The following is a 126,281-nucleotide window of genomic DNA, read 5'->3' on the forward strand; positions in this document are numbered from 1 at the left end:
CAAATGAAGGGTCAAGCCCTCAAGAGCCTAGAAAAGGTAGTGCTAAGCGCAAGTGCGCCCTGAAAAAGTAATTACAGTATGTTTTTAAAAGCTAGTTTCGGTTCGTACTGTACCCTGACGTCACAACACGGGTATGAGCTTCTCGTCGCGTGCTCGCACAATACATAGTGACGTTTCCACGGCCACTCTGCACCATGGCTCCGTTGGTGACGCACAAGCGGCCATTTTGGAAGTTTTGGTGACGCACAAGCTGCCATCTTGGAAGTTTTGGTACCTAACGTCATCACAACTAGCGAGACTGCTGCGTGATGTCACCAGAATTTGTACTGTAGCCTGACGTCAAGCTAGTATCGATGTCAGTAGGTGCGCCATGTAAAAATTGACTTTAATATCGAATTAAAATATCTTATCAGCATTTGCTGAGCTTCTCACTTGCTCAGAGCCATCTGTGTATAGAGGAGATTTGTATGGCAGAGTAAACTCGCCTTCGAAAAAAGGTGTCAGTACCCCTTTAAGATCAACAGAGCAACGCTATAGCCTCAAGACCACGTGATGTGCTACGTGGGTGTATATATATATATATATATATATATATATATATATATATATATATATATATATATATATATATATATATATATATATATATATGGGAAGCGTTAACTGTAGCGTTAGCCAGCGCTGCTCACAGACGCGATGCTGGATGTGGAAAGTCCTTCCAGCACCACAAGGCAACCGGCCGATAAAGCCTTGTGTGCCCTCGTGAAAGAGAAAAAGAATGTCTTTCACCCGTCAGATGTCACGGAACTAGAAGAAAATTCGTATACGGATATATCTCAGAAATAAAGCTTCTCAGTTAACTAAAAATTCGTCCATGCTGTCCGTAATTCGTACCGGACTATTCGGGACGAATTGTTCGTGTGAACTGAAAAGTTTTCTTTCTGATATATATCCTTGTGGATTTTCTTATAGTTCCGTAATATATAACGGGTCACATACACTAACATATAGACACTAATATTTGTGAACTTGCTGCTGGGCTAGTTGGTAATTCGTCACAATGAAGCAACTTGGCGCGACTTGGCATTCCCTCATTCACGCACACATACACGCAAGAACACCCCCCCCCCCCCCCCCGCACACACACAAACAGCGCTCCCACACCCCACAGAACGCTCCTTGTGCGGTGAGGAAGAGTTGGTAGGTGGGCTGGTGTAGATTCATTATGAATATTTGACAGCGCAAACAAACGGGACTCAGACAAGCGTAGACTGAAACTTGGATTTATTTACAGAAGTAATAACAAAAAAAAAAACAGAAGATGGGAGAGGGAAATACAAGAGGGAAGTTTCAATCAAAATCAAGTGTAGCCCAGAAGCGAGACCTGACAATCTAAAAGTGATTAAGAGGGTGAACTGACACACCCATCAGTGTTCTTCTTTATAAAAAATGCAATGTGGACTATAAAAGTACCCTCTCCTCTCCGTGTTTTATTGTGGTATATATTACTTCTGTCAATAAATCCAAGTTTCAGTCGGTGCTTGTCTGTGTCCCATTTGTTTGCGCTGCCAAGTTTTCATAAATGTGGACTGTGTTCTTGCGTGTGTGAATGTGGGAATACCAAGTTGTGCCAAGTTTCTTCAATACATCTAACATGTGCATCGTACGTGTGTGTAGGCGGTGTTAAGAACTTTCGAACTCATCGAGTGCAGGACTGTATGAATACATTTTTTCTTCTTTAAATATCATTTTTAGCTAGCAACCAAGTGGAAAAGGATAGCCGTCGCCAACAAATGGTGACAACTCACTCATTTACTTTTTTACTTCATTAATAAAAAAGCACCTAGTTCCCCTATACGTTTTCTTTAGCTTCATTGTCGAGGCTTCATGTGCACAGAGCTGGAAATTGAAAGTTAGTACAATCTACACCGAGAGTGGTGTTTTGGTGAATATCGGGAGAGGATAACCAATAGAAACACTTGCTATGAGTATGGAGGTGAAAATAAAAAAAATGACGACAAACACCCACCACGGTGGTCTAGTGGTTATGGTGCTCGACTGCCAGCTGACCCGAAGGTCGCGGGATCGAATCCCGGCTGCAGCGGCCGCATTTTCGATGGAGGCGCAAAAATGCTTGAGGCCCGTGTACTTAGATTTAGGTCCACGTTAAAGAACTCTAGGTAGTCGAAATTACCGGAGATCTCCACTACGGCGTCTCTCATAATCATATATCGTGGTTTTGGGACGTTATAAACCTCCAACAATTATAAAAAAAGAAACACACTGAAAGGATCACAGGCAGCTAGCAACTGATTTGAGCCGTAATTCATCTACTTAAACACACACATGCACAAACACACACCCCTTCTTAGCACGGCGTGTAAACCTCCTTAAGAAAAAAATGTCTCATTTTCCACATCTGCTGCTCCTTTGGATGCCAAGTTTATGTCCCTCGAACAAACCTTTTGATCCCACCGTTTAATGCTGACTCGCATTCTGGCTATAGGCCTCAGTATTAAGCCATCTCCCCATCGGCGTTCTCGTCCGTGCATGTATTTACCGGAGCAAATCTGGCACAAAATTACACATCCTTAGCGTCATTGAGCTTTCCATTACGCCGTTATGCATATATACGGCCCGTTAGCGTACGATCTGTGCCAGAAGCCACTACATCCGTTCTGCACTGTGTGCGCGAAGAGGAATATGTGTGCTAAGACCAGGGTTAAGAAGGAAGGAAGGGCTTTGGGCCGCGTCCTCCGCACTGTAAACTAAGAACACCGGCAGCGCTTTCGCGAACGTCACCTCGTAGCCAAATTTAAGGCGGTGAGCCGAGAGGTCGCCGTCACCCACGATATCTAGCGTACACCGATCTCCGAGGCGCGCAAATTAAGTTGTCCCCTCAATCCTTAAGAAGGATGTGTACACCACGAGTGGCGGACGCTCGCGGTTTTCCGGCGCGCGATGTCGCGCCCTTCGACTCGAGGCGCGACCTCTTAAAGCGTGTACGCGCGTAAAAGTCTTTTCTCTCGAAACGCCGCACTCGGAAGGCCGGATATCAACGGCCCGATATCCGCGGGCGGGAAATCGCTGCTTCCTTCCTGAAATCGTCCATCAAACTAGTCGTCGACGGCCGAGAGCTCGTCGGTTGGGAGCCGCTCCCCGAGGCAGCGGGAGGAATGCCTTTCGATCTGCTCTGGGGGGAGTCTTCGGATGAGTGGGGAAAAAAAAAAGGAGTGCTGACCGCATCCGATCAGGAAGCGACGTGACGTCAGTTCCGCGCACGCGACGTTCGCACGGGTGGGGCTACGTCACGTCCGCCTTTAAAGACCGTTTCCTCTCTCTCTTGGTTCGAGAGTGAGGGGCGGGAAAATCGTGGTGTATACTTTGCCCAACGTGGAAATTGGCTCCCGATAGATGTAACCGATGATATTAGAAACACTCAGACTGGAGCCAATGTTTAGACATGAGACCTCCGTAGTTAAAACAGGATTGGCTCCAGTACATTAGAAGTTAGGAGAGTCATGGTAGGGGCTAATTGGTTGTACGTAGTTGAAATTTGCAGCGACACACACAAGAAACGACGCAGGAAAAAGCACAAGTGAACGGAACATGCGTTCATTGTTCTATCCACATGTCCTACTTCCTGCGTCGTTTTTGTGTGTCTGTCTTAGTCACGCACTGCTAATTTCAATCACACAGCAAGTTGAAACCTGACTATCTCCAAGAACAAAATTATATCTTTAAAAGAAGCGAAGGATCACGAAAAAAAAAAAGGTAGTTAGATAAAACAGTATGTGATGATACAGGTAAGATGACACTGCTGAGGCATTAATTTTTCTTAATAGATCATGGTCGCGTCGTCACTGTTCGAATGCCTATTGATCCCGTGTCGCGGTGCGGATGTCCATTTGACTGCCACCACCATGGTGATTGGTACGTCGGTTCACGCGGTGGAGCGAGCTGTCCAGCTCTCCCGTGTTTAGGGCACGGGACGATTGGACAACTTATTAGTGGCGAGGAAGCGGTAGTGCTAACGGTGGGTACAAAGAACCAGGAAAACAATTTACACAAGTACATACGGTGTTCTTCTAGAACTCCGTTTCGGTCAATTTCGCGGTAATAGATTTCAGACGACAAAGTGAACGTTGAAATTTACATTTCTTGAATTTCTCAAGAAAACACCAGCCCCGGTTCGTGGGCATGACGTCATGACTCCTGAGGCGTATCACATGTACTTACGCCGTTGCGATTCTGTGAAATGTTTTTAAACCTTGTGAAGTTTAGTTTTTGGCTAATTTCATATGAGATGGACTCCGTCTCTGACGATAACCAAATATCACTCCCGAACATCACTCTCTCAGAACCCATGACGTCCCGACGTCAGCTACCTATAGTGCGGCAACTTCAACGCAGTGTCGCCAATTATTTTTTTTTTTTTTGCGTTCTTTCGTGGTAACCGAGCTTTCTTTTTATTTTCTTTGTTATCGCAGAATAATAATTTACGAATATACCTACAATCTTTTTTTTTTTCTATTAGCGTGCATTTAACAATATTGGACAGTCTTATACATTCTACACATTGTGAAGAAGTTGGGCCGCGAACCAAATCAAGGTGAAAAAAGCAGGAAGAGACGTTACCAGAACCCTGCGGGTTTCTAAGCCAATGTGATTACTAATATAGTGTGATATTATAATTTAGCTAGCGATTACATACAGTTGCTCTGATAATCGATTTAATGCGATCACAGATCGTGCGACTCCCGAAACGTGTCTGCGTATTTCTGTTTTGTTTTTGTTTTTTTCTTTATCTTGACTTGATCAGTAAACGCACGTTCTTCATCATCATGACGTACACCTGAACCAAACAAATTTTCCTCCAACTCTTGGCTCCATCTACTCATACGGTACGTGGACGGACACGGAAGGTAGCTTGCAAAAGTTTGGACTATATATGCCCGAGCGGTCCACTTCCAGGAAGTGGCGGTCATGTGCAGTGCGAAACAACGATACCTGGACGGTGATAAATCAGCGCTTGCCACCGCACCTAAATACTACATGAACAAATAATGCACAAAGAAAAAAAAAGGAATACTTCCGTCGCCAGCCTCTCCACAACGTTTACCTTCACGCACCTTTTATTCTTTTCCTCTCCGCTACATACTAGAGCGGTCGCGGCGAATTCGTTATGATTCATAACAGCTAGATCCATCCCCACATCCCCCTAGATTTCCCCTTTTTAATATTTAGCTTCCCTATTCCCTTTCGACTCTCACTCCCTCAGTCTATCGAAGCAATAGGTTTTTCTTTGCTATAAATAGCATGACGGAGGGGGGACCCGGATGCAAAGAAAACACGATACGTATACAAGGCGAGGAATTTAAAGAAAGGAAAAGAACAGCCCCTAAACGGGAGGAAGCGGTGTCCCGCTTTTGTAAAGACAGAGCGTACAAGTCACGCAGGGTTAGCGCCGACAATGGATGGGATGCTGCCGCTTACACACCCTCCGCCGCCCCTCTCCTTGCAGCGACCCCTCGTGAATGAGTCTCTAAATAGTGGAGCACAAAGAGGCTGGGACTTTGATGGGGGGTGATGTCGACGCGGCGTGTAAGGGCGTGAAGCATTTATATTGGCCTCCTTTTCCACACCTCCCTCCGCAATGCGTGCGTACAGATTGAACGTGCGTCCTATCTATAGTACTGTCCTTACGCGTACCTGTGGGCAGGTACGACATACGTGTCGCACGTTTTGCCTATTTTTTTTTTATTGGAAGAACGTACGATGGAAAGAAAGAGGGAGAGAGTGAAAAGCCAAAGGAAAAGCATGAATTTAACCCTTTCAGCCTCGAATTAATTCTGTTAAAGGGACACTAAAGGCAAATAACAATTTATGTCAGAGTGAAAGTTCAATGTGTGAGAACGTCTAAAACGTCAATAGTATCAACAGCCGTGCTGTAGTAATCGAGAAATTAAGGTAAGTGTAGGGCACGATATGCGCCACGAGTGGGCCGTTTTGGAAATGATTCCGATCACGCCAAGAATCTCGAGTACAATGAACCACTAGTTGCGATAAAAAAAAAAAACCTTCCGTGCATCACAAGACGTAATAAAATGCTGCTTGTTCGTTTCTGTTGGATTTATGGAAAAAATGACCTCTTGGCGTTACCATGGAGAACGGCGCGAGTGGTTCAAAAGTTCCGCCGAGCTGCGTTTCGCTCTGCTTCGCTCATGCGGTCGCGTCTCAGTGGTAGTTTCGGTATCGCGTACTGCTGCGTGTGCTTGGCTCTCGCTATTTTCGCACTATTGATACTCTACTTTTGCTGCTGGCCAAGCTAAGCTCCGTTACAGGGAACTATACAGTTTCAGAGTGGCCCTTGGCTGCGTCTTGGCAAGGTTGACGGCCGCTGTTGCGCAAGAAGCCGTAGCGTCGGTGGCCAGGAAGTAAAGGCGGGCAACGTTGGGCATGGCCACTGCTACGTCAGAAGGCCCGTTCAGGCGGGTGACTTGATGTGCGCTAACGCCGTGCGGACCCCTAAAACGTGATTTTCTTTCAAAATAAGCATTTCCTTGACACGAAAAAAGCACAGCGAGGTTTCTGGGACGCTATTTCAACAAACAACGCCCCCACTTAATATTTGCCTTTAGTGTCCCTTTAAGCAAGTGGTCTTTAGAGTTTCCGATTCGCATGATAGTGATAGTCCAAAAATATGAAAAAAAATATCTGTGCTCACGCTTTTCAATGAAAAGTTAAATGAGACCGAATTAATTTAATACTTAATTATTGCTTATATTACGTTCATTATTATTTATTACTTAGAAATATTTCGAGGAATAGCGTAATAGTGATAATACCCAGCAATCAAAGTTCAAATATGGGCTGTACCGCAAACAACCTTTCTTTTTTTAACCGTGGAGTTACCCACTGACCTTTTTAATTTAGATTCCACTTGGATTCGCTGGTCCTTAAAAGGTCGCAGATCAGGCCACACGTGATCTGCTTCCCTACGCGGAGTTATAGGAAAGGGGGAAAGAAAAATAATAAGGAAAGAATTATCCCCTTTGGACGCTATAGTCGGATGTGCTTGTATACTCTCTATCCATACTCTATAGTTATATATCATCATATGGGATTCCTGCCATAAACCTGCAAACTGAAATATAAGCAATATGATCTTATGTTATTATGGTGTACTACAAGTATGTTGCATTACAGTGCGATATTAATGTTAGTGTTCAAGACTACGATAACACGAATGATGGAGTGTGAGCTTTGGCTTTTTTCTAAAGGAGTAGACGGCCATAACTCACGCATTTATAAGCTAAATTCCTACGATCAGTGAACGTGCACGCCAGTCATTATCCTAGTGATCGATAAGGTATAGAGAGCACTGTCCAAAAGAGCCGCTGCGTGCGAAGAACGGCCCGGTTCCGCGAATGTTATCGGCTTTGTTGCCGGAATTGTTGCTGATATCTGCTTCGACAGAGAACAATGAAATAGAGACGATAGGTTCAGCAAGACACCTTCTGCGCTTTTATTCAGGAGTCAACCCTACGTGCATTTGTTTAAGCGTGCAGCACTTCGTCTTCACAGCAAGCAAAGTGCTTGAACCGTAGTTATCTCCTGATAAGCAGAGACGTGCCGTGAGTGAACTTCGACATTTTAATGCGAATTCTATAGATGGAAAGTAGACTTGGTTCCTGTAAGCAGTTTTTCAGTTTACCTAAAAATCAACACCAGTTTCAGGGTTAAAATTAGGAGAAAGACCTGAGTAATGTATAGGACTATCGCGTAAAACTATGATCAAGAAGAAGTATATAGTTTAGATTATTAATTATTTTTTCAGATAAATCTCCATTGAGAAGTCGTTACGGATTTTAAGTGAAGAATGAGAGACCCCTGCATGCGTAATAGCACTGTATGTTGGCTAACTGTCGCCCAATGTTGTCAAACTGTTAGCCAGTGTTCTTTGATGTTAGTTATAGTGTTGGCTTGTCGGGCATGAGCAGCTAATGCGTGCTTCGCACAAACGATCAAATCCGCGGTAGTAAATATTCCCTCAATTGTTTTTCAGCAAAACTTTATTCCGTACTCGTTAAATCGTGCTTCTTTCTTAACGGCCCTATGTCGCGATCGTTTTATCCTTTTGTGAGGATGTGTTTATGAAAATAGTTATGCGACCTCTTTCAATCCTGTATTGACACGCAGCGACGGCGTACGCCTACTTTCGCTACGTTCTGTGCAACATCTAGTACCACTGATTTTGTGCGACACTTCAACTGTGAGAGTGACGGCGTCTGTGCAAGCATTTCGACGGCAATACCGCGCATTGAACGAAGACAGCGTTGTCTGCGCATAGCAATGAAAAGGCTGTCCTTGCACTCAGAGAAAGGAAACGAAACAAATATGGCGGTGTTACGCTGTTGAAACCTTTTAATATTAATTGTCGGGATTTAACGTCCCTAAACCACGATATGATTATGACCAAATTTCGACCACCTGGGGTTCTTTAACGTGCATCTAAATCTAAGTACACTGTTAAAACCTGTCGTATGTGCGGTAGCAAACGAGTTCAGAGGCTGGGGAATCGCTCAGCTTCAACTGAATTTCGTATGCGAGGGCATATCATAGCCACCGTGCTCCACCGTGATCTACGAAGAACGATGGCTGGTGCCCTACCGTGTTTATTCGCATACTACCAGTAGCATGCGGTAGACGCTGGCTACAATTGCCTAATAGCGGCAAACGTTTTCGAAGTTGTTGTAAGTGTTGACTAATGATATAGCTTACGCCGGCTTTTATACAGTAACAGTGTCATTGTTCCATATCAATTCAATACGATACTCTCGCACAATACGTAGACAATAATTTGAGTTGGTTTCGCCTGAATTATTTTTTTATTCATTCGTTACCTCCTCTGTTCATTCCTGATATTTTCTTTGCTTCCGTCTATTTATTTTTCCGAGAACCTAATTGTCCTAACACTTATACAAACCAATATATGTTACACAGTCTATGCAAGCGCCCGGCCAGGACGTCCTGCATGTTTAGCGCGACGCACTAGCTCAGGTCGACCTCTCTGCCTTTGAATACATTATCTCTCTCTCTTTCAGAGTAAAAGGAAACAAATGTTTAAACACTCAGAACTCGCCCAAGCGGCTACTCTTGCGTATAGCCAGTATTTTATTTACGGAGGTGTCTGAACACTCTACGTGTATGTGCACGTGTGAACTTATGCATGCAAAACTCTTGAAGGGTGGTGGTGGTGCGGAGGGGGGGGGGGGGGGGTGAGGTGAGTCGAACTCTTTCTAACTTGGGCTGAAGGAAAGACAGCGCTAGAACGAATACAAAAGGAACGAGAAACTTCTGTGATAAATTTTTGTGTGACGATGCAAGCTGCTTATAAGGGGCGCTTTTTTTTTTAATCAAAATTTCAGTTGTGGGTACAGCGCATGTCCTGTCGTCCTCTCGTTCCTTTTCTATTCGTTCTAGCGCTGCCTTTCCCTCATTATGAACCCAAACCAACTTGCCCACCTATCTGTTATTCTACTTCTACGACTACATGCAACATACGCACGATAATACTCAATTTTTTCTCCCTAGTTGTACGCACCGCGTAACGTATTCGTTTAAATGCCTCTTCCGCTCCGCCACTTTCACGGCCTGTGACTCGTGCAACCGTCCCTGTCACCGTCCGCAGGGCACGTCGGACACAGTTCTCCCAGTGAACAACGATCGGGAAACGCCGGGACCGTAAGCTCTCAAAGGCGACCAAGCTCGTTTTAATCCGGAAGTCGACGCGCCGACCGACCGACAAACACTTTTCCAAAGACAAGCCGCGAATGCTGTAGTACACATACCACGAGTGGCGGCTGCACTTCCCACAACCTACGCAATCCCTGCTGTTGCTTGAAGCTACACTCACCCCCCCCCCCCCCCACACACACACTCCTCCCATTTCCCACAAACCCTATGTCTTCCTTTTTTTGCGTAGAGCGTCGCATCCAATAACGCCGTGATGGCAGAACAGGAACAGCGCTTCCCTCTTAGTGTCAACGTCTAGGGATCCTCACATCCCCTCCTTCCCTTCGGCCCCGCCATTTTTTTTTTGGGGGGGGGGGGCACGTCTCTTTGGCTATTCGTAAGTGTTCCGCGGTTCTGTTTCTAGCCCTAAGAATGACGCTACAAATCTTTTCGTGCGCGTGTCATCTCTATGTAACGTCATGCGTCTATCCCCCTCCCATCCACGCCATGGGCGTCGGCAGGACTTGGGGGGGGGGGGGTCTGTTTTTGCTAAGGTGGGGGGGGGGGGGGCAAGTCCCCTTTTTGCGCCCCCCTGCGGACAGCCATGTTCCAGGCGTATTTCTCTCTATTACATTGACCCATGAACCACGTGTTTGGCTTTACGTTCAACCAACGCCTGCCCATACGGCTTGCCTGCCCTCAAAAGGCTCACCGGTGAATTTTTTTCCCCTCTTTTTTCACTCCAACAAACTGGCAACGTTGTTGTTCGTCGTTGTCGCATCCTTTGCAAGCCGGCAGCGTGCGTGACCCACGAAGCGGCTGCAGGAGCCAGAAGCATCGCTCCTCAACAACGTTCAACGCTTCTTCTTCATCGTGCTCCTCTTCTTGTGTGGCCGTTAATCCCGGAGAGGTATATACGCCCGGCGAGGGATTATCGCCTCTAAGGGATTAGCAACGGCGGTAAACCGACGCATGGGCGAACAACACGCTCTGAACCGCCGTGTAGTGCGGGGTCGACAAAGAATCGGGAAAAAGAATTTAAGAAAAGAGAACAGAAAGGATGATAAGCAGACAGGTCCATTAATATTTTCGAACGAGGATAAAAATTATTCTACTTCTTTTCAAACACTCACCGCTGTCTCCTATTTTAAAATCTTTGAAGTATATAGCGACACTTTACAAAAAAGTAAACTGAAGTAAACAGCGACGGCAGTTTGTAGCGTACAAAGCGACATTGCGATGCTTCTGAATGAGCTTGCAAGTAAATAGGAAGCCTGAAAAAAAAAAAAAAAAAAAAACGAAACCAACGGTTATGGTCTTCGACATTTATCCAACGGTTTCAACAGTCTTTTTTTTTTCTTTCTGTTTGTCTCCTATCCAAACGCGCTGCTCGGTCAATCGATTGCGAAGCGATGATCGAACGGTTTCTTAAGAAGGCGCTTGTAAGACGAGCACTATATGCCGCTATAACGAGAGCCCGCATTAGCCACATTCAACAACCATCTGTTCGCGGGTAATATTTACGCACACGCGCGGCCCCCTCTGCCGTACTTTTTGTACATGATGGCACAAAACGGGCACAAGAAATGTGTTCTACGATACGCTGAAAGAACAAAAAAAGAAGATGGCTGATCCCTCAGTCATAGGAATCGGTATAACACAAAAGTGAAATAAACGTGTCGTCACAAAAGTGGTTGATTGTTTATAGTGCACTGGTATATGAGAGCTTGTACCATGTCTATTCAATAAAACTTGCTGCTGGGCGAATTGGTTCATACTTGGAAGGAAAATATGAAAGGAAAGTTTTGCACTCGTGCGAGTCTTCTGAGTCCGTGTTTTTATGTGTGTGCGCATCATTTTTTCCTTCCAACAATGGCTATTGTTTGGCAGATATAGCACCGATTGATGTGCATGCACCCACGTTGACGCCTAGTGGCACATCTCCATACTGACGACTAATGCCCATGATCATGATTTAACCCTCGCGGTAGCTGAAATTGTCAAGATATACCTGGGCGCGGACATGGTGAATCCCGCGCAAAGATGGCATGAACAAGCACATAGTAAACACTGATACTCGCTATGCACTCCTTCAAAGCGTCGTGAAAAGCGAAGATAAATGCGACGAGCGTCGTGTCTTCCCTCTCCCATGGCCGTTAATTCCCACAGGGCGAGCGGGGAACGCGCCAAGCGAGCGTCGGAGAGTTATTTGTCGATATGGATGCATGCTATGAGCGAAGCTTGATCTAAATCTGCCACCTTGCGGTGTGTTTAAGCGTTGATGAAATTACACGTCTCCGTATTGGAAACGCGCCGAATGGGACGGTAGCAGCAACGGCGCGTTGCCAGAACTAATTGCGGAGACAACGAACGAAGCTTTTATTTTAGAGCCTGGCGGCACACATGTCACCGCCCCGTTATAAAGGGGACGCTCCTAGCATCGATCCATCCAACCATCCATCCGAAGAGCACTGTGAGAGGAAAGTGTAAAAGGCGCGTTCATGTAGCCTCCCTTATGTGTTTGGCGGTTGCTCAGTGGGTTAAACGCCCGCCTGACATCGTCGCGGACCGAGAGGTCGTGGATTGGACTCCTGTTAACGGGTCTTTTTCTTCTTGTTTTTTTTTCTTTGCTATCTGATGGCGTTCATTTTGCTGACGTACTTCCGTGACGGAAATACGCCATGAAAGTCTTGGTGGACCCCGGCATAAAACACTTTCGTGTTAGAAAAAGAATAGAACAATAATGAAAACTTGGGAAAAATGCGGTATCCTCTCCGAGTCAGTATTCGCGGCTCTTCAAAATAAAACGCCGTACTAACTCATTCAATCGAAAACGAAAATGCGAATTGCGCCGTCGGGAAATCATTCCTAAAACGGAAATAACGGAAAAAACATGGAGAGAGAGAGAAAATAAAAGAAAGACCACACCGAGCGAGTCAAAAGAAGGAACAAAGCGCTGAATTTCAACTGGCTTTAATTGCAGAATGCATGTAATACACCGCCGCACGAAAGCAATAAGCAAGATCACCCAAACGTCACACCGAGAGGAAACCGCATGATCATCACAGTGATGGCACGATTGGACTGGCTACGACATCGCGCTTCCTGAGCAGGCATGATGGCATACAAAGATGGCACTAACGCGTGTGCTTCCAGTCCTTGCTGGAATCCGCTTCAATGATTTCTCGTGCCACTTGTGATGGGTGCTTCTTCAGCACTTCTACACCATTTCAGCTTTCCATTCTTTCGAGATATTATGGCTTTGAGTTCACGTCATTCGATAATACGTATTTTCGCGGCAGGCGCGGGCTATACTTCGGGCCACGTGCGAAGAATATCCAAAGTATTGAAGTCAGAGTCTGCACTCGTTTCTTTCGCCTATCCTCGTCTAGCTTTCTCTTTTCTTTCTTTTTTTTTAATAGGACGCAAGAACGTCCTAATAAAGTATACTTCAATTACAAGTTGCCATATCAAGAAATAAAGTTCAGACCCGCAAACAAATAAACTTACACTGAATAGCATTGAGCCAGTGGCGTAGCCAGGGGGGGGGGGGGGGGGGGGAGGCACACCGGGCCCGTGCCCCCTCGATATTTTTTTTTTTTTTTGCTATGGCATACAGGGCCCAAAATGACACTTGACCACATCTGCCTGCCCCGCCTCCACTTCATATCAAGGAGGTGACCCCCCCCCCCCCCCACACACACACATACCACCGAAAAAATTTCTGCCTACGCCCCTGGATTGAGCACTAGGCTAGTTGGTAACGATTCATAGCGAATATAAGCAAAGCAGCGCAAAATGAATGAGTACAAAGGAAGAGTGGGCACAGCACTTGCGTTGCGCCCACTCTCCCTTATTAGCCGTTCGTTTTGCGATCTTTTGCTTATATTCGCTATGAAATAAGTTTAGTGCGTGGGATATTCTGGTGCAGAGCCGAGCGTGCACGGCCTCTCCCGCGGAGCGCGCACCAACACGGATGAGACCGATGAGTCCGAAGTTACCCCCCACCTCGGCGTCGAACAAAGCTATCGGTCAAGCGTGACCTGGCGGGGCTGCAGGTGACGGGGTTTTCCTTTCTCCGCTTTGGTTCCCGCGCGCGCCACCCTCTCTGTCCAGCGGCAACGCAGCCCCGTGCTGCTTCGAAGCTCCTTTCGTACGCGGCGACGCACCTGCGCAGCTGCGACCACGCCAACATCGCGCGAGAGCACGGAACGCGTTTCACGTAGCAGTCCGGCGACAGTTTGATCAGCCGGTCAGCCGAACATGAGCGCTGAAATCCACCGTCGGAAAAGAATGGAAGCATCAGTAGAAACAGACTGAAGTAAGGAAAATGGAAGCAAAAAATTTTTTTTAAATAATGATACGTACTCGGTACGCAAGGAGCATCCGTCTTTGCACAGCAAACGTCGCAGACCTATGAATGCGGCATGTAGAAGAAAACTCGACGCGGGAACGTCGGTCGAAAGCTATCAGGTTTTAGAATAGGGTATACGCAAAGCTTTGCGTTAGCGTTTGTCGCCACTGCGCATGCGCTATCTTCTTGGGTGCCCACGTTAAGTGACGGAAATAGCGGGTGACCGCAAGGACCACTAACTTAGCGTACGCTATATTAAAGCTAGGTTTTCGAATAGCGTACGCTAAGTTAGCGTTTGCGGCCCGCTATTTCCGTCACTTAACGGGAGCCCGCAAGCGGTTAGCGCACGACGCATGCGCATTTGCGCGAAAAGCCAGCGCAAAGCTTTGCGTACGCTATTCGAAAACTGCCTATTAACAAAATAACGTATCGTGCCCAACGAGCGCTATCTCCGCGTACCTTGTTGTAAGTTATTCCTGATGTAGTACGCATGCGGGACCTAGCCCACACCACTTCAGTACCTATAATTATTACGTCCCACTCTTTTACCCTTTCGTACAAGCGTTCAAAACCAAGGGACGAGCGCAAACGCATCAACAGCCAGCATGACTCAGTGGCGTAGCCAGGGGTGATGGTGTCACACCAGGCCCGTGCCCCCCCTACCCCCCCCCCCCCCCAAGCATACAGAGCTCAATATGACACTCGATCACATTTGCCTGCCCGACCCCCACTTCAGATCAAGAAAGTGCCCCCCCCCCCCCCCGAAAAAAATTTCTGGCTACGCCCCTGGCATGACTATAACAACAACAAAAAAAAGAAAACATGAGCGCAACGACAAGTTCAGTATAGGGGGCAAGAACACAGGAAAGATTGTAGTGCATGTTTTTATCGAGCCACCGGCAAACAAACGAAATTTTTTTGTGCTTGTGCACTGACATATATAGACTATAGCGTCCTTTTCACCGCGATGCAACAACAACATTCTTGCGCACGTTTTTTTATCTTCCACAAAAAGTATCCCGCAACCAACAACCGGTGTGTGTGTGTGTGTGTGTGGTGTGTGTGTGTGTGTGTGTGTGTGTGTGTGTGTGTGTGTGTGTGTGTGTGTGTGTGTGTGTGTGTGTGTGTGTGTGTGTGTGTGTGTTCGCGTTTGTGCGCGCGGTTTAACTAAATTACAAGACCCCCTCCCCTCCTCTTTCCCCTGTGACCTATATCGGCCCGACCAAAGTTATGAACACCATTCGTCATTCATATTAGTTCTAAAAAAATTGAAAGTGAAAAGTGAAACCGTATTGGCCAGGGTTGCCAATGGTGGCTACTTTTCGCCAAATTGGCGGATTTGAGGGGCCCGTGGCGACCTAAAATTATGAATGGCGACATGGCGAATGTTTGGCGATTTTCGGCTTAGGTCTCCACTGAGTTATGCATCCTAAGCTCAGTGTCTTCCCAATGAATTAGCGGCAACATTCTCTGTATTTTTCTTGGTTTTAGACCTACGAGTAGAATGTGCACATTACGCGTCATTCGGTAGGTCCGTCCTGTAACTCGTGTGTATCTCCTGAATTCATCTAGATGCAGGAGATACTGCAGTGAACGTCCCCCGGCGACATTTGAGCAAAATGTAAGTCAGCTGAATGTCTTGCAAACCGCGAGGGGGCAGTGTTTGACTATAAGTTCATGGCTTTAGGTGCTTTAAGCTTCTATAAAGTTTCGCTTCTGAAGGGGCTAGGCTACGGGTTGGCGGCGTGTTTCGACCATTTCTTCCGCCAAAGCTCTAACTGTTCTGTATAGCTTGGTGACTTATTCACTGTTTCAGTACCCCCAATTCAGCTCGTAAAGACTGTTTGGAATATCGAAGAGAGGCGCATACGCTGCTATTTGTACAATAAAAAAATTATTTATTGAATCATTTTTCACTGTTGTTGGTGAGCGTGTGCAATGAAAACAATTGCTATATAACATTTTACATCTTTGAAATGGGCGGCGCAAACATCAATTCTTCTGCAATAACATTTCACATTGTCTACCTATTCATTAATAACGCATCGGATTGACGCGTGTAGATATAAGTAAAATAATATCTGGGCTTTAACGTCCCAAAACCATGATATGATTATGAGAGACGCCGTAGTGAAGGGCTCCGAAAATTTCGACCACATGGGGTTCTTTTGTTCACAGTGAAAAGGTGTAAGACTCACTAATGATCGGTTCCTGTAAGAATTCTGTCGTGTTACCTACAATAAACCTAATTATCCTTTTAATTCACATAAGGGTACGTAAAGCTGTCTACAAACAACGCTTTCACGGTTTTCGCCCAAGGTTTACCACACTTTTACCTCTGAAACGAGCGGACAGGGATGGAAGGAAATCATGAGCGTTTCATTCATTCACCCTTGCGCCACTACGCACATCTTGCGGCTAGTCGGAGAAGCAGCACCATGCACTCCCATGGTGAAACGGGCGATACGACTGGCATCGAGAAACGTCAATATAATCTAAGGGCATTTGATGGCACTGTATTCCACGGGGCTATACGTGAGTGGAACCTTATTACTAGGTATGCCGCAAATATCTAGAATGGCGACTTTTTTGGCGAAATTTGTACAAAAATGGCGACTTTTGGTGACTTTTTGCTCTTCGCTTGGCGACATTTACTCGAAAGTCAGTGGCAACCCTGGTATTGGCGTGCTGGCGCTGAGAATTCGGCGCGAAATTCAACAAAGGTAAGTGTGGCGTTCGTTTCAACGTTTCTTCGGTGAAATTAACGAATGTGAAGGCTTTGAGAGGTAGTACATCATTTACCTGACTTAACTAGCTCAGTGTTGCCCTTCAGTTTCCTTAAATATAGACACTAGTGAAAATGAGTTCACATTGGGAAATAATTTTATGGGGACTCTGTTGGCGTTAATTTTGATATCATAGTTTCACTATTAGAAAAGAACAGATCGAAGTTGCATTTCCGAGTAGCCACCGTGGTATAGCACGTAAGGTGTCGCGCTGCTATGCTCGAGGGCGCGGGTTCGATTCCTGGCCACGGCATTTCAATGGGGGCGAAATGGAAAGATTACCCGTGCGCGTATACATTCAGGCGCACGCTAAAGAACCCTAGGTGGTCGAGATTAATCCGCTTGTACACCATTACAGTGTGCCTCATAAAATATCCTGTTTTTGGCACGTAAAACACCAGCACTTATTTTATTTCTAAATTTCGCACCGAGCCATCATCATTGTATGTCACTGTGACTTCATGGAATTATCAAATGCTTTCTTTAGTACTTTGGCCATACTGGCTCAATAACATTTCCTGAAGTCGACTGCTTTAAGCCGCTGGGGTCCTTAGAACACACAGCATTTCACTTTTACTGATAACCAACTATGTAAGCCCTAGAGGACGTCGTCAAAATACATGACGCCACGGCGAGCTGATTCAGGAGCCTCGAAGTAGTGTCGCCACCTGTGTTTTGTTTTGACGCGTTTTCTGGCCCTTATACCACGCGTCCTCGCGCCAAGAGTAGTGCTTTTGTGAAAAGGCAGTTTACTTAACAGGCCTAGTGATTACGGTGTTCCACTGCGGACCCAAAAGACGCGGGCTCGATCCCGGCCGCAGCAGACGCATTTCGGTGCATGGAGGCGGAAAGGCCCGTGCACTGTGAGACTTCCGTGTATACAATAAAATCCTAGCTGGTCAAAATTATCCGGTAACCTCCACTACGGCGTCTTTCGTAGCCTGAGTCGATTCGGGACGTTTGTTAAATCCCACAAATCAACCAACTGGTAGTTTACTATAAAAGTTGTTTTTTCTTTCTTTTTTTCTGTCTTTAGTGTCCCTTTAAAGCTTTGATAGACCCGAGCGCGTATTGACGATGCCACCATGAAATGACCCCACTAGCCAGAAACGCATGCAGCCTGACGAGGGTTTGGGCCGCAACCGCGTGCTAGAGGTTTTAAGCCCTTCTCCATCGACTACGCGACGGTGTCTTACAGCGAAAGAGAACGTGTGCTCGCGCATGTGCACACGGCTCGGTCCTCCAGCTTATCGTGTCCACGCAGCTGCGTGGTAGGAAGGGAGGAAAGACTCCGGTGTTACAAATCCCCTTCTCTCTCTCCCCTGCTGCTCCTTCCGGTTATCTAACAGCGCGCCGCACGCAGGCGACGCTGGGTGGACGGGTGAAAGAATCAAAAGTCAAACAAATAAAAAGATTAAAACGCTAAAGCAAAACGGCGAAGAAAGCAGCAGGGAAGGTAGGTATAGGGTACAGCGCAGGCGGTGGGGGAATGCGAGAAACGCGTTTTTAACGCGCCGCTAAGACCGCCAGGCACGTTTATTTTGGCGGCGGCGCGGAACCGGGCAGAAGGAAAATCCTTCAGGGGACGGCGGGTAACACGCGCGCGCTCGGTTTTGGAAAATAAGCGGACGAGACAGGACGCGCTGACGAGACACTATACGAAAGAATGATTTTAAATATGAAGCTTACACATGATTTCTTTGTCAGCCTCACTCCTATTTGGAGAGTACGCAATGCTTTCGTCGGCGTCATCAGCTGTCTGGCATAGTAGAAGATTGTAACTGAAAGAAGAAGAAGAAGAAGAAGATGATGATAATAATAATAATAATAATAATAATAATAATAATAATAATAATAATAATAATAATAATAATAATAATAATAATAATAATAATAATAATAATAATAATAATAATAATAATAATAATAATAATAATAATAATACATAAGCACGAATGAACATGGTCAGGGCACGTTAACGCAGCGTGTACGTTCCCGTGAGTATAGAAGTGAAAATTGGGCCAGTCGATATCGATGGAGTAGACGGGTGGGGGAAGGGGGGTTGGCAAATCCTGCCTCCTCCTCCCTGAAAAAAATTCTGACTACGCCTCTGGTCGGTACGGATTCATTGTTAAGAAACGACGCCACGGAATGGGACAAAGACATAGAAAACACACAAACAGAAGCATCCATAGTACGGCGCTTGCGTTCGTGTGTTTTCTGGGAGCACTTGTCAAGTGCCTTCACAAGTTCTCAAGGGATGTCGTCTGGCTCATTTCTATGTCCAGTTCAACTGCGCTAATTTCAGTTGCAGTTAACAATGTAAAACCATGGGCGGAATCGAGCGCCAGTGCTACCTTTGTTCGGTTTTCGAATGCCCGGATCAGGCGCTTGGCCACATATTGTCGCCGTACGTCCGACAGCTGGTTTCGGGGCAAATGCGTGAGCTGAACGTGAACCGTGGAAAACCGAACAGAGACCGTAAGTAGGTGTCACAGCATTTCTTGCACCGCGGTAGGTGTACAAGATTCCGTCCCAAATAGTTTAACACTGGTAGTCCTTATGTAGCAGAGTAGAATCAAAAGGACACTAAAGTGAGACATTAAATCAGTTTAGACATATAAATCGTTCTTTCAGAACTCTATTGTCAATAATTTCGCCACCACAGGTTAATTATTAGAAGACGAAATGTATGTCAAAGTTTCATGTCTGAATTTCGCACCGTAACTTCAGCACGTGAACGTCAGCGTGACGTCACGAATTTCGAAGTCTTTTTGCGTATTTTGGCCACATTGGTTTAATAAAGTTTTCTGAGCCGCGCTATGTTACGGCTTTGGGTACGCAATGTAAATAATTTTAACGACAAACAATTACGTAGGCCCTAGCAGACGCCGCCAAAATCTATGACGTCATGGCAAGCTGGTGTGGGAGCTTTGAGGCGGCGTCACCACCCGTGTTTTCTTGTTGCGCGTTTTCTCGCTTACCAAGCGTCTTGTCGCGGTAAGAGCGGTGCTTTCGGTATTGTGAAATTGTAATTTACTAATACAAAAAAAATCGTTTTTATCTTCAGTGTCCCTTTAAAGGGGTGGTGCCATCAAATTTCGAGGCTATAACAAGCCTGTTGTGGGTTTCCTCTGTATGCAAGGACATTCCACACGAAGGGTCGGACACAGAAAACGTTTAGAATATGTTTTAATTCACTTCCAAAGTGTACATAAATGCCCATTCTCCCGATCGAAACCCATCGCTAGCGCGCCAACACTGACGTAGATCTGTAGGATGGGCAACGAAAGTTGTAGTGACGTCACACTAAATCTGCTGTAGTAACGTGAGTGACCTCCGGACCTCCGCCACTTCCGCAACGTACGTACCGGCTGTGGTGAACTAGAATATATTCTATTTCACTATAGTAGCGGCAAAGCATCGGTTGCTACGTCACTCGCCGAGTTTCTATCGCTTCCTGGCTAAGTGCGTCACAGCCTTGCGTGGTCACGTGACCACGCCTCCTACACTTCTACGTCACTGCCCAACCTCGGCCCCCAGAAACCAAAACCGAAAGTTGTCCACATCAAAAGGCGATATTAAATTATTTAGCGAGAATACATGAATCTTGGTGCGTGCATCATGCTTCATTGAGCTATAGGAAACGCTTACAGCAAAGAACGCGCAAGCTACAAATTTGGTGGCACCACCCCTTTAAGCTGACGCTATCGGGCATGTGATCACTTTCACGCGGTTGTGACTCAACATCGGACGCTATGGGTGTGTATGGCTGATAGCGCGCATACTGCCTCTGTCACTGAGCCAACCTCGTTATATCTTCGCACAACGCCAGGTACACTTTCGGTCATAGAGAATTTCTACAGTGAGTGGTTTTCGCGGTCTCTAAGCTACGACGCATCTGGATAAATGGGTCAAATGTAATCTAATGCATTCTAATGCCTCAAAAGCAATCTAATGCTTCAGGTTTGCATATTTACGTAACAGGTTAATCAACCTTGATTACTGGACTTTTCTCAGTCGCAGCTATTTTCCCACCCTTGCCTCCCCTTGAGTACGCCCCTGGTGAACTACGTATTTCACATGGCCTTGCACGATACTGCGTGCAACCTTTCCGATATCGTGTGTATTTTAAAATTTCACATTGTGTTAAAAAAAGGCTGGGTGTAGCCAGCGTTATTCAGCAAACTTAAGTCCTAATGGGAGAGCAGCGCAACTTCCATTTCCAAGTGCTACAGTTCAAGGAAAGGACGCAACACTCGACTGTACTTGTAACACTTTGCAGCACCGGAAGTTGTAGTCCTGTCAACTACGGTTCACCCTTTGTTTTACTACGCGGACGACGCACTGTTCCTTTCAATTAAGAAAGTCTTAATTAATTAACCCAACCAGAAAGGAAACTCTGTCAAAATGTGCAGCCGGCTGTATGGCTTTATGCCCCTTTAAAGTACACCATGGTTTTGTGAACAACGGCTTTCAATCGCGAAAGTGGTGATGCTGCTGAAGTATGCTTGTAGCGAAACTACAGAAAGAGAGAATAAAACAGTCTGAGTCTGAAATGAGAAGGTCGGCGAGTGGGATGGTGGTGGTATTGGTTTGAAGAGGAAAAGGCGCCTAATTTCTGCTCTGCAGCCCGGTCGGGAGCACGGCGCAGCGCCCTAAGTGCCCTAAGCCACGACCTCCTCTATAGAGGAGGTCGTGCCCTAAGCACGTGCTGTAAGTGCTGTAAGCTAGTGCCCTCTTTTGATAGTGTTTGGTAGTGCCATAAGTTGTAGCGCCATCTAGTGTTATAAAAAGTCACTTAACAGCAAACTGCGGCCTTAGAGCACCGTCAACGCCCACACAAATGAAGAGAGAGAGAATAAAACATTTATTTGATGTCTGAGAGGATCCCACTCACCACACAAATGAAGAGAGAGAATAAAACGTTTGTTCTTGAGAAGATCGGTGAGTGGGATCCTTGCAAATGAACGAGATTGTTGGACCTGTGGCGCCATCTAGTTCCTGGTATAGCAAGTTGGGAGTTGCTTTTCTTTCGCAAGTCGAGCATTCGGATTCGGCTGTCGCGTGGTTTCTGATCGCATCGTATGTTTATGGTGCCGATGGTGTGGTACTTTGTAGTGCCCCGACAGTCATGCTTCCCATCCTAAATGTTGCCACACGCTGTCAAGCTAAATCTTTGTACAAAGTCAAGGCGTAGAATCACATGGCATTTAGTCAGGTGAGGCGCAATTTGTTCGCTCGATGTACGCGCACTGTCGTAACCGTTTTTCTGTAAACTGTTAACATCTCTTTTGAAGGCACCTGAGCAAGACCTACTACGAAGTGTTGGGAGTCAAGAATGACTGCACACAGAAGGAGGTCAGGGACGCCTACGTCAAGCTGTGCAAACAGGTGATCAGCTGTTTAGCGCGTGGAAGTGTGGCATGTCTGAACTTGCCGGTCGCGCATGCGTGTAGCCGACCAGTGGTCAATCAAATGTATTGACGGGGACGTACAGGTCAAACCAAGGTGCCATATATTTTCTCGCTGGAAACAGTTCACACCAGCACTTAGAAGCTGTTCATGTTTGTAGACCGTATGTAAAAGTAAACGAAGCAGCTTAACGCCACCAATCCCACCTCGCGAATGCTTAAGCGCTTCTTTTGGCCTCGGACGGTGCAGTTCCGATTGCGATCGAGCCCGATTGAAATCGAATTCTCCTACCGCGATTGGCTCCTCTCTAAAAGCTTGTGCAAATGAGCCTATCGCGACCGAGAAGCATGATACAGGTCAAATTTCTTGCCGTTGATTGGCTCTTTTCCGAAGCCTGTACCAATGAGCCAATCGCGACCAAGACACTCAATCTTGATCGAGCGGCGATCGTGATCGAAAAGTGCCGCGTGTGACAACCGTATTGAGTGCTCTTTTCTTTTTTTTTTCTTGTTTTCAAAGCTCCACCCTGACGTCAAAGGCCCTGCGACATCAATAAAAGACCACAGCAAGTTCACTGAGCTCAACCAAGCCTACACGACCCTTAGTAAGCCTCTTGATCGTAAGCACTACGATGACACTCTGCTGCATCCAGAGCTTCAAAATGTCCAACATACGGTGTGGAGGCAAACATACGCACGGTAAGCTCACTCATATTGCACCTTTTGTGTCCACCAGGCAGCAAACTGAACATACATTGCTCCTTGCTTACAGCTGTACATATACGACGTGGATCCTACCCTTGTAAATGTGGAACTCACCTATGGTTAATTTGCGTGCTGCCGTTAACACTCATTGCTAAACTTTCACTATAGCCCATCTGGACAGCACCAGAGTGTTGTCGTCGTAACAATTTCACATCGTACAGCCTTTACTTGTGTTTTTCGTTAGCGTTCATTGCTAACCTCTGTGACGGTGCTCATTCGGTAGACATATATTCTCAACTCAAGACCGGTAACTTATTGCTGTCATTAAAGCGGGAAGTGTACAACCATTGTATTTCGCTAGCTGTAACATACTGGGCAGAAAATTGGAGAATAACACAGAAACACAAGAAGTTAAAGGGAGTGACAACCAATTTTTAGGGCACTTATATTTTTTAGCGCGACGGAAAGCTAACTGGTCAGAGTGTCTAGCCACAGAATGGTAACGTGGAAAACGCCGTGAAACATTTTTAATCAGAAATTTTCTATCTGCGGCGAATATTAAATCTTATACACACTTGACAACACATGCCGCAAACAGTGAGCACGTGAGTGGTTCGTGCTCGAGCGCGACAGTTTACTGCGCATGTATGCACTCCACGTGCATGCGCCACGGCTCGACATGGGCCACTGGCAGCTGCGAAGGCAGTGCCGCTTGTCACTGTGCAACTACTTTTACCTCGTAGGCAACACAGAACAGAGCAGGGATAGATAATATACATACTTTAACTTTAAGGACCAATTATGGCGTGCATGGCAGCATCAGACTACGTGACTACGTACAGCAAAATGACCGACTTCATAATCCAGCTTCAAGGCTCTTCTGCTAGGCTGCGCGACATACCTGTTTTTGTTATCTTTAAGCACGATTTAAAAATATAAATTGTACTCACAATGCAAAAAGGATGCTGGAATCTGTCACTATATTTCTTGGTCTTTTCATTTGTACCAGGATTTAATCACACGTTCTGCCAAGTTGTCGGTCCCTTTAGCAACCACACGGCTTGCAAAGGAATGAAAAATGATAGGCCTGACTCAAACCACTGTTAGATCAGAAAACAAACAGGGGTAAACGATATCTTGCAGGTATTAAGAGGAAAAAATGGACCAGAGCAGGTCATGTTATGAGAAGTACAGGTAACAAAAGAGGGAACAACAGATAACAGAAGATGAGAAACACCGCTAGCGATGACAAAGGGTTCGGTGGAGTGACAAAATTAATAAATTTGAAGGCATAAAATGAAATCAGCTTGCACAGCACAAGGTGAATTGGAGATCCTTCGGAGAGGCCTTTGTGGGCATGACAGGCTGGTGATGATTATTATGTCAATCTCGGGGGCCTATTCTTTAATTAACTTGCTTGTTTAAAAATGATAGCTTCCTGGCCCTGTAAGTAATGTGCAGCACTATTCTGCAGAGGCATGACAAAATTTTGAAAAGTTCTCCCCACAAACATTCATCAGACCTGTGAAATCTTGCCCCCTGTAGAACAATATAGCTTGAAATCAACCACCTGAAATGTATTATCGCCTTGCTGTTGTTATACCATACTAGCTGTCATTGTATAATAAGGTACTCATTTTTACTGCCTTTTTACTCCTTTGTATTGGCTTCAGGTATGAAGAGCCATTCATGCACAGAAAGGGTTCTGATGACCATGATGACGAGAGTCACGATACGCCGAGATATGAGGACTTTGCTCATCTGTACAAAGAAAAGAGAAGACATCATCAAAATGCCAAGTTCTATGTTGTCATGGGGTGCTTTGTGTTGATTGTTTCTGGTACTTGCCTCCATTATGCAGCATTCAGGTAAGAACATCTTTTTATTTTTTAGTTTTGCTCACTTGCAAGTTTTCTTAATCTTCACAATTATGTGTTTGACTGTTTGTGAGAGGGTGTTCTAATACAAACTACGAATATCGCTTTCTCTGTGTTCATAATTTCACAAACTAGTCTGTATTGCATTGTTACTGTTGATACAAGACACTACAAATGGAACAAGTCAAACAATGCAGGTGTTATCAATTTACACTGGCAGAAGAGAAAGAACACGTAATAAATTTCAATCCCAACAGAACTTTATAATCGAAAAGCGAATATGGTCGTCTGTCACGACATTACTCTTGACTGCATAATGGTGCACATTTATGTAACTGTAGAATTTAAGCTTCTACACATACACGTGCGCAAAAAACAACTTCACATATATGCTTTGCTGTCTGTAAAGTAAAAGATTCCACTTGTAAAACAGCCAACTGTTCAGTATAAAGTGAGCCTGTACTGTTCATTCGTCTACAGGTATGGAAGCTCCAACGACATGAAGAAGAAGATGCAAGAGATCAGCCAAAAGAATTGGGCAGACTACCACCAGTCCAGACAAGACTTCAAGTAATGTTCTCCGCTTCATAGCACACCTTCAGAACAAGATGTATTTTGATCAGGGGCATGGCCAGAAATTAGGAACTTTGTTTCTTTTCAGAGCATATTACAGCGATGTATAAAATAGCTTTGTTTACACAGATATGCATTTAAACTTCAACTTGTATCAGTTACTCCATTTCCCTGTCTCCAAAATGACAAATTCTGTTCGAGCTGTGCTAGTCCACTCGACACCTTACCTGCTAAGTTACGATGGCTGGTAGCTTACACATTACTTTAACAGTTTGATCCGAAGTAGATTTCCTAGCTGGTCAGAATTTGTCAAGTGCCTCGAATGTGGTTACTTCTTATGAAAACCTCCTGGTTTCCCTGTCTTCACTGTAGTCTCTCGGTCTCTGGTACCATCGTTTTAAATAAGAATATTAGCGGTGTGTCAATATTTGAAGTTTCAAACACAAATCGAATAGTCCACACTTTTTTATTTATATTTTATTAGAAAGCTCATTACAAGTTTCATTTCATTTACGAGTTGATTTCAAATATATAAAAGATAACAACACCTAGTGAAGTCCCAAGGGAGGAGAAGAATGGTGGATGTAAGGACTATTTTGAATGATTCTTCAGCAGCATAGCATCACATACGTTAATCTATGCATGTATATATATATATTACATTACACACCTAGATCACATGCATTACACACCTGGTGTCAGTGTATATTAGCCTAATTTCATACTATAGCAAGCAAACTCTGAACAAGCTTCCTGTATTAAGAAATGCTGTTCTAAGTGCCTGTCATGTCATTTCACAAATGTAAAAATATTCTATAGTTCATGCCCCCTTTTTCTTTCTTCAAATATTCATATTTGATGCAATTAGAATATTCTCACATTTGCACACACCCCTAATATATGATAATTACCTGATAAAAGCTAACTTTTCTGCATATGGGAGTATTCATTTACAGGTCCAACCATGATTCTCTCCAGTAGTGCTGAGATGTTGACTCTTGAGCCCCTTACCAATATAACCTTCTTACCAGGCCTACATACACCAAACACACACAGTGCTAGCCATTATGCTTAGTTCACTTGGCAGAAAACAAGTTTTTAATAATTAGATGTTTTTTACCATACGTGTATGAGGTGCTTACACATACTTCTTTGTGTGTTTTACAGAACATACGGCATGGAAGGCCAGTTGGAGCGGCTTCTCAATGTTAGACGAGAGAAACAAGAGGACAAAGACGATAAAAGCAGTGAAGACCGAGAATAGTGAGCCTTAACTACATGTAATATAGCAACTATAGGAACATGTGTAATAAAATATAGGTTTTCAATTGCACTTCGTGAATGTATATTGTATGTTACAGTACATGTGCTTGCTTACTTGCTCCTGTTCCTACTGCTACAACAAACAATAATTGCACTTTGAAAGTGTCTCACATTGAGGAGAACTAAGGTGAGTTTTGTGTATTAATAACTTGTACCAAGGATACTTATTTAATTTCATGCACTGTAAAGAAAGGCTGGAAAAAAATTGAACAGGGCAGCCAGGGGCGTAGCCAGAAATTTGTTTCGGGGGGGGGGGGGGGTTCAGCCATGCTTTATGTATGTTTGTGCGTGTGTTTGTATGTATGCGTGTATACACACACAAGCACAACTGAAATTTGGGGGGGGGGGGGGGGTTGAACCCCCCCCCCCCTGGCTACGCCCCTGAGGGCAGCTATCTTAGCATAGATGAAATAATCTGATGTTGCTGAACAAATGTTACAACTTTCCTATTGAATATTTGTCATTATAGTTACTATTTTAAAGGTTAATTAAGCAATCTTTGTTAATTACCGAGCTTGTCGGATTGGCTGTTATCCTAGCATGGATAAAATACTCCGATGTTTCAGAACAAGTGCTGCAACTTTTTCATTGAATATTTTTCGCTAGAATTGCTAATTAAAAAGTTACTTTTAAGCAATCTGTTAATTACCCAGCTTGGCGGATTTGAAGAACTATCCTGACGTGCTGTGTACGGCTCGGAACAATACTGAGCTAATTCGACACGCGTAGCGCATGTGTTTGTTTTTGTAGCAGTAGGCCACGCAGTAGGCGCAACTTAGTGTCTGTGGATCGTGGTGGTCAGTCGATCGATGTGTAAGCAATCTCGCCTAATTTTACGCAAAAGAAAATATATTCTGAAAAGCGTACCGACATGATATTCCCGTGCACAGCAGGAAACTTAATCACCCCACTAAGGGGGGGGGGGAGAAAAAAAAAAGCTACCCTCGGCGGGACTCGAACCCGCAATCCCCGGTTTAGGAGACCGATGCCTTATCCGTTAGGCCACGAGGGCGAGGTGGCGGGAGGGCTGCAACAAGGCAACTTAAAGCGCTTTGCATATTAACGTATTTTTTTTTTAATTTTAAAGGTAGACAAGAATGATTTACACTGTGTGTATTTCGCAACTTATCAATGCTGACGCTGCACGTATGGTCACCCGATATTTTGATTCGGATTCCTACGAGCCCAAGCGTGAAATAACGTTGATAACGTGTCGTCAAATAAAATTGTATAACGTTGAGGTTTAACCATGCAAATCTATTTACAGACAAGTTTCTTATATTATTTGCTGGTATTTGGTCGTAACTGTTTTACAATTAATGTCAGTCGCTCCTTTATTTGACGAATACCAGAAACTGTGCTCGTAACAATGACAGGGTTACGGTGAACAATAGCCGCGGTTGGCGGTAGCGTTTAAGCGGCGTGCGTATGTTTTCGAGAGCGTCCTCCGAAGGTGACGCAGGGGGCGAACATGCCGGCTCACTAGGTGATATCTCTTGCACGCCGTTGTCTTAACTAGAGCTTCCAGACCGGGCGTAGCACCGCGAAGAGAGGACCGCTATTCTGCAGGGCAACTAGCGTCAACGTAGGAACAGCGCTAGCCATGGCATTCTCTTTGGCCAGTCGTTTAGGCCTGGCGACGACTGTGGCGATGCTTCGGTCGCCCGTGCGTCTCCTCAGCACCGCGGCGCCGATCGCCGACAAGATTGCCAATCTGATCAAGCAGGACAAAGTGGTCGTCTTCATGAAGGGCGTGCCCGAGCAACCCCGGTGCGGCTTCAGCAACGCCGTGGTTCAAGTGCTGCGCATGCACGGCGTCGACTACAGCGCACACGACGTGCTCCAAGACGAGGCGCTGCGTCAGGGCATCAAGGACTTCAGCAACTGGCCCACGATACCGCAGGTCTACATCGACGGTCAGTTCGTTGGCGGCTGCGACATCGTGCTACAGTTGCACCAGAGCGGAGAGTTGGTCGACGAACTGGCCAAAGTGGGCATCAAGTCGCTGCTCGTCGACTCCGGCTCGTCGACCACCGACGAAAAGCAGGAGAAGCGGTAACCGGCGGAAGATGTGTGTTTTGTAGCTTAGGTCTCTTTCGGCGACGGTTTGAGAATACGGGTTCGGCGGTGAAAGACGCTCGGTGTCGCCAAAATTCTCGTGCGTCGCTTTCTTCAAGTTGTGAAGCGCTCAAGGTTGCGAGATGCTCAGGCGCCTCATCTCGCCGGTGTGTTTTTCCGGCACTTATAAACCATGGGCGAATAATTCGGCGTGCGATGTTTCCTGACTCGCGTTTTGCAAACAAAAGGACTTTTCTGTGCTGAGACCGTCAAGCGAGAGTCGGTTGCGGTCCAGCGTCGACCGCTAGAGAACAGTCCGTTGCAGATTCCCGCCTCGGGGCCACGCTGGGCTACGTGACTGCCGACGGCTCGGTGATGGCGGCGCCCGCGGGCTCCTTTAATTTTTTTTTTCCCCTTTCTTTCTCCACCTCCCCAGTTGTTGTCGCTGCTGCGGTGTATACATTTGCGTTTCGTGGGGATACCTAGCGGAGAGCATCACAGCCAGTACGTTTCCGATTACTTTTTTTTTTTCTTTTATTTTCCTTTCGTCGGAGCTTACTGGCCGCAAGCGCGCAAGTTTTGTGATCTACGCGGCTGTTGAAGCGCTTGATTTAGAGCTCGTACGCAATAAATTTATTCTTGCACCTGCCTCGTGTCCCAGCTGTACTTATCCCTTGTCTGGTCTGGGCCTTCCCTAATCGGGCTGGCTGCTCCCCACCCTACATTTAGAAACTGTACTATTTAGAAACATTTAGAAACTGTTTAGAAACTGGCATATTGTGGGGGAAAAAAAATTCAGTTACATAGTGGTGCGTTTCATTTTTTATTTCATTTTTTTTTTCATACATCCGTGACCGTAATTTCTGCAAGCGCGTTACTTTGCTTACATCACGCATGTTTTTGTAGGAAGAAACGCCGCGCCATTAGTTCGCTTGCTGCTCGTTTCACGTCAATGCGTTTGTCATTCTGCGTGAGTATGGTGCAGGGGCGTAGAAATGGTGTGGAGCACCTGGCACATGCCCGGTGTTCCACCCCCTTTGATATCCGCTCTAAAGCAGGTTACGTTATGCGAGGGACCGTTAAGCGATGGTGAATTAAAATCACCGCCCAAGCATTCCGTACAGGTGGTTAACCTGAAACTTGCGGACCCAGTGTTCGTCACTAGGTTAATCCCGACGGTTCATTAAAATATTTCTCAATGGCGAAACCCTTAGATGCTTCACCAAACGTGAAAAGTGACCATCGGCGTCAACCATGGAGGAAGGAAAAACTAAGGAGAGGCCCTATCGTATTTCAATGCATTGCGAAAAGTGTGGCGGAAGTGACGTCAGATTTATGGGGCAAACAAAACAGCAGACGCCCCGCGGCGTGCTCTCGGGCGTGGTTCGCGTCTGCTCGGATTTGTAGTCCCGGCGTAAACTTAGCGCGTATTGTGCGGTTCGCACGCAGTAAAATGTTGCAAGCAGACGTTTACCAGGCTGTTGGTGCGTGGCAGGCCCGAGCGCTGCGTGCTGAAATTCTTCGTGGAGCGCTTTTGTGCAACAGTACAGAAAGTACCAGTACGTGCCGTAATCAAAAACATTCAGCCCCTGCCTCATCGTATTCGAACTCACCTAGCAGTGACTTACGCGTTCGGCCTTTCTTTTCCTTTCTCGTAGCCCGATTTCCAGATCTATTGCCCGATTAGCGGTTCTTTGCTCGTGTATATGGAGTGAGCACAGTAGCTATTCGGCACAACGCCAACCTATAGTTGACGTAACTTCACGTCGAAAAGAGGACACCGCTGTATTGTATACGCGATCGTGCACGTAAAGTTTGTAATTCCAGTGCGCACACAGCGCAAACACGCCGCGAGCGCACACCGCACAATACATACATCACGTAGTCCGATATAACGACAACAAAAGTTTATTGTCCTTTCGTTTGAACGACACAGCCTCTAAAACGTACGATGCCTTCAGCGCATGGTATGTACGGCGCGTCATACACCAAAAACAAAACTTCACGTGTGTTCCGAGTTGACACAACGAGCAAGGAGCAACAGAGCGCACATCCGAGAGCTCTGCACGCAAATACCATGCCTTAGTGATCAGTAATGAAGCGAACGTATACGTACACATTAAAAGTGACACCCGGTACTGTCCGCAGTGCACGCGATTTGCACAGGGTATACGAAACAGCTGGGCATTGCGTAGCTTTCCTAACGAACACACAGGAGGAGCAGCACGCGCGAATCGACTACGCCGCTTGCACGGCGAAAAACAAACAGAAAAAAGGCTGCAAAGTTTCGCGATGCGCGCATGCGCTTGCAAACGTCGCAACGGAAATCGCGAAATGTTTCGCTGCTCCTTCACTAGGAGGCGATGCGGGTGTTTGCGATGTGGAGGCTTCACGAATGTGACGTCAGGGCCTCTCCTTAGTATTCCTTCATGGAGGTCAGTGTTCCTTCCTCCATGGCGTCAACACGAGTGATGCAAGAGATTATCATGTGATGACGCCACCCTGTGACGTCATCGCGACGTCGCAGGTCGCCAAAATTTCTGGCGTCACATGATGACGTAATCGCGTGGGTTGCAAAATCACGTGACGGGCAGAAAGCCTCCGATCCTGGAGGCAGTGCAAAATCACGTTGGGTTCATAGAGTTTTTTTCTTTTTTCGGGTGGGATCAATAAGGAAGACGAAGAAGATTGCTTTCGCCTTCGATGCGTCTTAGGCAAATGCATCATGGGCTGTGTGAGTTTTCGGTTACGTCTCTTTAGAAATAATAATTGCACTTGCCGCCCTTATGTTCCCATGTTTATTTAATGAACCAGTGGTGGAAGGCCCGTAGCCAAGGGGCTGGGGGGGGGGTGCAGGGGCCCGGCCTACACCCCCCCCCAAATTTTTTTTTTGATGGATGCGAGTGCTTTACCGGAAATAAATAATGAAAATCGCTGTTTTTCTCAAATAGTCACGGTCTTCATCAAGTGCCCCCTCGGAAAAAAATCTTAGCTACACGCATGAGTGTTGGGTAGTGGGATTTTCCCAATGTCTGTGGAGCGTATGTTGTTTTCCTGCGGACGACTTCTTCATTTTTAGAGGACCAGTGGTGGGTTACCAAACTTCTACGGCACATACGCGCTAGGCGTTTTTGCGCATAGAGGGAGGACGAATTTCCGTTTCGCCGAGCCACAGCTGCGCTATAATACTAAGACGTGGCCGAGGATGGTGAAATGAAGAGATTTGTGGGCACACATTGGAATCGGCTCGCTCAGGCCAGGGCGAGATCATTGGGAGAGGCCTTCGTCCTGCAACGGACATAAAATAGGCCGATGATCATGAATATAATTTGTGTGCTAAATTTCTTCCTAGTTTTCTTCTTTACCCCCTTATACTGCCGCCCGATTCATAGCCAATCTCGCAGTGATTTGATCCACTCTATAGTCCAGACCCAACCAACCAAATGCTGCTGTTCAGGCAATGTCTTAATGGATGTGTGTATGAGCTTGTGTGTGTAATCATGTTGTTTTACACCACGAGCAACGTGCGTCACTATCACTAGAAGGCATGGACATCCGCTAGATCTTGTAAGGGGGGGGAGGGTGCAAACCCTCCAATACAAAGCCCGAGCGCGATTTAAACGTCAGTAAATACTTTTTTTCTTTCGTTCGTGTGCACCAAAGTTATTAATTTGGTTATACGCCAAAATCGAATGCGCAGCAACTTTTTTTTGGCATTTATGAAGACTTGCGGCGTAGTGCATTAGAGAACATCAAATATATATACATGCGTCAAATCATGGCAACAAACTTCGCACCTGTACACTGCCTGCTCGCTAATTGCGCTGATTTCAACAGTCACCGTGAGATGGATTGCGCCCCCTTCAGCCTCATTAATCATGTTCCTCTCCGTTCAATAAAACCGACTGGTGGGCTAGTTGGTACTGCATTTCTTATGTTTCAGCGCAAGGAGACACAAACACGAGCAAGAAGGGACGAGGACACGGCGGCTAGAAGCGCCGTGTCCTCGTCCCTTCTTGCTCGTGTTTATGTCTCCTTGCGCTGAAACATAAGAAATTCCTCTCCGTGTTTCAGTACACTGTCCGCGTTAGCTACAGTGTACTAGAACACTATAGCTAGTACACTATATTTTACTAACCGATTCTAGTTTTCTATAGTCGGATACAACTTTAAAAGTCTGCGGCATTTCCTCCTCAAAGGCGGATGCACACAAGCCTGTACCAATGGGCGCGCTCTTCAAGCTGACGTCATGAGCCGGACTACCGGTGACCCATTGGAGAACATTGCCGAGTGAATGAGAGGAAGTGTATTGAGATCGGCTGCCGCGCTTCGGTCATCTGGGCGGGGCCTGTCTGCACTTTTTAAGTTGTATCCGACTATAGTACACTATTCTAGTATACACTACAGCTTCAGCCGACATGGGTGACGTCGCGGACATGGTGGTGCACCTTGGAGAGAAGGTAGCTGGGAACGTGAGAAAAAAGGAAGGCACGCTATGTGGCACGGCGAAGGAATGCATCGTTAGCGTTTTTAAGACGAAACCCTTACATTCCTCATCAAACCGAAAAACTGACCGTCGTACAAGTGCTACCAAAAGTCCGCTGACGTCATGCGAGACACTGAACGTCAATTAAAGCACGGCAACGTAATTAGGAGTGATCCGAAGGGAATTACGGGTAATTAGGAGTAAACCACGTAAATCATCTACAATTCACTCATTTTGTAGACGTCTTAAAATTCATTTGTTAGATAATTTGTCAGTTTAATGCCTGCTTTTGAACTCGTTGTTTTAAACCTGTAATAACTCTTTTTGTTGCCTTTCTCTCTTTTTTTTGTGTCTATATATACTTTATTACTAATCCGCGACTGTTTGCTGACCGATGCCCTTATCCGTTGCTTTTTTTTTTATTAATATGTCCTCCTGATGGTTCGCACTTTGAGACCTCCAACCGTTCACTTACCATGGAAAAAAATGCAGTGTATATCGCCAAGAATAAAATTGTGGGGGTGCTCTTGCCCCCTGTGAGTCGTTTTCACCTCATGGCCGCGCACCGATGATCTAGGCCATGGCCTCCGAGATAACGGGCGCGCCCGCCGCGCGTCCGCCATCTCGGAGGCCATGTCTAGGCGGCCGTGGTTAGCTTTGCTGCCGAAAAAATCCGGTGTTTGGGGCGGCCGTGGACGGTAGACCCTCATGGGAGGTCCGTGGGTAAGATACCGCAGCTCGATCCCGCGGACTCCCGGAGATTGATTCGAGCGTAGGCGACGCCGCACTCGAGGTACATTGTATATGTTATGTTGTTTGCGTGTTTTATTGGCATTATATTGGGTTGTTTGGCGTGTTGCTTCAGTTATTCGTTAGATTCGACTGGCGAGCTCGCCTTTGAATCTAACCTTTAATAAACGTCCACATGTCCTGGCGTCTAGTGTCCGCTTGCTCCGACAGCGGCTCTTTTCAGACCCCATCAACTTCAGCGTATAAATAAAAATTTGGAGCGAATGAAAAGTGAATGAAATTAGGACTAATTAGGAGTGAAATGAACGTAATTAAATTACAAAATGTCAATGACCAAGCAAAAATAAATAAAAAGAGTCATTAGCATACCTGCCAAGTCTCCCGGATTACCCGGGAGACTCCCGGATTTTGATCGTTTCTCCCGGTTGTACGGGTCATAGGAAAATCTCCCGGAAATCCAGTTTTGCCCCGCGCGTCCAGTGCATTGCGCGCCCCGCGTGCGTCACGGTGACGCGAGGTGGGACGTTTCGCGTACAGATGCGCTACACGCAATTTAAAAATTGATCCTAAATGTGTTATAGGTTATATCAGCCGTTAATATTTCGCAGATGATGCGTTTGTGTACACACAAATCTATCCCACAAATTATCTCGTCTTCAAAATTTTCTGTCACTACTGCTTTAAGTGGAGAGCCCAGCACTTAAAAGGGTAGCCGTTCATCTCCGCTTCAATCACGTTCGTCCCTAGCGCTAGCGCGCATTTACTCGCACGTGAAACAGACGATGCGTAAGCGAAGTTGTCGGTTTGGACTCTGCACAGATCAGCGGCGACCGCAAAATCCCGCTGACAGTGTCCATATAATTGTTATCGCAGTACCCCCCCCCTCCCCCCCCCCCCACCGTTGAGTAGGTCTCCCGGATTCCGTTTCTCCAAACTTGGCAGGTATGCATTAGAAAAGTGCACGGTTAAATATAGCCACACCGGATGGCCTTCGATCTGTCGTAGGCGGAGCATTAGGGACCCTGAGGGTTTTCATTTAGCAGCTGTGTGTCCAGTGCGACTTCCTTTGTCACCGAGTTCCCTTTCGCTCATCCACGTAGGCGTGCGGACGGGGCGATGAGGGGGGAGGGGGAGGGGAGCTGCCACATGAGGGCAATGTCTGCCTCATACTTTTTACTTTTACTCAGTCGGACTTGCGCCGTCATTGTTTGAAGTGCAGGGTTATGGCCACGCAAGTTTTTGACGATAATGGTGGCCGAAGGCCCCTGGTGTTGCATTCCTGGAACGGTTTACTTTCTATCTTTACTCCTAGAAACAGGGGCGCAGTCAGAAATTTTTTGGAGGAGGGGGGGGGGGGCACCTTTTTGATCTAAATTGGGGCGGGGCAGGCAGATGTGGTGAAATGTCATTTTTTGCTCTGTATGCCATGGCAAAAAAAAATGGGGGGGGGGGGGCGGTGTGCCAACCCCTGGCTACGCCACTGCCCGGAAAGCCAGGTACTATAGTCAAGCCATTGTGAGAAGCACACCATCGCTTCATTTCCATTTTTTCATCCATTGTGAAACACGCCTTTCGGACAGGAATTGGGGGGGGGGGGGGTCTCCTAATGGGGAACCCTCCGCGCGCCTATGCTCGACACACTTTCAACGCGCATTCGCTCAAATAACAAAGCGTTCGCGCAAACTTTTCCGTTCGAAGAGCTCCCTCGAAGGCAGAGTTTTATTGTCAGCCCCAGTTGATGTCCTCGATGGAGTAGGCGAGCGAGAGGGAGATCGCCGAGCATCCGACGCCCATGGCCATGAGCGTGACGGCGATGTTGATGGGGTTGAAGCCCATGCGCGCAGCGACGCGGTCCTCGGGCCTGTCGGCCACGGCGTACGTGACGATCATGATGACGGCCACCAGGAGGAAGTACGTGGCGAAGCAGAACATCGTCACCGCCGTCACCGCGATGATGCCCTTGTGCCGGATCACCTCCAGGCGCACTTCGCGCAGCCGGTCCCGGAACGCCATCTGGTGGCGACACACGCGCAACACAGGGGCGTGTGTGTGTCGAGCCGTTCACTCACAGTATTCGTATGACGTCAGTGTTTGAATTTAGACAAAGCAATTCACAAAAATGTAATAGTTGGAGAAACGCATCTGAATTCCTAGCCTAAGGCTAGTTGGGATTCATTGAAATGTAGCTATGAAAGGGAGCTTGTCACGTAGCGAAATAATTAACTGAAATGGCAAGACTTAGCAAACTAATTACATATGTACCAACAGATATATATATATATGAAGATAGCGTATGCGAGAGAGCGATTTATGCCTAGAAAGCGGAGCACGCAAGGACCCATCCACCCAATCGCAGAGGTATTCGTTGTTCCATCATAATTGTTTTGTTTCTCTTTTACCCTTCAGACGTCCTATACGCGGCTTCGAACCTAAAAAAAGAATCATAGCTCCGCCCACAGCCATCGCTGTCCCGCCCACAGAGAATTTGCGTGTGCTTCACCCAATAGCGTTCACTCATTTTCGTGACGTCCGGCACCTCTCGAGTGTTTCAGATGACTTTCCCATACAGACACACGTTTACGTCATTTGTTTTAGGTCGGAAACTTGAACGTCCTGGTAAATTTCGTCAGGGGACGTTGACATCACTGCTCAGCCAAACAAAATGTTTTATGCAGTAACGACGGACATTTACCTCTTAATACGCGCAGTGTTTACATTAGCCGAGAAAGGGTACTTACGGTTCGAGCGGAAACAAGCTAGCGCGACTTTCCTGCACAGGTGAAGGGAGTGCCACTCATTTTTCCACCTCGTCCATTCCTTAGTTCGCAAGACTGAAACGACTTTCCTGTTGATATTGCTGCCATCCCCCCTCATTCTAGCATAAATTACTTTAAACGTGCCTAATGATGTGCGTAATATGAAGAATATACGTAAAACCGCGCCTTATGCAATGCCACCACAGTGACATTTAAAGGGGCACTAAAGATAAAAACGATTTTTTTTTTTAAATTTAGTAGTAAATTGCTTTTTCACTGTACGAAAAGCACCACGCTTGCCGCGATGACGCTTAGTAAGCGATAAAATGCGCAATTATAAAATACGGTGAGCGTATTCAATCATCAATGCGTGATATGGATTCAATTTAATCATTACCGTTAGATGGAGGTCAGAACTGCAATGATTGAATTTGTTAATACGCCGATTATGCATTTTGCTCTCTCGGCCAAGTAATGTCCGTCACTTAGTGTATGATCAAGCACAACACATTTACACTTTTCTATCTGTCACGGGCGATTTTTAAAAATTCGACATTGTCTTTTTAAAAAATCACCCGGTAAACGAATGTCGTCGGAAATGTTCCTTGACGCATGCCCTCGAACGGACCCATGACTGCAGCGTCGCTGAGTGAGAAAGCGCCCCAACAACCACCATGGCACAGCGAAAAGTAAAAACGAAATAGTCCCGTTGCCATGGCAACTGGCATGCAGATAGCAGCGGGGCCGGCGCGCATAATGTTTGTTTGGCGTCTTCTGGCGCCATGGTGGGCCCTATGGGCGCAGTGGTTTCTGAAACGGAGGTGCTAACCATGCAATTTCGTGCGATAAGTAATTATTATACGAAACTGTTTCCAGACACGTATGCAGGGCTCACAGATTGAAACGCGACGATTTAGGTCCAAGTAATGCACGTACTTTCATTTCCACCGTCTTCAGTTCTCTTCATATCGCCTTAATTATGACTCGCACTTACATCACAGCCAACATTGCCTTAGCAGCCAGATTCGTATGACGCGATCATCTGGAGTAACTGCGCGTCCGAGTCGTTATACTATAAAACTACTTACAACTAAACGTTATAAAACTACAAAGCTTTGATGTCGCGTTTCAATCCGTGAGCACTGTAGTACCAGAGTCCTTCAGTACTTTGGTAGTACTTGACTTACCCTTTAATAGCCAACGCGCCAAGGACAATGAGGCGCCTTTGACGAAGATAGGCCACCCTATCCAAACGTCGGCCAGCCTCAGCCTGTCTAAATGCACCTTTTCATATTCATTTACCCCTATAGCGCCAGAAGTATGTCATAATTCTAAATGGACTTCTTGGGGCGACCTTTCAGAAAGTCGTGCGCCGACGATGAAGGAACACGCATTCACGCCATTATATAGCATAGCCTATGCATTATAGCCATTGCGCGCGCACACACAAACACACACACGCACACACGATGCCGTGTGTGTGCTAATTCGTTTGCCTTTCTTGCGTCACCGTTTATTTGTGCTACAGTATACTAATTCGAAATGCCATACCAGCAAGCCCGCATTGCAAACTTAGTTTATATATTGACGGTTCATATGTGAACGTGCAGTGAAGACACTTACGATGGAACTGGTCGTGGACATGAGGTCATCATCCTGCGGACGAAGGCGAAAATACAGCAGCCTGTCACTACACTGGTAGTCCTTCTGAACGTTCTCCAAACGAGAAATTTGCCTTTGACGTCACTTCAAGCATGCAAGGCAAAGCTTGTATTACTGCCTGACTATGCAGCGGCTTCCTATATATGTTTTTTTAACTGCTATCCGTCGACTTCGTCGCGTCGTCTCGTCCGCGCATCTTCACGAGAAAAAAAAAGAGAAAAGGCTTACGTCGTAGAAGTTGGGCGAAGTCGATCTCGCGAGGCTCGGCGAAGGCGTCAACCTTGGCTTCTTGGGGTTCTTGGTGCTCTTGGTGCCCTTGATGACCTGCACATTTCGAGAACATCGCTATCACTCCCGCCAACGGGCCTCGCAAAAAAGTTGCACGCAAACCAACCGCGAAAATCACAGAACGAGCACAGAGAAAAGCTGTCTTTCCATTGGTTGAAATGAAAGCTGACTGCGCATGCGCCGCGCTCTCTTTCGGCGGATGATTTGAACCGAGTTGCGGCTGCGGCCTTTGCTATAACCGGGGGCGCGTAGATGTCTTGATAGCTTGATAGGCATATTTGCAGCAAATCGGCTGAAGCAACGTGGTACATGATGCCACGTTGCCCTTATGAAAGCGAAAATAACAACGTGTCACTGGGGCGCTTTGTCTATTCGTAGCTTTGACAAACGCGCACATCTGGACAGGACATACGAAGGCATGCGTCTTATCAGGATCTGCGCCTATTCAAACCCATTTCAGCTCACGATCGGGATTGAGAGACGTACCAGCGCGCCGTTAGAGATTGGAGCAGTTTACAATGAAGAAACGTTCGGATAATCAAAAGAAAAGAAGATTTGTCCGCACGTATAAACGCGGCGAGAAAGAGAGAGAGAGTGAGGACGACGCTGTATACAGTGACGTCGTATTTGCTTATAGCAGCACCATTTACGTTAGCGTTGTATAATTAAAGAGTTTTGCGAAGTGCCTATGAGTAACAATGTCAATACAAAAATTAAAGCTTTTAGCAGATGTTGTGGAGGGATTTATATCACCAGTGGTGATGCAATATATCTTAGTTTCTGGTACACATGTATATGTGGAATTAATTTATGCGCTCTTCGTCTTTGATTTTGCACTTCGAACATACATATCTAAAGGTAATGGCTCGGGAGTTATTCAATCTTTATAATTGCGCACCTAGGCGTTACGATCTGTCGTGCGAGCAATGTCTTCCTGTTTCTTTTTTAAGAGTTTGAAGCAAGAAACAAAAGCGCTTATGGTCGGTGATAGACAATTCAGCGGCAACTACACCGTCGTCCAACTAATGCAATTTATATAGCAACGGTTAGAACCTTGGCGAGTTGACACCTATGCAAAATTCAGGTGCCAATGCAGGTGCCAATAACTCGCGGGTGCCTCAGGCAGCACCAACATTTTTTTAGCATGTAGGTTTCTGATGTAAAAAAAAAATCATGTTAACTGTCGGCTATGGCAGACGTCCGTGAACTTTAAAATCATGCTAACTAGTGGTTAAATGAACAAAGATTCACTAACTTAATTACTTTACAGTACACATTGCAATTTAATTGTGACCGCTAAGTTATGAAAGCGTACCCCTGCGAAACGAACGCGAAATGTTGAGAGTGACCCCGGCTAGTGCGTCCGTAATGAGAGCGAGTGCAGTAACTCCAAGCCAGGGGACGCATTCTCGGACAATAACTTTCAGAGATAATCTCAACATTCGCGAGATTTCCCGAGAAGTAATTGTCCCTGTGCGCAGGCGCACAAGTGTCGATCGGTCGGCAAGGCGATAAAGAATGCCGCGATTGGTTCTTGCGGTCCGAGTCTCGAGAAATCTCGGGAAAGTGTTACTACTATCGCTGAAAGTACTCTTCCGAGGTTTGGCGCCAGCAGCGCGCCATGCGGAATCAGCCGGCGTGTACCAACCACCTCGAGTTTCTTTTGCTGCTGATGCGCAGCCGGCGGAGGAGACGAGGGCCCCGCCGGGCTCAGCACACGCTGCAGGGCAGAGGTCGTCTGCGCATAAGGAAAAACAAAGGACATTGGTGGGTGAGTGTGACGTCACAGATTTCAAGGTATTTTACAGAGTTCAGCCTCGTGGCTTTGGTTCGTAGATTGATGGTTTGGCTCGAAAAACCCCGGTAATTATTGTTATTACAGTCGAAAACTTAATAAAGAGTATCTAACACGCAGTCTATAATGCCTCTACCACGAACGCTTCTATGACAAAATGGCCTTTATAATGTAGGTTCCCTTACGTCCTGGCTGTATTGCGAGCGCTAGAGTGCGCGACTGCAGGTCATTAAGTGACCTGCATAACGTATGTTATATTGATAGTCCCGGGCTCTTCGTTGTAAGGGTGTTCGAAGGCATATAGTTTATGCCTTCCTATGTCCAAACAACGTAGCGCATACGTTTGACATTACAGGATTTTTTTTGTTTACTTCTTTACCGAAATGCCTAACACGTCCTTATGGCATTGATGTAGGGATGCAGCTTTCCGGAATGTCGCCACTGGTCACAGCAACGGGCGCAGGCACGGGACAATCTGCGCATAGCACATCTGTGTTCTCCTTTGGGCACCGGAAGGCTGGCTTTTCTGTAAGACTCAGAAGCACAGCAAGAGAAACAGCACCAGCTGCGCGGTGGCGTTACCATGGAGACGTCGTTGCTGTCCTTGGCCGCCCTCGAACCGCACAGCGCTTCCTTCGACAGGTTGTGCTCCTGGAAAAGACGTGACGCGACGAGGCGCATTCAAGAGACGACGCCAGCATATTTAAGTATCTCGAAGACTTCGCAATACGAGAGCATCTCTACAGATACCGTCCATTCGAACGAGCATATTCGTTGCTTCCACTATGACGTCAGTAACTTTACCAGTCACCCCAGCATATATACCCGAGGAAATGGAGACTTCAAGGCTTGCTTTCTGACGTTGGAATTTCAAGTGCGTTTAAAACGCGGCGATATTCTTTCGATCATTGTTCGTTCAGAGCGCTCGGCCTCGGCACAGTCGAACGCGTTCTTTACGCGCACCAAAATTTTCAAATCATGCCTGTATAAATCACGGCGACGTTATCATTATGCCAAATTGAACAACCACCAGGGACGTAGCCAGATTTCTAACTTTCTTTTCCTGTTTTCTTTTATTTTGGCGGGGGGGTGGGGGGTGGTTCAAGCGCGCGTCTGTATGTGTGCGGTTATATACACACATGGGTCATTCCACGCCAAACGTCCGAGCCGTTTGGGCGAGCACCTCAAATGTATTAAAAAAATCATGATTTATCGTATTGAAAACAGTCAATTGCTAGAATATTACAGAGAGAAAAAGATTTTGGGTCACGTGGGAACCTTGCGAATTTCGCAGTTTCGCCTGAGCGCTGCCTGTCAAAAAAATTTGTTATGGGAGTATCGTTTCTCGTTTCAATACCAAATTTGGTTTGGATATTAAGCAAAGGCGTTTGCGTAAGCCTTTCGAATATGAATAATATTGCTGCAATTTTTCTGCCATATACACCTCTAGAAATTTCGCCAAAATGTTTTATGTTTGCAATTTTTTCCTTGCAATATTTCGCTATGTATCAATATCTAAGTGCAGTGTGCTTAGACTACAGAAGGTATATTATGCGTTAAAAATATTTTCTGACGACTGAAGTTTCTAAATTTTACGTGAAATAAATCACAATTGAGAAAATCATCATTTTGGTCCACATTGAGACGCAATTTACACCACGTGGTATTCCGAGTAAAAATCAGCTTTATACCTGAACCTAAAGCAAATAAATAGTTCTTATATCGCAAGCTTTACCATTTTCGTTTAAAGGAAGAAAATGATTTTTGAAATTTTCTTTTGACGGCAATGGGGAACTTCGACGAGGAAGCTGCCGTATGACCAAATGGGAAGGTAGCCGTCGATGGGAACGAAAATTTTAATTTTCGTTCCCATATTAAAACGAAAATTTTAATAATGAAACTTGCCATATACGAATAACTATTTATTTTCTTTAGATTGAAATTTGAAGCTGATTTTTCGTTGGAGCACAACGGGGTGTAAATTGCGTCTCAGTGTGAACCAAGATGATTACTTTCTCGAATTCGGGATTTTTTTCACGTAACATTTAAAACTTAAGTCGTTTGAAAATATTTTGAACAAGTAATATACTCTCCTTACAGTAAGCATTCCGTACTTAGATATTGATACAAAGCGAAATATTACAAGGGCAAAAAAAAATGCAAACGTAGAACATTCTGGCGAAATTTCTGGAGGCGTATATGGCAGAAAGGTTGCAGTAATATTATTCATATTCGAACACCTTACGCAAACACCTTTGCTTAATATCCAAACCAAATTAGGTATTGAAACGAGAAACGATACTCCCATCATAAATTTCTTTGACAAACAATACTCAGACGACACTCTGCTAAATTCGGAAGGCTCCCCGTGATCAAAAATTTTCCTCCGAAATATTCTAGCAATTGACTGTCTTCTATGCAGGCTCGTAGCCAGGATTTTTTTTCGGGGGGGGGGGGGGGGGTGCACATGCTGAAAACCTTGACTTTTTTAGAAAAACGCCTATTTTTATTATTTGTTTTTGGTAAAAACATCTACTTCACCAAAATTTCGGGGAGCCCGGGCCCCTAGGCACCCCCTCCCCCCTGGCTACGGGCCTGCTTCAATGCAATAAATGAAGACGTTTTTTTTTTTTCGGATACACTTGAGATGATCGCCAAAATGGCTGGGACGTTTGGCGTGGAATGACCCACACGCAAAATTGAAAATTTTCGTGAGGGGACGTGCGGCTGAGTTCCCCCCCAATGTGCACGAACCCTTTTCCCCCTCCTCCACAACGGCTACGCCAATTATCACCATCCCTAATCCCGTTTCGTCCCCTCAAGGGTCATCTTCCGTTAGATACAACGTTCAGTGTTGTATGTGTACATAGTAATCACGGCACGAGCGGGGGGGGGGGGGGGGGGCGCCATTCCTGCCCCATACCTTTACATTATTGAGCAGGGTTATGGCTACGCATGTGTTTTGACGATAGTGGAGACCAAGGATTTCTGATGTCGCATTTAATGGGCAGTTCGCACCTTTAGCCCCAGGAACCAATGGCAGGTTGTTGCGTGAAGCACGTCGACCATCGCTTCAATTTTCAGTTTTGCATCCGTTGCGGAGGTTGTTTTCTTTCGGACTGAACCAAGGGAGGGGGTGGGGGACGCTGCAGTAAAACATGCCCCCCCCCCCCCCCCGCGCATAACCCTGCGCACGGCGGCATATGTGTGACGATAAGTGTGACAAGTGACAAGTGTGCTCACCATCGGCGTGACCGTCGTGTCGACCGTGGGGCTCCTGGCCGACGGCGGCACCAGCGACGTTGGGGAGGCCGGATCGTGATGGGCCACTGCACCGCCGCCGGCTGTCGTCGACGACGACTGCGCAAAAAGGCTTAATTCAGGCTACATCTTCGTGCGGCCACGAAGGAAAAGCACAGCCGAGTTGAACTGTACAGTCGTTGATAACGCCCTCCAATAAGAGTTGTCGATGTCAAAAAAAGAATAAGGATGGTTTTCTCTCTGTCTCTGTCTCGTGCTTGGACCGATGTTAAATGCACAAACTCTCCAAAGAGTCATAAATTTAGAGTCCTTTCGAAGATAATTATTAGGTGTTTACGTCACAAGATTTCTTGCTACGCCACAAATGTTTTCCGAGCAGGCGGGGGGGGGGGGGGTAGATATACTTTACGTATGTTCGTGCATGTGTTTGTGTGTGTGCGTGTATATACACACATTCGAAATTAATAATTTTTCGGGGGGAGGGGGTTGAACCCCCCACCCCCACCCCCCCCACCTGGCTACGACAGTGTCACACGGTAAAGGCACCGTATAGTGCCAGTCTGGCAAGGTTTAGATCACCTTTCTCTGCACAAAAGTGTAAGGGCACATAGTTTCGAAATTCGTGAGGTCACGCAGACGTACAAGCGCTATACAAATGGTTCGCGCGCGCGAAATTTGAAGTCTGGCCATTTCTAGTACTAAAGCCCTTTTTAGGGGCGAAGCTCCTTAAGGCGGCACCCGTTCGTCCCTCGTAGTCGTAGTCGTAGTCGTAGTGCGTAATCAGTCTTACGCTTTGACCTCCAAGGTGGTGCCGGTGGGAGATTTTTCCTGTGCGTTGTTGAACAATAAAAAATTCGCAGCGTGCGCGTTAACTAAAAGCCGAATTCTTCTGTCTCTCATTCCCCGTTAGCAGCCATTGGCATGTTCCTGTAGGAAACGTTAGTAGAAGTAGAAGTGTAAGTGTTAGCTAAAAGCCGACTTCTTCTGTCTCTCATTCCCATTAGCAGCCATTGTTTACCTCCAAGGTAGTGCCTGGTGAGATTTCTCCTGTGCGTGATTAAACAATAAAAATTTTGTTCAAAACGCCGTTGATTGATGAAATAAACCAACGAAAGACGCCAGATGTTTTGTAAAAGCAAAACGAAAGAACGCCAGATGTTTCTCAAGCAAAACGAAAAGACGCCAGCTGCTTAACGAAAGACGCGAGATGTTTTCTAAAGCAATGGTTTTCTAAACAATGAAAATTCACAGCGTACATGTAAAATTAAAGTGAGCTGCAAGTCGTCATAACTCATCGAACCTTTAGTATAAACGCGCCCGATCTCACGTCGGTGATGATGTACTGGGCAGAATTCACGGAAGATTCACGGTTTACCGACGAACCTCCGCAGCTTCGCCCACTCATCATCATTCACTCCGTGGATATGCTGTGATTTTTTTTGCATTCATTCACAGAATAAGGTTGACTGTGCTTCTGAATGACTGCATTACTGAGCAACAATGTAATCGTTACGTCGTGTACATACAAAACGTATATCAACCTGGTCTTTATGAAGAAAAAAATTAAAGGAACAGAGGGGCTCGGTTTCTTGTAACTCGCGCCTAGTACTACAAAAACAGATGCGCTACGCGTGTCCGAATGGCCCGTTCTTGTGCTGGGCCGTACGCAGCACGTCAGTATATTGTTTTCCAATCCACCAAGCTGTGTAATTAACAATTATTGCTTATTTAACTTGTTAATTGGTGACTGTAGCGAAATATCTTCAGTACAAAAGATGTAGCAGTTGTTCTGAAACGTCGGAATATTTCATCCATGCTAAGATAACTGCGAATTCGATAATATGTTCTTAATTAACCTTTAAAATAGTAGTCCTAACGAAAAACATTCAATAGAAAAAGCTGTAAAGCGGGTTCAGCAACGTCGAATTATTTCATCTACGCTAACACAGTTGCCCCGTTTAATTTTTTTCCAGCTTTTCTCTAGAGTGCGCGAAATCGAAGTGTACTTGGGGCAAGTTAGCTGAAACACCCTGTATAACCACGTGAAGCCAACAGGCAGCGAAAATTGAAAACTTGTACAGGGATAAATTGATTGACAGATAAATAAAACTTAAAGCAGTCTGGCCGTCGTACGGCAGCAAGATCCACATCTCCCAGATTATGTGCGGGCACTGATTTTACCATTTGAGCTGTATGGTATAACAGCTGTCTCCCCGCTCACTTCCACGTGTATTAATGTATACATGTATCCGGGCCTATAAGCAGCGCGTCGTTGTTTCGTGTCCTATCGGCTTCATCGTGTGGTTGCAACAATGCAGTTTATAATAACTCGCTTTCAATTCTTTGACGTCTTACTCCGGCATTCTCAGCAGGGTGCCCCTCATGGGAACTCGTCTGAAAGAGAAAATAACAAACAAACAAGAAACCAGAATTTTCATAGTGGAATATTTCGGCAGTTTTTAATCAATATGAGCTCATAACATCCACTTTTGCATCTCTCTTTGTATCTATAAACGCAAGTTTGCGGCAGCTGTAAACATAGCACCAGAAGAACAATGCACGTTAAGCAACGTGTTTTAAAGCTTCAATATTTGCCAGGACTAACACGTGTGAGTAGAGTTTCTTACAGAAAACCATAGAAGAGTGGAATTCGCACAGCATTATTGGTTTCGATAACTTTCCGAATTAGCTGGAACGCGCTTTCATGTGATTATTCTATTTTTTTTTAAAGTTCTTGTTGTTTTTGGTGCTGCCTTGTCGGATGCTTCAAACACACAATTCGCCTACTGCAATATGCCCGCAAAACAGTTAATGAAAGTTAGCTATCGAATATTTGTCATATATTATTAATGAATGATTTAGACATTTGTGGACGTCCGTCACACCCGATAGTCTATTCAACAAATTTTAGCTTCTTTTTTTAATTTTTATAAAAGTTTGGCAGTCTTCGTCATGAGTATACCCTGCATTTTACATTGAAATATTATTGCCAGGCCCGTAGCAAGGAATTTTTCAGGGGGCGGGTGGAGGGGGGGGCGCACTTGTTAATAAAAATTGTTGGGGCTTAAAGTCCTAAACCACGACATGATTATGAGGGGCGCCGTAGTGGAGGGCTCCGGAAATTTCGGCCACCTGGTGTTCTTATTCGATCCGTCGAGCACCATAGCCCCTAGACCACCGTGGCGGGTAAGGGGGCACTTGTTGAAGGCCTTATTTATTTGAGGAATGCACCTATTTTTCAGTGATTATTGCACCCCCCCCCCCCCTTCTGGCTACGGGCGTGACCATCGCCTTGTTACTTTGTAAGGATGGCATACTTGTACACTATTACTCGATGATTCAACGAATGGAACATAATTGAAATGCTTTCACCGTTACCCGACGATAATGAAAGCGTGGCACAAGTAATATATATACAAATGCCTCGTCGTATAGATAATGGTGCGACTCACGAGTTCGAATTGCCCGATCGCGGCTTTTATGTCGCTCGGATGTGGCTCGGGGACCTTGGAAGCAACAAGACAACAACAACAATGCTTCAGCGTTTTCGCACATTTTACGGCCGGAAGACGCCACACGGCGTGGAAACTATACACGACGGACATATGAATGATATGATGCACTTTTTATGCTGGTCGTTTACAACGCATATACATGTAGCGACGTTGCACCCTGCAATGGGCAACGGAAGCGCCTATTCCGTTTTACCAGCTATGATATAAATTTAAGACAGGACCTCAGATTTAACGCAGGCTAAGATTTAACCCTTTGAGACGCTATGTACACAATTGTGTACACCGCTTGTTTTTGCTATTTGTACCGACTAGGGGCTAAGAAAGTGCTATATATATCGAGCTTTAGATGAATTGAACCTCCTGCATAACAAGTTTGTTTTCATTTAACTTCATTTTGCAGTGTACTGTTGCATATAACCACTTTGGCGAAGGCACTACCACGTTCGACGAGTCGTCCGACGTGCCTTTTTCTGCGAGCCATGTGAAAAGTATAATTTCTCTTTGCTCAAAATGGGCATAACCAAAAATTAACTTACACTATATTCGTAGCGCTAGATTTCATTCTATGTATGCCCAAAGGGAGCGTCAATGACTTCAGTATTGATATTTAATTACAAATCAATTAGAATCAGTTATTAACACATAAATTAACATATTATGACATTTTTGTTGCAATAGAATATTGAGTGCCTTGAAATAACGTTGCACCGATTTGACACATTTACAGACAGTTCTTCGTAGGGGGCGTCTGAAAGGGTTAAAGGCAGCAGGGGCGTAGCCAGAAAATGTTCTCGGAAGGGGTGGGGGGGGGGGGGGGAGGGGGCTCAGCTATAGCATTCGTGTATGTTCGTGCGTGTGTTTGTACGAGTGCGTGTGCGTGTATATATACACGTACAAAATAGCAAATTTTCGGGGGGGGGGGGGATCTGCCCCGCCCTCTATACCCGGTTACGCAAGTGGTAAGCAAATTCCGTCCCCCACCCCCGCCCCCCTTTGAAGGACCTACGACATTGTAACTACTGTACCCCTCGCAACTTAACCAAGGTGAAAAATCCTGGCGCTGTCCCCCACACCGAATGATAATTGCGAGCCCCGGCACACTATAGCGTCTTTCATATCGTCCTACATAGCGTTGCTTTGGGACTGTAAACACCATGATATATTATTCATCGATTGTATTTGCGTTTAACGTAAAGCGCACGAAAAAAAAATTGCGAATGTAGAAAACATTGAAAGAGGAACCTATATATATATAGTGTACGTGCACAACTGCGCGCCTGTGGTAAAATTTCCAGTAATTCTTGCTCTATTGATATGTCAAGGTTTGCGCGAGTCTTGAAAGCGCATATGGCATTGCACGCAGACAACGACCGTTCGTATTGTTTTACGCAAAGCCCGAGTTCGGTCTACGAAAAATCTTGTGGCTGCCGATACGACGCCAACGTATGTCAATGAGCTTCGTGAAGCTCTGTTCAAGATGTAGTTTATGACGTCAGAGTGACGACTTGGAATGTGCAATGTTAACAGCGCCATTGATTACTGGCCTTTGTTGCTCCCTATACGGCGATTCATGGCAGTCCGTATAAGCGCATGTATGCTTGATACTTGTGACGTTATAGGCGGCTAATCCTTGGCTTTAGCTGCTATCGACAATACAGCAAGTGGCTGCGTCCTGTTCCTTCGCCGACAGAAACGCACATATGGCTTGCAAAACAGAGGAATAACGTCAGTGACCGTCTAAGATGCGGTCTACCCGTATTTCAATGGCCTTTCCCTGGCTTAAAAAAAAAAAAAAGCAGAACAAAACAGAAGTATTATTCCTTGAAGTTTCTCCCTGCTTTTGTACCTTATAATCATGGAAAATGCGCAAAACAACGCTTTGCGTAGCGACAACATAATGCCGGACAACAACTGGCTCAGCGGAAAACCATACCGCGAATTTATCATGGCCACGCGGGAAAGGAATTGAAACAACCGCCTGCCATCATGCACTTGGTTTACTTGCCTATTATTCCTGTTCATTAAAGTGAAAGGCTTAGATGCCTAACGAGTCTCGAAGTCCGCCCTCCGACATCATGGATGACGCCATGTAAGATGATGTCGTCAATGACGTACGTCACCATATGACCTTGTCGCGCTTTGTCAAATGTGGACCGATCCCGGAGGCAGGGGTACACCACGTGAGATGCAGAAAGTTTCAGACGGAGAACTTATGCGCTGTGTTTTTACAGTGTTTGCTTTTTCTTTTTTTTTGGAAATGGGGGGGGGGGGGAGGTGTTGCCGCCAACTCGCCTCGTGCCCCCCTCTGGCGTGGCCCTCTTTCTGTAGACTTTTGTGGCATTCAAATAACTTTCCGTCGTAATGAAATTGAATTTAACATGCATTTCTTATAAGGGCATTTCCCTAAAGCTGCAGTACACTCACTTTTTCTGGAGGCTCGGCCATTGTGTTGTTAAGGCGACGTGACTGCAAGGATAAAGAAACAATGTTGAGTTGCGGTCGTGAAACGTAGACGCAAACTTAAAGTATTCCTCTGTGCTTAGAATGTTCAAGGATACAAAAATTGGCCTATATCTGATCATAAAAGCCGAATTATACCGCTCAGGAGCCAATTATTCTGTCCATTAAAATTTTATTTTCAACAAATTTCTTGCACGTTTAAATTGATAAAACACTCATGTATCCACCGAATTTATTGAGAAATTTCAGTTATTCAGTGAGTTTTGCCAAGTTTACAGAATGTGAACTCCCAGCACGACAACTCCCAACACGAACTCCAGATTTACGGACACCGACTACACGACATCTATATATTTGGAAAGTAGATATTCAACCACATTAATAATATGCTGAATAAAATATCGAGAAGAAAGAATAAAAGAAATCCGCTGAATGGCAACATACTGGCACCGAGAACAAATACACAGCTGTGAACCGTCCAACTCGTGACTAAAACAGTAGACACACGTTATTCAAAGGTCTAATGAACAACAAAGGTCTAATCAGAAGTGTTTTAAAATGTATGTAGCATGTGTAAAACTCCGTTATCTTGATTAGTGCTTTCACTTTTGATGCGATATTTTAGTATGTACAATTGCAGACACTACACCTGAAACAAAACATCTCTATCCATAGGCGTGCGCACAGGGGGGAGGGGGGGTGCGCCCCCCCCTAATCACCTAGGGGGAGGGGGGCAAAATCTGCCCTATACATTGACTTAGTAGGGTGGGGGGCGCTGCGATGAACTTTTGCTCCCCCCCTGATGGAAAACCCTGCGCATGCCTATGTCTCTATCGACATGAAATCAAATGAAAGGAAACATTAAAGGGGTCATGAACCACTTTTCCAAGTAATGATCTAATGGCCTCAGTATCGGAGTGTACTGCCTCCCGAATCGATTGCCGCAAAAATTTATCGAATCCGTCAAGAATCAGCGGAGTTACGGGGGTTTGGCGCACGCTCCCAGCGCTTTCTCTCTTTTCTCGTGCCGGCGAGCGCACTGGAAGCTAGACAGGGAGGGATGGCATGGGGGAACGAAGTTACGCCAGCGCGCGTCATGAAACGCGATCGCTCTCCCGCTGTGATTCGCTTGCGCGAGTGCGGCTACCGTGTACTGAGGAGTGCGGCGCCGGCAAGTGGCGGCACCCCGCGGCAAGAAGCGCATCTGATCCGAACGCCGCTCTCGATTTACGTCGGCTATCGGCCAATAAGCATGCTTTGTCTCTTGCGACGTACAGCGGACAGACGCCCCGCCCACCGACGAGAGTGAGAACCGGCCTCTGTTTGAAAAGAGGGTGCCTGGGGAAACGGCAGCTTCGCGCTCTGCTTGTGGCCATTACGCGGCGCGCACGACTGTAATATTTGGCAGAGCAGTTCATAGCCGTGTCAGCTTTCCGCAGGATGTGTTTTTTCAATCAGCCCAAGGGGTGCTTCATGACCCCTTTAATTTAGAAACGGTGGTTACATAGATGGAAGCTAGTCGGTCCGGTAATCGTACTAGGGAAATCGCATTGAGGTACGCTTTCAATATGCGAATGGAAAATAAATTGATGTTTCATTTCACACTAATCCGTAATTAATTTTTACAAAGTTCTAGTGGAAACTAAAATATAGCACTTCGCCTTTCGAGTACTGCTTATCACAGTATTACCTGCTAAACGGATGTAGAAGTGGCAGCTGTAACGTACGTGCCCCTAAAACGATAACTAAAAAAGATGGTTAGGGAGTAATAGTAATAAACCAATCTAGCACTGATATTTTTAGGGCAGATTAAAAGTGCTGCTGCTTCGAGCAAACGCAGATGATGTAGCAATTTCGCTGGCTATAACAGGCTAATTTCCTAATTTTCCACTAAAAAAAAAAAAAAAGACGAACACTAGGTCCACCTGACAAGAGTAAGTGATCTCGTTGTTCTTATTAATCCAGGACCACAACCGCTGACCGAATGCAGCCAGATTGTCTATTTTCAGCAAGCACAGTACGACTGTAGCGAGTATACCTACAGCTGTTGTTGGACGAACAAGCGCGCTTTTCATAAAATGCTGACGCGTACGTTTTGCTGCTCCTGAGAGCCACTATTACCGTTGCGAAACGCGTGGTTCTTGCTGATGTAAGAGCGAGGACCTACGGAGTAAACGTACGCACCTCTGCTTGCTTTGGATCTTCTTGTTCACGCGCACTTGGGTCGTGCGCTGCATTCGCCTCTTCTTCTTTTCTTTCCTTGGTAGTTGCCACCAGTTATGATGCCATCTCAACAGGACTACGATGAAAAGCCATTCAAAGACTTCATATGTTTTCTTTTAATAATTGTTGTCATTTTACGTCCATAAACCACAATATGATTATGAGAGACGCCTTTGCGGGCTCCGGATATTTCGACCACCTGGGGTTGTTTACGTGCACCTGAAGCTAAGTGCTAGAATACACACGGGCCTCTAGCATTTTGCTTTAATCAAAATGCGGCCGCCGCTGCCGGTACTCGATCTCACGACTTTCGGGTCAGTAGTCAAGCACCATAACCACGAGATCACCGCGGCGGGTTATATGATTTCCTTTATTATAGTGTAGCTATTTAAATCAGTGCGAAGTTTACGAAAAACTGCACAAAAACGGGAACAAACTGCAATGTTGCCCCACGTACTTTATCATAACGTGCTTATGAAGCAAGTTCGGGAAGCGGAATGGCAAATTAAATTGCGCGCGCTTCTTCCCATGTTTTGTCTAACAACGGACAGCTGCATTCATGCGGATGGCAACACTGTGGAGCAATGTAAGGAAGCATGGAGGAAGGAATATACTGAGGAGAGGCCCTGACGTCACTCGTTGTGAAGCCGTGGTGAAGCCGGAAGTCGGCCTTATTGACTGGGCAAATTCTCCTCTCTTGTTTACATCCGAATGTGAAGCGAAAGGCGCGACTCTCTCTCCGGCTCGAAAAGCACGTGGGCTGCGCGGCGCGCGCGCCGGTGCTATCCGAAACCAATTGAACGGATTTTAACGCGCTGTTCTGCCGCGATACGGCTGACGAAATCTCTCCGTCTGGGTATTGTACTCTTGCACTGCCGCCGTTTACAATAAACTCCGCTAGTTGCACGTTAAGTTTTTTTTATTTGAACAGTTTCTTGTGAAAATAAAGATGTTATGTCGGACCAGCCAATTCATTGCCGCGCAACGAACCAGGCGCCGAAATTTGTACGGCTTCTTTCAGATCGCTTTTCTTTTACGCTTCTCTTTGGGCTTTATGGAACTTTCGGCCAGGCTGTGAGCTAGGCACGGCGATACAAAAACATGTCTTCTCTGCAATATACCCGGAGGCCCGTAGTTATGCCACTAAAATCGGCGTCGGTGGAGCATGTATACGTGACAGCCCGTTGAGGTTGCGGCGGCCTCCTTGTTTTCGCTTCCCTTATGTCCGAAGCGTACTGTTTTCAACGGATATCCCAAAGGCCAGGATTTCATTAGGACGAAGCAGCGAACACCAACTGAAGGTGCGTGAGAAGATGTCTCTGGTGTGGATCACGCGCACTGGTACCTACGGAGAACTTAAAGGCGAGGATCGCGTTAGGACGAAAGCTGGGAAAGCCAGCCGAAGGAATGCGTGGGAAAAGGTCTCCCGGATGGATCACGCGCGGACACAGCCGCCAAGGACGGCGGGGAAAGCCAGCCGAATGCGAGGGAAGATGTCTCCGGGATAAGTGGCTAGTTATTTGAGAACAGGAGAGAGAAGGGCGCTTCTTTCTGTCTCCCTTATCGGGAACATAGCTAAGCGCCTTGCTTGGTGGTGAAGTGGTGGTTCACGCGCGGACACAGCCGCCAAGGATGGCAGAGAAAGCCAGCCGACGGAAGGCGAGGGAAAAAGGTCTCCGGGATAATTGCCTGTTTATTAGAGAAAAGAGAAGGCGCTTGTTTCTGTTTCCCTTATCGGGGACCCAGCTAAGCGCCTTGCGTGGTGGGGAAGGGGTGGTTCACGCGCGGACACAGCCTTCAAGGATGCCCGCCCGGTTCAAACAGCGCCCGTAAACAAACACAGCATTCCTCCTTTCTTAACGAAAGCAGGATATGATTGTGTACACCTGAGGATTTCGAATAGTACGAGCGGCACGTCTTACTGCGTTGGCACTATCCCTCGAAGCTCCACTGCGAGCACGTCGCTGTGTGCGCGGTCACAGCCGCAATGCCCAGCTGTTGTGTGCCAGGATGCAAGTCGCGCGGCTCACAAGGAGTACCAGCCACCTCCTACCATTTGTAAGTAAATTTACTTATTCGGTGGACGCGTTAGAGTAGAGGCCAAGCGAATTCGCATAGTGGCAATCGTTCTGTAGATTTATAATATAACATGTTATGCTGCGTGTATACATTACTGTGCAATACATATGTTGTGTAACCATCCATTATCAGGTTTCCCAAAGATGCCGTTCGTCGGACAAAGTGGATAGAAGACTAACAACGTTTTTAAAGACTAACAACGTGACAGATTTTTCGGATTGCTATAGTCACAAATATTTGTGGTGAAATATTTTTGCACGTCACTGAATTGTAGATGTACTGCTCGATGTGTACTTCACAATTTTCCTCCGTACTTGTACTTGTCATAAGTGTCATTAAAATGTGTTTTGCTCCTTCTGTCTTGAGTTCTAAAATAATTTGGTCACCATCGTTCGAACGGCTTTGTCCGACGCGCATTCAACGAGGTGCACCTGGTGACCTTGTGCAGGTGTGAGTAGACATTTTAACGAGTTTTGCTCTAATACAGACAATACTGCGAAAAGCGAGCATCTTAAGCGAAGCAGAACAGGTAATTTAATACGCACAAGCATGCTGTAACTGTAAAGGAACATGAAAAACAAGATTCAATTACAGTCTTGAATAAGGACCTGCGGGCCGCAAATGCATCGTCCGCTGTCATAATTACCAACACCGCATAACTGTCACTGACCTGCAAGGCATTCATTGAACAGATTCTGGAGCACAGTTGCTATCTTCTATGATGGCTCTTCAGCATGATTTTGCTGGACACTGCAAATCCAAAGTAAGTACGTATACGCGCGCTCGTTCCACGCTTTCTAGTTCAGAATTCTGGTCACAGCCACCACCGGGAGAACACCGCGTAGCTAACAATGCGGCACAAAGAATGGATGCTGCCGTACAACTGCAGCACGCCACGGTTAGGTGCGAGGCCCACGAAAACGCGCACACCGCCGCTGAACCGCCGGACCGATGCCGCACCGCACCACATCAATAACAAAACGCCGCCATTGTGCCCAGTGAATATGGCCGCCATGACGTCATTTCCTCCACACTTTTCCCGCAGCGCGCCGGCTGGGCATGCCCTCTCCTCTCTTTCCTTCCTCCGTGTAAGGAAGCATCAGCGGCATCAGCTCGGCCAAGCTCGGCTCAAGCACCCGATCACAGGGTTTTGATCGGCCCGTTGGGTCCGTCCCTACAACGTGCTCCTGATTAGGTGGTTTAGCAAATAGGATGCGGGAGCTGTACGGTCGACAGACTCAGATAAGAGGCCCTGCTCTGTTCTAGCGGTTGTGATTACGTTCCGACGCTGACACCCCGTCGCAACAATCCGAAGCCACCGACTGTACAGCGGCGAGCGACTGATCGCCTCGTCGAAAGAGGCGGTACTGTTTGTGTCACCCACGACTCACAATGTGGTCTTTCTTTGCGAGAGACCCCGCCAAGGACTTCGGATACGAAATTGGCGAGATTGTGCCCGGACTAGAAGACAAATCGATCTGGCAGCTGCACAAGGGAAAGAAAAAGGTAACTGCCTGTTATAAAGCCTTCCATAGGCTGCTTCGTGGCACTTGTTAAAAGCCAGTCATCTCTGACGTGAGAGCGCCTGTTTATAACTTTACGAGTTTTAAGTAAACCTCTGCGTCGCTTCCCTTTCTTTTAGAATATTGTTACTTACAGGACTGACGCATTGCTTTTCAGGGAGGCGATCAAGATGTGTCCGTTTTTGTATTCGAAGCGAGAACAGGCAGTGAAAGCTTGGTGAGTGGTTTCTTTCATATTTGCAGGTTGACGTGCTAACGTTGCGTAAGGCGCTACTGCCCGGAGATTTTCTAGCCTCGCGCGTGACTTGCCTGCGATTTATTTCCGTAGCTGGACACCGCCAAGGCTTCTGTCAAAAGGCTCAAGACTTTGAGGCATCCGAACGTTCTACAGTACGTTGACAGTCTCGAGGTAAACGCCTCTCCTGCAGTGTTGCGTGAATCATCCTTGTACAGTCGGCGGCGAAAGTTTAGAGAAAGTTTAGAGTTTCCCAGCGATTCGTGACTGTATGCTGTCGAACTGCGCAGTACATGTCAGCACGTTTTAGAACAGGCCGAAAACCTAAATTCCACGCCACCTGCCGAAGCAGCGGGAATACTCAGCCTAAAGTTTTGGCGCCGACTGTACCTCTGTTCTCCCCGTTGAGATAGCAATAGTAACTGTAACCACTAAAAATTACGGAACTTCTTTTCAGACTGAGAAAGTTGTGTACCTAGTAACCGAATATGTGGAGCCCCTCGTTACGCATTTGGAAGGGCAAAAGAAAGATGAAGAAAAAAGACTAGGTGCCTCGTGGGGTCTTTACCAGGTTACGGTAAGTTTAATGACTCCATATGCATGCCTTACTCAACATGATGTGATGGTTGTGTTGAGTGCAAAGCTTTGACAAGCACGTAACTTTGTTTTCCAACATTTAGAAAGGACTCGGCTTCTTGACAGGAGACTGTGGCCTCAGTCATAACAACATTTGCATGTCAGCCGTCTTCGTCAATCGTGCTGGAGAGTGGAAGATCGGAGGCGTAGAATACATGTGTCCTGTGACGGAGTCTCCGCCAAGAAAAAGCCTTCCTGCCTTAAATGTCTACACACCGCCTGACCTCAGAGATTCATCTGCGTCCCACAGAAGGCAAGGGCCGAAGTGGTAAGGCTGCTGTGTATTTTCATAACGAATGTTAAGTGATATCATTACAAAAGCTGTACTTTGTTGCAGTGTCTAGACAGTGCAAAGAAATGTGAAATCTCGGAGCTGTGTAATAAGTTCATAGGAAAACACATGCAGAATCTCAAAGTAAGACAGTCTGAAACACAAGGAAAGGACTGACTTCGTACATTTGGATGCTGTCTGCAAGGAAACGTAGATGCTCTGGTTAACAACGCGCAGATTACAGGTTGGAGCAAATGCATGGCTAAAAACAACGCAGTTAAAACATACCGGTAGGCTTGAATCAAGATTTGTAGGCAACGTGTTGGTAAGTGGCCGAAGTATCATTGGGCGATAACTTTCAGGTTGTCCTGTGGTTGTTATTAAAGCTCTCAGTTAGGAGCTGTGAGCATTAACTTTGTCCATTTAAGTATATTTGTTCTTTAGCATAATGTGCCAAACCAAGTGCTTGGAACTGCACAGTACGTGGAAAAGGTAACACACATGATAACATAAACCAATGGATATGAAACATGTAATAAGCACTGTTAGTTCATAGTTCAGTAATCACCGGCTATGTGAAATTGAGTAAACAGTCATTTTCCCTTCTCTCTAATGTGACACTGTTTCAGGGCACCATGCACTAAACACAACCCTGTTGGCAGGTTATATCAATGCAGGCTTTTCTGCATTGATATAACCTGCATTTAAACTGTAGTCCATGTAGCGTCAGGGGCTTTTGGTAATGTTAAGACACCTTCAGGGATTGCTTCCAGAATGGTTTCATTCTTGCAGTTTCACACTGCTAACATCAATAGTAGGTACTGCTGTACACACACAACTGTTTCTTGCAATAGCTGGCAACATTATAGGAGAATCATTGAAAAAGAAAGTTGTTTGTGAGGCTGCCTTCTACACTTTTTGTGCAGATCAACTTGAAAACAAGAGATGCGATTGACTGTAAACCAGAGTTGAAACTTTGACTTTTCTCATCATAACACGATGACAGTGCCCTTTTCTCTGGCAGGTGACATATGAAGCGTATAAAATGTAAAAATTGCAGATAAAAGCTTAGCGTGCCTCAATGTAGGAGCGTCACTGGCAGTGATCAGTCATTAGGACAGTGTGGGTGTGTCGCTACAGAACTTTATACTTTTCTCTTGTCATTTTACCAAATTGAAAGGTCAAGAGATAGCTGGGGCCTTGGCTGCCTGATGTGGGAAGTTTTCAACGGACCCTTGCTGAAGGCTGCTTCTCTCGAATCTTCTGGAAAGGTTTGTGTCATTTTTCTTATGTGGTTTACCTTCACGAATGAGTGCTCAACGTTTAAATGAACTTTATCTTGCACTAACTTTGGAGCTTATTCAGACTAACATGATGCATGCCTGCAGAGTGCATGCATGCATGCATAGCAAACACAAACTGCTCTTGCGCTCACCTCCCACTGTTTGCAGCATTTGTTGTGTGTATATGACTTCATAGTCCTTGCAGCTCAAAGAATTTTTATTATAAATGTTTCAGGGCATTTTCTGCGTTACCATTCCGTGATTAGACACTCTGATCGATAATGTTTCCGTTACATTAAAGAAAACAGGTACCATAAAAACTGGTTTTCAGTCCCTTTAACTGCATGGATTCCTTTTTTTTCTTTTACAAACAGATCCCAAAAGCACTCACGCCTGCCTTCAACCAGTTATCAAATTCAAACCCTAGTTCCCGCCCCAGTCCAGCAGATGTCCTCACGAGGTGTCGATCAACCGGTGGGTTCTTCAAGAATAGCTTCGTTGACACCATGCTCTTCATTGAAGAGATTCAGGTGCGTCTAAACTGCATTTTCATCTATTCTTGCAGGGACTCTGGCGCACAAAAATATATCATGCATCTTCAAAATTGGCTAGCGCGAAAATCGACAAGGACTAAGAAGGAACACTGATGTACAGGACAGGCGCTACTCGCAACTAAGCTTTATTCAGAAACGTCTTCCTACATATATACACAGCCGAGTGGCGCGTGCAGGCGCAATGCACATGACAGTCGACAATGCTAATCAGGATCGGGATATCAAAACATATCCGCATCATGACCAAGTATCTAAGAACAGTCCTTCCTTTCCTCTCCGCGAGCCCAAAAAGAGCTTTTACCCTTTGATTCTGCTCATAGTAAGGTTGTAAAATGAGCCATTGCCTCACAATGCCTTGAATCGGTGCTGGCAAAGTCCTGCGTTCACTTGGCTCAGGATAGTTTTAATAGCCAGATTGAGCGCCTACAGGCGGCTGGGTTCCCCTGCTCGAACTTGACTGCTGTGTCCGAAACTTTCCTTCAGAAACTGAAGGGGGGAAGAAGAGGCCTGGCTCTGCTCGTGCAGAAAAAGGCCGGAAGTGCTGCCATATGTGCACAAAGGGGCACACAATTAAAAAAATGTGGCAAATAGGTACAATGTACCTATAGTTTTTTCAGCGCCGCATAAACTGGCTGGGCTATGCCCTCGCATTTCGGGACCACTTAAAAAACCGACGTGCGGAAAAAAGCACGTTCAGCCCTACGTCACATGCGCCGTAGGCGCCGTGTACGAAATCCCACTCACTTGTGGCAAGGTTTATATCGGACAAACTGGTCGTTGCTCAACGATCGAGCACGGGAACACGAGCGATCTGTTAAAAATAATTTGACTTTTCATCTGCCTATGCATTGTAGGACCTGTGCCTGTGAGCCAGTGCTGTCTAGCATTCGAATTCTGGGCAGAAGTGGGAATGCGCTGGCGAGAGAACTAATGGAGGCTTATCACATTAAAAAGAAACACCGTGAATGCATCAGTGACACTTCTGTTCTCCTGTGCAGTAAGGAAAGACTGTTCCTAGATACTTGGTCATGATGCGAATATGTTTTGGTACCCGATCCTGATTAGCATTGTCGACTGTCATGTGCATTGCGCCTGCGCGCGCCACTCGGCTGTGTATATATGTAGGAAGACGTTTCTGAATAAAGCTTAGTTGCGAGTAGCGCCTGTCCTGTACATCAGTGTTCCTTCTCAGTCCTTGTCGATTTTCGCGCTAGCCAATTTTGAAGATTATGAACCAACTAGCCCAACAACGTATACTATTAAGCTATATCATGCATTTTTGTTACCCTTTTTACTTCAGATCAAGGACAGTACGGAAAAGAACAGGTTCTTCTCGGGCCTCACATCAGTCATGGATAACTTCCCATCGAATGTGTGCAAGTACAAGATCCTCCCACAGCTGATCAATGCATTTGAATTTGGTGATGCGGGATCAGCCGTGCTGACACCTCTGTTTAAGGTGAGTAATTTTTACGACACATCACAGAAAGGAATGCATCAAAATGGTATAATTTGGGCCTAGTGCAGCTGCAGCAAGAGCTATTTGTATTGAGTCACTGTGCAGTATAGAATATTTTATAATTCTTTTTCCTTTCTCTCATCATTACCTAAATGTACTACAGGCTACAGCAATTACTAAGCAAGAAACTCGCAGCACAGGGTCCCATCTACATTTGCCTAAGACAACTCAAAGGCAAAAGCCATCTTCTTTTTCTCCGCAATAGATGTACCTATTAATCCTCCTCCGCCACCCTCCGCTAACGGGGTTTTCCACTGCCTCCTGGATTGGAGACATTGCAAGTTTTCTGCACCTCACCTGGTTTCGCACTGCCTCCGTGATCTGCTCACCTTTGACCAAGCAATGATCTCATGTGATGACGTCACCCTGTGTGACATCATAGTGATGTCATGATGATGTCATGGTGGTGTCACAAGTTTTAGCGATTTGTGACATAGTGATGGCGTCATCATATGGCACCATCGTGTGATGAAGGTTTTTTGCATCACTCATGTTGATGCCATGCCGAGGGACGCAGACAGTCAATTTGCATGTCTGATTAGGCATCTGAGGCTTTCGCCTTAATAGGTAGTGTGTTCAAGCAAGCGGCTTGCAGTAGCACATGTTCTTAGTACATTGCCATCACTGTCGCTTACAAGATGGCAATAATGTAATGTGGCCGGCTGTAGGATCAAAACTTTTTTGTGAAGCATTTGTTGAGTATGGCATGCAAGCTGGGTGTTTGAGACTGTTCGTCCTCTGAGTACATTTCCCCTTGATGAGATCTTCTTTCTATTGCAGATTGGAAAACTGCTGGATGCCGAAGAGTACAAGAAAAGGATTGTACCCTGCGTTGTCAAGTTGTTCTCTTCTAAAGACAGGGCGACGCGGGCCCGTCTCCTGCAACAGGCATGACTTTTCGAATTTTTTAAAAATCTCCACTAACCCTTCCTTTTTGTGGACATACTAATCTCTATAGTATAAGCAAACTTGCAGTCTCAAATCGTGACTTAAATGTTCTAGGTGGACCAGTTTGTTGACTACCTCAGCAACGACGTCTTGAACCAGGAGGTATTTCCACACGTCATTCAAGGCTTCTCGGACACAAACCCGACGATACGTGAGCAGACGGTCAAGGCAATTGTGCACTTGGCACCGAAGCTTAGCTACAACAATCTCAATGAAGAGGTGATGAAGCATTTCGCGCGACTTCAGGCCAGGGACGACCAGGTTAGTAGACCACTGATGCCTTACTTGTAGCCCACACAATCTACCACTTGATGTCAATCAGCATGAGCCATCACTCAGATGTTGAAGAGTCAGCAACTGGGCTAGTTGGTAATGGTTCAAAAATGACGCATACAGTCAGCTTCAAAAGTTTATAGACCACTAGGTCTGAGAAAAATTCATATTTCGCAGCAATTAGTGGCTGTATTCAGTTGAACTGCACAGTAGATGTTGTTAGTAAGTTTTAGAGCAGGGCAGAAACCTAAATTCAAGGCTCCCTGCAGAAGCAGCAAGAATAGTCAGCTTTTTCTTGTGTTTCGTGGTCCTTCAACTTTTGACGTTGATTGTGCATGAGAAGAAGATAGGATGCATCACAGTGCTGAATCTCAACTGAATTCTATTTAAATGTACATACGCGGTGCCAGTTTTGGGCCGAGTTTCAAGGTGTTCATGATCTGCGACTTCTTCACTATGCAAAGATTACAATATGCATTGCAGACTGCACTGCATTGAGGCTTTAACCATTCTGTAGGTTCAGTTCTTGCTTATTCACTTGCAGTGTGGAAGATGTGTGTGAAAATAACTTGAACACCACAGTGCACGTGCAGAAGGTTGGAATGAACACGGGTATTTTAACCTTAGTCTTACTTTTATCTCTTTGTGTGCTGTAGCCTTTATGTAATCAATAACAAATAAACAAAGCTTCCTAGATAGCAACTGCAGATTCTTATATAGTAGCACTGTACAAATACATTAAAAGTTCCAAATAGTATTGAATAGAATAGTGTCATATTTGATCAGGTCATTAAGTAGAACAGCTGCTATTCTTAAATACGAATAATTTATGATCTTTTTCAACAATGTCAGCTTGCACAGTGAACACCATACTGGTGCAAAGGTTCAATAAATCCCTGCAGGCATGCTAAGCATAAAACAGGGAAGCTAACGTAGTGCAGGAGGCTACTTTGCCCAATGACCCAGGCTTTAATAGCTGTACAATGATACTTCGCACACTCTGAAGAGCTCTTGCATATGGATGGTCTCCTTATTTTTCCTGATTCTCCATTAGCAGCTTTAATGTATAAGTTATGACTGCTACAATGTGAACGTCGTTTTAGTAATTGTAAAGACAGCTATTCAATATTCAAGAAGTATTTGATATTCATTTTGGTCTCAGAGATTGCTGTTTGCACATCCCTACATACTTAGCATTGGCTGTATAATAGGTCTGATAACCGGGCCTGAAAAGGGTTCAATAAAAAGGTTGTAACATTGAATATAAATATTCCCAGCACGTAAATGCTAGCAGAAATTAATCTCCCTCATAGCCTAAGCAGGTAGCTTACAATTGATGTACTCAATCTCATTTTTGTCTTCACCTACAATGCTAAATATGTTGCTACCGGCTGCAATCCCATAGCTGGATTCATGAACAGGCTTCCCCACTCTCATTATGGCTACTCTGTCCGACAGATTTTTGCAGTCAATTATGTGCTTACCGTGCATAATTGTGGGCGCATGCTGCTACCCATCCTGGCCAGCAGTAGGTATGTCCTCTCGGCATGCTAATTTCGTGCTGCCTTTTATGTTGGCAGGGTGGCATCCGAACAAACACCACTGTGTGCCTTGGAAAGATTGCGAGCCATCTTCACCCCCAGGTATGGTAAACACCTTTGCCTTCTCTGTAGTACGCCTAGATATGTTCTTTGGTCCACTTGCCACACTAATAGAATATGGCAGAATGCTTAAATGTGACAGCGTATCAAGGCTTTTTAAGCGCTTACAATATACTGAAGATGCCGAGTGTTAGAACTGGCTTTAAACTGACCACGGGGGCACATTGGCTCCTGAGAGACTGTTAGGTGGAGACAGTCTGTCACGTTTATTTGTGGAAGCAGTGTATTACAGTGATAACTGACCGGCGGTACGATATGGCGTTGGTCCGGTCTGATAGCTCCGATAGCCCAGAATCTTACACTGTGGCATCTCTCAATACACTTTGTGTTATGTGTGCTTAACAGTGTTAATGAGGTACCTCTTTGCCACTTTTAGGTTTGGTATGCACCACTGTCTTTAAGTTGGGAAAAGAAGATGCAAGACACACAAATTAGCTACCACAGGTGTAAGTTCAAAAACACTGTAACAGAAACGAAATTGAATCTGTATTTCTGTGCTTGAGGTGGCATCATTAATTGCAAGACACACGGCATACAGTTTCTGAAAGCAGTTTGACATACGTGACTGTGGTAAGTAGAGGTGCTCCTGACATCAAGCTTGCTAAATTCCTCTTCCTTGACGCATGGTGCACAATTTGAATAGCATGTATATTAAAGAAAAAGGGATGAAAAGTCGTTGAGCAGGGCATGTCGTTAGAGTTAACATTTCAAAAAGTGGTCTTGTCTTCTGCCTTGTTTGTACATTAGCAGAAGTGTGTTGTGATATATAGTACACTTGGGATCCAAGTCCAGTGTGACTAGGTTTCTGACAGAATGTTTCGCCCTTTACCCACGCAGGTGCGACAGAAGGTGCTAATAGTGGCATTCACGCGTGCCATGCGGGACCCCTTCCACCCGTCCAGGATGGCCGCCATCTTGGCCCTGTCTGCCACCCAGGGCTACTTCACCCTCAAAGACTGTGCGACCAAAGTGCTCCCTGCACTGTGCGCCCTCACCATGGACCCTGAGAAGACTGTCCGGGACCACGTAAGCCATGTTGCTACTCTCTTTCTGCATGTCGGCTCACTTTAGCAGCAGTGCATGAATAGAGTGATTTTCAAGACTGAATTGAATATGTAATACTTTTCAAATATTGTATAGCCCAATTTTTAAAAATAACATAAAATTATGTTCATATCTTAGTATACTCACAATTTTAGCAGTAAGAGCACAAATAGGGCATTGAGAACAACTAAGCAAAGTCGTCATGTCAACAGGAGTCTTCAGAGAGTGCAAGTAATTACTGTACAGCTGTGTAGCTCCCCATGCGATGTAGTCTGCTGCACTAGTATGTAAGCTCTCATGTTTTGTGCCTTCACCATGCCTGTTGAAATAAAATTCATCTTAATCTTGCTCTGATCTTGTATTAATTTGGGTGCTGCTGACATTTTGTAATGTTGCTAAACTATTTGAAGAACATTTGTATTTACAAATAGTGGTTATTGGATTTGATGTACGAAATTTTATGCTATTCATGAACCCTTACGCTTCAGTAGTAAACAGTCATCACTGGCCTAAACTTTCGCCTGCTTTAGCACAGTGGTTTTCCCAAAGCTTTCCAGTGATGTTTGCCTTCCTTCAAGTGCTCTGCTCTGCTCTGCTCTGCTTGGCTAGTTTCCTAGCTTCACTTTGTCGTATTCTTTATATCTTGCGATTGCACATCACTTGTGACCTATTCATTTGTTATTGTGTTGCAGAAGGACAGCACAGGGCAAAGGTAGATATCAGACTGTGATGCCAGACTTCGAGGCAACCACGTCTTCGTTGTCAGTCGGTGCTGACAGTTCCAGTTTGCATCAGTCCTTGCTATGAAGGATTTGTAGTAGCATTTAATGATGCATTCCACCTTGCGTAGTTTCAAGTTGTGGTCCTTGCTTCCTCTGGCGTACATTCTAGGGCTCTGATAGGGTCGCTTGTTTTTGTATTTCACGTGCATAACATGTCTTTCCAAAGCCATTTATTCGTTGCATATTAGATGAACAGTCGTCTATCTTCATTGTTTTCTTTTATTAATACATGCTGCTTCTTTCATATGTCAACCTCAGTTAGCTGTCGAAAAACACATCGCTTACCTTACAAGCGCACACTTTAAACATAAGCAATGTGATAGCTCACAAAACTTAACACATAACAGTTAGATAGAAGTGGAGAGTGTACATAGTCAGAAAAAAGTCAAAAGCTTAACCAAGCAAGCCAAGCTCTGGCTTGTACTTCGTGAGGAAATGCCAGCAGCAGCAAAGAAAGCAGAAGAAACTGAGCCAAGAAAAAAGAGACAGGGACAGGTAGGATGCTCCTATCTGTTCCTGTCTCTTTTTTCTTGGCTCAGTTTCTTCTGCTTTCTTTGGTGCTGCTGGCATTTCCTCACGAAGAACTGTGTACCAACTTGCCCAACAAGCCACCCTAATGAACTCTGGCTTCTAATTGGGCAACATGACTGAAGACAATCCCTTTCCTCAGGCATTCAGAGCGATCAAGGGTTTCTTGGGAAAACTGGAAAAAGTGTCCGAGGACCCAAGCCTAGCCGAGCAGATGGGTGAGTGCCTTTTCTAATAGCATTAAAAAAAACGCAAACATTTCACAGAACAAGAAGACAGGCAGAGGATACCGTACTTTCTTGCATATAACCTGCAGAGAATATACAGACATTTCGGAGCTTTAGTCGGGCTGTGGGTTAACATGAACTTTGGTGTGCAAGTTGACTTCACTGCCTTGCTTCATGGTAACGCAAGGAAGGTGGTTTCACAGCAGTGTGCAGGGATTTTTTTAGAAAATTTAATTTTTTTTTCATTTTCTCGCGGTTTGTAGTTGGGGTTGTGGTTATATGCAGGTGAGTCATATACGAGAAAATACAGCAAGTGCTATGACATGTCTATGCACCTTGTCCCGTATTTTCTGTCCGAGGTGAACACTTCTTGTATAGCCTACTACAATGAACCAGCTAGCCCGCACACATTTTGTCGAGTGCTATTTTGTTCATTTTAGTGAAGCATGGTTTCATGTTAAGACAGATGCAATCTCTGAAATTGTTTTTTTCGATCATCAACAGAGGCGGATGTGAATGCAGCCAGCTCAAGTGTGCCATCAAGCCTTGCAGCCAGCTGGGCTGGCTGGGCAGTGACATCGCTCACGTCAAAGTTTTACCGCTCCAAACCTACTGCAGACTCCACTATGCCCCCCGGTGCAGCGGGAAGTGGTGAGTTGACGTTTTAGTTAACCGAGTCAGGCGCAACCTACAAAGAACACCCCGTAAATGTGTAAAATTTGTGCAACATCATTCCAAGGCAGTCGATGCTTTGATTTGTGTGTTTTATAGTAATTAATATTAACTAATTTATAATCAGATATCTCTTTATCCCGAAGTCACTCGTGTTCTGTCTTTGTATAAATGGAATGAAATATCGGGCTAAAAATATAGTGCAGTTTAGTTTGCACTTATATTCATTTTGAGCAAAGAAAAATTAGACTTTTGGTCTGGCACGGCGGGAGTGGCAAATCAAACAACTTGTCGAGCATGGCACCGCCTTCAGCAGCTGAGTTATCATATGCAACAGTACCCTTCAAAATGAGGTTAAAGGAAGACACATTTATCATGCTGGAGGTTCGATTAAACCAAACGTCAATGTATTTAGCTCTTTCTCGATAACTAGACGACATAAATTGCGTAAACATGTTGTGTACGCAGTTGTACACAAAGCGCCTCAAAGGGTTAAGAGAAAGGTTTTACCTAGGACCAACGTCGATTTCTATATTCAGATAGCAAGCAAGAAAACCGAAAACACCAAGGTCACTGAAGAAGCCACCATTATCTAAACACAATGTGTTGCTTATTTTCTGCTTGCTACTCCAACTTTATTGCATCTGTACACAGCATCTAAAGGTATATATCATCTTTGATAGAAAAAGTGTGTAACCAGGCAAACCACTGAAAACCTACGAAAATGAAAAGGTCAAAAGAAGGCACACACAGCACTATTCGGCAAAAGGCTTATTGTGCAGATGGACAGCTCTTACACATACTGAAAACCCAGAAAAAACGACAAAGAAAGATGTGTACGCCTAGATTTCACTAATATGACAGTGCTGTATTTGTATTTTCGTGTCCTCTCTTTGTTTTCGTAGTTTTTCTGTGCTCTTATTCTGTGCATTGAATAAACGACAAGCCGAACTGGATATGCTGCTATGCAGAGCAACATGTTGTCACTGTGCTGATTTGAGTGAGTGAAAAAAAGGGGGGGGGTTGTTTCGGAGTGAAATGAACTTCTCGCAAAACTAACATAGCTGGAATTTCAAAAGAATTTGTCAGTCTAAACTCACTCAGCATTTCTTTTTAGTGTGTTTTCAAAGGCCACTTTCAGCAGAACACCACTTTTTCGAAATTCATTACGAGATAGTAGTACGTACATACCGCTGAACCAATCTTGGCAAGGATGGTAATGGTATAATTTTTTTGTTTGCAGCCTCCAAATAACACTTAAGTGGGCTAAATGTGCACCAGATGGCTGTCACTAGACTTAGGTCCAGGCGTGCTGCAAAACATTTTTTTTTTTGCTCGTGGCATATAATACCTCCGTTTTTTCTTAGGTTGTAACTGACTGTGGGCTTTTCTGCTTTGTCTAAAATTTCGTTGTGGTCAGCCTTTATAACTCCAAGTTACGAGTTCACATTAACCTTACTTCTTCATATTGTGGTCTCTACTACATCAGGAGATGTGCAGGCACCGCAGCCTCCCGATGCATCTTCGCCCACTACAGAGGGCCCTGCGTCGCACGATCGCCGAACGTCCGAGGATGCTAGCATCGACTCTGACAAGTGGGACGACCAAGACGACTGGGGAGATATGGAGGTCAGGGATGCCTGCAAAATCTGTACAATGTGATGTTGTGTGCAACCTTTGACGAGGTATATACTCACGGACAACTTTTCGTGGCAATGAAGGGAAAGCTACGGGGGCGGAGCTTCTGTGCATGTACTCCTACGCGAAGTAGTTCAGTATGATGCGCGTTTCGTACTGCTGTGAAGAGTGACGGCTGCATGGCATAAGCGTTTCATACCATTTGACTTCTCTACTTAGACAACCATTTGTGGGTAAGGCTTGACACAAGTTTCTGAGGCGAGTAGGTGGAGAAGCCAGAATGAGACCGACGCTTACCTGAATACACAGACGCCATTTAGCCTTTGAGGGACACATAAAAGGCGTGACTTTCTCGCGTGTCCAAAAAGATATCAAGTAAAACAACAATAAATATCTCGCTGATGTATGATGCCACATGTCTCGGAGAGCTCCCTGTAGAAAATGATGGAGATTTGTTTCATTTCTCGCCTAGAAAACCTGGAAGCAATTGTGGGACTATGTTCATTAGCGGTAGGATACATGCAATTTGGCTCTGCAGCCCTTGCTTCATTGCGAAGAAAAGTTGTTCGCGAGTATATAATGCCTAAGCCGCCCTAACATGTAAGGAAAGTCTAATTTCATGTTTTTTATAAAAGGGATAATTGAAAGCCACCCATTTTTAGCACGAAGCCATAAGGAAATCTATGCGGATTTCACAGAAAGGAAAACTTGTAGTTGAAGAAAAATTCGTCTTGGTCTGGGGAGTGAACCTGAGACCAACGCCTTTCTGGGGCAGTCGCTCTACCAGTTGAGCTAACCAGGATTCTAGTAAGTGGCAGCGCGCGAGGGCTAATTAGTCAACAACTCGAAGCACATGGACCCAGAATAATGCGAATGAGTTCTGCGGAAATGAGCTTGTGCTACAAACGGGTGTTTGTCAATTGTCCCTTTCATAACCCTTCCGCCACCTTGGGGAATTTCACAAAACTCATTTGCAGGTTGTGTATAACTCTTACTGCCTTGTGATAAACATTACTCTGTTACTTTGTCAGCGATTCACTAAATGCTCAAAATACCATCCAAAATTAATCATTGCCTTGTTATTCATATCTGTCAGCTGAGAACCTAATAAATATATGGTATTATAAAACTTTCTTTTTTTTTTAAGACTATACAGAGTTAAAAAAAATTTTTATTGGCACAGTACAGTTTTAGTTCTTCAGCTCCATTACTCAATGCACTATACATCACTTGCATAAGAAATTGAAACACATAAATGGACAATTAAAATTTCTCCAACTTTCTATTCTGCGACCTTAAGGCTGCTTATGCAATTTATAAACTTTAGCATTTAATGTCAGAAGTTGCGTCCACTCAGAAGGTTGCGATACATTGATTCTAAAAGGGTGCAATGAAATAAACAGGCATTACTGTTCAATTTGTTTTTTATTGCACAAAACTGCGTTTTGTTAGAAAAGTAAATGGGACAGCAGTGCAGCACTACACGTTTGATGGTACACAGCTCGAAACTCACACCATCATCAGAATTCATATACGCCGCATACGGTGTACCTCATAAGCATGTTTTGGCCTGAAAGATCTCAGATTTTTCTCATTTTTTATGCTCTAAAGTCAGTATTTCAAAATGGCCACTGTCACCATCATTGAACTGCTCCTGAGAATAATACATACCTTGGTACGGTCCTGCTGTCAAGGTAATTTCATGTGAAAATTGCTCTACTCTATACTTTCCTGTTTGCACCCCATTACTCTACTGTTGTACAGTTATCCACAAAAGTTTACAATGCATGGTTTTTGTGAAATAGTTGGATAGCCACAAAGTAGCAGCATATAGTTTTGGGTTGGAAGTTTCGACCATTGCGAAGCAGCTCTTGTGCTACATAGTACTGCGCTGAGTCGGGGTTGTTCTGCCTTAGAAGAGCTGTAACTTTTGAGGCCACCTACAAATGGAAAGCTGATATACGCTGCATTGGCATGCACCAGGGTGTTGGGGTGGGGGTTTGGTAGGAGTATTCAACCCCCCCCCCCTCTAAAAAAATTAAAGAAAAAAACTCTGGCTATGCTCCTAATACCAGTGGTGTAGCCACAGATATTGTTTTGGGGGGTGTTCAGCCACACTTTTTGTACATTCGTGCACGCGTTTGTATGTGTGCGTGTATATATACACATGCAAAATGTTAAAAGTTTGGGTGGGAGGGGGTTCGAAGCCCCCAATCCCCCCCTTCCCCTGGCTATGCCAGTGCCTGATACACAGACAATTTTAGTTTCCTTTTGTTTTTCCTTGCGCTGATGTCTGTCCTCATATTTGCTGCAAGTGCTTTTATTTATTGTTATAATATTCTGCGTCCTTCACTTTCCGCGTTCTAAACTCGAATAGGGTTTACACATCTGTCAAGTCTTTTATGGGCTTCACATCAATGTGCTTTTTTGTGCTGGATAAAAGAGCAAATGTGACTCTGAAGTCGTGAACTATCAGTTTGCCCGTGCTAGTTCAAGAATGTGCATTCCTGCAACACTGCAGGAAGACACTAAAGGTGACTCGGCTAAAAGTGGCACTTTGTCAAAAGAGCCTGCCTCCTCGGCGCACGATGGCTGGGACGACGGTGGCTGGGAGAGCTTCGAAGAAGAGTCTGCCTCTGTGAGCACTTTGACACTTATTTTCATTTGTGTTTTTGTAGCGCGACACCACAGAGACAAATGGAAATACACTCAAACCTCGATATAGCGAACATGGATATAACGAAGTAAATGAAGAATAGTTTTGTCATAGATACAGTGTTACAAATAAGCGTTTATAACGAATTTTTGGATATAACGAAGTTATTTTTGTGGCAGATGTGACTTTGTTATAATGAGGTTTGAGTGTAACACAAACGTTGTTGTCTAGTCTGTTTTGCATGTCTCTGTTTTCAAAGAAAACCAATAGACAGTGAAGCCAAGGCAGGTACAGGGGATGGTATTTGTAGTCTTTTAAGTGTATTGTAATTGTGATATAAATGTGAAGAAATTTATGTGGACAAAAAAAAAAAAACCGGCTTGTCACCAGTGGGGACCAAACCTGCAACCTTTGGATAACACGCCCAATGCTCCACCAATTGAGCTACAGCAGTGGTCATCCCCTCATTCACTTTAATGGGTATTTATGGGAATGTAAACTTGCAAGTGTCAGTCAGTGTTTGTGTGGGAGGATGACCGCTGCTGTAGCTCAATTGGTAGAGCGTCGGACGCGTTATCCGAAGGTTGCAGGTTTGGAAGCGTTTCTACTTGGGCTTGTTGGTTTGCCCTTACTCGTACACTGTTGCGCATTAAAGACGTAGACAAGAGCACAGAGGCACAAACAGAAGCACAGGCGCTCCATGTGTGCCTCTGTGCTCTTGTCTATGTCTTTAACGCGCAACAGTGGACAAGTAATTGCAGGTTTGGTCCCTGCTGGTGGCAAGGTGTCATTTCGTCCACTTTAATTTCTTCATATTTATATCATAATTACTACAATACAGTTAAAAGACTACAAATAATGTCCCCTTTGCCTGCCTTGCTTCGTTGCCCGTCGGTTTTCATTAATCCTTTCAGGCGCCACCTATGAAGAACTGCCTGTAAATGCGTCAAATTGACACAATGTCATTCCAAGGCACTCGATGTTATATTGCTGCAAAAATAACGTTGTAATACGTTAAATTATCTGTGTTATAATGATCATTTCTAATTACTTTGTAATTAATTATCTTTTAATTCTGCAGCCATTCATGCTCTGTTTTTGCATAAATAGAATGAAATCTCAGGCTAGAAATGTAGTGAAAATTCATTTTCGGTTATGTCCATGCCGAGCAAAGAAAAATTATACTTGCGATGTCGGTCGCGGGAAGCGGCACATCGAACGACTCGTCGAATATGGTAGTGCCTTCAGCAAAGTGATCGTATACAACAGTACACTTCAAAATGAAGTTAAATGAAGACACATTTATTACGCAGAAAGTTCAATTCATCCAAAGCTCAATGTATCTCGCTCTTTCTTAGCACCTAGTCGATACAAATAGCAAAAACAAGTGGTGTACACAATTGTGTACATAGCGTCTCAAAGGGTTAAGGTTGGGTCTAACAAAGAAAAACGAGCCCTTAAGCTCCCCTTCTTTCATTCATGTCTCTGCTTTTGTGTCATGTAACTGCAGGAATGTCACATGAACAAGACCAAAAATGTCCGTTGTGATCAAGTTTATTCGATGTGCCAGCTTTCAAACTGTAAGAAAGTGCAAGTTAACTAGAAATATTCATTTATTAACTCATATGCACTTTATTTTATTCACCAGGTCATAAAATGAAGACATTGATTTCTGGCTTCAGTAAGATTGACACTGAGCAACAGTTCCCTGCTGTTTGTACTTTGTGCAGCCTTCTGAACCACCTTCAAGAAAGTTCTCTTCCGAGTCAAAGCCTCCTCCGGATTCAAAGCCGGCTAGTTCCTACAACTGGGGCATAACCCGAGACAGCGAAGAGGATTTCTTTTCTAGTGCCACCCGCGCAGGAGCCACAAAACAGGTGCTTGTCTGATGTGTTTTTCGATTACTCTGACCATTGAGACGTTTAGAAATAATTTTTTCCTTGAATGATGAAACACATTTCACACGTCTTTAGATAGCTTGGTGCGTTAAAATGCTATGAAAGTGTAAAAGGGTATGTACTGGCAAATTTTACAATCCGGCCAAAAGTAGGCTGTAAGATGTTCATTAAGGCCGTTACATTGCCAAGTTAATAATCACTGTGTGTGCAAATTGCTGCACATTTAAAACAGGGCCTCAGGTAAGAGAGGAGGCGATGCACGGAAAGACCGGCATGTTAGCCAGTTTTCAGAACGGCTGGCTACCCTGTGCTAGGGAAATAAGGTAAAGGGAATAAAGAATATGGGACACACTACTGAATAAAGGAAAAATAAAGGAACAGTAGAGAGAAGAGAAGAGAATAGTGGAGAATACTTGTATTGGCACTGTATTTTTCCAATGTAACACACTTTCTATTGTACTGCTCCCCTCCTTAACCGTTTCCCTCTCGTTGACGAGTGTAGTTGTCGTGAAATTTTGTACCAAAACGACTGATGACGAGTGTACTTGTCATCAACAAAAAATTGGTGCCCCATGGAAGCAATGACGCCTCTACTCGTGATAGTTGTGTTTCTTGACGCTAGATGGCCACACTTGTCCATGTTGTGTCATCTGTGTCTCGGCTTTCATTTTATTGCCATCTTTCATTGTGTTGCCATGCGGTGAAGCCATCTTCGAGCTATCTTTTTTGCGCAATTAGTGCAATAAAGGAACCCATTGAGTTGAAATGATGGTATCATTTTATTCAGAAAAAAGACAAAAGCTCCACAAACTGAGCAAGAAACATATTCCAGTAAATTTGGTTCTATTCTTTCTTTTTTTTTTTTCACGGTAGGGAAGGGGTTGATGCCTCTTGCCCTGGGGGTATAATAAATGAAATGAAGTGTCACTTGCATATATGTATGTTTAACATTCGTGACTAAAGTCCCGGCTTGACATCGACTCTTTCATGAATGTTCAATGTACCATAACTTTTGTCCAAATGGTTTTAAGACATTCCATTCTTGTTTTACTATGTACAGTTCTCATTCTTGATTATTGTGATATGCTGATTTACTTTGTAACTCTCTCAGTTTTGGAAAAATCTTGCTCTCAGGAAGGCACATGAAATGTTTTGAAGAAGACAAGTCCACTTGTCAAAACGTCAGCTCTAGCGACACCCCGTGTTGACAAATCTTTCATCACATCAAATGTTTGGTATATTGAAAACTACATGCTCTATTAGAAAATTAATTGCATACTTGAAATCAGCATGCCAATGTACATTAATTCAGCAAGTTTAATCAAAATCAGTTAAGTACTCTGAAAATTCTTCGAAGAACAGTGGCCTCCCTTTTTTTTTTTAAGACCACTTGTGTTCATACCTGCTTGTGTTGCCATCTGCTTCTGTATTGAAATTTTACGGTCTTGTTGGCAAAGTTAGTGGCACACAGCATGTTCTAGCAACGCTGAATGGTAGCGAATGTGTGTCGCTACCGTCTTGCAACATTGTGTAAATTAAAAAAAGAAACAGACACCATTTAGAAGCACTATGTATGTGCGTATTCTGTTTGCATTGTGCCATTGCACAGAATGAGAGAGAGCTGAGTTAGTTGGTAGGTGTCCACGTTAAAAAGGCAGGGCATGCAAACACGGACATAAGAGACAAGTCAAGACAACCATTGCATTTCATTTTCTTTGTTTCCGTCGTGCATTATTTTTCAGGCACCTAAGCCTACGTTGGCTGATACAAGGCGAAGTCCAACCGCCGAGAACGTGTGGGAAAACAACGAATGGGACAACTGGGGTACCAGCAAAGGTAGGCCGCGTGTCTTATCCTCAGTATTTGCCTTGTAATAGGTAGCTATGTTATTTGTCTAGCAGTGAGAAGAACTTCCTAAAAAAAAGCGACTGGCATGCTTCTTTGTGTTCACTTTGTCTAGCAATTTAATCAGTAGAGGCTGGATTATTAGACATTAAAAAAGCTAGTTTTAGGTGCCAAAAATAGGCAGGCAAAACAATGTTTTAGGCTTCCAATATTTTAAACATAGTCACAATAAAGTTTTGCATAAACGCAAGTCATTTCCAATGAAGACGTGCATGACCTCTATCTACGACAGGAAAACAAAAGTGTTATTGTTTAAGATGGCACAAAGGCGCCAACATAGCCATGCAATTGTCTTTGTCCCACACGGTTTGTAGAACACGTTCTCTCCTGTGTTCTGCACAGTGAGTGAAGTGTCCATTGTCAAATCAACATTCCTGGGCATCTTTTCGGCATGAATGAGAAGGCCAGATTAGGAGCAGATATCTGCCAGATTATTAAAAGACCAAAAGGGAGGGATTCCTTCTATTGGCTGGGTCGAATTGCGTAGAGCCCAATTCTCCCCTGGCAGTGAACACCTTTAAAAGTAGTTTACAAACAAAACAAAAGCCGCGTGCACATCGCATTTTTCTTTTTTTTTTTTCTCTTCACTCTCCTTTCCGCTGATGGCTCTCCGTGGTTTCGCATTCGCGAACTGTTCCTGCCATGTCAGCTTGGCAAACGCACACCGACGCTTGCCATTTCCAGGAGTTGTTTCCAGGAGTTGGTTGAACTAGAGGACTAGATTGAACCTTATAGAATTCCAAATAGTCAGTGTTACGTGGTAACATAAATAACGGTCTCAAACGTGAGCTAAACCTGAGGCTTAATAGTGTTCCTGTAAGTGCCAATTTCGAAAATAGGCATTTATAGGCATTTGTAAGCATTCAAGCAGAAACGTAAAAATAAGCGTTTGTAGGCACTTTAAAAACACTATAAAAGCCCTTCTTCATCTCTAATTCATGCTCATATATCAAAGTGGCAAGGTAGGAGTGCAAGGAACAAAATAGGCATTTCTAAAATTCGGTCTCTATTAGTCAGTAATATACTCCATTAACACTGTTGCCACAAGTCAGCCGCCTTAGTGATGGTAATATTTAACTATGTCTAACAACTGCTTGAAACTCTATTCTTTCATAGATGAGTTGCAAAAACTACAAGGCAGCTTTTCTGCACAAGAAAATTTATGCACAACAATGGTGCCTTCCCTCCTCGCTGCAATTGTTATGTGCATTGTAGCGTTTTCCGGGTTTGGCCATGGCTGTGCTAGCGGGGCGTCTCCCCAGCCCTCACTGTGCATTTGTGCACAACGGCAGTGCCTACCTTCCTCGCTACGCTGCACGTAACAGTTGTAGTGAGGACGGAAGGCACCGGCACTGTACACGGATTCTTGTTGCACAGGTAAGCTGCCTTGTGGTTTTTGCAACTCGTCTATTGCTTGAACAACAAGGCTTAAGTTTTTTGTATGTAAATCAACGTAACTTTCATCGCAGTAGAGTTTCTGCAAGTGGGAAGACATCGTGATGCCTGATCTTTCCACAACTACGTTGTTGCTTATGTTTCTTGCTGCCCTGAGGCATTGAATTGTTGGTATCCGAAATCACGCATAACTCATAAATATTATCGACAATATCAGCAGCACCTAGATGTGGCACTTGTATGACGTTTTGTATCATGTCTATATCAGTTATATTCAAATCACACTAGCCCTGAAGCGTGTAACGCAGCAGGGCAGGACATAGATGTTATGCTGATGAAAGCCAAGTTTTTTTAACAGCGGCGCTGTTTAAGCGTGCCAAAACTCCTTCGCTGACCACCGAAAACACAGCGGGTATGCACCACAGAAAGCATGTGCCAAGTGGCTCCTAGCATAGTATAGTATAGGTAGGGGTTGGGAAAGGGAAGTGGGAGTGAGGATGAGTGCTGTGAATATGAGGAGGAAGGAAAGGAGGAGGGTAGAGCAGCGGCATAGCCTTGTATAGTATAGTTTCGCAAGGCGATGGGAAAGGGAAATGAAGGTGAGGTGGACTGGTGTTAGGGTGAGGAGGAGGGAAATGAGGAAACTGAGGAGGCGAGAGGGTAAACGATAGCATAGCCATGTGCAGTATAGTATAACAAGGAGTGGGAAAGAGAAGTGGGGGTGAGGAGCAATGAGGAGATAGGGCAATATAGAAAGAGATAAAGAAAGAAAGATGAAAGAAAGAAGACGAAGATGAAGAAAGAACTCAATCTGCATTCACCAGGTGGTCATGCTTGCTTGCCAGCTCTGTCATTTACTCAAATTTCACAGGCATGGAACTGGCCTAAATTTTTTTTTCCCGGTAGTATAAGAATTCATGAAGTGGATGTGTTAAGTAGGTTAATTAGTTCTGTCCAGCACCTTACTCTCATGAAATTGGTCTGAATATTAAGTTCGGCATCTTAATCTCACGGGCGATCCTCTGTTCTTCGTGCTTGTTTTCATTGTGCTACAACACCTTCATCACGTGTCAACGGACTTACCAAGGAACGAGCTATTTTTCAGTCATTTTATAGCAGTATAAGAATTTGTTGCAGCAGGCTTTTAAAGGGACACTGAAGAGAGAAAAATTATTTTTCTCGTATAAGTAAACTACAACTTCACAACACCGAAAGCACCATTATTACTGCAAGAAGATGTTTTGCAAGCGAGAAAATGCGCAAAAAGAAAACACAGGCGGCGCTGCCACCTTAAAGTTCTCGCACCAGCTCGGCATGGCGTCATAGATTTCGATGGTGTTTACTGGGGTCTATGTAATTATTTCACTAAAGATTACTTACGTTGTGTTCTGATGGATTCACTGTCACGACATAGAAAGTTTCAGAAAATGTTCTTGAGCTTATGTGGCCAAAATATGTAAACTCAATGAAAACGAGCAGATAATGAAGCCAAGGAAGGTATAGGGGGCATTAATTTTCTGTTTCAAGCGTATTGCAGCAATTGGGATATAGATGTGAAGAAAGTAAAGTGGACGAAAAGACAACTTGCCGCCGGCAGGGGCCAAACCTGCAACCTTCGGATTACGGCAGGGACAGAACCTGCAACCTGCAGCCTTCAGGTAGTATGCGAGGGCCTATTGGTCAGCTGTCCGCTCGTTGAAGAATCACGTGCTGCGTGATGCCAGCTTGCAAAAAAAGAGTGTTCCACCCTCGCCGTCATGGCTACAGCCGGCACTGCCTAACACTCCCAGGTTTGCATGCACATAAATACCCAATAAGGTAACCGAGGGGACGACTGCTGCGGTAGCTCAATTGGTAGAGCATTGGGTGCGTAATCCGAAGGTTGCAGGTATGGCCCCTTCCAGTGGCAAGTTGTCTTTTTATCCACTTTACTTTCTTCACATCTATATATCACAATTTTTACAGTACACTTGAAACAGTACAAGTAATGCCCCCTATACCTTTCTTGGCTTCATTATCTGCTGGTTTTCATTAAGGTTGTGTCAAAGAAAGAAATGAGCCCTCAAAATTCTCTTCTTTCATCCAAAATACGCAAAGAGACTTTGAGATAGAGAATAAATGTTTATCTTGAGCAAGCGCACTGTGTGCCCAAGGTGGGCGGCCTCCTTATTCCAGGTAACCGTGGGCCTTCGTCATCTCTCGTGTCCGTTGAACCAGGCTTCACTGATTCTTCAGGTCTGGGTCTGATAGCTTGGCCTCCGACTGCTCTTTGAAAAGATAAAAAATTCTTGATCACGGGTATTTTGGGAACTTTGACGAATATTTTGACAAGTGGTCTTCTCTGAGGCAGCAGCAGGTGGCGACTTTAAGAAGGCATGACCAGTTGTAGAATTGTTGGTTGCAGCAACGCTCCATGATCAAGGATTTGTTCATCTCTTTCAAGCTTCCATCTTGTCCTGAATTTCTGCCTTATTTGCAAAAAGACCTTGAAATTTGAGATGTCACACTGACGTTCGCGTGCTCAGCACGAAATTCAAACATGAAACTTTGAACGTCATTTTTCTTCTAATAATTACCCTTTGATGATGAAATTAATGACAATGGAGTTCTGAAAGAATAATTTATCTGTATAAATTGAGTCAATGTTTCACTCGGCTACTAAACATTGCTGAGCATGACATGGATTTTTATGAACCCCACTTTAAACAATGTGTAAAAAATGTTATTCTCGGATAACTTGTAAATAAAATACACACACTAACTTTTTATGTACAACTTATATGCAGTAAAAGCTTCAAGACCCGTCAGTTCGGAAAATTGGATAATTCGGAAGTGTTCTCTGGTCCCTGCAAGTGTATGTATTGTTCAATGACATCAAATTCTCATTAATTCGGTCATATTTGGCCAGAACCCGATTAATTCAGACAATTCTCAGAGTGTGTGATGTGCCGCAAATGTGCGACACAGAGAAGCGAAAACGGTGTTCGTGGACAACTGAAACGGTGTGACGCAATCTACATTGCCGTCGTCATCAGCCAAACTGTATGGTAACGCCGGTAACGAAGTTTCGGGTTAATTTCGGGTTAGCGCGTTTCGGGTTAGGACAGGGAGGTCTTGAGTCGTGGTCACATTGTGAACAAAGTCGTGAGTGACGAAAATTGCGGCTTTTACTCTGCTTATGCAAAGTAAGTACAGAATTTACCTATTCATCAAGAAAATGAGAGTGTACTGACGTAATAGACATTTGTTTACTGTTTTCTTGGTACTTTCGATAATTCGGAATTTGGTTAATCTGGACATTTTTTTGAGTCCCATGAAATCCAAATGAACGAGCTTTTACTGTACATGTCTTTCTTTCTTTTTCTGGTTTGTGCTGCAATTTGAAAGCGCATAACAATTTTATGTACAGAAGTATATATTCATGAAGTGTTTGTATGATGTTCTACCTGAATTGCTCTATTTGCGTTGAAAATCATGTACGTGCATGCCAAAAGTGCACAGGAGTAAGATCCTCTGCCAGGCAACATGACCTTGAGCTCTTGCTCATCTTTCTGTATGAGAAAGAAAGACAATAAACTTCAACTTTAAGTAAGCCTCCTTTGCCGTTGTCTTACAGAGGTGACCCTGACTGGTAAGGGTGACTCAAAGAGTGAGGAATCGCGGCAGCAAAGGGAGGCCAGGCGACAGCAGCGACAGAAGGAACTGCAAGAGCGGAGAGCAGCCCGACAGGCTGCGGGACCCATGAAGCTAGGCGTCAAAAAGGAATTTTAACAACACATGTGAATAAATTGCTGTTTCAGAATGTTTTAAACCAGGTCTCGGCATTCTTTTGTATAAACAGCAGGTGGTCCCATGCGCTGGTCATCTGCTCTTCCTTGTCCTTGTTTTCAGGTGCTGTTTACAGTGAAAGATTCATCGTACAAGAAGTGCAACTTCGGCCAAGTTTGTACAGATTCATAGATCAAGTTAACTTAAAGCGCAGTGAAAATGGGGACACACAGCTCGACCACGGCACAGAAGGGGTTAACGGATGTCTATGGAGTACTTTTAGGGCTGCCGTGTCTAATTAGGGAGACAACCTCAATTTCCTGGAAAATCAAAGTTAAGGTTGGGCCTCTTAATTTCAGATCAGGGTAATATCTGCAAACCAGTTCCTAATACGGAATGCTGCTCATATATCCGAAACATTTACTGCCAGATTGGAAGGGTATGGGCGTGAGCTAGTTGTTACAAATATTTCCGAATGTTTGATAGTTCAACTTAAAAAAAAATGCGGACACAAGAAAGACCTCTCTTGCATCTCCAGGACATGAAAGGGGCTGTTACTATACAGTCCACTAGATTAGTACCACAGCTGACTTAACTACAGCAGCTAATCGGGCCCGTTGGCACATCATTGCAAAGGACGATGAATAGTGCTAGAGCTTGAGAAGAAACAAAATCGCGCTCTTTCTGTTCTAAATTTTATTGCGATAACAATTATATATGGACACTCTCGGCTGATTTTTGTCGTCGCCGTCATGTCCCGGATATGTATATATATGTATATATAAATAAAAATAAAATTCAGAAGAAAAAACGCGAAGCGCTCGACCGGGGTTTCGAACCTGCGACCCCTCGCTCCGCAGCTTCCTGCCTTAAACAATTACGCCATGCCTCCTTTTTTTTTTGCTTTATTGCCTCACACAAGTATTTTAACACAGTAATCGTAAACCAGGGAACAGTACAATGATTCGCCATCAGCTGTTAGCTGTCTGCATGTTAGAACTTTGGCATGTGTAACAACGACTCCACTCTGGGAACCTACTCCGGCACATCCATCTGCAGTTTCTGCATTTCGACAAAACGAGACACACGTTCGCGAAAGTAATCGCGAAAAGGTCTGACTTCCACATCGACTGCTGGAGTGGGGTGTTTTTCTGGGATATATTACGAAGAAGTCTAAAAAGAAGTTACCGTTAAATTCACATGGAATCCGGTTTCTCTCCTTTGAAAATGAAGATGGCGTACCTTACGACTTTATTATGTTCCTAGGCCTGCATAGTATATGGCAAACCCGAACGGCCTTTCACAATTACACCATGCCTCATTCGGTCTCCTGCATACTAGCGGCAGAATACAAACGAACGTTGTGCAGCTAAAGTATAACCATCTAAGCGCACGCTCGCGCGAAAAAGAATTCTTCCTCTTGTTTTTCGAGCGCCTTGATGATGAGCGCCGCATGCTACAGCCAACTGTAGCATGCGGCATTCGCTCCACTCCGGCGCGTGCTCTAGCTTGATACAAGTAAAGAAGAAGTAAGAAGGACAAAGAAGCTGTAATTTTAGCCTCAGGAATATGAACCAACTATAGAGCCAAATGAAGTTTTGTCTTAGTGACCAGAATCGACGCCCGCAGGGAGCGTGAGCTGTGGCTTCACGTGCCACTGCCAAGCGCCCAGGGGCGTAGCCATGTTAGGGCACACCGGGCCCGTGCCCCCCCCCCCCCGAATTTTTTTTTTGACATAGCATACAGAGCAGAAAATGACACTCGACCACATCTGCCTGCTCGTCCCCACTACAGATCAAGGAGGTGCCCCCCCCCCCCCCCCCCGAAAAAAATTTCTGCCTACGCCCCTGCAAGCGCCTTCCTTATTCGCTTTTCTTGAGGTCGCGCGCTCTGCGGTTTTGTTTGCCGCCCAAAGGCTCTGCAGGGCCTTGGGACAACGCGAGCGCAAGAGTCCGAAAGTGGCTAGCGTTCTGCGCATGCGTCCTGGCGGCTCGCAAATTTCGTGGGTCCCCGATTCTAAAACTGTCTAGTGTTTCGCCGGACTTGGTTTCGCCGGACTTGGGATGTGCGCCTTCAACTTGTACTTTGACATACAGGGCGTGGTCGAACGTGCTCGCGCGGTTACCTCTTGAGCAGGGGCGTAGCCAGCAATTTTTTTCGGCGGGGGGGGGGGGGGGGGGTTCAACCGTACTTTATGCTGGTTTGTGCGTGCGTTTGTATGTGGGCGAATTGAAAAAATTCGGGGAATGGGTGGGGGTTCGACCCCCCCCCCCCCCTGGCTACGCCCCTGCTCTTGAGGGGGAGCTTTCTACGTCTTATGCTTTCACAGCAAAGTTTGCGTTGAAGCTATAAACCACACGAAGGTTACATTTCTCGCTGCAGCGGCCGCGTTTGCGAAAGGAGGGATCTGCTAGCTATAAGAGCCAAAGTAGGGGCTAGTTGAAGTAACAGCTTTGACAGTTAGCGCTCTAGCTGCTTCTAGCTGCTTGCCATTCTTCCTGTGACATTCCAATTTCTTGCTATCGCATTCATTGCTTCGCCATTCACGCGAAACTGTGACTTTTTTCCCATGCTGTTGCGCAATTTAGCATCCAAACGCCTGACTTCTCCTGCTTCAACCGGTATGGAACATTCATGATTGAAATGAATGTTGTCAAAACAAGTGTTTAATTTTCATTTGCACCTTATGGGGCTTTATAACAGGGTCATTTAAAAAATAAATGATGTCGAAATTCATACAGCTGAACTGTATTAGCAGCTGTATTATCTTTTAATCTCTACTCGGTACATTAACCGATGCAGTTTCTGTACATCTAAACCATGAGTGTACTGGGGATCACGAAGTTATGTGACTGTTATCGCAGACACTTCGTCAGCTGATTGACTTGTGCCTTTTTCTACAGAGGTTCACTTTGAGTTGTGAAGGTAACTTGTAATTTTGAATGCACTCTAACTCTTCAGTAATCAAGAGCTCATTGGGCACAACCATTGACTGCTACGATCTATAATATTGCATAACCAACAGTGCTTCTTGACAACTTCAAGGTTTCCTAGGCTATAATTTCTCATACAGTTTGTGCACATAGTCCATGGTATAGGTAGCAACAAATATGAATATAACAATCTAAATCTTAGTTTCTTGCTAATATCAGCATCTTGCGAGCGTGGGTATATGATGGATAGCAGCATATATAAAAACAAATGTATTTTTGTGTGGGATGCAAATTTTTTTTGTAACAAGGTTCAGCTGTCCTGTACAAATGCTATGCACAAATGCTATGTTTCAAAAAAAGAAAGTTGACATATCATTACCACTGTCGTGTGTTGTCGTTCTTCGCGTCACTGCAACTCATCTTGGCTATTCTCACTCTTTGTTTCTTCATAAGCTGGGTTTGAAAAAGTCCCTGGTTCCTGCTTTTCACTGGTGCCAAAATGAGGAAAGCTCTGCAAAGAGAATAGCACTCATTTAAGACATCAGGCCCGTAGCCGGGGGGGGGGGGGTAGGGGGCTAGCCCTCCCCCCCCACCGAAATTTTGGCGAAGTACGTGTTTTTACCAAAAATAAATGATGAAAATAGGTGTTTTTCTTAAAAAGTCAAGGTTTTCAGCAAGTCCCCCCCCCCCCCCCCCGAAAAAAATTCCTGGCTACAGGCTTGTAAGACACTAACACAACACTGAACTACGACCACTGGTTATTCAGGTTACTGACAGCTACTGATGTCAGTACTGCTTAAACGTGTGCAAAAAGTTTGCGCAACCTCGCTACTGTGCAATCGCACTACGGGGTGCAACAGTGGCCGTGGTTCAAGGGGCCCCAAGCCTGAGTGGTGACGCTAGCAAACGTTAAATTGATTTAGAGAATACCAGTGGCTGAAACAATGTTTACTTAGCAAGGCTAGATTTGTGGCCTTGTTGGTGCGACATATTCAGTATTTTTAGCGCAGAACATATAGCAGCAGATCGATTCACTAGTTCGGCGCCGCTTTGCAGTGTTGGCGCCACTTTGAGCATGGAATACATGTTGCAACTCATGTTGGACACGACTGTACAGTACGGTCCACTGTTAAAGGTAACACGCGAATGTGCACCTTTCAAATTGTTGGCCTCCTAATTACGAGTACATGTGAAAACATTGGTCGTGCGCTGCACGAGTCTGTCGAGAGAAGTCAGAACTGTCAACTGCCGGTAGTCTTATGCAAATCGATGCCACTGTGATTTCGCAAAATATCGAAATTCAGACATGCCCTGCATGCAAGTGTTCCCTTTAACAGTGGACCTGTCTGTACATTCTGTACTTTTGGTTCGTTGTGGATGAGGGGCCCATACTGGTTCAAGAACGAATTAAATGATTTCCTTTTTAATTTTCTTGCCCAACGCACGGTTTCCTAATATGTTTGCTCCTCACCAGATAATATTTCGTTGAACTCTTGACTATGCCTAAGACTGCTTCACTATGATGCCATGACTCGATCTAGTGTGGCGTGCACCACATTTGTGAGGTTATTCTCGCTAGGGCAAGAAAGTTCATTATTTTCTTTTGAAGCTTGCCTCTACCGCATCTAAATGTACAGCTGCTCTTTTTTGTCGTAAAGGGGAGCGAGCTAAAGCGGTGTGTTAAGTTAATGACCTCAACCGAATTCGAATAGCGAATGTTCAAGGCGTTTTTTTTTTCTCTCCCTATAGTGAATGTCACTCAGTCAACCAACCGAATACAATAACCAGAACGAAACAAAAACCTGGTTAAAGGGCCCCTAAACCATCCAGAGGTCGAAATTTAGTTGTGGTGTTGCAGTTGTGCACGAGTCTACAACAAACGCGTGGCCGCGAGATTTTTTCGAAATGGTGCCGTTATAGTGGAGTTAGACGCGTTTGATGATCGAAATGCAGTCCTCGCTTGTTTCGCTCTTTCCTTCGCTACGTTCCGTTCGTTGGCTCGTCTCTCCTCCTGGCCGAGTGTTCCTCCTCACCGTGCGAGGAGAATGAGTAGAGAGCGCGCGTACCTGCAGATAGACAAATAGGTTCTTGCTGCGGCTGACATGACCATATTCTCCTGGTGACTTCACGACCTACGCTGGGGATACCGAAAGGCCCGGAGAGGAGTACGGCGTTGTTGTTGGCTTTTTTTTTTTTTTTGGCGCGGCCGCTGCGCGTATAGTGCTGTTGATTGTGACGGCATTCTGAACTCGATGGGCGTGTTTGCTTGAAATGTTGAAAAATACCGGAGGTAGTTTAGGGGCCCTTTAAGTTAGAGGGATGAAAGGATTCGCAGCATCACCGTCAGCAGGTGCAGTTTTGCAACAACTAAAACGACACAACGTACGTAACGCAGTAGTCGTCCGTTACCTCAAAGGGTCCTGCCAAGGGGTTCTCGAAGCTGGGCTCGTCTCCGGATGGCACCAGGGCGTCGTGGGGTGTGGTGCCCAGTTCTAGCTCAATGCGTCCGTCGTCGAAACGGGCCATGGGCAGCAAAGGTCGTCCCCTGTAAGGATGCGTTTGTCAAATAAACAGGTGTAACTGCCGTTTATGCCAAGAGGAGGGGGGCGTCTGGCTTGACCCCCCTTCCTACTCAAGACGGAAGTTTCTTTTATTTCGTTTATATTCGAATTTCACTTTGCAAGTTCAGCATTGCGATAGCCATTATATGGACACTCCACGTGCATTTTAGCCGTCACCGTGATGTTCCGAGTATATTTGAGCATGCATGGACGTAGCTAAGTCACAAAGAAAAAAAGCGCTAAAGGACATTTTGTTGGAGGTGTGCAGCGGGGAAGTCGAACCACCGACCCTTCGCTGCGCGACACGGTGCCTCATACAATTCAGCCACGAGAGTATGCATGCTCCGATCTGCAAACGGCGAGCTGTTAATATTTCTCATTCCCTTTCTTACGCTCATTTCTTATGCATGCTCGATATTTACGCGTGGAATACTCCGGGGAAATATATGTTTTAAAATAATGCAGCGGGTGATTGAGGCTGTCTAGGACAAGCGGTCCGCACCGAATGGCGATTATTGAAGAGCCGGGTGGAATCAAAAAGGGAGGCCATAGACGACAGCTTAGTAGGGAAGCAATGGTAATAATTCAAAATGAACGAATAAATATGAATGCACCGCACGGTTTCCTTGTAAAGCTTGCTTCTCTACGTGCTTTGGTGCCGCGAGGAGAAACCTATTTCGGTGTCTTCTGGCGGTTGGTTTTCCATTTATGTATAGTAAACCTGGCGCGAAAAACACGACCACGCAGGGACACGAGGAACACGTAGACCTGCATGGCCCTGTGTGGTCGTGTTTTTCGCTCCAATTTTACTATTCATAGATGAACATCCATCAGCTAGCCCAACAGCTACTAGTGTTTTCCATTTTCCCTTAGGCGCATAGCGATGTAACGAGTGATCTGGAATTGCTTTCAATAATGACGCGAATATCATTGCTAGTCCTGGCTAACATCTGCGCATGAACCGCGAAGCGCTGTTTACAACTAGATTCTTGTTGTGCAGAGCAGCGACGGTGTAGTCGGCACTGCACGGCCCTTTTGCATGCCTGCAACGGTGCATATCTCGTTGCCAGGTTGTGGCTTACGTGGCACGCGTAACACTAATTACGTGCATAAACAGTACACGCAGCATTTTGGGCACCGATAAATCGCTTAGATTCGTCGCGCGCCCTTTGTGTAAATCGCGCACTAAACCAGGTGTAACAGTTAAGAATTAAACAAGAAATCATTTGACCGCGCTGCTTTGCCTTCAAAGCGTAGATCTTTAAAAGATGTTGTTTTGCACCTCACGCCATTACTGTACGCCAGTGGTGTAGCCACGGTGGTGGTTTAGGGGTTCATCTCCTCCCTACGCTCCCGAAATTAGTAAATTTTGCATGTGTATGTATGCATATATACAGTGTATAGACTCACACATACAAATTGCATAAATGTGGGTCGGACACCCTCTGAAAAATATTTCTGGCAACGTCCCTGCTATACGCCCTTCTTGAGTTTCAAGTTGCCCTGGCTGTGGCTTTTCTCCTTGGTGACGCGTAGTGCGGCTACGTAGCAGTGCAAGCTAGATTGCCGCGAATTCGCACTGGAAAGCGCAACTTGCATATAACTCTTACATATTAAGCATGAAATGCTTTTAGTTCCCGTCGTCGGCGGCCTTCAAGCGACCTTGAGCCATAAGCCAGCGCCGTTATCCGGGCACTTCAAACGAGACATTCGGGGAACTCAACGAGAACGTACTGGCACTAGTACGAGACAGAACGAGACCATATGCATCCGGGAATCTAGCCAAAATTCCAAAACAGCGCGCACTCTGGCACGGACCCTTTCTACAGGACCTCATTGTTTGCGCTATTAGTTCCCAAGCAAGTTAAAAAAAAAAATGCATCCGAGTTCTTAAGGTTTTCTGCGGATAGCACTGAAGCTCTAACGTCTAATACTCTGCCCGTTTTCACAATTTTACACTTGCTGAACTTTTGATGCGTCTAACTGGCGCGTCAAACAGGGTATGACAGGGTCATTGGAATTGCATTCACCTGAATAAGGTCCTCGGATGTCTGAATCCGTAGCGTCGATAGATGACGTAGATGGCGCCAGCGAGCAGGAGCAGTGCGAACAATACTCCCAGCACTATGCCGGCTACGGAGCCTCCTGAAAAACAGAGTAAGAGTGTCTGATTGGGATACACGCCGTGTTGATGCTGCCGTAATACTATGAGTGTGAGAACAATGAAATTGTTGGATCATGTCATAAAAAATAAATTAAAAAAAAAAAACGGGCGCCGAATTTTGCATACTTTCGACATCAAATAGTAAGCTTGCGTAGAAACCGTCTGCTAACTTTTTATAAAAAAACTGTCTAGCATCTCTGTATGTACACACTAACACGTGCCTAGTACTAGAGAAGCTCTAGGTTATGTACTGTTGACACGTAAACAAAATTTTAAAGAAAAAAAAGGGGGCGGGGAGGTCATGAACTGGCTTGCCGCATGTATTTCGAATGAACATAGACGACACTTAACCTTGCGATGCTCCGCTTCCGCCAGCCAGCGTGCTGTTCCACTTTTCACTTCCACTCAGGCTGGCGCTAAGCACGCTGTAGCGCTCGGCATCCTTGCCTATAAAAAACAATGCGATCGTCATCACCATGGTGACCATCATTTATTCAGAAAAGAAAATTGTACACAACTGAGTGCAAACATTTGGATCACCAGTGAGGTAATGTGAGGTAATGCCTGGACTTCAGAGGAGGAAGGGAGGAAGGTACTAAGGTGGATGGGTATGAAAAGACGAGGGACGGAGTGCTCCTAAACCACCCAGAGGTAGAGATTTAGTTGTGGCGTTGCAGTTGTGCAGGAGTCTATAGCGAACGCTTAAAGCGTTTGCACGTTTCGCACTTTCCTTCGGTACACTACGTTCATCAGCTCGCCGGTCCACCTCTCCGAGTGCCCTTCCCCTGCGTCCGAAATGAAAGCGCAAGGAGCGGTTCTTGTTTCTTGTTAGGTTCTTCTTCGCCCACTGACAGCGTCTTTTGCTCGCGACGTCACACAATCGGACATGTGACGTCACGACGGCCGTTGCGGATAGCGGAAACGCACGGAGAGGAGCACGCGAGCATCTGTTGGTGGTTTAGCGGCCCTTTAAACAACACACTTCTTCGCACTTCAAAGAAGAAACACACGGTCCTTTACGCATTTGCTTTAGACGACTCGTAGGCGAAAGCCATCTTTTTATTGTCCGTCGATTGTACTGATCATCCTCCAACCCTACCCGTCCACCTCTCGAAAGCTTTCTTCACCCAACGTAGTTCTGCACTGTCTCCGGGATCGGAGGCATTGGAAACCTTCTGCGCCTCCTGTGGTTTTGCAGTGCCTCCGGAATCGGCCCACCTTTGCAACGATGTCATTGAATGACGCCATGATAGCGTCAAAATGTGGCGACATGTGACGTCATCACATGATTTTTTGCATCATTCGTTTGACGCCGACGGTGCCGTCGGTCACTTTTCGTGTTTGATGAGCCATTTAAGGTTTTCACCTTAAAGGGGCCCTGAAGCATTTTTCCAAGTAGTATTCCAATGGCTTCATTAACGGCGTTTATTGCTTCACGAATCGACTGCCGCAAATATTTTTAGAATCCGTCAAGTACGAGCTGAATTACAGGGATTTGTAACAAGCTGTAAACTCTTTCTCTCTTTTCTCGTCTCGACGAGCGTGCTGGAAGCTAAGCAGGGAGGAATGGCACGGATAAAAAAATTACACCATCTCCCGCTAAAGGGAACCATGTGTGGATGCGAAGCAGCGGGGAGATGGTTAGCTTGAGATGGTGTAATTTTATTGAGAGGACGAATGAGAATGTATAAGAGAAGAGAGACAACGCTGCTCGACGTTGACGTTTAGATTCGGCTTCGCGTTGCCACGCCGTCTCGAGATCCGCCGCTCGACGTTGTCGTTTTGATTCGGCTTCCCGAGCCCAGAGTTCAGGGTCCACTTGCCGCAGTTCACGTTTCCTTTCGGCTTCGCGAGCCCGAAGTTCGGGATCGCCACGTCACCGCTCCCGTTTCGCGGCAGCGGCCCGAGCGCTCATCCAGGGTTGCCACTGACTTTCGAGTAAATGTCGCCAAACGACGAGCAGAAAGTCGCCAAAAGTCGCCATTTTTTTACAAATTTCGCCAAAAAAGTCGCCATTCTAGATATGTGCGGCATATCCTTGTAATAAGAACTTTCACTGATGTATAGCCCCGTAGAATACAATGCCATTCAAAGCCCTTAAAGTATATTGACATTTCTCAATGCCAGGCGCATCGCCCCTTCACCATGGGAGTGCATGCTGCACCTGGTTCTCCGACTATCCGCAAGATGTGCGTGGAGGCGCAAGTATGAAATGATAAAACGCTCATGATATCCTTCGATCCCTGTCCGCTCGTTTCAAAGCTAAAATTGTGGTAAACCTTAGGCGAAAGCCGCGAAGGCGTTGTTCGTAGACAGCTTTACATCCCCTCATATGAAAAAAAGGATGAACAGGTTTATTGAAAGTAGTAAGACAGAATTCTTACAGGTATCGTTCATTAGTGAGTCTTATGCCTTTCAGTGTGAACTAATATGATACCGGACGCCACTGTCCCTTTCATATATAATCACTTATATCTACCCGTGTCAATCCAGTGCGTTATAATTGAACAGGTAGATATTGTAAAATGTTATATAGCAATTGTTTTCATTGCACACGCTCACCGAGAACAGTAGAAAATGCCTGAACAAATATTTTTGTATTGCACGAACTCCCGCGTATCCGCCCATCTTCGCTATACGAGCACGATTAGGGGATACTGCAGCGGTGAATAGGTCGCCAAGCTATTCAGAACAGTTGGAGCTTTGGCGGAACAAATGGCCGGAACACACGACCAACCCGTCATCTAGCCCCTTCAGAAGCGAAACTTTAGCGAAGCTCTCAAGCATCTAGATGAATCTAGATGAATTGAGTTAGAATCATCTGGATGAATTGAGGAGATACACACGAGTTACAGGACGGACATACAGAACGGCGCTCAATGTGCACCTCAAAACCCAGAAAAATACAGAGAATAGTGCCGCTCATTTGTTGGGAAGGCACTGAGCTTAGGATGCATAACTCAGTGGAGACCTAAGCTGAAAATCGCCAAAAATTCGCCATGTCGCCATTCATAATTTTAGGTCGCCACGGGCCTCTCAAATTCGCCAATTTGGCGAAAAGTAGCCACCATTGGCAACCCTGCGCTCATCGTAGCGCTGCACAGGAGAGAGAATGATGCGCGCTCGCTCCGTCGTTTTCATACCGCGGAACTACCGTGGCGCCCCCAGCCAACACCACCTAGGTGGTGTTGCCCCAGCGGAATATGCAGCTGTCGCACCACCTGTCGTGCGCGCCGCTCCGTAGAGCAGAGGATTCCTATAGGAGAGGGGGGGGGGGCGTAGTAGGGGAGAGAGAGAGGGGGAGGGGACGCGCGCGCCGCTCCGTAGAGGATTTCTAGAGAAGGGAGAGGGGGAGCGTGAGAGAGGGGGAGGGGACGCGCATGCGCAGTGGGGGGTGGATGCCGCAGCACGTGCGAGTGTGGGACAGAGCCCCTACCATAAGCTGCTTCGCATCTAAAAGGTTACGTCACGCGCGCGTCATAACCTTGACCCCTTTTTTTCTTCGAAAGCGCAGCTTACTTTAAGTGGAATCGCTAGCAAGCGCGGGGGCACACCCCGCCATCCCACGGCGATCGCGGTAACTATGCATCTCACGATGCTCAAATAAGCCAGTGGCCGTGGACTTTTGGTTTATGGCGCGATCACTTGGGTTTATGGCATCATTTGTCGAGAGAAGAGCGAACGATTGCTAGCTGACTGAGAATTAATTGTAAATTTAAAGGAGCTTGCAGCGCTATAACGTTTGGCTCGCACGTTCACAGGGGCCTCGACTACTGATCGGCAGCGTTCTCTGGCCATGCTCCAAAAGTGTTGCAGGGCCCCTTTAATAAATACTGGGCAATATTTCTCATAGACGAATAGCACTCGCCTGTGATCGTCTCGTAAATGTCAGTGGCGAGTTTGTGAGCTTTTCCTGGCTCTATGGGCATCCCATTGTTGGTGCTGCCGAGATCGACGGTGATGACCTGTATGAGTCCGGTGTAGGTCCTGTGCACGTAGGCTTGCACGTGTCCTCCGTACTGCGGCTGGAAAGAGTGCGTGCGAATGAAATCACAATTCGCCTAGCTGGCACGAGCTGCAGTCTCTCTACAAGTGACAGCGGAGATACTTGCGTAAGCAAAATAAATGACGCTAAAGCAGACGAAAGCGAGAGAGGAAGAAAGTGTGGTCAGCTCCACTTCGGGAACCCTGTCGAAACAGCGAATGTGATGCCCCCTTCGTCAGGCTCACCCTCACGCGTATTTGTGCGCTTCTCATTGGTTCACCCTTTCCACCGAGCTTCTTCTTGGCGCCCGTCTTGGCGCGGCGCAGCCCTTCCTCTCCTACCGAGTCTCACTCTCACCACGCCGCAAGATCCTGTGACCAGCACTACGCCAACGGACGGAGAAGCCTCGACTAAGAACGGCTTCCCCGTTAAACAAAAAAAAAAAAACACCTTATGAACAAAGATTAACTTAACACACCACTTCATCTTGCTCGCCCTTACGACAAAACAGATCAGCTGTGCTTTTACATGCACAAACGGCATGCTTCAACAAAGAGTAATGAACGTGATTGCCCTATACAACAATAGCCTCAGAAACGTGGTGCGTACCCAATCAAAGCGAGCCATGACACTGTAGTGAAGCAGCTTTCGTCATAGTCAAGAGTTCAATGAAATATTATCTGGTGAGGAGCAAATACTGTAGAAAAAAAATCCAGCCAGCTCCACTTCTGTCGAAACAGCGAAGCTTATGCCCGTCCTTCATCAGGCTATATCGTACTTCTATGTTTTTCAAGTCTTCCCTTCGTTGGCGCTTAGTTTCGGCATCTCCTTCGCGAACATCGCGGTTGGCTCGGCGACGTCCCGCGTCAGCTCTGGCTGACGCTCACGTCGGGTGCATGCTTCTTCCTCGGGAGCAGTCTTGGTCATTATGAAAGCGCAAACCCACAAAGAACCAACGCCCTCCTTTACACTCCACCGAGACACTCACTCACCTACTTTTCACAAAACGGCTGGATTCATCCGCTGAGCCTCACTCTCGCCCCTCCTGACGCGCCTCCATTGGTTCACCCCGCAAAGCCTCGATTAAGAACAGCTTCGCTGCTAAGAAGAGCGACATTTTTATTCCAACTTTATTTTGAGGCACTATAAAACTAGCACTTTGTACCAACTTTATTTCAAAGCTCCAGCAGAAGACTAAAGGGTCCGCCGCTGCGGATCAGCGGTTACGGCGCTCGGATGCTGACCCGAAGGTCGCGGGTTCGATCCCGGCTGCGGCGGTCGCATTTCGGTGGAGGCGAAATGGTAGAGGCCCGTGTTCTGCGACGGCCGAAATTCCCGGAGCCCTCCAATACGGCGTACCTCATAATCATACGGTGGCTTTGGCACGTAAATCACAGATATTATTAGAAGAATAAAGGAAGCAAAATGGCGTCCTTTACTGTAGACAGCTGAACCGCGAAGGCCCGGTTCTTTTTAACAGGCATGCGCCCGAAGATCTCTTGCCGTGGCGCACAATATATCGTGTGCTAGCGACTGTGTAGATTGATATCTCTATGCGCTGGGTGTCCTAGCTTCTAAAAAAAGAGCATTCGTTTTCTAAAGCACTCGCACGCCCATAGGCGTGCGCACAGGGGGGGCAGGGGGGGCGCCCCCCCTAATCATCTAAGAGGGGGGGGCGCAAAATCTGACCCGTACATTGACCCTTATAGTCACCTAAGAGGGGGGGGGGGCGCAAAATCTTCCCCATACATTGACTTAGTAGGGTTGGGGGGGCGCTGCGATAAACCTTTGCCCCCCCCCCCCTAATGGGGAACCCTGCGCACGCCTATGCGCACGCCTGTGATAACATACAAAGATTACATTTGCGAAAGCAAACAGCTCTTTGGACAGGACGTAGTGAGGACGACCGACAAGATCGTCCTGTACAGAGGGCTCCGTGTTATTCCCCATCGTCTAACCAGCCCAGCAAAGCACACTGCTGATTAAACTTACCTTGACGATGCCATTGAAGAGGAGCTGCACAACATCGTCGAAGACAAAGTTTGGTCCCGGATGTATTAGCAACGCAGAAGCTGCACATGCGCAGTTAGACATTTATACATACACGAATGGGCACAACTGCAGAAAAAAGAAATCGCAAGTAATTTAATCGATTCTTTCACTATTTGATTATAAATGTGTATCAAAATTTACGTAAGGTTTGCTGCCTCGAAGACAAGACCATTTGTCGAAACCGTTGGATTCAGGGAAGTTCCCAGTTCAAGAATATTCACCTCTTGCAGCCTCCGTCTTCCTCCGGGCTTCTGTCTTGTTTCGATTTCGATAAATACGAGCAATGCTACTCTTGCAGTCGGCGCATTGCCGCTTTATTTTGTGCACATTTTGTGCACATTCGCATGTAATGCTTATCCTAGGGTACGCGTGGACAAGGTTACGAGGATGACACACTATAGGCCAACAGAGAGTTCTACGTGCAGTATATTTTAGGTAAAGGTGGCAAGCCTATACTTGATTATATAGTTTAGCAATCTCTAGCAATAACCACGTACCGCAGATGGGACAGCAGTTTCCTATCATGACGATGGAGTCCTGGCAGGGCAAATTCTCGGCGCATAGGGGCGCGTGCTGCAGGCAGATTCGTTCCAGGGGCTGCGAGGGAACAGGGACTGTTCATGACCCATAGAACGCTATCAGGCAGGGGAAAAATGATAAACAGAAACTGTGATAACGTGCTAACACTCCTTATCTTTTATATATGATACATGCGAACGTTGCAATTCATATTTGAAGCGCGGGCTTCGACGTTAGACATCAATAAAATTTGGTAGACAATTGAATCGCTGCGCTGAGGTTCAATGAATTAACAAGGCTGATGTTATATAACAGTGGTCAGTCAACATATTAGTCAGTATGCGTACCACAAGTTAGCCAACAATAGCCATACTTAAGCAACACTACAGCCGACGGGAGAGACGGAGAGTCTATCTGTACCTCAACGGTTCGAGCCGTGTCACGTGAACTGCGCGGGAACGTCACTTGGCAAATTAGCGTCGCGTAAGCATCGCTATTTTGCCAGTGTCAGCGGAATCGAACCCTGTCACGGGGGGGGGGGGGGGGGGGTAGGGGTGGAGGGGGCAGTAAACTACGCTGTGCCAGTTCGCAATTATTACTAATATTTTTCCAGCATCAATGCTGCCAGAGCCAGGGTCGAGAGCGACGTGCCGCTCTGCCAATGACGTCATATGTCACGTTTCCGCTTAGGTCACGTGACTACGAGTGGTTGATCAAGGTGCAAATATATTCTCTGACAGCTGCTGACAGCCGACTTGGGTAAATACTTATCTAACACAATTCAACATTAATAGGCGACTCGTCATTTACCCAACGCCCTGCAGCCAACATAAGCCTGCGTGCTCAGTTACGACAAAAAAAAAAAAAAATGTAGGCTCTGCCCACAGAACCACGACGCGCCTGCCATTCACCTGTGGAAGACAGTATAGCACTTGCTGGTTTCCGTCCGATCCCTAAGTACTCTTCCGCGGCTAATGTAAATACTACGCTCGTTAAGAGCTAAATGTTCGTCGTTACCACCTAAACCACTGCGTTTGGCTGAGCAGCGATGTCAGAAACCCTGACGAGATAGGACGTTCAAGTTTACGGCCTAAAACCAGCGACCCAAACGTGTGTCTGTATGAGGAAGTCAACTGTCTGAAACAGTAGCACGTGCATACCAGTGCATACTGTCAAACACGAAGATTCGACGTGGGGTCCTGCACCACTATTAGCGGGACAGCTTACTGCCGTCCCGTAGTGAGGTCCGTAGCGTAACCTAAATCGTTAACAATTTGTTCTAAACAACCTTGGCATCAGATAAGCGCCTACGTAATCCTCACGTTCATTCACTAATCCAGAAAGTTTATTTTTCGCATGCATATAATCCTTAAATCGCGTAATTCCACAGACACATTATTCGTTCGCTATATCACTCGTACATTCATAGTAATCTGTCTTACTGTGTATCATCTTGGACTAACACTTATTGCTGTCACCTGGATTCCCCAACGCCTTAGAAACCAAGCTGTACGACTAATGACCTTCAATTATGTTTTAACGCCCTCTAAACCGATATACCAAAATAAAATATTCTGCCACTAACAAAACTACTAAAGGGGTATACTTCGCGGCCGAGATAGCCTGAGGGATCGATTCCCGTGAACATGTGTATATCATCTGCAAAATATCAACAGCGAATATAGCTTGGAAGGTGTTTTAACTGAATGTTGAAGTTTGCGTGAGCGATCAACACCCTCGCGCTATGACACCCTCAAAGGTGACCCTCGGTGACCTCCCTACTTCCCTCACGTCACCACGCTGCAACAAGTTATAATGACGTCATAGCCGTTTTGTTTTTGTTTTTTTTTTTTTTTTTTGCCGCGTTCGCTCCATCAGCTTACTTCTCGGCGGCTGCTCGCGATCCGCGCGGAAGTGCGTCACAGTTCTGTGTGCTGACGTGTCGAGTGCTGCACCCGCTAGGTGGTGATAGCTGCACCCGGAGGCCTGTCGTTTTTGAAATCGAAACTAGCACTGGTCGGTAATGAGGAGCCTCTGATTAGTTATCTGCCGCGCGCTGCAGCAAGCGATGTGCCGTGTTATGACTAACACGCCCCCAGCAACCCATTGCAGCAAAAAAACACGAGGCCAAAATTTATCTTTAAGCTTAAGCAACGTGGCACCTCCATCCCGGCTTACTCAAGTGAACTGCTTATAAATACTAACATTACCAGGTTATCTGCAAACAATAATCTACTTCTTCCCCGCGTTCAGATAAATTACGGAAAACTGCCCACTTTTCAGGCATATTATTTCAGAATTCAATACCATACGAAATTAAATCATCGTCATCGGTTCATATATCCCAAAACCTTCGCAAGAAATACTGTCTCGACCAGTTATGTGAGGAATTACAAACTAACTTACTAATCTGCCATTCTTTTTTTATTTTAATAAGATTTGCTCGTTCCTTTTTTTATTATTGTGCATACTTGATTAGTTATCATTACCTCTGACTACTCGACGTCATTGTTTCTAGATGAATTTATATTGCCTTTGTTTCGTAGCGGCAATTTGTACATTGTTTTGTAATCATTGTTTTGTGTATTACTTTTGTCTGATTTTATTGTATTCACTTTGTTTCGATGAATTCATGATGCCTGCATCATGAAGATTTTCACTAGCATTTTTTTCTTTAGCTTAACTAACAATTGTATAATTATAGATTTATATACTATGCCATTTTTTGCTTTCATTTTTTATTAACTTCTTGCTTTTATTCGTCATTATTGCGTTCTCCCTAGCTTTTCTGTAAAATTTTTATAAATGCATTCTTTTTTCTCATGCTGCACTCGACACTTAACATGCATGTGTTTTAGTATTAGGAGGTCCCCCCGTCAGTTCTCGCAACTATGGGACCTCCGAATGTAATACATATCGCTAACGATGTTACGTTGTATGCAAAGAAACTGAATAAAATTGACTGACTTGTCTCGAGAAGTGCTTGACGTCGCAAAAATGAACAAGCGCTTTTGTATGAAGCATTTATGCATATTCTTTCTGGGAGGGACAGCGACGGCAGTGGGCGGAGCTGACGTTGTTTCTTAGGTTGTAACCGTGTATACAATGCGGTAATTACGGTAAATGCGGTTATGCGGTAATTAAATGAATTCGGTCAGAAATGTTTAGCGTAGCCCGTTACACACAATGAATGGAGGAGGCCCGCGTAGATATTCATCATCTTCATAAGACAGAGAAGTAGAGAGAGGCTATTATTGTACGTAATTTGTTTTCCAGATCCAAAGGCACTAAGAACGACCGATCGAGCTTGCGGCTGTCGCTCACCTCGGGCTGGTCGTTGCCGCAAGCACAACCTTCGGGTTCTTTGCAGTCCGACGAGCCGCTGGTCACGACGCCGCTGAACATGGATTTTCCTTCCTCACTGCTGAGTAGCGAGCTCATCTCGGGGCCTCCGTATATCTGCACGTTATGAAACGGAGAGAGAATGCAGTTGTAGAGTATCGTGCTCTTTCCCGTTCCTTTTTTCCTTTTAACACGAAAGTGTTTTATGCCGGGGTCCACCACGGCTCCACTGACACTTCCGTCATGGATATGACGTAAAATATAAAGACTAACAGTGGGCAAAGAAAAAAAACCAGAATAAAAAGTTCCGTCACCGGGAATTGAACTTACGACCCCTCGCTCCGCAGCGCGAAGCGCGAAACTATTCGGCCACGGACGGCACGTTCTAAGGCTAATGGAAAGCTATTTATATACACCATTTGCCGGTGGCTGTACTCAGAGATCAGTGTTACAGCGTGTTTTCGTTATCACTAGCGCGATGGCGCGAAGGGCTCGAAGAGCGAGAAGAGCGCGCTCGAAAGGTCGTCGCCGTTGCGACGAGCGCCCGCGTCTACAGGGCGTGGTCGCTTGTGCGTGCACTTATCTCGTGATCGCGGTGGTTTGTGCGTCTCGCGTTGAGAGCACGAAGGTCACTTGGCTCACTGCAGCGGCCGCTTTTGCGAAAGGAGCGCGGTGCTCACGCAGAAATGAGTCACAAATGTGACAGTTAGTTCGCTCTCATCCTGTGTATGTTCGTTCCGTGCGTCCTTTCTGCTTGAGCAGCGCGTTGCAAGTTTCGAGCTTCTTGCCGTTCTTCGCGTGACATTACAATTTGTTGCTGTAGCATTCATTCTTCGCCCTTGGGGCGAAAGAATGCGCAACAAACGCTCAACTGCGTCTGTGAAGACACGTTTCACTTTCGTGTTATACCGATTCCTATGACAGAGGGATCAGCCATGTTTTTTTTTCCTTTGCGCAATGTAGCAGGCGCAAGAAGAAGCTCCCCAGGCTCTCTACTTTTCTGCAGTGGAGTAGTCAGAGTGGGGGAAGGGGGGGGTGTTCGACACCCCCACCCCCCATTTCTCACTACGCCACTGCAAACGCTGACTACTTTGCGAAATTTTTAGGGGGTGTGTGGGGGTGGAGATGGGGTAAAGGTGTAAGGTCTCCAACCCCTTCCCCCTCCGAGAAATTACGGAGAGGTGGGGTTTTAAAGCTCTATCCCCGAGATAAATTTCTGGCCACGTGCGTGCTTTTTTGTAAACACTTTCTTCTCTGCGTAGACATCTCGAAGGCAGTGCATGTGACACATGCATTGCCTTTGCAAATTTTGCGGAATCCCGCAAGGTGGCGGAATTGTTAAGAAAGGGAAATGGGCACTCGGGTACATGCAGCGCGACTTGGACGAAGACAGGAGACACATAAAACACAGACGAGCGCCGTTTTATGTGTCTCCTGTCTTCGTCCAAGTCGCGCTGCATGTACCCGAGTATGTACCAACTCGCCCAAGTCAAAGTGTTATTGGAAATGGGCCCCCTTTTGTAGCACGAAGCTACAAGGAAATCCGCGCAGATTTCTCAGAAAGAAAGCTTCTAAGTTGCCGAAAAATTCTTCCTGGTCCGGGGATCGTACCCGGAACCAACGCCTTTCCGGGGCGGTCGCTTCCTGGTTAGCTCAATTGGTAGAGCGACCACCCGGAAAGGCGTTGGTTCCGGGCTTGATCCCCGGACCAGGAAGAATTTGTCGGCAACTTAGAAGCTTCCTTTCTGAGTATGGCTTTGTGCTTTCCTTGTGGCTTCGTGCTACAAACGGGTGGTTGTGAATTTCCCCTTCTTATGCATTGCCTTTGTGACAGCAAGGACAATGTTGGTTACGGTTTAAGGTACACTCACGTTGTTTGGGTGACGACACTGCACTGCGAGTGGTGATGCACGTTAAGGTACCATCGGCGCGTGGCTCTCCGCCTACAGTGGCATGTGAAGCGACGCAATTGACTACAAAACAGTAAAAGAACCGTTGCCATAGCAATGGCTCCTTCGCTCAGGACCGTTGCCATAGCAGCCGCCACTGCGATGCCAGTGCAGCACGAAACACCTCAGGCGCCTAACGGCGCTGAAAATGTGTCCAACATGCGGAATGACGTTGCACATTCAGCGAGCCATCGGTATGAAGACGTATACAGCTGTCGCTGAATGAATAACAACGAAGGTGTACTGCAAGGCTCACGCTCACGGAACCGTGCCGGTGGTGACGCGTTGTCATCGTGGCGACACGCGGGGAGGCGATATTGCGCTTTTGCCACGTCACTTGCGCTTTCAGAATATCTCCCAACGTGAAATATCTGTTCTTGTAGCTGTTACTTGGGCTTCGTTAATGAGGATTTCCTCTTTTAGCGAGATCATTTCGAGGACATGGTGCGAACCTCTCGTTTACTTTAGCATGAGGACAAATAACTAAAACTCAATGAACGTGAACTGGTTAATTGCACGCCAAACCGTCCAAAGTACTCCTTTTCAATCCAATCAATCTGGACCATCGAACAGGGATTTACCCAGAATTTCTCGAGAAGAATTTATCCAGAAAACGGTAGGGGTGGTGGGTTGTTGTGGAATAACGTTTCGGGGACGTGTTGGGATCCTGTTGTGCGACAAGGAAGGGGGGAGGGGAGGTGTTAAGGGGGTGTACAAATCTCTGCGCTTGAACAGCAACAATGACGTCGCCGTTAGATCATATCAGACTGTATAAGTATATCCAAAAATATGGGGCAGCTATATAAAAAAATGAACACCCGATATCTATTTAAAGGGCACCCATCCACACTTTTCTGCTAAAAAATTAATCAGGCGCACACACACACACACACACACACACACACACACACACACACACACACACACACACACACACACACACACACACACACACACACACACACACACACACACACACACACACACACACACACACACACACACACACACACACACACACACACACACACACACGCACACACACACACAAACACACACACACACACACACACACACACACACGCAAACACACACACACACACACGCACACACACGCGCGCGCGCACACACACACACACACACACACACACACACACACACACACACACACACACACGCACACACGCACACCCAGACGTTCACTCAACAAAAATACGTAATGAATGTGTGGGTGTTTGCGTGTGTGAATGCGGCTTTTTTGCGCCCGATTAATATTACACCAAAATGAACTGCCGACTAGCCCAACAACAAGTTCTTTTAGATATATTCATGCACACAGTTCGCGTGTTGTCACGCACGTAAGCCGTCAATGTCGTGGTCGAGTCGAAGAGGAAATTTGCACCGAATGAAAGCATGCAGGGTATAGCCCAAGTCGAGTATCCACAGAGGTTCTCACCCTGTCTCCTATCTGGACCTCGCGAACCTTGGGCGACAGTCCGTCCATGTCGACGCGGAAGCGCTCGTCCTCGAACACCACGAAGTCGCTCGGACAGGGGACCATCTCGGAGTCCGGCACGGCGGGAGGCCGGGGCTCCGTGTCCGGCCGGTTCTCCACGGGCTCGGGCAGCAGCTGCGACGACTGGCGCAGCGCCCAGTGGCCCGGGTTGTACCAGTGGACGCGCTCCTGGGCCGTGAACTGGGCCTCTCCTGCGGAGGAGGGACCGTGCCACGCTCAGTACAGTGGGAATCACACTTGCCTATAGAGTCGGCCGCTTCAGCCGTCGCTTTCTTTTTTTTTTGTGCAGGAATATGCATAGTCCGATGCCGTTATGATACCAGACATAGTGATACCGCATGCTAGATCTTTTTGCTGTAATTCAAGCATGAATGGGAGCTTGTAGCTAACGCGAGGTAGCAGCTGCGGACGGCGCCAGAGTTCACAGCCACGTGCTCAACCGCTGTATAGACAAGTATGATTCCGACTGTACGTCTCGCTTTTGTGCACGCGCATAGGCGTGCGCACAAGCCCCCCCCCCCCCCCCCCCCCCCCCCACCCCTCCACCCCAATCACCTGATGGGGGCCGCGAAGTCTCCTCCGTACCTTTACTCAGTCGGACATATATGCATGATGTTTTTTTTTTAGACAATACAATACAAAATCCTACGACAGTCAGGGTCCTCCCGTTTTAACATACAAACTGCACGTCGAGGCGGAAATACTTTGCCGCAGTTAAAATGACATTGTTGCGACTAATTAGTATAAACTCGTTAATTAACTTTTTAATTATTGTCTTGAGGGCAGGTGTTTATATCAGAAACCTGTAGTGCGCGCCAATTTATGGCATACCTATTTTTCAGAAATCACGAAAGTTGCACGTAGTTCGAGATATTCGTCATCGAGTTTCAAGGGTGAAGTCAAAACTGATCGCGCAAGAAGCGCGACCTTTCTGCTGCGCCAGACCAGAACACTACCCGTCACATGGGAGTGACGAAATTTGAATGATGGCGCGACGCGGCCGTATGTTTCCGTGAAAAGCTGCAAGTCGTCTCACTTGTGCCCGCGCATCGCCTGACTTTTGCGCGTAGTATTTGGTGCTTATCTGTTTCTTTCGAACTGTGCACAAGAAAACCGCAATATCAACCTTTTATTTGTCTGGGAAGCATAAAACTCAGGGAAGGCCACTGCGGCGCTTCTTCTTGCAGACAGGCAAAATAGCCTTTCGCGCCTCTTTATAGCTTAAGAAAGAAACAGATAGGCACCACATGCACATAGCGCGCAAACATTAAGCTGTCTGCTAGTTTATTTCTGAATGCTTGCCGATTTTTCTGACCAGATTATGCTTTGGCGCGCCTTCATTCAAATTTCATCACTTCCCTGTCACGTGTCATTCCGGTGTTCCGCCACGCTTTGTGAGCGCCGGGCGCTATCAGTTTCGATTTCGCCCTTGAAATTCGATGATGAATATCTCGAACTACCTGCAACTTTTGCGATTTCTAAAAAATAGATATGTCATAAATTGGCACGCACCACAACTTTGTAATATAAACACTTGTCCTCAAGTCAATAATTAGAAAGCTAATTAGCCTGTTTTTGTTAATTAGTTTCGTCAACGTCATTTTCACTGCGGGAAAGTATTTCCGCCTCGACATGGTATCGTCCTTAAAACAGGTACACGGCATGAGTCCTGTGCATGTGTTCTGTACATGAATCCTGTATAAGTCCGGTATGAATCCAGGCCTTGTTGTTTGAAACTGATGTGTCACTACACTATACACATAGGCGTGCGCAGAAAGAGGGCAGCCCCCCCCCCCCCCCCTAGTCGCCTGAGAAGAGGGGGGCGCGAAGTCTGCCCCATACATGCGCACTACACAGCTGCACTTACCAACGCAGTCTTCATCTGTCTCAAAGCTTTCGAAGCTGAGGGCAGCGCCTTCGTCAAGCACCAGTTCCCCTGTCTTCGGGAAAACCTGCATTGCACGAGACGACTGAGGACACACGGCCGCAATCTAGCTGTTCAAAAACATATTTAAAAGTTGGTAGAGACAACAAAATCAATGGAGTGAGATTAAATCGAGACAGCTAGTGTAGGTGTTATTAAAGCGGATGGAGAACAACAATAATTTAGTCAGCAGCAATAGTCGATATTTGTAACTGTAGTATCGCGCGGTGGAAGGTGTTTAAACGGACATTTAGCTAATTTTTTATTTTGTACGACAAATGTTGCGCAGTAGGCAGGGTCGAAGCCGCACGGGCTAATAAATTGATTCGTTTCGTCCGCAATAATTACACGTCAGGTGTCGCGGAAGGTCATTAGTATGCTGTTGAGCACGACATCCGGATTTCAAAGCTGCACTCTCTAAATAAATAAATAAATAAATAAATAAATAAATAAATAAATAAATAAATAAATAAATAAATAAATAAATAAATAAAAGAAGCATAAGAGCCCTTTAACTCTTTTTTGTGAGTTCTGACTTGCCACGTGTGTGACTCTCTTTAAAGAGACACGTGAACTCTCTTTGGAGATCCTTATATCCTCATAGGAGAGTCATTATACGCACGTCTTTTAACGTGTCAGAGTCAAATATGCATGGGACAAGTCAGCACTCAGAAGAAAGAGTCGAAGGACTTTATTTTTTCTTAGGGTGTATGTGTCGGCCATGTTTCCATGGAGACGGGATGCAAAACTCGCGTACACGTTAAAGAATACATATTACTAGCAAAAATAAAACAGGGACAAAGAAAGACGCGCTCAGGACGATCGCTGGGTGCATCTTTCTTCGCCCCTGCTTTATTTTTGCTATTGCCACGCGCGCTTCTTTTTGCTATGTTTATGTAACTGGTCCGTTACACGTGCAATCGCTGTCTTGCGCAAACCGCGCCCGAATGGCTGGGAACCTTCCAGATTATTGCAGAATCTTCTTATAGGCTTTCAGTTCAGCAGCCGTTGATGTTGTTGGATGGTCGGTCTTAAAGCTAACAGTTACACCTTTCGCTGGGACAACTACTGCCCCGGACGAATCACGGATGGTCGTTGAGCCGTCGGTGTAAACATGTATGTGGTCGGTGTATTTCTCGTGCAGTAGAAGCAGAGATAGCTGTTTCAGGACAGGCGATGACAAATGCACTTTGTGTTATCAATCGCGAACAACTGCAGCGATGGTCAATTTTTAGTGACTCCAAAGCAGCCCTACAATCTCTCTTGTCAGCCCTGCGGCGTGGACCATATGAACAACTGGTATTCGAGATAAGACACCTCATTCATACGTCATTCGAGAAGGGACACCAAGTGACATTTCAATGGTTGCCAAGTCACTGCGGCGTGCTTGGCAACGAACATGCCGATAATGCTGCTCGGTCAGCTTTGCAAGGAGACAAGGAAGAGGCTATACCGCTTTCAAGGTCTGATGCTGCTGCCATGCTTCAAAGGATCGCAAAGAATATTTCGCACTCAACACTGAATACGTCAAGAAGCCAAACCTATCGGCAACACCACCTCAACGAGTTGCGGCGACTTCAAATACCATCTGGACTCCGCCGAAGAGAGGCCACTCTGCTATGCCGCTTATGGCTAAGAGTGGCTTTCACGAAGTCATATTCGTTTCGAATAGGGATGGCCGACAACGCTCTTTGCGACGCCTGCGGCACCGAGGAGACCTTGCAACATATCTTCTGCGACTGTCCTCGCTACACTGCGCAGAGACGATCCCTGGTATTCGCTCTCGCTCATCTTCACTACAGACCGTTGACACTAGACACGATTCTCCAATGTCATCCTGAGAAGTCATCGAGAGTTCAAGCAACCAAGGCATTGCTCAAATTCCTAAGGACAACAGACTTACACGAGCGGCTGTAGACTTTTTAATGATGCCGCATACCGCACAAGACTGCCGCTCTGCGCTGTGACGTTATGTGTGTGCGTGTGTGTTCCCCTCTCTTTCTTTACTCTTCTTTCAATCTCCCCCATCCCTTCCCCCTGTACAGGGTAGCATACCGGTTATGCCAAACTGGTTAACATCCCTGTCTTTCCTCTCTCCCGTTTTCTTCTCTCTCTCTTCTTATAGGCTTGAGCGCGCAAACGCGAACAGTTGAGTTCATTCTGGAAATAACGCGGCCACCAGCGATAAGGCTCGAATGTTCGATGCCGCATGTTTAAAGCCGACACGCCTTACCGCAGAGCAGATAATCGACGGCCGACGCTCTGTTCGCCGCTATCAGTGTACAGTGTGTATAGCTGTAGGTTGACTTTCCGTTTCACGGCCACAAGTTCGGCCAAATAAAGAGTTTCATTTTGGACACGCCGACTGCTGCCTTCGCCAGCGTTACGACCACGTGACAATATCTATTCCAGTCAAAACCAACAGGCCCAACCTTCAACGTTAAAGCGCCACACGTGAGTGAAATTAGTCCCGATGTCCTCCACTATACGGTATCCCTCACAGCCTATTTCTGGACGTTATGAACAGCGCAATTTAATAAATCGTAACAGTCATAAACGGGCATGCACTGACCAGTGCCCCCAGTTGAACCTCCGATCCGAGGTAGATGGATAGTCCGTGGGCGTGTCCCAGTGAAGCCCTCTGTCCGGCGCAGGGCGGCTTCCCAGACTGCCAGTTGCGGCCCGTCTCCCATTTGGTGTCTGGCAGCCAGCGCTTCACGGCTCCCTCGCCGCACGCTGCGGTGGCAAGTATTCAGATAGGATAAAAAAAAAAAAAGAAAGCTCCCCTGACATGATACTGAGAACTTGAACTGCACTGGGGACGAGACACAAGAGCAGCAGACGCAATTAAAGATTACAAGATAAAAATTGCACCACGCAACGGTGTTGTATACTGAGTTAAATACACTAGAGGTAATTTCTATTTTGTAATCGTCAATATCACGTTTCAAAGCAAAAGTATTACGGTTTTACCAATAAGTCGCGTTGTCGACTGTTCTTAGACATTTAATGCGAAGCGCAGCGCTTCACGCCGTTGCCGTACAAAAATATTTGTGGAAGTAATCTCAAGATCTTCATTGTAAAAAAAAAACCTAAAGCCCAGTCGGCGAAAGCTCTGCCGGACCATCAATAAAGTTGTTACCAACCAACCAATCACGAACCCTTATCCTATACAGTGAAAATGGGGACAAGCGAAGCTTGGCGTGTGCGCGCCTGAGCTCCTGCTTTCTTTCTTTCTGCCGCATTGCGCCATGCTCCGTCCTCACTTTTTCCTTCTTCAATACTGGGAGTCGGACTTGATCCACCGTGCTTAGCAGCACACTTCAATTGCTACAAGCAACAACGACGACCATGCGTTCATAACCAGGCAACAATGAAATGTGGCGACGTGAAATGACAAGTCACTTCGATAAAAGATCAGATTTGCATATCAGAAGTGGCTGATCGCCGACAAGACCACGATCGAGAGAACACCGATTATTGGAAAACGGCGCACACAAGTACGCGGGTGACCGGCGAACCTTCGAGGGTTGCATTTTTTTCTTTACACTCGCCGGCGCCGGGTTTTTCGCGTGCAACGCCGTTGCCACAACCACCAGAATCTGTAACTCATAACAAGTTGAAAAAGAAATAAAATCCCCCATCGTTATCAAGGTGCACCTACCTGCCAGCGAAACCAGCGCGAGACAAATGAGTGCAGGTAGCATGGCAGTGAACGTTCCGATAGCACTGACGCGAGCTTGCAACTGGCCTGCACTCCGATGTGACGTGAATGAGCATCCGAGTATCGGGACGGCGTGGTACGAGATAACCCTGACGTCGCAGGCACCACGGCGCACCTCCCCCGGAGGGGGGATCGAATTTTGCTCGCGAGCGGCAGTCGGACGCCCACCGTCGCAGCGTGAAAGAGTTCTCGCTGCCCCGCGTGGCGACAGAAATTAGACTAGGCCGTCATGAAATTACAATAATTAAGTTACGTTTTGTCGTAATGAGTAATGTAACGAATTATTTTCGTGGGATGGTAATTTAGTAATGTAATAAATTAATTGAAACGATTAATTTAAAGAAAATTGCTCATTATTTTGTCATTCACTTTTGACTTAAATATGGCATGTCCGCTTCTCTTACGGCATAAGAAAATTGACCATAAGAGTAAAGAAAAATTACGAAGACAAGTTAATCTGAGTGCCAAACCTCAAACGTGGGAAGTTGAACAAAGATATCTGAGATTTCAATGTATATGTGGTGTAAATAAAGTGCACGCGAGTTAGTGCGTGAATGTTAAAGCAATTTCAAATTAATTTCGTTACTTTTCAAGAGTAATAAAAATGTAAAGTGATTACTTTCGGCCGGTTGTAATTTGTAATGTAATTACATATTATCATGGTGAATTTTTCGTGACCTAGGAGGCTTTATTTCTGAGAAATCCGTGTAAATTTTCTCTGTAGCTTCGTACTAGGCAAATGGGTAGATGGCATTATTTCCCTTTCTTGTACGCTGCCTTTTTTCTTTTAAGGGCACAGGGTACGCCCTATACCTTCCATGTATTTTAAGACCCATTTTCTCAGAAACTACGATATTGCCACGAGCATGGGATGATGTAAATCGTTCGGGCTTGTTTCATTTTATTCGTCGGTGTCTCTTCTTGCAATTGAACTACAATTACAGTTGCATTTCAAGTGTCGACATTATTGCAATTTTTTTAGCAACGCAGGTAGTTTGTGTCATTGTTTTTCAAATAAAACTGCAAAAAAATGACAACTATTCCGCATACGTACACCATTCTAGTTCAGTAGCTTCGTATTGACATTTCGTTTATTGTAGTTAAAAATCAGCCTTCCGCTTCTTCAAGTTGTTTTGATAATGGGTCAAATGTAACAAAAAAGTTGATTTCGAGGTATTGTGACGAGTTAAAGAGGAAAAACAAGCTTATTTCATGTTTTGTTCAAAAAGAAGATGTGCTGAACAAGTTAATTAATAGTAGTGTGCCATATAGACATCACACGAATCAGCTTTTCGCTTCTTTTTTTGTTTTCTTGGATTCCTGGCTTGTTTTGTCATATCTTCTGTGTCTCTATTGGCCAAATACTGTCGATGGCAGTCTATTTCACCCAACCATATCGCAGTGTTGCGCCTCGGCGATATGCCAAACGGCGTCGAGAAAGTTTATTCAGGCCATGCATGCCTATTTGAAAGTTAGAACGGCTTCAAAGGTGGTAGTTCTGAGGGTTTCCAGTCCAGGGAACGCGATCCATTGTGTTCTCTATGAGGGCCACGGTTCCTCCGCATTATGTGCAGACACAGTTACTCGAAATCACGGTTTGTAGAAGACCCGCATAAATCAAAGCGTAGCCACTGTCACTACAGGTAACACTTTGTCCATGCAGCGACGCGGAATAAGGACAAAGCTTACTTGCTGAAGTGCTCGCACGAGTGCTGCCGGTCTTGTTTCTGTTAGTAGCCGAAGCGTGTAGATTTCCAATTATACTGCGCTTTCTAAACAGTTTCTTGTTTCTTTGATTTCTGAACACGAGAATATGTTTTGCCGCCGAAACAAAATGAACAAAGGCGCAACTAAACTCAAAATAAATGCACACAGGGCTGGGCAAAGATACTTTGAAATTGTATCGCGATACGATACAAGATACTCAGGTAAGAAGTATTTTAGATACAGATACAAGATACCACAACGCCGATTGTATCCGATACGATACATTCCAATTGTATCTTAAGATACTTCGATACATTCGGAAATTTGTTATTATATATCTGCATATAGACGTCAGACTCTGGAGTTTCCAAGATTGGTGGCGCCACCTGTCGGAGAAGTATTGAGTAGTGCATAGACCGACTCTCTCACACAGTTTGCTATGGGACCAGGTGCAACTAGCGAGTGCTAAACAACGATTGAGCTTAATATCGCGTGTGTTTGCGCATTTAGCACTCAGAACGAGAGCTGTGAATTGCTCTCCGCTAGTCGGACGCGCCACCGAGCCGTCGTGAAGTGCTTGCTGGATCACTCGCCTGAACGACGGCGAAAACAGCAGCAGACGAGAGCCCTCCGCACGCTACGAAGAAACTCCGCAAAAGACGCACTGTTGCGTTGCGAATTGCCACGGACGTAAAAGACGGAATAGCAACGTTCAGTTTTACCGATTTCCATAGTTGTCGTACGAAGAAGAAAGGCGAGAGCGCTGGATACGGGCCGTTGCGAGCGTGTTGGGTAAGCGAAGTACCCGCGTTCTCCACAGCCGGTGGCATGAATGTGTGGCTCTGCTGTTGTTTGGCGTAGCCCTGATGCAAAACCGTGGTAACCTTGACTATGAAGCTCAGCAGAGGCTCTGACCGCGGTGCTTGTCGTGTAACACGAAGTGAGCAGCTAGAGGCAGACTGGAGACGCGTGATACGCACACCGCGACGAGTTGGTCGTCACAACACAGCATCGCGGACGTATGTACGTTTTGAAGGCTCAGAGTTCTGGTTCTAACTAGCTAACACCACGTGCGTCATACAAGTAAATCGCAGAATGTTGGTCGTGACCCCCTTCAGGTTTGTTTCGCCCGTGTCCTCCGCGGTTGCCGTAGCTATCTCGGAGGCCACGGTTTTGCCTTTGGTTGTACCCCGCGAAAGTGGACACGCACGTGTCCCCATTTGCAGTACATACAAACGGAAGACGACCATCAAGAGCACATTTGAGGATGCGTAATAAAACACTCCAATGCACAGGAAGCGAGAGATGAATTAAGGGAGAATGCAACTGAAAAGGCGAAAATCATCGGAGCCATTCGCCCCTGATGAACCGCGTTTTGTACCACTGATCGTAAGATGCATAGCTAAGTAAATTGATCGTGTATGTAGGTACTTTATCGCTGTGGCATACGTATATACCCGATTTTAACGCATTTAGGCTCTAGAGAACGGATGTCGGAGGGCTTGCCTCGAACTCGGTGTCGTGTGATGCTCGCTTGTACTTGCGAGTTGCAGCGCGCGGGAATAACTAAAACTTATTTTGCATTGTACTCGCAGTTCGCTTTGATCAGCTTCCGTTGTTTCTGAAGCGTGGATTGGCGGAAGAAGCTTTCCAGGTCCTTGATTTTCAGGAAACCGCGCCTCGACACCAACGAAAGAGGAGGGTTATATTGCGGCCTATGCACATTCGCTTGCGGGCGGCTCTCTTTGCACTACCCAGTTAGTGCCAGGGCTACGATGAGGGCGCTGGTGGCGGTGTTTTTCGCAGCGCCGCCTGGGCAGAGTCTGACGTCTATACGGTAATTTAGCACTAAACGCCGATGCGCAAAAATGTTCGCTTGAAAGTTTATTAACTGCGAACAATTTTGTTTCATTTCGATGAAATGTGTGTTAGTATCTCGAAATTTTTGTATTTCTTGCTGAAGGTATATTACTTTTGTTCCGAAACAACTTATTGGGGTTGCTTTAGCTGCTTACCATGACAGCTCTTTATAGACTTCGCTGATAACGGTTTTTGCTTGCCGCTTTTGTAATTGGGTGGAGTCGATGCTCTACTTGCGGACCAGCTAGCGGGCTGCCATCTTCAATAAGAAGCCTCCGCACAATCGTGCAAATACCGTTGTTAAGTTCTACCTTGCCCGTAAACGTATCTCGGTTTACGCAATACCCGATCATCGGACATCAGCGATAACGCTGGTAGCGACATTCTTTGCGACGCATCTTGTTTACGTAGAGCATATAAAGCTGCAATTGCTTTTATATTCTTCTTATCTGCTGGCGTAAACCGTTCTTTAGCGACGTACTCAGTAATGCGCGATCTTTTAACAATTTTTTTATGAGAGAACATCTGCAGCCTAGAAAACGTGTCAGACATGTTCTATAGTTGCACGAAGTGCCACAGGACACCGCCGCTATTCACACTATATTGACACTTAAGCTCCGATTACCTGGTGATTATTAGCAGTAAAAATATTTAGAGAAGACTAAGAAAGAGAAACAAATATAACTAAGTTAAATACAAAAACGGTTTTGTATCAAACACAGCGAATAAGTACAGTAACACGATACAGGCGGCAGTCCCAAGAGCTAATAATAATTGTTGAGTTTAACGTCCCACAGAACCACGATATGATAATGATAGACGCCATTGTGGAGGGCTACGGACATTTAGATCACGTGGTGTTGTAAAAATCAAATATCAGCACACGGGCATCGAACTGCGGCCGCCGCGACCTCGAGCAGCATAACGACTAGACCACCGCGGCGGGTAACCCCTGATAGCCATGGCAATTATGCATTTAAGGCAAGACCAGAGAAAATTCAGTGCCTATGTAAAATAGCGTAAACCGACTCGTTGAGACGCTTATTAGGGAAACGGAGCATTTTGTATAACAGCGTTTCTCCAATCCCTTTGCTAACATCTTTGAGATGGCTTCTAATAATTTACGTTATTATTATGAGAGCTCAATTTCGCTATTTTACTAACGAGTTAGCAGAACTTTTGTTACTGTATACTCCAAGCACGCGCAGATTATTATATATTTGTTCTCAACGTCGCCTTGACATAACAGTAAACTTAGGTAGAATATAAGCCTGTAAACAGTATCAGAAATATTGCAGACAGCTAAAAGTAAAGATAAAGCAGAGCTTACGTTGCGAGCAAGTAAAGACCATATTGTAGGCAGACCCGAAAAAAGCAATACAGAGACATAGGTAATGTATGGGATGGAAAAGGACAGCTTATAAGAAACTTGTGCTAACAATCCAATTATGATTTTGAAAACTTATCGAATAAAAGAAAAGGAGACGTACGCCAAGATAGCTTCTGTTAAGTGAATGCTTGTTCTGTTAAATCCAGCATCGGCACCGGTGGTACTATAGCTGTTAGAACCTTATTTGCATATAAGTCAATCTCATTGCATGTAAGTCAAACTTGCATCGACGAAGTCCTTCAAATCGCCGATGTGTGAAAGCCACCAGACGCAAAGCAACCCCTTTTCTTGCGTTCTTCAGACTTCGTAACGACGCACAACGCAAGAGAAACTTCGACAACGACACTACAGCGGAATCAGAATTTGTGCAAAAGACACCGAACGCATTGGTGTACGCGTCACAGGATAGTAGCTAAGAGCCAAGTGCCATAGCACTGACACAACTAAAAAGCAAAAAAGGAAACTGTGAAAGCATAATGTCGTTTGGGCGTGGCCGTTCGCGCGTTTGTGGAGAGGACGCGAACGCCGCGTGACTCTGCTCCCTCAATAGAGAGGTTTAGAGCTCATCACCTGCCCTTGCTGGAAAACTCTGGCGGAAAGATAAAATAACTTCATTGTCTTTAGTGTTAATCTGGTGGCTCAGTGGGAGCAGTATAAGCTTGAGAAGGGGAGTTTAACCAACGTTTATTGTTTCGCACCGCGGTTTTGCGATGGCAGTATCTCGTATCTTAAGATACACGATACAATCTTCAATGTATCGGAAATACAGATACTGACACACGTCTTGCGAGACGTATCGTGATACAGATACGAGATACCCAAAGAGTATCTAAGATAGTATCGAAGATACATGTATCTTCGATACTGCCCAGCACTGAATGCACAGAACCCCGTCTCCATGCGGGTCTCACACACCCAAGGCAAGTGGACTCGGTAAATGCCACGCGTGTTAAAAAAAACTGCACCATGTGCCTTTAAGTAGCCGGAATACTTTTTTAGAAACCTGCTAAGCTCAGAGAAGCTACCATTTTCAAAATTTCAATAGTTTACTTGAAGCAGAATGCTTAGGTTGTGCACGGTCCGAGAAAGGGGGGCTTGGCTGCTCGTCAATTGGTCTCGAAGACCTGGTCCTTTTTGGCTCAATCAAAACGCGAAAAAATGTGCGGGGTGCCGAATATTGTTAAGGAAGGCCTTATATTGTGACGGAGGCGAGATGACGGTTTAATGGATATTTACAACAGTGAAGTGGCAGCCAAACAAGATGGCTGAGAAACCCCACGCGCAAGCGCTTCTCGCTCACTCGTCGTCTTCATCTTCGGAGAGCACCGCGCTAGCTCATGTCCACGACGCACCGTGACAATCACATTCCTAACAAGCGAATAACCAAATTTCGTTTCTTTTTAAAATTTTGCCCTACCCTGTGTCCTTAACAGCGAAGCTGTTTAAGATATCGGTAAGTTGTGCTCCGTCGTGCAAAACTCCACTGGTGGGCATGCGCCACAGGAATTGGGCAAGCCCGATTACCGAGTACAGCCGGTGTGTGCGTTAAACGAAAGATCTGCTCGGCGAAGTAGAGCACGTGAAACACGTGAGAGAGAGAGAGAGAAAGAGAGAAAATAGAGAGAGAGAAAGAAAGCGACAGAAAGGAAGAGAAAATAGACAGTAATAAAGGAGATAAAAACATAAGAAGATAGAAAGGCAGTGGAAGACATAGAAAAAGAGGGAAATGGATAGAAAGGAACAGACACAAAAAAGAGATAGAAAAAACAGAGAGCAAGACAGAAAGAGATAGATAGATGAAGAGAAACAAAGAAAGAGGGAGAGAGAGAGAGTGATAGAAAGAAAGAGAAATAATTAGGTAGAAAGAGCGATAAACAGAATGAAACATGTCTAGCAATCTGGGACATCGAGTACTGCGGCAAAGTCGACCCTAAAGGGAAGCGCTCGGCGTAACGCTATGGGGAGCGTTCTTTAAAAATTCATTACTAAAGGATGCCTTAATTTTCGCAAATTGCACTTAAGGCACTTAACGCTGACAGCGTTCTTATGCTGTACATAGCAATTAGTTTGAATTCGCCGGCTGGATTTTTTTCCCGAGACACTTTCGTGGATCCATTGAAAATGCATGGGGTGATTTTTCAAAAGTTAATTGTAGCACAACGATCATTCATTCGCTAATTGCACTCTAGTGACAAGTACACTACGACAAACTTTCCATGTGCGTGGAATTTGGTATGATTACGCTGGCTGGGTTTTTTTCCCGAAGAGGTTTCCTAAATCCTACTGCGGGAAAGCAGCCACAGGGGTAAAAAAATGCCTGTCGCTAAATTGATAAGAAAGTGCATGTTGATCACGTTAAAACTCAGAAAAGTCTACAGATGTGATGCACATTATCACGCTGACGTATAGGAAATTGGTAATAGTAATAAGTAATAGTAAAGAATCTAACAATTTATTTGAAATTTATGGGCGCAAGCTCTTAGTGTAGAAGCACATCCATAGTATAGATGGTATTTCAAGGTATATAGTCACGATAAGACGATAGATCACAATTTCATATAATGAATTTCTACTGTTCATTTTTATCGTTGATTAGTAACCAAGATTAATTACAATCAATTAATTATATGCAACCTAGTGTTCAGTGGTGTCAAACGAAAAGTATCCGAAATGGCAATGTAGCTTTTTAATAATAGCACTGACATCTATATATATTTAGTAATCATGGTCATCCTTATCATGATATCTATCTATCTATCTATCTATCTATCTATCTATCTATCTATCTATCTATCTATCTATCTATCTATCTATCTATCTATCTATCTATCTATCTATCTATCTATCTATCTATCTATCTATCTATCTATCTATCTATCTATCTATCTATCTATCAAGCCGCCTACGACTTTGTGCTCTCTTGACCGTTTCGTTAACGGGATGTACACCAAAATTGGTGTGGCATCACGTGAATTTGGTTGGTAACAACTTTATTGATGGTCCGGCAGAGCTTTCGCCGACTGGGCTTTAGGTCTCCCACGTGGGGACGTCGAGGCCTTGCCCACGTGGGGACGTCGAGGCCTTGCCTCACCGCCGCCTCGCGGGCCTGCTGGACAGCCCAAAGTTGGTCGCCGAGGCATGCATGACAAATATAAATGACAGGTCATAAGATCAATATCATGACATGCATATCATGAACGGTATGATTTACATGTCATGGTCTTGTCCTCTCGCTGCCGTTTCGTTAATTTATTGTATACCAAAATTAGTAAGGCGTGACAAGAGATGTATGATGAACATAATTGACTGGTCGTAACGCGCAAGTCATGACATGCATGCCATATATGTACAGCATGATTTACAAGACACGGCGTTGGGGCGCTCGCGGCCTTGTCATTAAATGGATATGTGCCAAAATTCGTATGGCGTGACATTTCTGTATGATGAACATAAATGACAGGGGGTAATATCAAAATCATAAAATGCATGTCGTGTACGGCATGACTAACATTCCACGCTCATGGTGCACTCGCAGTCGTTTCGCTAGTTTGATAGATGCCAAACCTTGTATTGTGCGACGTGACTGTATGCCGAACATAAATTAGAAGTAATAACATTGAAATCGTGACATGCATGCCATGTACGGCATGATTTACATGCCACGCTCATGGTGCGCTCGCGGCCGTGTCATTCATTGAATATATACCAATATTGATATGGCATGACATGACTGTATAAAGAACATAAACGGCAGGTCCTAACATGCAAATTCGGACATGCATATCATGTACGGCAGGACTTTCATGCCGCGCTTGTGATGCACCTGACGAATACACCGCCCATCGAAACACCAGCCAACTGGTATGAGGCCCTTACTAAGGCGAAAGCCTTAGATGTCTCATCAAACGCGAAACTTGAATGCCGGCGTCTTCGAGATTTGGCGGCATGTGACGATACTTCGCGAGACCGGCGTCGGCGTCGAAGGATGCAAAAAAAGTAATTAAGGGTCTAGAGTCGCGTGATACTCACACGAATATGCGTGTACGTGTGTACATGCGTGTACGTGCAGTCGGCGTACCAAAAGTCACATGGCCTCAGTGTAACATGACGTTATTAATGACGTCATTCTGTGACGTCATCACGACGTCACAGATCGCCAGATTTTGAGACATCGTAGTGGCGACATCGAAGGACATCGTTGCTTGGTGAAGGCGGCCCGCCTTCACGGAGGCTCTGCAAAATCTTGTGAGGAGCAGAAAGCTTGCAATGCCTCCGATCCTGGAGGCATGTGCAAAGCCACCTTTAAGGGAAGCTGTAGAGGTTTTAAAATTCGGTAAAATATTGTTGTTAACAAGGACCAACATTATTGTCGACGATGGAGTAATTTTTTCCGCTGTTGTGGCAGCAGGAGCTTTAAAATACGCAAAAGAAAAGTTCATCTTGCTCCGCCCACGCGAATGCGCCGAAAGTGTGGGCGTAGAAACGAACTAACCGGATCTACGTCATCGTCGGTATCTTTGGCGGAGCCGCGCAGCACTGTCGTATCTTCAACCGTGGCCTCCGTGACTAGTTCCGGCTGCGCGCGTTAGTGGAACTGATCGCAAGGCCATGCTTTCTTTAACTGTGCTGATGTTGCCGATGACGCGGCACGCCGAAGATGACGTCACCGCGTTCACTCAGCATCTCAAGAAGCCCTGCGGCTGCAGCCGTGGTTTTTTGCCAAGAAATGCTATTTGCGTTCACTTCTGTGAATTCTCACATTGGTTTTCGAATTCAGCAGGGATCAAACTATGATTACACACTCCAAAGTCATTTTTTTTAAGTGCTTCAGCCTCCCTTTGAGTTCGGAGAGCTTTTTGATGTGGCGGGGGAGAGGAGGATCAGCATGTCGACTGAGACGAAAAAGAACAAGAAAAATTGGGGGACCCTTAAGCTTCGCCTTTAAGAGTTGAACGCGATAGCGAAATCCGGCCCCTAGTGTGCACTTCAACCACTAAGTGCATACTTATTAATGTGTGTTGTTGCACACACACGCACACAGACACACACGCACGCGCGCGCGCGCGCTATGTATCTATTGGCCTCGAGGAGTTACGGAGTCGCCCTCTGTCGGACGCGCCTCGATTGCGTGCTAGGCAGGATACCGCCGGCGCGCTCCCCATAGGTCTTGCTGTCGGCGGTCTACAAAAACACCTCGCGGAAGCCCTCGAGGGCATTTCTGTAAGTACTTTCGAAATGAACTGTGTTCTTTACTGTCAAAATAATCATTTTCGACGAACTGAAAGCACAAGGTAGTCTACAGTCGCTGTCTCTTTGCAGAAAACCGAGCACCCGTGTCACTCTGTCACCGCGTTGGAGACCCCTGAACCGGCTTCTTGCGTGAAAGGTAGTCACTCGCTGAGTGCAAACTGTGAAATATCTCGTTAGAGTAGACTGCCTGTATAACCAAACGGAGCATAACAGAAAGGAGCCTCAAGACAGCGATCGCACGGGTTCGCGACGACTGACGGTGCCTCTGCATGTATGAGCGTGTGCATGTATGTTCGTACTGATACTTTCGCTTTTGCTACGAGCGCGTTTTGGCACCGCGCTGTGAACTTTAGGTCGCAAAATATGAGAATTTGTGAGTAAACAAACAACTACTGTTGCGCGGACGCTATCAGAGCAGTTCAAAACAATTTCCTTACAACTGCGGCTTCGGTGCGCATGGCAACTTCGTGATCTGCTGTCCCGACGATTCAGTGTTTTTTTTTTTCTTTTTCAGCCTAAATTCGGGTACGTTTCAATGTCATTTGACAAGTCTCGCACTGCGTATTGATCGGTCTTCTCAGCGGGCAAATGCCGCTGTTTCTGTTTCTTTATTCAGCGCATTCGTTTCGTTTGGTGCTCACACAAAACGTGAGCAAATGCGACGCCTTTTTTTAATGCTCCTTAATTATCGTTCCGTTTGCATTCCAGTGAATTTTCCGCTCTCTGTCAGCAACAAATTCATAGACCAAAGCTTCACCACTTCGAGATTGCTGGTGGAAGAAGAACCATTCTATGAGACCGAGCATGTAGTAGTACGACGCCTAGGAAAAGAAAGAAAATACAGTAACGTTTGCCGGACTTGTTCTGCAAACGTTGGCTGTGAACTAGGACCCACATGAACTTGAAATAGCGGTGAATAAAATAGAAGGTATTGCAGCAACCAGCAGCCGCAAAACAGGATAGTAATTATTTGGCGTGTACCTGAGCAATTTTGGCAGCAGAGTCGTGTCTAACGCCAACAGGGTAGCATCTTTCCCACGTAAATAAATGAGGCTCCAAGAAAATACATGGCATTGGCCGGTGGGCCGATCACGGAGGCAATGCAATGTAGCTTATGAAGCAATGCATGCCTCATCAAATGGGAAGGTTGCCCGTCGGCGTCCCGCGTAGGCGGCGTCAACACGAGTGATGCAAAAAATAATCGTCACGTGATGGTGTCACCATATGACGTCATCATGACGTCACAGATCGCCAATATATGTAGCGTCATTATGACGTCACATAATGTGACGTCACATGATGACGTATTCACACGTCATGGTCGCTTTGCATTGCCTCCGTGATCGGTTACGGAGGCCATGCAAAACCGCGTTAGGTGCAGAACACTTTTGGAGGGGGGCGCGGGAGAATCAGTACATCGACTGACAAGAAGAAGATGGCTTTCGCCTTCTAGTCATCTTTAACGAATGCATAAGGGACCCTGTGCGTTTTTAATTTAACGTATCTAAACAATGACTTGCGCATCTGCAGCCGATTTTGTGGACGCTGAGCACGGGGCCGACGATCAAGAGGTCGCATTGGAGGGTTCTGAGATGGCATGGCACGTGGTAAAAGGTAGCGCTTTTACCATCCTGTGGCAGATAAGCATCATTTGCCGGCGGGAAGCGCGCGCGAGCCATCGTCTCAGTGCGCGCTGTCTGCTACTCACCGAACATCGCAGGCCCGAAGCAGTAACAAAAGTCTTCGTCGCGGAAGTGCTTGTTGCACACAAGACTCGTAGCGGATGGCTACTTGCCGGTTCTTAGCTTTACAACCGATGCTTCACGCTGTTTCTTGTCCCGCGGTTACCGGTGCAGGCTGACACTGGGCTCCGTTGCGTAAACGGGGCACTGCGGCACCGAGCGGTAGAGCCCCAGTTCGTCGCCTCCGGAGGCAGCCACTCTATTACAGTGGTTTCAATTGAGTAGAAAATGAGAGAAAACTTCCGAATTTGAACAGACCGCAGCGCATGTGGGACTTGAAACTCGTTTTCAAAGCACGCGGCAGTGCGCCACAAGCAGCCGACGCGGCCGCTGAGACCACGTGATCCTGCCAAGCACGTCACGCCGACGGTGGCGCCGGCGTTTCCAGTGGTGGGCCTCGAGGCCCACCACTGGAAACGCCGGTACAGGTTTTCGATCTAAAGCACTTCCTTGTGCTAGAGTCGAGACATATTTCTCACAATACCTCACAGATGGCAGCACATTACCTAATGTTTGCTGTTTGCTTGATAAACGCCTCCTCTAGAAAGAAGGCGTTGGCTTGATATGTTTTCCGCTAGATGGACATAGTTGTCCAATTTTAGAGCTGTTTGAAAGTTCGTGTGTTTTTAGCGGCGATGGCTGCACTATCCCGGCTTTTTTCGAAGCATGGCGTCGCGCAAAAAAACGTAGTTTGACGGCCTCGCCAATGCGCCTACAAATCGCCGAATGGGCTCATTTTCATCGTGACACCTGCCGAACAAAATGCGTTAAGGAGACTCCTTCCACTCCTTACAGTGTTTGTCGTGTTTTTCCCGAAGCAGTCGCAAGTAACAGCGTGGCTTTGGTGGAGAAAGACGAAGACGCCGTTCGGAACGGTTGTGTTTTTGATGTTCTCCGCTACAAAGGATCAATCGGCTTCAAGCCGAGGTACTGCCCAGGTTTCTACCAGCAGTAATGACTACCGTATCGTCCTGCCCCGTCTACCTACTGGTAAGCTCGTCGCTGACTCCGTTTTCCTGCATGCAGACCTTGCTGGCCGCCCATACCGAGCGCAGGACTTTCGAGATGCCCTCCGGAATATCATAGACCTTGCTGATATAACCTCGATCGGGCAATTTCAAATGTCACATGTCTGGATGGTGACTTGCAGGACTGCGCTATCTAAAATGAAGATAGTAACCTGTGGTGAATTCTTTGTTCGAGGACGAAGATGCGTCGTTATAGACCCTGAACCCACGGAAGTTAAAATGAAGCTGTTATGGCTCCCTGAACGCCTGGAAGATATTTATGTGCACGAAGCCTTTCAGCCTTTCGGAAAGATCAAGTCGATTTCAGCGGAAACTTGGAGGGTGTCAGAAATGGAACAGATGAGGACCCTTAACCGAGACGTTGTACTGGCACTTGGTGACGGAGTCCGTGTCTCCGACATCCCGCATCTGCTCTCAGTTTGTGGTCTACAAAGCCTAGTGCTAATTCCCGGCAGGCCACCTTTGTGCCTTCGTTGCAACAAAGTAGGACATATTCGTCGACATTGCAGGACACCACGCTGCGAAGATTGTCGGCGGTTTGGACACACGGCTGAAGAATGTGTGGCGACGTATGCCAATAAATTACGACATCGCATGCGACCACCTGAAGATGCGTTTCCAGAACACATCATGGACGCTACGGAAGTTCTCGATGCAACGGGAGACCTTCCACGTGCTGCCGTCGCTGAGCCCTGTGCTGTTGACAAGGACGCAGCTAGTGACTGTGCTGGAGCGGAGAACTCTAAACAAGCGTCAAACACCGTAGATGTGACAGACAGAGGAGAGAAGGAAGCAGTACCTGCACATGAGTCAGTATTGACACAAAAGGAAAGCCCCAGCAGTAATGCTGATGTAGAAACGCCACGTGAGAAGCTAACTAGTGCCGATGTGCGAGAATCCGTCGATGTTTCTATAAGTAAGCGCCCGGCATCGTCAAACCCTGAGACGAGTGAGGAAAGTGACTCGGCGGTTGGCCCCAGACAATCACGACGTCGGAGATCATCAAAGCATGCAGGAAAGTGCAGACGTTCAAGATCAAGGAGGCCTGGCGGCGGTAACGGGGAGCATTCGCGCGCCCCTTCCCCACCAGACCGGCGTATGCAGCTCTGATAAAAGTGTAGACACCATGGCGCTGCCACAGAAAGTCACTTTTGCAACGATCAACGTATGTGGACTTCGAACCAAGCAGAAGCAGGTGCAGCTCCGCCGGTTGCTGTTCAGCCGCCACCTTGACTTCGTCGCCGTTCAAGAAACGAAGATCGAGAGTGAAGTGGACATGGAGAGGGCCTTGCGGCCATATCTCTCCGTATTTGATGTAATTGTTTCGCACGCTGTAGGCCTATCGGCGGGCTGCCTTTTGTTTCTTAGGAAGAGTTTACCGTATTCTTCTGTTGCTTATAATGTTGACGCAGAGGGGCGGCTTATACAATGCGACTTTATGTTGTATGGTTTGCCGTGGCGCCTAATCAATGTATATGCCTTCAATGATGCACCGCGGCGCACTAATTTCTTTGAAAGCTTGGCCACTTTGCTAGATCCTGACCGTAACATTCTGCTCATGGGTGATTTCAACTGTGTTTGCAGTCCCTGTGATCGTACTGGGTTTAGCCGCAGCGATAAGAGTGCTGAAGTGCTATCTCTGATAGTTCAAAATGCGGGACTTGTTGACATAGGAGCACTGAATAGATTACCCTCATATACACATGCACAGGGTAGTACTCACACTAGAATTGATCGCATTTATGTTTCAGCGCCTCTTATTTCTCGCGACCTGTCATGCAAAACGGAGCCTATTTCGTTCTCAGATCACTGCATTGTTGTGGGGCAGATTGGTCATAACACTCGATCATATTTCAGACCGCAGTGGGCACTCTGGAAACTCAACTCTTCAATTGTCAGTGACCAGGAATTTACTGCTCGCGTGCGCGTAGCCCTGAGGAGTTGCTTGTCGGCTGACATGCCTTTGTTTGCCTCTTGGGAATTTTTCAAACAAGAAGTTCGGACAGTAGCTATCGAAATCGGATCAGTGCGGGGTTTTTACAGAAGGTTAGAACAAAAGATGTTGCTAAAGAATCTTCAAAACTTATATGAATTTGAATGTGAGGCGCCTGGTTGTTACACAGACGAAATCGCTAATGCCAAATGCGCACTCCAGAGGTACGACACCTTACGCTACAGAGGTGCCCGTGTTCGATCACGCAATACTCGTACCTTGCATTCAGAGGAACCCACACGTCAAGCCTTACTCGATGAATACCGCAACGCAAAAAGCAAATTTATACCAGATTTATATTCGCAAGGGTCATTGGTAACTAATACAAGTGAAATCATGACAGAATTTGAAGCTTATTACACAGCATTGTTCAGCGATTCCTATGAAATACAGAATGAAGATCTAGTAACGCAGTTTCTGTCATTTGTGACTCCTTTATCGGACGAAGAGTGTGAGTCTATTAGTGGGCCTATCACTTTAAAAGAAATAGAACTCGCCGTTGACCAGTTACCGATGTCGAAACGCCAGGACCCGACGGGATGTCGGGCGAATTTTTCAAAACCTTTAAATCCTTACTGTGCCCGGTACTGCTGGACATTTTCACGCAGAGTTTGAATCTGGGGACCCTTCCTCAATCTTTTACAAGAAGCCACACCGTCCTAATTCCGAAATACTCAGATAGAGAAAGCTCCGTCATGTTGACGGCTACAGACCGATTACACTGTGTAACGTGACTATAAAATTTTTGCAAAAATACTATCAAACAGACTACAATTTGCAATGTCAATTCTTATTGGCGCCCACCAGACTTGCGGCCTGAAAGGTCGTTCAATACAAACGAACATACACATTGCCCGCACGGTATTGGAACATTCTTCCCACTCGTATGACCAACTGGCAATATTACAAGTGGATTTAGCGAAGGCGTTTGATCGGGTTCGTCATTCCTTTCTATTTTCTCTTCTAGACCATGCTAACATTGGTTCCACTATATTCAAAGGTATAAAACTATGCTACAGTGATTGTTCAACTCGTTTGATTGTTAATGGCCACCTGTCAAAACCTGTGTCGATTCACTCTTCTGTGAAGCAAGGCTGTCCGTTATCGCCACTGCTTTTTGCCCTCTATTTGGAACCATTGTGCTTAAGCGTGATTCAATCTTGCAATGTTCATGGTTTCAGTGTTTACGGAATTGAGGTGAAAGTATTAGCGTATGCGGATGACCTGGCGTTCTTTTGTACAGACATTCCAGTATAAAACAGTGGTGTCCACTATTCGGGAATTCGGAACCATTTCTGGTGCACGAATGAACTTTGCTAAAAGTTTAGGACTGTGGTTTCGGCCCGTGGGCTTATAAACCAACGAATTTCGAGGGTATTGCATGGTCTTGTGTGCCACCGAAATACCTTGGCGTTCCATTGGATGCATATAAGTCAAGCGCACATTATTGGAAAGAACGTGTACCCAGCCTAAAGCGTTACGCCCAGACGTTTATTCCCCATAACCTCTCAATTTTTGGCAGAGCTAAAGCATGCAATCTATTCCTGGCAACAAATTATTCTACGTACTGCAAATACTACATTGTTCCAGGGTTTACATTCAGAAGTTTCACCGAATCTTTGCTACCTTTATTTGGTCATCAAGTTACGAGCCGATGAGGCGTGACAATGTTTTTAGACCAGTTTGTGCAGGTGGTCTTGGGTTGGTGCATCTCTTTATTAGACAATTGGTATCCCGTTTTTTCTACTTTCGGGACTGCGATCATCCGCTGCTTCGAACATTTTTACAAGTGAATCTCGTCGATGTCTTACCAAGTTTAGTGGTATCTGCTAATTATGCCTCGCCTCCCTATTTGCAAGGATTCATGCGTGAAGTGTATGAATCAGTGCGGTTTTTGACAGTAAGATTCTCTAACGACTATTTATTCTCTAGTTCACGGAAAGATCTATATAATGCCATATTAGATATGTTGTTTCCTGCACCTTTGTATCGCTCACTATATGCTGGATTACCTGGACACGACGTGCTTGTGCGTGTGAAGAAAATGCCTATTTCACCAACATCCAAGACATTCTTCTACAAAGTGCATACACAGACGCTGCCTGTGAAGACCTGGTTAAGCAGCAAAGGCATCTTTGTATCTTCAGTTAACTGTCGCCTCTGTGAAGTTCCGGAAACTATAGAACATTGCTTCATCAGCTGTAAAGACGCCATACTCTTCTGGGACGTTCTACAAAGGGCTTTTAAAAAAACAACTCGATTTAAATTCGTATAGCATACGTTATCTCATGCCACCCAAAGCCATTCTATGCCTGTTGACATGCTATTACTAATGGGTATGCACAGTTTATGGAAACTCGCATGTTAGACAGGCATGCGGAACCCATGGTATCATCGCGGTTGCATCTCATTCAAATGGCTCTTCAGCTAAAAGACTTTTACGAACAATTAGAGTTTCAACCGGACTGGTATCCACTCTTCATGAAATGTATAGCTTTAATACCCTTTTAGGACTCTGTGTAACGCTTGTGCGCTGGTAGAGGCCGCCTTGAGTATTTTGTTCGCTATGTATGCTAATTACACACATTGTAATAAATACCATGAAAGAAAAAAAAAAAAAAAACAGCGTGGCTTTGTGGTAGAACACCTGCTAGCCACGCAAACGGCCCGGGTTCGATCCTCAATAGGACCGAAGATTTTTATTGTTTATTTTATTTACACCTTTCTCGATGTTTCGGTCACGGACGATTTTTCGCTCACCAGCTACGTAGCGACGCCGACGCCGGCACTTCTGCGAAACGAGCTCTCTAACGCTATCTCGTTAAATGGCTATCGCCTTCGAGTCGTCTTAGGCGACCGCGTAAGGGTCCCTCTGAGTTCGGTGCCTTCGACTACTGTGTCCTCATTGTCACAAATTCAGTCATGCGATACTACCAATAAGCACTTCACAAAATTCAGGTGGCAGTGCTAACATTTAGTAGTCCGAAGTCGCCGACATGGGTAACTGGGGGGCAAAAAGATACGACCCGTTGAACACAACCACGCATATATGCTTGTCGCTTATGCGGGGGTGTCACGCACCAAGCTTCGTCGAAATTAAGCTTGGGAATGTTCTATGACAAGCATAAGTTAGTCATGCGCATAGCATGCGCATATGAACGTTTCCAGACTACGGACGCTATTGCTTCGCGATGAGGTATTCCAGCTACCACAGCGGATGTTTATTCCGCCCCTCCGATCTTGCTTCTGCTCCCTAGGCTGTCTTCTGGCGCTGCGGTTGCACGTGAAATGTTCCAATGCAGTGCATTTTACTTCGTGAGATACGAGTCAAGCAATTCATTCTCATGGTATCAGGATTTAAGGCGACAGCGTTAATAATAATAATAATATCTGGGGTTTAACGTCCCAAAACCACGATATGATTATGAGAGACGCCGTAGTGGAGGGCTCCGGAATTTCGACCACCTGGGGTTCTTTAACGTGCACCTAAATCTAAGTACACGGGCCTCAAACATTTTCGCCTCCATCGAAAATGCAGCCGCCGCGGCCGGGATTCGATCCCGCGACCTTCGGGTCAGCAGTCGAGCGCCATAACCACTAGACCACCGTGGCGGGGCAAGGCGACAGCGTTAAAGAGTTCGTTTTGCAGAAATTCCGGTGTCGGTGTCGGTGTCGGTGTCGGCGTCGGTGACGGCGTCGCTGGTTGTGAGCGAAAATAGAGAAAGACGCAAATAAAAAAAAAACATGGTTGATCCCTCCGTCATAGGAATCGGAATAACACGAAAGTAAAGCGTGCCCTCACAGAAGTAACTGAATGCTTACTGTACATTGATATAAGAGAGTTTGCACAATGTATATTGATGTCTGGCACCATTTAAAGTGCATGCACCACTTTGATGATTGATGGTACATTTCCATCCGACGACTAACGTCCATGTTAAATAATTAAACAAAGCCCTGTGGTAGCTGTAGTAGTTAACGGTGAACGCGTAATCAGAGAACGAGGTATGGTAGCGAGAAGAGCGTCGCATATTGGACGCAGAACTTGGTCGCCATCCCGCGGCATGTTAAATGTGATTGAACACCACGGCTGAACTAGAGCGAAACGCAAAGCGCGTCGTGCCGCCTCGGTGGCCTGGCTTCAATTTTTCTCGGTGCGAGCGCGTGAGCGTGGAACGCGGTGTTACATCCAGGTGAGGCAGTCGCGCGTCGCATAGCTATTTTTGGTTTGTATTAGCGTGATGCTATGAGCGAGGCCAAGAGCGAGGCCGATGCTTTTACTACGCTTTAGTGTACAAAACGCGCAACAAAACGCGCATCAAGGCACCCTAACTACGCTTTAGCGCCAAGGTACGCCATCTTGGGCTCCGAAGTATTGTGGGAAAGCCACTCACCACCAGCGTAGGAGCCGCGCTCGCGCGACAGATTAACAGTGTTGGTTTATTTTTAGGGGCGAAGCTCCTTAAGGCGGCACCCGTTCGTCCTCGTAGTCGTAGTAGTGCGTAACCAGTCATAACGCTAGTACCAGATCTTGACCTCCAAGGTGGTGCCGGTGGGAGATTTTTCCTGTGCGTTGTTGAACAATAAAAAATTCGCAGCGTGCGCGTTAACTAAAAGCCGAATTCTTCTGTCTCTCATTCCCCATTAGCAGCCATTGGCATGTTCCAGTAGGAAACGTTAGTAGAAGTGTAAGTGTTAGCTAAAAGCCGACTTCTTCTGTCTCTCATTCCCATTAGCAGCCATTGTTTACCTCCAAGGTAGTGCCTGGTGAGATTTCTCCTGTGCGTGATTAACAATAAAAATTTTGTTCAAAACGCCGTTGATTGATGAAATAAACCAACGAAAGACGCAGATGTTTTGTAAAAGCAAAACGAAAGAACGCCAGATGTTTCTAAAGCAAAACGAAAAGACGCCAGCTGCTTAACGAAAGACGCCAGGTGTTTTCTAAAGCAATGGTTTTCAAACAATGAAAATCACAGCGTACATGTAAAATTAAAGTGAGCTGCAAGTCGTCACAACTCATCGAACTTTAGTATAAAACGCGCCCGATCTCACGTCGGTGAGATGTACTGGGCAGATTCACGGAATGATTCACGGTTACCGATTGAACTCCGCAGCTTCGC

General features: G+C 45.7%; 6 protein-coding genes, 1 long non-coding RNA gene and 1 other non-coding gene across 8 annotated transcripts; 4 read left to right on the top strand and 4 right to left on the bottom strand.

Annotated features, from left to right (window-relative positions):
* The first annotated feature begins 21,895 nt into the window (after positions 1-21,895).
* LOC119373215 (dnaJ-like protein 60) lies at positions 21,896-26,780 on the top strand. Its single transcript, XM_037643225.2, has 6 exons — positions 21,896-22,099; positions 22,179-22,272; positions 22,813-22,991; positions 24,671-24,865; positions 25,355-25,444; positions 26,615-26,780. Exons 1-6 carry the CDS (start codon positions 22,029-22,031, stop codon positions 26,709-26,711), a joined length of 726 nt encoding a protein of 241 aa, XP_037499153.1. The 5' UTR covers positions 21,896-22,028; the 3' UTR covers positions 26,712-26,780.
* A 929-nt stretch (positions 26,781-27,709) lies between these two features.
* On the bottom strand, positions 27,710-27,782 carry Trnar-ccu (transfer RNA arginine (anticodon CCU)). The gene has a single exon. It is a non-coding gene; the product is annotated as a tRNA-Arg (tRNA).
* Positions 27,783-28,179: 397 nt separating this feature from the next.
* LOC119374687 (glutaredoxin-related protein 5, mitochondrial) lies at positions 28,180-29,477 on the top strand. Its single transcript, XM_037644860.2, has one exon. The coding sequence runs from the start codon at positions 28,374-28,376 to the stop codon at positions 28,827-28,829; it is 456 nt and encodes a 151-aa protein (XP_037500788.1). The 5' UTR covers positions 28,180-28,373; the 3' UTR covers positions 28,830-29,477.
* A 6,309-nt stretch (positions 29,478-35,786) lies between these two features.
* Positions 35,787-44,435, bottom strand: LOC119374920 (uncharacterized). Its single transcript, XM_037645124.2, has 7 exons — positions 44,406-44,435; positions 43,809-43,925; positions 41,148-41,216; positions 40,419-40,508; positions 38,711-38,806; positions 38,444-38,476; positions 35,787-36,077 (listed from the first exon to the last, which is right to left on the bottom strand). Exons 1-7 carry the CDS (start codon positions 44,433-44,435, stop codon positions 35,790-35,792), a joined length of 723 nt encoding a protein of 240 aa, XP_037501052.1. The 3' UTR covers positions 35,787-35,789.
* A 1,746-nt stretch (positions 44,436-46,181) lies between these two features.
* LOC119374779 (uncharacterized) lies at positions 46,182-52,038 on the bottom strand. The gene is made up of 4 exons (XR_005180313.2): positions 51,986-52,038; positions 49,766-49,807; positions 47,279-47,332; positions 46,182-46,220 (listed from the first exon to the last, which is right to left on the bottom strand). It is a non-coding gene; the product is annotated as an uncharacterized LOC119374779 (long non-coding RNA).
* A 3,180-nt stretch (positions 52,039-55,218) lies between these two features.
* On the top strand, positions 55,219-79,548 carry LOC119374088 (N-terminal kinase-like protein). Its single transcript, XM_037644147.2, has 19 exons — positions 55,219-55,609; positions 55,784-55,843; positions 55,955-56,035; positions 56,319-56,438; positions 56,542-56,765; positions 57,949-58,039; positions 58,426-58,581; positions 59,906-60,064; positions 60,905-61,012; positions 61,127-61,333; positions 62,926-62,988; positions 63,844-64,032; positions 65,503-65,578; positions 66,092-66,238; positions 67,749-67,888; positions 70,419-70,535; positions 72,284-72,430; positions 74,194-74,287; positions 79,368-79,548. The coding sequence occupies exons 1-19, from the start codon at positions 55,496-55,498 to the stop codon at positions 79,520-79,522; spliced, it is 2,448 nt and encodes an 815-aa protein (XP_037500075.1). The 5' UTR covers positions 55,219-55,495; the 3' UTR covers positions 79,523-79,548.
* Positions 79,549-82,414: 2,866 nt separating this feature from the next.
* LOC119374089 (protein amnionless) lies at positions 82,415-106,255 on the bottom strand. Its single transcript, XM_037644149.2, has 12 exons — positions 106,129-106,255; positions 105,037-105,200; positions 102,408-102,492; positions 100,481-100,731; positions 97,058-97,192; positions 93,712-93,811; positions 93,155-93,234; positions 91,046-91,202; positions 87,529-87,624; positions 87,044-87,158; positions 84,862-84,997; positions 82,415-82,963 (listed from the first exon to the last, which is right to left on the bottom strand). Exons 1-12 carry the CDS (start codon positions 106,169-106,171, stop codon positions 82,859-82,861), a joined length of 1,467 nt encoding a protein of 488 aa, XP_037500077.1. The 5' UTR covers positions 106,172-106,255; the 3' UTR covers positions 82,415-82,858.
* Positions 106,256-119,013: 12,758 nt separating this feature from the next.
* LOC119374921 (uncharacterized) lies at positions 119,014-120,275 on the top strand. The gene has a single exon (XM_037645125.2). The coding sequence runs from the start codon at positions 119,025-119,027 to the stop codon at positions 120,273-120,275; it is 1,251 nt and encodes a 416-aa protein (XP_037501053.1). The 5' UTR covers positions 119,014-119,024.
* Positions 120,276-126,281: the final 6,006 nt, after the last annotated feature.

This window comes from Rhipicephalus sanguineus, chromosome 11 (genome assembly GCF_013339695.2).
Source record: "Rhipicephalus sanguineus isolate Rsan-2018 chromosome 11, BIME_Rsan_1.4, whole genome shotgun sequence".
In the NCBI taxonomy this organism is placed as follows: Eukaryota; Metazoa; Arthropoda; class Arachnida; order Ixodida; family Ixodidae; genus Rhipicephalus; species Rhipicephalus sanguineus.

Excerpts from the sequence above, each read along its gene's own strand:
- LOC119373215 (XM_037643225.2), top strand. The coding sequence starts at position 22,029 with ATGTTGCCACACGCTGTCAAGCTAAATCTTTGTACAAAGTCAAGGCGT. Across the intron at positions 22,992-24,670 it reads TGGAGGCAAACATACGCACG|GTATGAAGAGCCATTCATGC; the intron begins GTAAGCTCACTC and ends TATTGGCTTCAG. Across the intron at positions 24,866-25,354 it reads CTCCATTATGCAGCATTCAG|GTATGGAAGCTCCAACGACA; the intron begins GTAAGAACATCT and ends ATTCGTCTACAG.
- LOC119374687 (XM_037644860.2), top strand. The coding sequence starts at position 28,374 with ATGGCATTCTCTTTGGCCAGTCGTTTAGGCCTGGCGACGACTGTGGCG.
- LOC119374920 (XM_037645124.2), bottom strand. The coding sequence starts at position 44,435 with ATGTGCCCTTACACTTTTGTGCAGAGAAAG. Across the intron at positions 41,217-43,808 it reads ACACGACGGTCACGCCGATG|GAGCACAACCTGTCGAAGGA; the intron begins GTGAGCACACTT and ends CGTCTTTTCCAG. Across the intron at positions 38,807-40,418 it reads AGCAAAAGAAACTCGAGGTG|GTCATCAAGGGCACCAAGAG; the intron begins GTTGGTACACGC and ends CGAAATGTGCAG.
- LOC119374088 (XM_037644147.2), top strand. The coding sequence starts at position 55,496 with ATGTGGTCTTTCTTTGCGAGAGACCCCGCCAAGGACTTCGGATACGAA. Across the intron at positions 55,610-55,783 it reads TGCACAAGGGAAAGAAAAAG|GGAGGCGATCAAGATGTGTC; the intron begins GTAACTGCCTGT and ends ATTGCTTTTCAG. Across the intron at positions 61,334-62,925 it reads TTCAGGCCAGGGACGACCAG|GGTGGCATCCGAACAAACAC; the intron begins GTTAGTAGACCA and ends TTATGTTGGCAG.
- LOC119374089 (XM_037644149.2), bottom strand. The coding sequence starts at position 106,171 with ATGCTACCTGCACTCATTTGTCTCGCGCTGGTTTCGCTGGCAG. Across the intron at positions 105,201-106,128 it reads CGCGCTGGTTTCGCTGGCAG|CGTGCGGCGAGGGAGCCGTG; the intron begins GTAGGTGCACCT and ends TTGCCACCGCAG. Across the intron at positions 82,964-84,861 it reads CCTTGGCAGGACCCTTTGAG|AGCTTTCCTCATTTTGGCAC; the intron begins GTAACGGACGAC and ends TTCTCTTTGCAG.
- LOC119374921 (XM_037645125.2), top strand. The coding sequence starts at position 119,025 with ATGTTCTCCGCTACAAAGGATCAATCGGCTTCAAGCCGAGGTACTGCC.